At 41.1% G+C, this 144,179-nt stretch overlaps 5 protein-coding genes across 24 annotated transcripts in view; 3 read left to right on the plus strand and 2 right to left on the minus strand.

The window, feature by feature from the left end:
- Positions 1–6,102: 6,102 nt before the first annotated feature.
- LOC133406225 (cystathionine gamma-lyase-like) lies at positions 6,103–25,572 on the minus strand. 8 transcript variants are annotated; one of them, XM_061683668.1, is made up of 14 exons: positions 25,297–25,572; positions 22,765–22,846; positions 21,644–21,739; positions 21,451–21,560; positions 20,796–20,930; positions 20,645–20,702; positions 18,461–18,538; positions 16,635–16,787; positions 14,542–14,663; positions 14,210–14,262; positions 9,957–10,152; positions 9,430–9,517; positions 8,641–8,712; positions 6,103–6,724 (listed from the first exon to the last, which is right to left on the minus strand). In XM_061683668.1, exons 1-14 carry the CDS (start codon positions 25,483–25,485, stop codon positions 6,678–6,680), a joined length of 1,479 nt encoding a protein of 492 aa, XP_061539652.1. In that variant the 5' UTR covers positions 25,486–25,572; the 3' UTR covers positions 6,103–6,677. The 8 variants fall into 8 exon arrangements, with proteins under 8 accessions (XP_061539652.1, XP_061539651.1, XP_061539653.1 ...); XM_061683667.1 differs by having other exon boundaries at positions 9,430–9,532; XM_061683669.1 differs by having other exon boundaries at positions 9,430–9,532; positions 9,957–10,098; positions 25,297–25,568.
- An 887-nt stretch (positions 25,573–26,459) lies between these two features.
- On the plus strand, positions 26,460–59,916 carry LOC133406170 (ankyrin repeat domain-containing protein 13C-like). 5 transcript variants are annotated; one of them, XM_061683565.1, is made up of 14 exons: positions 26,460–26,883; positions 26,964–27,107; positions 32,413–32,454; positions 41,028–41,132; positions 46,078–46,163; positions 47,485–47,530; positions 48,061–48,127; positions 50,136–50,280; positions 50,416–50,547; positions 50,685–50,846; positions 52,888–52,967; positions 56,036–56,134; positions 56,336–56,436; positions 57,596–59,916. In XM_061683565.1, exons 1-14 carry the CDS (start codon positions 26,784–26,786, stop codon positions 57,724–57,726), a joined length of 1,440 nt encoding a protein of 479 aa, XP_061539549.1. In that variant the 5' UTR covers positions 26,460–26,783; the 3' UTR covers positions 57,727–59,916. The 5 variants fall into 5 exon arrangements, with proteins under 5 accessions (XP_061539549.1, XP_061539550.1, XP_061539546.1 ...); XM_061683566.1 differs by having other exon boundaries at positions 26,967–27,107; XM_061683562.1 differs by having other exon boundaries at positions 26,460–27,107.
- LOC133406172 (serine/arginine-rich splicing factor 11-like) lies at positions 59,583–69,219 on the minus strand. Of its 8 annotated transcripts, XM_061683572.1 has the most exons (13): positions 68,204–68,275; positions 68,045–68,081; positions 65,657–67,948; positions 65,320–65,429; positions 65,161–65,247; positions 65,046–65,092; positions 64,842–64,975; positions 64,602–64,683; positions 63,698–63,811; positions 61,792–61,878; positions 60,460–60,531; positions 60,235–60,400; positions 59,583–60,159 (listed from the first exon to the last, which is right to left on the minus strand). In XM_061683572.1, the coding sequence occupies exons 4-13, from the start codon at positions 65,401–65,403 to the stop codon at positions 59,950–59,952; spliced, it is 1,083 nt and encodes a 360-aa protein (XP_061539556.1). In that variant the 5' UTR covers positions 65,404–65,429; positions 65,657–67,948; positions 68,045–68,081; positions 68,204–68,275; the 3' UTR covers positions 59,583–59,949. The 8 variants fall into 8 exon arrangements, with proteins under 8 accessions (XP_061539556.1, XP_061539551.1, XP_061539554.1 ...); XM_061683567.1 differs by lacking the exons at positions 65,657–67,948; positions 68,045–68,081 and adding an exon at positions 68,871–69,219 and having other exon boundaries at positions 68,204–68,337; XM_061683570.1 differs by having other exon boundaries at positions 68,045–68,296.
- On the plus strand, positions 68,168–94,889 carry xxylt1 (xyloside xylosyltransferase 1). Its single transcript, XM_061683575.1, is given in 7 exon segments — positions 68,168–69,554; positions 69,914–69,975; positions 71,142–71,745; positions 77,152–77,299; positions 86,449–86,581; positions 93,826–93,946; positions 93,948–94,889. Coding segments are annotated over 5 exon segments (1,197 nt in total). The 5' UTR covers positions 68,168–69,554; positions 69,914–69,975; positions 71,142–71,226; the 3' UTR covers positions 94,224–94,889.
- Positions 94,890–124,873: 29,984 nt separating this feature from the next.
- Positions 124,874–144,179, plus strand: part of lsg1 (large 60S subunit nuclear export GTPase 1) — a 48,831-nt gene continuing 29,525 nt past the window's right edge. The window contains exon 1 of one of the 2 annotated variants that reach the window (XM_061683561.1): positions 124,874–124,921. Coding sequence is in view for 1 of the 2 variants with exons in the window: in XM_061683558.1 (XP_061539542.1) it covers positions 125,172–125,631 (460 nt within the window). In the remaining variant the exon portion in view is untranslated. The other variant, XM_061683558.1, reaches the window with a different exon arrangement.

Below are 144,179 nucleotides of genomic sequence, written 5' to 3' on the forward strand. Positions count from 1 at the left end.
AGCAGCCTTGTGGAGTCGCTGTCTGTAGAAGAGATAGCAAAGCTCAGGTTTAAAAAAGAAAAAACAGCAGCAGTACAAGGATATCATCGATTTTGCATCAAAGAAGGCTAGGCTAAACACCTTTTGGAATAGTTTAACAATCTAAATTTAATCTGTGTGGTGGGTCTCGCACATGGTTCTATTCAAGATACGACCCCCACTGATTGGAATCGATAGGCTTGAGTGGATTTAAGTGAATAAGATTTCACATTTAGTTCAAGCTTGTGACTCACTGACATAACTAAACCTTGGCATTCTTCTTTTGTGATGCTTTTCCAGGCTTTCACCACAGACTCTTTCAGTTGTTGTTTGTTTTGGCTGGGTTACTCCCTTCAGTTTCTTCTTTAAGCAGGTAAAGAATATACTGTATGGTTCAACTCTTAGGATTGGCTTGGACAGTCCCTGGTAAACTCCTTTGTTGATTTCACAGTATGTATTTTGTGTTATTGTCTTGCTGCATGATAAATGCTCTCCCAAACAGTTCAATATCATCCTTATTTAAATTGGCAGGCAAACTGTTTCTGTAGATTGATTTCCAAGTTCTTCTTGCTGTTGCAATCATGATGAAGATTAATGAGCCTGTCCCAGAAGAAGCAGTGCAAGAACAATCCATGGCATTACTTCCACTGGGTTTGAAAGATGAGCTTGTGTGTGGGGCACATGAGCACATCCTTTATTTTTTGAAGATTTCTAGCATTTTGGTTAAGGTTATTCTTGGTCTCGCAATCCATAAAGCTTTCATAAAGAATTCTTGGAGGATGGTCTAACAGTTGTTTTACAGGCTTTCTTTACAGCTCTCATAACGTATCTGTCAACAGCTGCTGTTGCTTTCCTTGCGCTACCAATTCATCTTTGCTTCATTATTCTTCAGGGCATACCAAATGGTTTTATTGGCTATGGTCAATGTTTGTCCAATGGCTCTGATTGATTTTCCATTTCCATTTAGCTTCACAACCACTTGTTTTTCACCTATAGACAACTCCTTTAACTTCTATAAACGTACTAGTCACAGGTAAAGGAAAAATCTGAAACTGAGCTTAGATACTTAGTTTTATTTTATTTGACTATTCCAACAGTTCTGGAATTACTCGCGTAATAAATAGGCACATTAAGCACTAAAGGGGCCGTCTTTGGGGTTGTGTATCAGATTCACTGTTGATATCAAACCCAAAAGTTTTCAGCCTCCAGCAAAAATAAAGGAACTGGCCGCAGAATGTGGCAGTATCTTTTGTGTCTTCTGCATTTCTGTTCATTTTCATTGCTATTACAGTACTTAGTTACATGAGAAAGGCAAAATATATGTTATTTTAAATTAATACGTTTTTAACTGAGCATTATAATGTATGTAAAGTCAGTTCAATACAGTTTTTTTACAGATCTTGTAATGGAACTTATTAGATTGCGCTGGTGGTGATAATGTTTTGGGTAGCCGGGTTAGTTTTTCCTTAAAACAAAACAATTTATCAGGACAGTGTTACATATTGGAGAAAATATAGATATTTGCAAGTTCGACTCTCCCCAATGACCCTGAGTCACTGTTGTTCTGGGAAGAGCAGAAAAATGTATGTTATTCACAATCAATACAGGGTTAATTATGTTCTTTTTCTTTTCCGAGAAAAACAGAGCCTTGTGTTGGAAAGCTTTCATATCTGTAATTATTATTCTTGCTACATCTATACTTGTCAAAAGCATCACAGTCGGCCTGGTCAGACATACAAATAGGTATTTTCCCAGCAAGTGCATTCTCAGGAGAAATTAGTCGATCCCTCAATTTTGTTCATGTTGTGACTTCAATCTGCAACATGAGCATTTGTTTTAAAGCCTTGCAACCAAACACTGTTTTGTTGTTTTGGACATGGGGTGAAGATGCAAAAAAAAACAAAACAACAACAACAAAAAAAACTTTAATTTGCTCTTTTTGCAATGCAGTTTGGTTGGTCAGGATATATTTTCCCAAGCAGATCAGAATGTTTTAAAAAAATATATAAATATGCTGATTTGCTACAACTGCATTCTTTTTCATTGTGTAAATTCTAGAGGGAACATATTGAGCGGTCAAAGTAAGACAACTGCAAAACGTTACGGACATTTGCAGTTCTTTGAGACAGATATTTTTGACAGATAGTAATGTATATATTGACCAAAATACAGTGTGAGATAGGGATGGGACAACATACCAATATTGTAAGATAACACATTGCTCCAGTATCAATTCATCAAAATCAGATAGATACTGTTACTGTGCAAAATGTATGCTTAACGTGTCAGAAGACTGGGCAGAGCTATGATGATGTTAACAAAGCTCTTGATTTCAATGGGTGTGTATTGTGATTATGGTTAGCAAAACATTACAATGATATCACATTGTGAGTCGTGTAATATGGTCACTGACAAAAAGAGTGTTTCACGTGACATGGACTGTTTACATGATAAGAAGCATATTGTGTATTTGTTATTTATTTTTTGTATTTGTTATCTTATTCATTATTGGCGATTGATGTGAGTTAGAGCAAATATAGACCTGTACTGAAATTATGACCTACTGTTATCTGGTAATATAAGTCTTAAGTGGCCTTGGATCCAAATGGGCAAACAAACAACGACAAAGCAGTCTTTCATGAACGCTTTATGTACCTGCTGTAATTATACATGGACAATAAAATCCACAGTGCATACACATCATACTACTGCTCGCTTTCGCTCCTGAAGACAAATACTGCCATTTGAACAGTGGATTGGGGATGTTCCCAGTAGTCGCCGTGGACACCTATTTACTGGGTGCCTAACATGGGTTAATTTCTTTGGCAAATCATCGTAAACTGGACTATAAAAAGCTTTAGAATGTTATTTTGAGGTATTGGTATACTGTGAAATGACAACGCATGCACATTCTCAGGCTGTCAGTGAAGGTTGGGACTACCTTATCCCAACAGACATGCAATTTTTCCTACAAATTAATTATTATTTATTTTTTAATACATTCTCTGTGACTTGCTTCAGTCAAAATACGTCAAGGCTCAAGAATTACATCACTTATCACCCTCTCTAAACAGCTCTGTTTTAGAGCAGTCAGTCATCAAGTTGGCTCACACGCTTGCCTCCAAAAATCTCTAAAAAATAAAAGTGTCATCGCTGACCTTACGTGGGATGGAGAGCACATGAAACAGTTTTTCCATCCGTGAGGCAACAGCTGGCGCTCACAACATCCACTGCTTGTTTATAGTCAGGACCTGGCTCCATATTTTGCTACTTTAACCAGTGATAGCGCACACGGTGATTCCCACTCTTTCAAACAAAACAAAACAAAACAAATCCCACATAGCTTTTGGCCCACCAATGCAGGCGAACCAGCTTGCACAATAGGAACAGAAATTTTGTGTTGTTGTTCTTCCGAATTCTACTCCCCATTCCAGCCCCTCCACCCAGCAACCCTGCGGTCAGCAGGACGGCTCTCCCCTGTTACTGTCATTGTGAAGCATATCTCACCAAGCGTTGGCTTGTTGGCTCACTAATCGTGAACATGAGCTGAAAGTGGACGTGGGTGAGGGGTGTCATGGTTTGTGTTTTAGTTTAGATTCTATTTCGTTTTGTTTCATGTTTTCCTGTGTCCCATGTTGTACATGTCTTGTGTGCTCATTTGGTTATTGTGTCCACCTTTTCTTGTCAACCCTCTATCTTGTGTCAACCAATCAGCTCCCTCCAGCCACTCGTGTCTTGTCCAGGTGTTCCTTGATTTCTCGTCAATTTGTTTGTATTTAGTTCACTGCTTTCTTTCAGTCTTTATTGCTGCATTGTCAAATTTCGTTTATCAAATATCACCAGTTGTCCTAGCCCATGTTTCCATATCCTGTCATGATAGTTAGTGGTCAGTATTTGGTTTCCATCCATCCATTAATTTTCTTCACCGCTTATCGTCACTAAGGTCACGGGCTGCTGGAGCCTATCCCAGCTATCTTTGGGCGGGAGGCGGGGTACACCTTGAACCGGTCGCCAGCCAATCGCAGGGCACTTAGAAACAAACAAATATTCGCACTCACATTCACACCTACGGGCAATTTAGAGTCTTCAATCAACCTACCATGCATGTTTTTGGGCTGTGGGAGGAAATCGGAGTTCCCGGCGAAAACCCACGCAGGCACCGGGAGAACATGCAAACTCCACACAGACGGGGCCGGGATTTGAACCCCAGTCCTCAGAACTGTGAGGCAGATGTGCTAACCAGTCGGTCACCGTGCCGGCATTTTGGTTTCCGTGTTTCATTGTTACTTAGAATTAAGATTTTTGGACTTTAATGTTTGCTCCATGATCCTTGTTTGCCTTCTTTGTTTTTGAAATGAAATACCTTTTTTGATATTCAGCACTCCTGCCTTGCCTCCCTGCATTTGGGTCATCCACGTTCTGCCTTGCCTCCAACACCTTGAAAACCTGAACCTGACAAGGGGGATATTTTGAGGTTACACTGGTGATCTGCTCCCATTCATTTAAATTGCACTTGCTGTGAAACTTGAGGCAATTTTTATGTGACATTGCGTCCTTCGATGTCTTACTTTCATTGCGAAGCACAATTCACACTAATGGGGAATGTGAACTGAAAGGATACATTGGTGAAAATTAAGAGATGAGGATATTTTAAGCTCATTATTCGCTCCCATTCATTAGAACTGAACCTGCTGCGACAGTATGTATACTTCTTGGATGTATTTTTATGGCTTAGCAGGGGCTGAGCCTCGCTCGCTTAAAACCTGGAAATGCTGTGTTGTCATTCAGCTTAGTTGAGTGGGTGGGTACTTGAATAATAATTGACACACAGTCACACGCACACACCGTCTGTGACTTCAAATCCACCATTTTGCAAACCTAATTCCGTTTATTGACTTTCGCATTCAAACGACAAACCGCAACTAAACTTAAACCAAGTCACAGACTCATTTTGACCTATGTTATGCATAAACAATGCAAAGAAAAAAATTATTCTGATGGAAGGGGACCTTTAAATGGAAATTCCATTATACAATGGAGTATTTCAGAATATCATTAATTCCAGTCATTTCATCACATGAAAAGTACATGAATGTCAACATGAATATGCATTTTCAAATTTTTGTCCATATTAATTCATTAGTATCTATGTATACAATTTGTACAGATATTGTCCAGCCATTGAACCTTTTTACCACGCACGTCTTTGGGATGTGGACGGAAACCTGGAGAAAACCCACGGAGGCACGGAGGGAAGATTTTGTTTGGCAGTAAAGAACAGTACAAATACAAGAAAGAAATTAAGAACTATTTTTGAATATATTTTAAATTAGGTGATGTTATAAACTGAAGATAGCAGTAAAAACAAAAAATGTGAATCAATTTCTTTTGTAAGTGTACGTTTTGGCCTAGGGCGCCACATTGTGTATTGCCGGCCCTGCACCTATCCATCTCTCCTCTATGGCGCTTGCCCTCATTAGGGTCGCGGGTAGCCGTAGCCTAACCCAGCTGACTTTTGAGTAAAAGGAATGGTATATACCTAGACTGGTCGCCAGCCAATCGCAGGACTCATACAAACACATTTTCACTCACATTCGCACGTTTGTGGCATATGGGAGGAAGCCTGAGTAAGCGGAGAAAACTCACACAAGTAGAGGGAGAACATCTGCCGACAGCCATCTACAAGTTACTTAATGAGTAATTTTGTCAAGAGAATAGCAATTTGATGAGCTAGAGTTAATTCAAATTGATGAAATACTAGGAGATTGTCATCCTGGAGGACTGCAAATACATATACTGTATGTAATTTTCTTGTGGTGCTAAACTTCCATTCGCTCTCCTGGTGTTTGTCCAGGAAGATGGCTGAACAGAAAGTGAGTGTACTGGGCCTAATTTAGCTTCCGAACATGCCCAACCGCATTCGCTGCCGTTTTGTATTGAGCACTTAGTGAAAATCAATTACTGTACATTCAACAGCAATAGGAGGCCAAAACTACAGATTTGCTTTGAAACAATAAAGTATTATAATTACAGGATATAGATTTTTTTTAATGTGAGATATTCTAAAATAAGACATCATTCATGTAATAGCCAACTCTTTTATTTAATGGCAGAAGTTCATATAATTCATTTCTTTTTTTATATGACATATCAAGTCAAACAAATATGTCATTCTTGCACACACACAAATGCATTTCAGAATTAATATACAGAAAGTTGTTTTGGTATGACCATGTTTTATAAAAAGTTATATTTTGTAATCAGGTGCTTGACAGGAAATACGGAGATTTGCACTACTTTTACTGGAGTTGGCATCATAGCACGAGCGCGGTTAGTATTACATTCAGAGCCGAGTAAGAAAACGTATGTAATGAAATGTAATCTAATGACACATACGTCTGCAGATGAATATTGCATTCACACTTTTAATTGATGGCGTAAGATTTTGTATCATTTAGCGCTTGAAGAGTTCCAAAACACACAAAAATCAATTAGTCAGATAAGATAAATAATATTTATTCCGGTAAAAGCTGCGTCAAAATGAAAAAGAAATGATAAAATGTACTATTTGTATTTTATTTAAGAACAATAAGAGGATTTTTCTGTATGTTTGTGTATCGCATGCTGATATGTAACAGGGACCTTCGTTCAAGTGTTCTTCATCCTGAAGAACAAGCCCTGCAGACACTTAACTCTTCACTGGATTCTATAAAAAATAAAAAAAAAAGACAACACAAAGAGACAGAAGTCAACACTCATTAATAATACTACTACCACAAAGCAACAGGCAGACATTTTAATATGATGCTGGTAATAAGATGATGTTTTTCACACAAACCAAAAATGAGGGTGATCCGTGATATCGTTCCTTTTTGCCTTTGCTTGATGAGCAAAGGCAGGGGGTCACGGTGTATTGCGAGTCAAATGTAGATTAACAGCAGGCCCAACACGATGATAGCCGCTCACTCAAACAGCAGACACTCCACTGTTATATTATGTATGGCACCCGCCCCAAATCGAGAGCTCCAAGTCATAAAACCGAGGATGCTTGACTTCTTCAATTGAAGCTGCCATCACATTCAATTTATCGCTTCACCCATCACAGGTGGCTTCTGCCACAACCACAGACATGGCCTGACCCAATTCCTATTTGCTACAAACGGGCTAGGGAGGAACCAGCAGATCTTATTTGAATCCTGAGGACAGCATAAGTATTACATAGAAGTCTGCTGCGTGAGAGCGTCAGCAGGGCAATTTTGGGAAATGTGCTTTACTTCCTGGCAGTGGGGCAGCAAGTGGGAAATGGTATTGAAAGAGCCAAAATCAGATGACTTGAGGACAATGAAGACAGTTTAAATGTACTAAAATCTAGATTAAAGCATCAAATGAAATCCAAGAAATTGTGTTGTTTATGAAGAAAGGCACATTATTGCTACCCAGATGGTTTGGTTTCAAGATGGATATTTAGAGTACAGTGGAACATCAAAATTGTAATGCCCCAAAGATTGTACCATCTTAAAACTGACCAAAATTTTGAGGAAATCTTGCAAGATGTCAGCAAAACCCAAGCGCCCTCAGCCCAGCGATTAACAAAGGGCCACGTTTTGCTTTTCTTCGGCTTCATGGATTTTTATGCCCTCCCATCACTTAATCCAAAAGATGGATAGAAACTGAGCATGACATCACCACTTCATCATTTCTATATAAAAGTACATTTAGCTTTTTTTGTTGCAAAACTTGCTGTATGCTGAAACAAGGACTACCGTCAACAAATGGTATTAAGAGAAAAATACATTGGGAAGTTACATGACGTAAGCCACATTCAAAGCTGTAAGACACTTGTTCTTTACCATACATGTCATGAAGGTTAAAGACAGTGTAAAGTGAATTAAAAGATTTGTTTCTCAATACATTTTTATAGATAATTTCTTGAAACTATGCAATACTAAATTGCAGCGCAAAAGCATTTAACCATTTTTAAGCGCCTAGTGACGCAGTTTGACTCGGGCATGACTTGCCCCACCCCCACTATATACAGTCAGAACTTGAGCACATTTGTTGGCATCAGTGGTTATCCAGTGGAATTGTGAGTTGCTTAGTTATTATCACATGGCCCATTTCTACTACTACAGCATGCAGTTAGCTAGCTAGCTAGGCTTAAACCCTGAAAAAATGATCTTCCCTGAATGCCACAATTTACCAAACAGCTTGGAGTCATTTGAATTCCCAAGCGAAGTGGTGACAGCGCGGACGAGCCTGCCGCCTGAGACGAGACCCTGAAATATGTTAGCTTGCGAGCTAGCTGGTGTGTAGTGTCAAAATTTCTCAATACTTAACTTTAACAGTGGTTAACTTGCTTTTACATTTGAATGATGGACAACATTGTCTGTACAGTTAGCAATCAATCATTTACTATGGTGACAGATTGACCCTTGAACAGATCCATTTTATCTACATTGTTTCCTATGGGAGATGGGAGGGCGACCAGTGTACCGAAACAGATTGTGTTGGGACTTTTGAGGTTCCACTGTAATTCAGAACAAACAAAATGCGATGCATGGAGCAATGGTGCACAACAACGCACAGAGTTAAGAGAAAAAATAATCAAAGTGAGCACAGAACCTGAGAAGAGGATTCTGCGAAGACTCTTGTGGAGGAGCCATCTGCTGGCCTTGCAAAGACTTTGATGTCTTTCTGCAGCAGAAATACAACACTAAAGCTAAAATACAGCATACTACAAATGGAGATATGAATCTACAAATGAATTGTGAGAGTAAAGAGAAAATTTGTTTTCTTAAGGTTTTTTTTTTTTTTTTACTACAACCTGAAAAAGAATCCCCAGAAGGCTACACTAAGTGTGCACAAAAAGAAGTCTCCTTTCTGATGGATGGTCATGTGGCAGTAAATGGGCCACTTTGAGCTGCATGAATAGATCACGGTCTCCAAAAAAGTAACACAATCACGTTTTTCCTCTAGCCTTCATTTGTCTTCAGTTTGACAAACGTGGTGACCAATTGAGTAGGTCGAATGAATAAACGCAAAATGCTAAATCAGACATATTTCTACAGTAGTGTTTTGTGCCTAATCGTCACTTTTAAAGTACTGTTTTTAATCAAACTTTTGACTTTTTTGCATTCAAAAGTGCAAGCCTACAGAGTTTAAGGTTAGTTACAAGCTTGAATAAAAGTTTATGGATCCATTTACATTGATTAATCATTACTGTGTTTGGCAAAGCTGTGCCCCACCAGATCCAGTAGTTGAGATGATTGTTACAGTTTCTTACAGAGTTCAATTTCTAAATCTGTATAAGTAGTTCATCACATATATAGTGTTTTTACAAAAATACACAAAAAAATAAAAATAAAATCTGTATAAGTAGTTCATTACATATATAGTGTTTTTTTTAGGCACCGTATATAACTGGGTTCCCGTCAAATCTCCCAGTCCTTTCTCTTCGGTGTGATGTAGTAAAGGCTGTTGATCTATAGTGTTGCACCAGCTGCACAGTACATTGCTATCAGAAGAGAAATTGGAAGTAAAACAGTACATCAGATAGTAAGGCAGTACAATAGTACTGTATTTTCTTGGTGTGTAGCCTACACAAAAACAACACAGAGCACACGTTTCAACATTTTCACTGCCCTCTACAGTGTGACATTTACAATGTGAACTTTTATGAGGACAAAGTATTTAACCTCTGGCAAAAGAGCCCTAAAACAATTAACACATTAGTGCCTACAAATCAGAGGGATTCATTCAAAAAATAATAGTAATAATAAAAAAATAATTTGAAAAAATTATAATAAATCATTTGATGGCAGCACTGTGCATCATTACAAAATACCTTTTCAATATCTTTTGGTTTTGGATATGGATCTAAAGATTGGGATTTTATAAAATAGTTAGCAACTAGCTGCCATTGCCCTTTTGAAACTTACAGCAGCAGCAGCAAGTGCTTGATCCAGATCTTCAATGATGTCAGCCTCGTCCTCCAATCCCACAGAGAGCCGGATCAGGGTGTCACTAATGCCCAAAATGTTCCTTTCCTTCTCGGGCACCGACGCATGAGTCATAATTGCCCTGCGTTGGAAGATGATGTTGACAGATTGGTGTGAGCCATTTGCTTCAACAGGTCTGTGTGTGTGACAAACACATCAGGCACACCTCAAAGCCCCAGGATTCATCAAACTTTCCAAAAGGCTTAAACACTTCTTATGCACACGGAAAAATGTGATTAATTTCATGTTCAATCACTGCATGCAGTACATAATGTAAAACGATTACTTGTGGGTATTACATTTTGGATGCAGTTTCTTATCTTACATAACAATACATCATAACAGTAAATCGTACTGTTAAATATACAACAATTTAAATTACTTGAACTTTGGTGCCTAAAATTCAAGCATTAAAAAAAAAAAAAAATAATACATTGTTTCTGTCAGCACCCTATAACTCAATTCGTTAGATCACTGCTTCCCTCTTGTGGCACTTTGCCTGTCATTGCAGCTCTGCACACATTCATCCATCCATTCTGCTTCTCCTCACTAGGGTCGGGGGCGTGCCGGAGCCCATCCCAGCTATCTTTAGGCGAGAGGCAGGGTACACCCTGAACTGGTCCCCAGCCAATCGCATGGCACATATGAACAAACAACCATTCACACTCACATGCACGCCTACCATGTTTTTGGGATGTGGGAGGAAACCGGCGTACCCGGAGAAAACCCACGCAGGCACGGGGAGAACATACAAACTCCACAAATGTGAGGTCGGATTTTAACCCGGGTCCTCAGAATTGTGAGGCAGATATGCTAACCAGTTTTCCACCGTGCCACCTGCTTTGGATACAGTGCTGTAAAAAGGTATTGGCCCCCTTCTCAAATTCTTATATTTTTGCAGTTTCTCCACTTTAAGATCATGAAACAAATGTAAATACAACCCAAGTGAACACAAAATGTTTTTTCCCCCAATGGTGATTTCATTTATTAAGGGAAAAACTATTCAAAGTGACACGGCCCTGTGTGAAAAAGTAATTACTCCCCTTATTAAAGCATGAATTAATTGTGGCTAATCGCAATTTTTGGTTAGTTGATCACACCCAAGCCTGATTACCTCCAGACCTGTTCAATCAAGAAATCACTTAAACAGAATCTTATCCGGCAAATCAAGTCGGACAAAAGATCTAAAAAAGCTGCAACAAAATGACACGGTACAAAGAAATTCCAGAAAAGTCCAGAAGTAAAGTAATTTACATCTTTCAGTCTGGAAAGGGTGACAAAAAACATTTCTAAAGGTTTAGGATTCCAGTGAACCATAAGGAGATTACCTTATGTGCGGAAAACATGGAACAGTAGTGAACCTTCCCAGGAGTGGCCGGCCAAAGACTCCCCCAAGAAAACAGCAATGACTCATCCAGGAGGCCACAAAGGAACTCAGGACAACTTCGAAAGAACTGCAGGCTTCCCTTGGCACAGTGAAGGTTAGTCTTCACGACACAACAATAAGGAAGAGACTGGGCAAAAAATGGCATCCATGGCAGAGTTCCAAGGCGAAAACCACTGCTGACCAAAAAGAACATATAGGCACGTGTTACCTTTGCAAAAATAAATAAATAAATTAATTAAAAAATTTGAATGATTCATGAAGACTTTTTGGGGGAATATTATACGAACTGATGAGAGGAAAATGTAGCTTTTTGGAAGGTGTGTGTCTCGTTACATCTGGCGTAAATGCAGCACAGCATTTTAGACAAAATAACATGATACCAACAGTCAAACATGGTGGTGGTAGTGTGATGATTTGGGGCTGCTTTTCTTCTTCAGGACCTGGACAACCTGTTGTGATTGATTGAACCATGAACTCTTCTCTTTAAGAGAAAATCCTTAAGGAGAATGTTCAGCCATCAGTTTGTGACCTCAAGCTGAAATGCACTTGGGTTCTGCACCAGGATAATGATCCAAAACACACCAGCAAGTCAACTTCTGAATGGATTAAAAAAAAAAAAAAAAAAAAAGAAGGTTTTGAAGTGGCCTATTCAAAGTCCAGACTCAAATCTGACTGAGATGCAGTGGCATGACCTTTAAGGCCGTTCATGCTTGAAAACCCTCAATTTTTGCTGAGTTCAAAGAATTCTGTAAGGTAGAGTGGGCCAAAATATCACCACAGAGATGTGGAAGACTCAATGCCAGTTTTACAAAACACTTGATTTCAGTTGTTGCTGCTGAGAATACCCCAACAAGTTATCAGGTTTAATGTGCAATTACTTTTTCACACAGGGCCAGGTAACTATGAATAGTTATTTTTCCTGAATAAATGAAATCACCATTTTAAAACAGCATTTTAAGTTCACTTGGATTGTATTTGTCAGATATAAAATTTGTTGATAATCTTAAAGTGGGGAAACCAGGAAAAATATAAGAATTTGAGAACGGGGCCAATACTTTTTCACAGCACTGTCAGACATGCAAACACCAAAGGCATGAAAAAGGTAACAAAAAAAAAAAAAAAAAAAGCAAATGAGCAAAAATGTTGCTTTAACTTAAGAGTAGCAATAGAGGATTTCCGCTCCAGAGGTGGGTAGAGTAGCCAAATATTGTACTCAAGTAAGAGTACTGTTACTTGACAATAATGTGACTCAAGTAAATGTAAATGTACTGCAAGGTGTTTTCTCAAGTTATAAATGAGCGGAAATATCCATGTTTGGGCAGACAGTGCCAGAAAAACACTCCAATACATGAAAGCTGTTGTTTTTGTTCATCTAAATGCAAACACGAGTAGCGCGCCGTTGCCTTCGTGGTATCAACGACCTTCGCAACATTTTGGCCACGTAGGCAGGACGATCAGCTGGGCTGGCTTATCTCGTGTTAATACCTATGCCCGGGAAGCCCAATAGAAGATGTTGTGTCATGTGACTTTCTTTGGATTGGTGAACTAGACTCAAACGTCACTATCGCTTAAATTGGATTGGAGCAAACAGTGCCCAATAAGGAAGTTGAAGTCTCACGCACAAAATACTTGATAAATAAGCAATAATTGATAAATAAAAGTAGTGAGCGACATTTATAGCCTTGTAACTGAGTAAGATTACCGTTACTTCTTAACAGCACAAGCGGCGGAGTGAGTCTCGTCAACTCCTGTGACTTATCCAAAGCATGTCCGGAGCGCACAGGCAGAACCTCAGGCCGACGCACTCGCATATTAGTCAGCCACAGAGTAATATTCAGAAATTCATCTGCGTGTTGATGGTGGATGGGTGGAATGGCTCTTGCTGCCAGCGTTCAAGGAGTTCGAAACAGCCTATGATGACAGCGACGGCGACCCCGCTTCCCCCTCACCTGAATGCATCACTCTTCAGTTCTTTAGTACACCAGTTCACTTAACTCCCTACCCTTAACAAATCACTCTACAGTTTTCCAGTACATTCAGTTGACGTAAGTCCCTCCCCTGCCTGCACAGCGCTGCGTGACGCTGGCTGCTCATTGGTTATTCACCAAAGTGAGTGACAGCGCTGTCGAATCGCAAATCACATGGCAGTACGTTGAACAAAGTCCCACCCCCGCCTTCACGCTGGCTGCTCATTGGTCATTCGCCGAAGATTCAGAAGTGAGTGACGGAAAAGCTTCAGCAGTTCCGTTTCTGCTCCCAGCCAACTCGCTAGCCTCATGGGGGCGGGCGGCGGCAAAGCTAAAAGAACGAATCATTTCATAAACTGACTCAGTTCAGTTCGTTCACTAAAAAGATTTGTTCTTCTGAACGAAACGTTCGCGAACAAAACAACACTACCCCCCCACCCACCCAGGAAAAAGTAATCGGATCGAAACGATTCACCTAAATGGCCTATTTTGAGTTAAAAACGGCGAATTTCGCCGAAAGGCGACTGATTTTGCATGTATGCTATACAGTACAGTAATGCATATTAACTATCCATCCGTTAATTTTCTATAATGCTTGTACTTATTAGGAGTGAGAGGCGGGGTACACACTGGATTGTTCGCCAGTCAATTGCTGGGAACATATAGAGAAATAACTATTCACATTCACACCTACAGTATGGACATTTTAGACTATTCAATTAACCTAATGTGCATGTTTTTGGAATGTGGGACAAAACATGCAAACGCCACACAGGAGGGCCCAAGCTGAGCTTTGAACAAATATTAAACAATAATAAATAATATCCAATACTACTTACGGCTGTTCTGCTAAACTTTCATAACCACCAAGACTCTCGGCCACTGAAAACATCTGAAATGGAAAGGCCGGAGAAGACAATCGGTGACATTCACATTACATGGTAATGGTAAAATCCACCACTGTTAATTAGAATTTTAAATACCGGTACTTCAAATAAAAATGACAAACAAAATAAAACAAAACAAAAAACAGTGATTTTAAGTCAACATCTACAAATATTATTGGATTATTTTAGAAGATTACAAAAAGAAACAGGGAATAATGACTAATAAATTCATTCTACTATGCCACGGACCAGAATGGTTAAAAGAAAATATTGCGGCCAATTACTTTGAGACTCTTGAGGAAGGTATTGGCATGTTGGAGTTTCCCTTTAATGTAGAAGGTGATAATTCCAGGACATCCTGTGCATTGTCTTTTCACCACTTCATACTGCGGGTGTGAGGGCAGACCTGTGACAACAAAGAGGGGTGGGGTGGGGGGGTATTTCAATAAAGAACCGGTAGACAGCAGAAAGTGCACTCACAGCTTTCATTTGCTGAAGAACGATCTTTGCATCTGCAGCTATTAAAAGCTCATTTGAAAGTGTGTCGACGGCACGTACGTTTAACAAGCCTCTTAAATTCCACATACAACATTTTAATTAGGCTTTACACGATCAGGATTTTTGGGGCCGATCAGCGAATTTAAAAAAATGATAACCGATCACAAGATGGAGGAATGTGTCTATTTAAATGACCTGTTCATTTACTGTATGTTCATTTACTGCATATACTTGTGTACTTAATTGCTCAAAAAAATCATATTTACAATAAATAATGCATCTTTGTTCCTCTATTTATGCCAGTGAGGCATAGTGACAGAAAGAACAAATAAATGGTCTTCTATTAGATGGCAGGAAGTAAATACAGTAATTAATGTGTGCACCTTTTTGTGACATTTTTGTTTGTTGGTGTGCCGTGAGATTTTTCAATTGTAAAATATGTTCCTTGGCTCCATAAAGGTTGGAAATCACTGCTCGAGTCAGATCGTGTATTCTAATCCGTCAGGTCAAACCAACATTACAACATGAAATAATGGGTCCTAACTTATTGTAATAAAATTACTTTATTGTAATTAAATTACTTCACAAACACCGAAACTTTACAGCATGATTCGACAGAATGGCGGGATGTTTAGGTCCAACGGTTCGTGCTACCACTAGCTTCCTAGGCTACATAAAATTTTATTGCCTGCTTGCGAGCCGTATCGTATTAAAACCACGTGAGCATACCTCAAGCAAGCCTTAAACGAACATCCTTTCCTCTCCTGAGCACCAGTGACCATCAACACACGTTTTCCCCCATTTTGTACTTATAATACAAAGTCAGCGCGCTCCACTCTTGTCATCGCCACGGTAACGAGTGTATCCGGTCGCATTTGAGTTGACAAGATAAAGCCCAATGATTGTAAAAACGGGATGCGGTGGTATTGGAATACAAGATTTTATTTCAGTAGTCTGACAGTGCAATTGTGAAAGAGCAAATTTGTCTTGTAGTTTGATCCGGGCATTACGTGTTGTCTGTCTCAGACGTGTTGTCTGTTCCACACCGCCGGACATGTTATTTTATTTTATTTTTTTAAATAACTTTATTGGCCGTCAGATATTTCCAATACTACGTCAAAAGACACGCGACCGGGCTAAAAATAAACTAGCTTTTTGATTCAAATATACTGTGTATGCAGCGACGTGGAGTAAAGTCTTTTGCGGAGCAAATCAATGACGTCATTGATCGGATCGATGAATTATGACATTAAAGCCGACCAGCATAAAATGCTAAATATCGGCCGATACCGATCACGCCGATAAAATCGATGTATAAAGTCTAATTTTAATACCTGTTTTATAATACTATGAGACAAAGCGTGTATCGATAGGATGGGTCCAGTTATCAGTATAAAAGAAATTTTAACAACAATGAATTGAATTTCCATATTAAATGGTAAAAAATTCACTGAACGTGCTTCATAAATGCAGAGGTTCATTACAGACATATTTTACATTATAAGCATAGTGGAAGTGGCGCTGGAGTTGAAAAAAGGGACATCTGGTGTCTGTTGATGAAAATTTGTAAAGTTGGCATTATAAAATGAGTGTTATGGACACGAGTTTGCATGTGCTTATTTTGATTTTGTCCAATACTCCGGCTTCTTCCCACATTCTGAAAATTACATGCATGTTAGGTTAACGGAAGGCTTATAAATTGTCCATACTGTAGGTATCAATGTTAGTGTAAAAGATTATTTGTCTATATGTGCCCTGAAATCGGCAGGGGACCGGTCCAAGCTCTATAGAAGCTGGATGGATCTGTGGATGTTATGTACAGTATGTCCTTATGTACTAGTGTACAGAGTCAGATGCATTCTTGCATCCATCACAAGACCTGGGTAGATGACACACTCCACTCTCGAATCAGCCTCAAGAAACTTGGCTGCGGCCATGGCGTTCTTAAAGTGGCACTCCATGCGCAGATGCAATGTCTTCAGTCCACGGTTGACAAGAAAGCAGTCAAAAGGGGATGGCACACCTCCTAGAGCTAAAATGAAAAGACACGCATAAAGGGACAAAATCTTACAAACCATTTTACAAAGCCTCCTGTGCCGCAACATATTTGCTCTCATACTCGGACTCATTTGTGTTAGATGCCTGACAGATGTTTCCTTTCTTCTCACCATACAGCCACATTCAAACCGCTACAGTACAGTAATTCCTCGTTTATCGCGAGCATTATAAGTTCCAGAACCCTCCTGCAATAGACGAAATCATCGAAGGAAAGACCTATTATTTACTGCCTATTTAAATACATTTTCAAATAAAGTTTCATAAATGCAATTCAATGTCAGTAATACTTCAGAGAGGGCTGCTCTGCTTGAGTGACATGAAAGTCGAAGGCCGATTTGCTGCCTAAACCATTAGGCAATACAGTGACAGTCTCTGTGTTGTAGGCAGTCCAAAGCATCATGGTGCTTGCTGCTGCTTCCCAGAGTTTCTTGCGGTGCTCTTTAACTACACAGGTTGTAGAAAATCAAGCTAAACATTGATCTTTACTTGCATTTGTTCCATATTGTTGGTCCAACCAGTTCCATATTGTTATGTGTGTGTGCATTAGCTATACTGTACGTCGGGCTAGGTTGGTATTTGTGAATTTATTTCATGAAACTCTCACTTTAACGTCTGTTAAACCTGTGGCATGCCAGTCATTACTAAGCAACTTGGCAATTTACCAAAAGCATGAGTTGAAATTGCTCAGTAATGTTTCTTTTTCTGCTAAGTAAGACTCTATGGCTATGTTCACACTGCAGGGCATGATGCCCTATTTGGATTTTTTTGTTCAAAACTGAGCTTTGCATGTAGTTGTTCACATTACAAAAACAAATGCAACTTCTTCTGTGGAGGGAACGAGTCCGTGACATCTTTTGTCGAACGTGTAGGTTGGAGGCGAGCCATCACATTGGACACATATCCGATTTATATCCACATATGAAAAAGGCCTGCGTCACATATAGAAAAATAAATCAATTTTAAAAAGCTGGAATTGTACTGTTCATACTGAAATGAAAAAATAAGATGCGTCACATTGGGGGGAATAAAAACCAATAAGAATAAAAAATAATAATAACCTGAATTGGCCTGCAGTGTGAACATAACCCATTTGTCCTTATGTGAGTAATGGCTGCCACATTATAGTGAAAAATCCAGTAATGCTAACCGAAACAAAGATGTGCAGGTGAGTAACAGATCATTTTAAAAAAAAACTCTGCGATGGACTGAATCTGCAATAAATCAACAGTTATATAGCGAGATTGTACGGTACATCAACTATAACGGTGAATGAATAACCGGTTTGGATTTTGTGAACACTATCCTGACATATTATATTTGTACTTTTGGACCTTGACTTTTGTTGTGGGTACAACAGGAAAGCTTTTTAACACTTTTCACAAATGTTTCACCAAGTCATGTTAGGCAAGTTGATGTTTGCTGAGTTCATCATAACTGTTGACTTAAAAGAGGAGAGAGAATTTGTATTGTCATGAATATTAAAAAACAAAAAAACATTTACCACTTCACAGTGAAACAGACACTGGGGCGACATGTAGTGCCGAGGGAGCTTCAGGGTTTCAATGAATCACTCAAAGGCACCGCAGCCACAGGAGTGGTCTTAAGCACTCGGCCATGGCTACCCCAATGTGTGCTCTTTCCACTCACCATTCTGTAGAAACTTCAAGCGGTCAAAGAGATCCTCTCGGTTGACTGACACCAGGCCCATAACTACGTCACTGTGACCTGCCGATCATACAAAAAACTGAATGTGGATCAATCCAGACAAGACAGTCAGCAAATATTTTACATTATACAGTAGGTTCAGATGGAGTGAATGACATGTTATGTTCACAACTATGGAGGTAATTTTAAAAACCCAACCCCCTGCCCAAGTCCGGGTTAGGGGAGGGGGAAAAAACAAACAAACAAAAAACACTAAAGTCTACACCGGTATCACATAAATAAAACAAACATAAAATTTAAAAAAATAAAATAAACAGCTGGCGCTATAACCTCTAACTAAGGCTATTTCAACCAATCAAAAGCCTGAAGAAAGACATTCATTGAAAAAGGCTAACATTAGCAAATGTGTGTTGACTGAGTTAGGTAAGCCGAAAAACATACTGTGCTTGAATTTTTGGTTGACTTTTTAGGTTATGACAATATTTTCTCTATTAATGTGCAATCTATGATAAATATTGTGAAACACCAAGTTATATTTTTAGTTTATTGCTTGCAATAAACAGGAGACAAATGGACGGAACACAAAACAAGGTCTCCTGAATAACAAGGCAGCTGCAGTCCAGCTAAGACTAAACACATGGAGTTCCCTCGTGATCACAAACATATAATTGTTTACAGTTACTTGGAACATGGGGGTCAAAATAACCTTGGATAATGAGTGACATTCAACTTACTGTTTAACTTTTATGCGGATGACACCCAGTTCTAGCTCTCCACCAAACCCACCGCCACTCTTCCTCCTTCAATGATTGCTTCTCTGATCTCAAACATTAGTTCTCATCTAACGTCCTACAGCTCAACAGTGATAAAACTGAAATCCTACTGATAGGTACCAACTCCACCATATTCAAAAGTTGTTCCATTAATAATACAACCCCAATTGCAATGAAGTTGGGATGTTGTGTTAAACATAAATAAAAACAGAATACAATGATTTGCAAATCATGTTCAATCTATATTTAATTGAATACACTACAAAGAAAATATATTTAATGGTCAAACTGATAAACTTTATTGTTTTTGGCAAATAATCATTAACTTAGAATTCTATGGCTGCAACACGTTCCAAAAAAGCTGGGACAGGGTCATGTTTACCATTGTGTTACATCACCTTTTCTTTTAACAACATTCAATAAACGTTTTGGTTCGGTGGAATTCTTTCCCATTTTTGCTTGATGTACAGCTTCAGCTGTTCAACAGTCCGGGGTCTCAGTTGTCGTATTTTACGCTTCATAATGCGCCACACATTTTCAATGGGAGACAGGTCTGGACTGCAGGCAGGCCAGTCTAGTACCCGCACTCTTTTATTACGAAGCCACGCTGTTGTAACACGTGAAATAAGCAGTCTTCTCCTTGAAATAAGCAGGGGTGTCCATGAAAAAGACGTTGCTTGGATGGCAGCATATGTTTCTCCAAAACCTGTATGTATGTTTCAGCATTAATGGTGCCTTCACAGATGTGTAAGTTACCCATGCCATTGGCACTAACACAGCCCGATACGATCACCGATGCTGGCTTTTGAGTTGCACTTACGGATGTAGCGCCGAACTGTATTTACTGACATGATGTGATGTCAGATCCTGCCCAAGTGAAGGAGTTCAAATTTAGAGCTACCTGTACATGTTTTTCATTGGGCAAGGATGTTATCGCTGCCGTCAGGCCAAAACCCTTTATGTCCAGATTTGGGCAATTTCATTATTTTTCATAAATGTATAATATTGGTTAGTCCATGTGGGGCTATGTTATTTTTACTAATTATTCACCAATATAACTTGCTGAAAATGGCTTGCTCCCTATGACGATACAATGTTAATGGCTCAACAAACGTGCTGGTTTTTTTATTTTTCTATTCCTGGAATGTGATAGTATTGGAGATACGATGTTTTCGCCAGATTACAGCCATGTATAAAATACAAACACCGGGTTTGGGAGGTCACCCTGGTGGGTGACAGCTTTCCGGAAAGTTAATTTTAGGTGACCTATAATGGAGTTTAAAAAAATAATAATAATTAACGAAATAAATAAACCTGCCATTCATGTAGCGATGCCATGAATGACAAATGTCACTTTTACAAGTTAAATGGCAAGTAGATAAACCTTACCTACCGTTCATATATTTGGTGGCTGAGTACATACAAATATCTGCTCCAAAAGACAAGGGTCGCTGAGAGAGGACACAAAGTAAGTGTTAATAAATCATTTTTTTTGCACACTAACTTTAAACTTCAGCTGAGTGAACCACGTCTTATTGTCACACCTGGAAGTAGGCTGACATGAAGGTGTTGTCCACCACGACCACGATGTCTTTGTTATGATCGTGCACCAAGTCAGAACAGGCCCTAATGTCGACAACCTTCATTGTGGGATTAGTGGGCGTCTCTATCCAAACCATCTACACAAGCAACAACGACATCATGACAAAGCAGGTGAGGCAGGAATATGCTGCAAAACACACCGTTTATTCTAATGGTGCAAATAGTGTGTGTAATTGATGACAAACCACACTTGTATCCACCCGAAAGAAAAACGGCCGATTAAATAGTTTAACTATTTAATTGGCCATTAATTTGTAAAACCTGCAGTACATACTGTATCTATTTTTTGTTTTGAAGAAAAAAAAAAAATCATTTTCACCCAAGCCACTAATAGAGGAGATGACACAAAGCTGCTTCACCCTATCAGTTGCCTCCAACATCTTGCTGTATTTTTCCAAATTTGATTTTTTATATTTAGTGAATGCCAAAGTCATTTCCCGCGCTGACTCATTTGGTGGCGCACCAAAAATGACGTAGCAAAAACGATGGCATGGAAATGAGTAATTTTACCTCGAAATGGATGGAGCGGCGCAGAACTTGTGTATTATAGCTTTAAGTTGGAAGGAGACCAAAGCTGAAACAGTATTCTTCACTTACTTTAGTGTTGGGCTTCAGAGCCGCCTCGAGTAGCTCTAATTTGGTACAATCAACTAGGGAGATTTGCAGCCCAAATTCAGCAGCAACTCTTTGGAAGTAGCGGTTTGTACCTTGTAAATTCACAAAGTATCGGTCACTATCTTGCGAAATTTAATGGTAATTTTCTCGGAGCGTGCATTGTGTGAGTACTCACCTCCATAAACATCATCCATGCAGATGATTCCATCTCCTGCCTTCAGCATGTGAGTGATGGTCACTGTGGCAGCCAGCCCTGAAGCCACAGCAAGGCCTGCAGCAAAATAGTGCAAACATCATGTGGATCAAGTCTTAAATTTCCATACAAACACAGTGAAACCTCAAAGGGAAATGCACCTGCTGTGGTACATGTTGGAGTTTAACAAAACTTTCTTGGAAAATATATCTCTAAATCCAGACAAAAACACAGACTTTGAACCACTATCGGAGATTATATCCCATGTGCATCAATTTAGCTAGTTTTCCTAAAATGTGTTTGTTAAAATGTATTTATTAAGGTTAATTTGATATTTTTGTTAATAAAAACAATATTAGTGAAATGAAAAATTTTGTACATTTAATGTTTTATTAAATAATTGGTTATTTATGGGCGGCACGGTGAACAACTGGTTAGCACGTCTGCCTCACAGTTCTGAGGACCCGGTTCAAATCCGGCCTCGCCTGTGTGGAGTTTGCATGTTCTCCCCGTGCCTGTGTGGGTTTTCTCCAGGGTACTCTGGTTTCCTCCCACGTCCCAAAAACATGGTTGATTGAAGACTCTAAATTGCTCGTAGGTGTGAATGTGAGTGCGAATGGTTGTTTACTCATATGTGCCCTACGATTGGGTGGCGACCAGTGTACACCGCCCTGAGTCAGCTGGGATAGGCTTCAGCACACCCGCGACCCTAGTGAGGATAAGCGGTATGGAAAATGAATGAATGAATGCTTATTTAGGTGTATAATTAAAATTTCTATTAACAAAATATTAAAATTATAACAGCTTTTACATCTTTTTTTTTTTCCCTCCACAAATGAGGATACTCGAGTAATACAATATTCAATAGCTGCAGCCCTACATTCAATTCCCCCATTATATTGTTGTATTTTTATTGTTTTAAAAAACCCTGCTTTGGGTCCCTGTGCAATAAACCTGCAAAAGAATTGCTCCTCAAAATTAAAAAGTTGCTCCTCAAATAAGGAAATGATTAGCAAAACTACTCCTCAAAGAAATAAAATTCTTTGAAGCCTTGCCTTGGATGTTCCAATTAAGTCTACATGTGTACACATTGTCACACTTACAGTGCTTTGCCCCATCCAGCGCTGCCACGGCCTTCTCAAGACAGTCTCTTGTAGGGTTTCCACTGCGGCTATATTCATAGCCCTTTATAAAAAAAATTAAAAAATAAAATCACCATGCATTAAAAGAAATTTAAACAAAGCATTAACTTAAACTAAGCTCATCAGAGGATAAAGCAGTTCCTGTTGTACCAGTCTGCTGAAGAACCCTCAGAACAATGCATTCTTCAGTTTCACTTTTAAGACTGAAACCAATTTACTTCCTGTATTAGTTTACCAAAAGATTGTTGCAATGCATTTTCTCCTTGAGTGGCAGATTTGCCTTGGAGAGCCAAATACTGAACAGTGAAAACTTGCAACTCTGCTCCAAATCAAAAACAGACACAACATTCTTTATGGTACAAAAACATCTCTTAGCTTGCCAGTCAAAAGCAATGTGTTGCAACAAGCAAGTGAGGCACATTTTTTTTGGTTTCTCTAATAAGTAACTGGATTATGCAATGCATTGTTATTGCTTCTATCCATATATATTAGTTACAAAGAAAGTTGTGCAACTCTGCTTAAAAAAAATAAACGGAACTAAACAAACCAAAAACAAATTATAATATCATACCAGTACAAGGGGTTCTTGCTTTACAGTCTGGATACATTATCCCATCACACAAGAAGGCACATTCAGGAACTAACATACTGTACTTACCGTAAAGTCTGGAAAACCCTTCTACCTATGTATAATGCATTTTTTCAATGCATGATTTTGCTTCTACCCATATGATCAAAACATGAAGTATTATCTGTATTTTGTTAGTTGTTTTTCAAAGAATTATTCTGAAGTTAAGCACTTTATTTGAACACGCAATCCTTTTTTTATTTACTCTCTCTTATTTTGAAATTCACAGCTGGGCTTACCTGCTTAAGTTGCTGCCCCTGCAACCTGCCCTCGGATAAGCAGAGGAAAATGGATGGATGGATGGACATTTACAGTCTAAAAGTGTTTTTTATCCAAATATTTGCTGTAATTATGACATTTCAAGTTTACGAACGGCGCACACTAAATAGTTAACGCAGCGGCACAAGAATATGTTGTCACTATGTGGTGCAAGAACACAAGCTCAGTTACCACCGTACTTATCATATTTCATGTTTTATGTGTATGGCCTACAAGTGTTTACAAACACTTGGCATAGGTTAAAGATGACCTACAGCAGGGGTTCTCAAATTTAGAATTTTTCCAAGGACCCACTCATAATCCTGTGCCGAGTAAACATATCTGCCAAGTGTACCCTTAAATGCCACAGGACTTGAACATTTTGACCTAAATATTCATGACGTCTTTAAAAGAAGTGAACTTAAACAAATTTAATGTAAATTACATATTTATCCACTGTCAGTAACTATAAATGCTGCGCACCTGCAGTAATGTCAAATGTATGTTATGGTATGTCACTATCATGTCAGAGTTGCTAATTGGTTCAAAGCTAAAGAAGGAGGAGTAATTACTTTATTGTCATGCATTTCTGCTTTATGCTATGTATTTTTGCTTGTATTTATGCTTGGGCCGAGTAGTCCCGTAGGAATGCCCTTTTTTAAATGATACAAAACAATAATTTATTGCTAATTATTTTTGCAGACCCTCAAGCTACGGCTCAAGGACACCCGGGCTTCCGGGGAATGCAGTTTGAGAACCAGTGTATTACGGCGCGTTCCAACTTCAGCATAAATTGTGGTTAGATTATAAATTGAGGAACCCCTGTACATATCACAAATGTGGATTCATGTCAAAGTGGTTACGGTTTGCTAAACAGAAGCTTGTACCACCTTGAAGCAAATCCCTGTGAACAGTGCCATGTGTGCAGAAGCAAAGTAGATAAACGAGTTCAGTGTGTGAATTTCAAATACACTCAACAGTGTACAGACTTGAGCCTTCCTCCCACAAGCCACATAATAGGCATTCTGACCATGTCTATAGGATGCGTGCCCCATGTAAAACGGGGGCACGGTTGTGGGGTCAAGCATACCAGAGTTTAAAAAAAAAAAAAAAAAAAAAAAACAATATCAAAGGTCAGTAAGCTAACAGAGGTGGGTTGAGAATTTGGAACTTTTAAATTATGCGTGTTTGTGTACTGTTGTATTTTCATCATCTCTTCAAAGAGAGATTGAAATAAGACTTTACCACTTGGAGAAAAAATAAAATAAAATGAAAAAAATTAACCTTTTTTTTTCCCTTTACTTTTGGATAGTTTTGACAGTAAGCATGTAAACACGACAAATAGCAGCATGTCACCATTAAATTTTTATTTTCTGAAGTACGACGTATCATCTGATATTAAACAACCATTGCATTGCTATGGACCTAGGAAGTCTAATTCAATCTAATGTGCCCCGCCTCAAAACAAAAATTAAAATTAAAATTAAAAATTAAAAAAATTGACAGTCACGCTTATCTAATTGGGTAAAATGAATCCAATACTGCATTGTCTTTATTCGTAGGCGTAATTCCTTCACACAGTGTACTAGAGGTAAGGCTGTACTTACGGAGTGCTTTCCGGGTTCGGTCTGTTTGAACGTGGTCGAGAGCGATATCGGCGGCACCACAGCCCTGGAAGTCCACTGTTCCGGCTCCTGGCCGACGTGGATGGCGTCGGTGGCGAACGACTTGAAGGCCGCGCCGAAGCCGGCGAACAAGTCGCTCCGGTCGCCCTGAATATGGTTCTCCATAGCCATGCGGTGCACTCTAACCGACCAGAAACCCGTCAAGTGGAAATGACAGCGTTATCCAAGCGGTACACAATAGGAAGATCCCTTGTTTGTATACCGGTTCGACCTCTTCTCTTTCAGCCAATCAGCCGACGGCATCATGGAATGCGTAGCGTCGATTGGCGGATTCTCATGGGTGTCTAAAGCACGTGACCCCGCACGTTGTTGCAAGTCAAAAGCGGGAGAGCGCAGGGCTGATGTAATGTTTCATGTCATGTGAATCATCTCTTGTCCTTTTATGAGAAGTTCTTAACTTCAGTTATTCTCAAATAAGGACTGCTTTAAACTAATAAAAATCATTTTCTTAAAGCTAGAAGCTATGAGAAGCATTGAATCCGGTGGAACCTTTTGTCACCTGTCAGAGACAAATGTGGCTGCGCTTCTATCGATGTGCCGTAGGGGGAGGAAGTCCACCCACCCATTTTCTGTACCGCTTTATCAGTGTGATAGACTACACTGGCATAGATCATGTGTATTTACTGTAATGTGCCCAAATGACACCAGTTCCCAATAAAATGTATTATTACTCACATAGCCTTTTACGACACGAACTTTATTCTAGATGCTTCTTAAGAATTGTACCCAGGATATAAGAAAAATCCAACCGGCAAATGGCTTGCGACCAGTCCAGGGTGCACTGCTTCTTGCCCAAATCAAGCTGGGATTGGCTCAAGCTCACCCGCACTCAAAACAAGCATAAGCGGTCCAGAAAAACAATGGTTGGACAACAATCGTTTTTTTTTTTTTTAAAAGAAATACATTTTATTATAGTTCACATTACTTGATATCGTAATGAATCAATACACTCTGGATTATTTATTACTGACCCGAATCATTTATGTATATATATTTTTAAATCTTAAATACAATTTGCTAATTTGTTTTGATGGCCTCTCACCGTTAGTAACCTTTGCTGTGAACTCTCGCGATAACTCGATGGGAACGCCACCAGGCGAAGTCAACGAGAGGCGCTCGTGTTTGCTGACAGCAGCGATGGGAGAATAACGAGCTTTTCTTCCTTTTTACACACTAACCACTAAAAATGAGTTTGTGGCGTTTTGTTCTCGTAGCAAAGCCCCCCTTTCAAATGGTCTTTCATGTTCTTTTCTTCACATTGGTTGCTTAAAGACTTCCAGCTGGCGAATCGCATCAGTTGGCCCGGAGGGTCCTCGTCACCCTCTGCTCCCTTCACGTCAGCTCTTGAAAAAAAATGACCGGAGAGAAGATCCGATCTCTGCGGAAGGACCAAAGACCCAGTCAGGACGATGACTTGCTGGAACCGGACGAAGAGGCAGCGACCGGGACGTTCACCGCCTCCAAGACGAACAACAAGAGCAGGGCGAGTCGAATCTTCAGCAACCACAAGTTGGTCAAGTCGGCGTCCACGCAGCAACAACAGCAGAAACAGAACCAACATGTCAATGCCAACAACACGCTGTCTTCAGCAGATGTCGTTGACGACAGCAACAAAAACCCCATTATCCGAAGTGGACAAGATTTTCCGGTCCACGAATGTGTGTTTAAAGGAGATGTGCGACGCCTTTCGTCGTTAATACGGACCCAAAACATATCCCAAAAGGACGTCCATGGTGAGTATAATAGCTGTGTGACACAAAACAAACACATTTTCAAGCTGTTCAAGTCCAGGCAAGGTTGCTTTTTAGCCTTAAACCACTCACGTAAATGCACTGTAAACCTTTGTTTATAATGGATCACAGTGTTTTCAAAAACACACAAGTTACTTTGTTCAGATGGTCATTATTAGTTCAAAGAAAAAGAAAAACAGAAAAATCAACTATGCCCTGTTTTAATTTCTGACAACTGTCCAGCAACTTGAAGTAGATTGTAGACTTCAGGAAGGTTACACGGTGAATAGTGGTTAGCACGATCTCATCACAATCAAGTGGTTCTGGGTTTGAATCTTAGCTCAGTCCCTCCTGTGTGAAATGATGGAGAATCATTTGCATCGGTAGAGTTCAAACCAGCAAGTACAGCACTTGCTTACTGTCAGATGTTTTTGTTTATTTTTTTGCTTCCAGTGTGCCTTTTTACAGCCATTAACTAAACCTCCAAAACACCCTAATCAACATTCATTAAACCTTACATTTGGAAAAAAACAGATTTTACTCTGTTGGTTTTTACTTGCATTGGTTTTCCCTGGGTTCTCCGGCTTGCTCCCACACTCCAAAAATATTAGCCATGTTAGCTTAATTAAAGACTCTAAATCATCCATAGTTGTGAAAGCGACTGTACTGTGAATGGTTATTTGTCTATACATGTCCTGTGATTGCCTGGTGTGTACCCCAAATTTCGCCCAAAGTTAGCTGGGATAGGCTTCAGTTCACCCGCAACTCAAATGAAGACAAGCACTATAGAAAATGGAGGGATGGATGTAAAAACACAGTGACACCGTACAGTTGACAAGCACTGTAATCTTGGGAAGCAATGTACCTCAAAAGTCACACAAAATCATGAACGGTTTGCTCCCTCCTCATTTGTCTCAGTAAAAATTTTGTTTAATTGTTTTAATGTACTTATATTGCTTTGGTTAACTTCTTTTTACACTTGCTAGACAGTTTATATCAATTAAAACAGTGCCTGCACAGTTAATCAATTAGATGATGGCGACAGTTTGATTGTGTAACTGATGAATTCAACTTACGAATGAGGACAAACAGTAGAGAAAATGGATGAATGGAATTGTTTTGAATGACTCCCTAAAATGGAAGTGGAATGGACTGTATTAGAAACACCTCTCGGTATAATACAAATCTCATTATGTTCTTGCTCAAAGTGTTCAGTTTGTGATGGCCTTGCAGAGTTGAGGAAGTTTAACATGACAGCAGCACCCAAATGGCAGGGCAAAGTCTGCTCAGATAAAAACAGGATTTCTGACCAAACGTACCCTTGTTGCTTTTGTCTGTACTGGAATGTGGCCCGTCCTCCTATCACACCTCAAACTACAGTACAACCGGGATCAGCCGTGTGTCTCTCTCTTGCGTTGGTGCTACAAATCTTTTTTTTTCAATTGTCAAGCGTCCATGTGAATCTGTGACTGCAGCTCAGATTCCACTGCAATCGAGCTGAAACTTGACTCTCCCATCACATTACACAGGACGTTTACATTTACTAAACACTCAACATCTTCTCAGCGCAATTACTACCATTTGACGTTAAGTGTAGACGATGAATTCACATTGTGAGATTCAAGGTTGGACTCAACTCTTAAATTCCCCTTGAATCTACATTCTTCTAATGTATGCTTCCAGCTTTGTGGGAACTATTTGGGGAAGGCCCTTTTCTGTTCCAGTAAGACTATGCCCCAGTTCACATAACACAGTCCAGAAAGAGTTTGTTGCTAGGAGCTTCCCATCAAACACCTTTGGGATGAACTAGAACAGACATTGTCAGGAAGCCTGCCTCACAATTCAATCCAAACCTGCCTCAGGCAAATTTAATTGAAGGCTAGTCCACTACTCACTCCTTCTGTCTGCCCTGTTTGACCCTCTCATACTGATGTTTAGAATAATGATGTGCTAAACTTATACTATCATTTGCCATTGGAGTGGACATAAAAAAAAAAAAAGAATTGTCAGAAGATTCTGTGACAAACTCAATGAAACAAACATTTCATTTTCGTCATGTCCTTGTCTAAAGGGAGTAGCAATGTGACAAGAGTTCCCCAAAATGACAATCTGTAAAAATGCTAAGTCTGGTTGGAATGGCCACTCCAACCTGAGTAGAACACCAACAATTTTGAAAATCGGACGATGGGTTCTGGAAAAACTTAGTTTTTTTTTCTGACAGAAAAAAATAGCTGTTTAGGGAAAATTTTTGTGTGATATCACTTATAGAGAATGTGGCCCAAAATGCCTTTTAAGTTAGAGTAAAAAAAACAAAACAAAAACACATCGGCTTGATCGGTATCGGATGATAATTAGCATTCTATGCTAATCGGCTGATAGGCTTTAATGTCATAATTCGCCGATCCAATCAATGACGTCATTGATCGGCTCCGCAGAAGACATTTACTCCACGTCGCCGTCGTATGCAGTATATTTGAATACAAAAGCTAGTTTATTTTTAGTCTTGTCACGTCTTTTGACGTCATTTACGATCACTGGGCTTTGTCAAATCAAACGTGACTGGATACACACGTTACCACGGCCACACGACAACAACAATGGCTCGCGCGTGTATTGTGTTGGTCAAAAAATAACAAAATGGTGCAGCATAATTTTTTTTGTAACCTTGGCCAGATCTGTGCCTTGCTACAATTCTGTCTTTGACCTTATGATTCCCATTTGCTCTGACATGCACTGTGAGCTGTAAGTTCTTATCTAGACAGATGTGTGGCTTTCCTAATCAAGTCCAATCAGTATAATAAAACACAGCTGGACTCCCAATGAAGGTGTATAACCAATACAAGGATGATCAGAAGAAATGGGCAGCACCCCAGTTAAATATGAGTGTCACAGAAAAGGGTCTGAATACTGGCTGTGTGATATTTTGCTTTTCTTTAATAAATCTGCAAAAATTTCAAATTCCGTTTTTTTCTGTCAATATGGGGTGCTGTGTGAACATTGGGGGTGGGGGAGTGTTGAATGATTTTAGCAAATGGCTGCAATAGAACAAAGAGTGAAAAAATTAACAGGGTGTGAATACTTTCTGTACCCACTGTATCTCCTCAACCGTTTAGTTTCGTCTGCTATTTGGGGAACCCCTTCTGCGATTGGCTGACAAGTCGCAGTTAAAAATATCCACCAAAAGCTCGTACGAGCTAGAAATCTGAGGGATTCTCCAAGTTGACGTTTCAAAATTACCGTGATGTTTAAAACAGTGTTCTCTTGCCCTAAAAACTCGACTTGGATATCGCAAATTGAATACTTTTTTCATGAGAAGAGCAGTGTGGGCAGTAGAATAGGTCATGTACCTTAGTCATAGTTTTCATCACATGGTGGACAACTGGTTAACATATCTCCCTCACGGTTCTGAGGATCGGGGTTCAAATCCCGACCTCACCTGTGTGGCGTTTGCATGTTCTCCCCGTGCCTGCGTGGGTTTTCTCCGGGTACTCCGGTTTCCTCCCACATCCCAAAAACATGCATGGTAGGTTGATTGACAACTCTAAATTGCCCGTAGGTGTGAATTTGAGTGTGAATGGTTGTTTGTTTATATGTGCCCTGCGATTGGCTGGTGACCAATTCAGGGTGTACCCTGCCTCTCGCTCGAAGATAGCTGGGATAGGCTCCAGCACGCCCGCGACCTTAGTGAGGATAAGCGGTACGGAAAATGGATGGGTGATTTGTTATGGGCGGCACGGTGGCGACTGGTTAGAGCGTCAGCCTCACAGTTCTGAGGACCCGGGTTCAATCCCCGGCCCCGCCTGTGTGGAGTTTGCATGTTCTCCCCGTGCCTGCGTGGGTTTTCTCCGGGCACTCCGGTTTCCTCCCACATCCCAAAAACATGCATTAATTGGAGACTCTAAATTGCCCGTAGGCATGACTGTGAGTGTGAATGGTTGTTTGTTTCTATGTGCCCTGCGATTGGCTGGCAACCAGTTCAGGGTGTACCCCGCCTCCTGCCCGATGACAGCTGGGATAGGCTCCAGCACGCCCGCGACCCTAGTGAGGAGAAGCGGCTCAGAAAATGGATGGATGGATGGATTTGTTATGGAGGATTTTAGAGCTGTTTAAAGGGATCCTTACATGTTTTTTAAAGGAAATTACACAAAGATGGCAGCCACTTGTCACGTTACTAATGGATGCTTGCATCTTCCAGAAAACCGCCAAGGTTTTGACAATTTGAAGGTAGAGTTTGCACTTTTAAACCTGCTCGCAAGATTGAATGTAGCCTCATTTCAGTCCCCGCCCTTGTACCGTCACGTTTCTGCCCAAAGAAACGCCACAGTTTACTGCGTTTCTGTGTACGGCAGCTATATTGTTAGCATGGCTTATTCATGGTGGAATTGCCAAACATGTTCTCGGTTTGATGATGTATTTTTGGAAATGTACAATCAATTGAAAATACATGCGAGGTGATCATCTTACCTGATGACCCGGTGAGAATGGTCACGTGAGTGAGCGGTGGTTTTCCAAGCCCAGCCATATGCAGCTGTCCGCGTAGAGGACACCTTCTTTATGTACACAATATTGCCCAAAGTATTCGCTCACCCGCCCTGACTAATATATGACCTTAAGTGACATCCCATTCCTAATCCATAGGCTTCATCACGTCGGTCCACTAAGACAAGGGCAGGCTAAACTGTTTTGGACTCACCCCACCCCAGACACCATCGTTTTGTCTCCAACTCCTTCCCTCTGGTAGGCGCTATCAAAAAAAAGAACACTAGGACGATTCACAAACTGAAGTGAAGTGTACTATTCTTCACTATAGCAGCTCTAGCCCTACCCCTGCTCATGAAATGAATGATTACTGTAATATGTCTTTCCTGAAACATTTGTCCATACAGTCTCTGAACACTTAAAGTTCCTGAGGTGATGTCTCTGCTGTTTGCTGCAGCACTTTTGTACTTTTTATCATTATATTGGTAGAATGATGAGTTCTTATTGTCACCCACACTAGGGTTTGTGCGAAAGAGAACCTACTTACTCTGAAATGTGTTCGTCTGCTAATCTGAAAAGTTTAGAGAGTGCTGCATGGTTTTCCCTTGAGGGATGTGCCAATGCAAATTTTCCAATAATTAATTTCTAGGAAGAACTATTTGCACTTCAGTGTTTAGTTACTAATCTCTCTTAACAATTCTTTGTTAGATGCACTGTGCAGTTGTGTTACAGATGTACTTTTAAGTATATGGACAACACATCATTTTTCTACTCTGGTAAAGTAACAATGCTTTTTAATTATTATATTTTGTGTTTTTGCCTTCTCCAGGAAACACACCATTGCATCTAGCTGTCATGATGGGGCACAAAGGTGAGTCAGTTACATTAAGCTTCAAGTCATGTCTTCTGGTTGCGTTGTTGGATGGTCACACATTAAAGAATGCTGTGAAATGAATGAGTTTTCACAACAGATGAAAAATCTAGGAATTTGTTGCATATTTATGTTATGTTATGTTACACCCCCCAGAATAACATTTAGTTTGATGTACATGATTAATATGTTATAGTCTATCAGACAGTATAAACTTGAAATAATTGAGGATGTCTTCATTTGACTTGCCGATGATGGACTGAAAGCCTGAGTGTAAAATATTAATTCACTGCCCTTTCGCTTGTGCAAGTAGGCCGTGGAATGCACTGTTGAAAAATGCATCCTCCTTTTTTACAGCAGGGAACAATTCAAGCATAGTTACGCGTGCTGGACTTTACATTTGTTCTTCCAATGTAGCAGTTTGCAATTTATTCCACTTTTCCACCATTGCCTGAACAGAATTCACACAGCAGAGTAGTATTGGACACTGTGGAATAGATTTTACTAATGAGGTTGTCAGTCTCCTGCCTGAGCTGCTACCATGTCCTCAAGGGATGCTCAGATTAGACAAACGGAGGGCTACAGCATGACATCATACATACGGGGTGTGGCTGCCCTGTTGCTGTTGGAGAGAGTTGTTTTTGTCTGTGCAGCCCTTTGTGTATCTTTATTAACTGCCCCACTCCAAACCCCTGGGATGTATATTAAAAATGAATGAACGAAAGCATTCGGTAAGTGCAGACTTCACTAAGGCTTAAGCATGTCCCCTTTCATAAGTTGAATGGCTACAATCATGAGCTTAATAGCTAAAAGAAGTAAAACAAACAAAACAAAAACTAATCTGAGATAGGATTCTACATATGCGCAACAAATTACAACTTGATCTGATGATCACTGACTATTATATAAACGATATATTATTTATATATATGTAAATGAGATTTTACAAAATGCTAACCCTTTGGTGCAAAATGCCACACAGCAGGCCCAGAATATTAACATACATTTACCTTGCCTGTGGGAGGGGCCATAGGGGTCGTGTGCAGTGTGAGCTGGGCGGTGGCCAAAGGCGATCCGATCCCCGGCTACAGAAGCTGGCTCTAGGGACGTGTAATGTCACCTCTCTGGCAGGGAAGGAGCCCGAGCTGGTGTGTGAGGTTGAGAAGTTCCAACTAGATATAGTCTGGCTCGCCTCCACACACGGCTCGGGCTCTGGTACCAGTCCTTTCAAGAGGGGTTGGACTCTTTTCCACTCTGGAGTTGCCCACGGTGAGAGGCACCGAGCAGGTGTAGGTATACCTATTGCCCCCTGGCTCGGCCTGTACGTTGGGGTTCACCCCGGTGGACGAGAGGGTAGCCTCCCTCCACTTTCGGGTGGGGGGACGGGTCCTGACTGTTGTTTGTGCCTATGCAACAAACAGCAGTTCAGAGTACGCACCCTTTTTGGTGTCCTTAAAGGGGGTGCTGCAGGGCGCTCCCGCTGGGGACTCCATCGTTCTGCTGGGGGACTTCAATGCTCACGTGGGCAATGACAGTGAGACCTGGAAGGGCGTGATTGGGAGGAACGCCCCCCCCGATCAGAACCTGAGTGGTGTTCTGTTATTGGATTTCTGTGCTCACCACGGATTGTCCATAACGAACACCATGTTCAAGCATAAGGGTGTCCACACGTGCACTTGGCACCAGGACACCCTCGGTCGCCGTTCGATGATCGACTTTGTGGTCGTGTCATCGGACTTGCAGCCGCATGTCTTGGCCACTCGGGTGAAGAGAGGGTCGGAGCTGTCAACTGATAGCCACCTGGTGGTGAGTTGGCGCTGATGGTGGGGGAAGATGCCAGTCCGACGTGGCAGGCCCAAACATATTGTGAGGGTCTGCTGAGAACGTCTGGCAGACTCCCCTGTCAGAAGGAGTTTCAACTCCCACCTCCGGCAGAACTTCACCCATGTCCTGGGGGTGGCGGGGGACATTGAGTCCGAGTGGACCTTGTTCCGTGCCTCTATTGCCGAGGCGGCCGACCGGAGCTGTGGCCGTAAGGTAGTCTGTGCCTGTCGTGGCGGCAATCCTCGAACCCGTTGGTGGACACCAGCGGTGAGGGATGCCGTCAAGCTGAAGAAGGAGCCTTATCGGGCCTTTTTGGACTGTGGGACTCCTGAGGCAGCTGATGGGTACCGGCTGGCCAAGCGGATTGCGGCTTTGGTGGTCGCTGAGGCAAAAACCCGGGCGATGGAGGAGTTTGGTGAGGCCATGGAGAACGACTCCCGGGCGGCTTCGAGGACCACCATCTGGCGTCTCAGGAGGGGGAAGCAGTGCACCATCAACACTGTGTATAGTGGGGATGGGGCGCTGCTGACCTCGACTCGGGACGTTGTGAATCGGTGGGGAGAATACTTCGAAGACCTCCTCAATTCCACCGACACGTCTTGCCTTGAGGAAGCAGAGTCTGGGTTCTCTGAGGCGGGCTCGCCTATCTCTGGGGTTATTGAGCCTGCAGTGCTTCCTGTTTATGGGAATGGTGTAGTTTGCAAAATATGAGATCGATCAATTAATGGCTAAACTAGAACAAAGCCTGCAGTGCCAGGGTCTCATGATGCAGCTAATTTGACCTCTAAGCATTTCTTTGCTACAGACAGAATTTCTCATACATCAGTGGCCTTGGCCCCTAGGAAATGGTGGGCATCTTAAGTTGGAATGCTTTCACGCTTTTTTCACAATTCGTACCAGCATAGCAAAACTGATTACAAATGTGGGCCGTTGATGTTGTACTAGCAACATAATTCCACCATATTAGGGTAGAGCTATCCAGTTGCATTATTAAATCATAAGCAAAGAAACGCTGAAGCACTGTTCTGTGTTTGCTGAGCCACATACTTTAGTTAAGTTCTAAATATAAATGTTAAGTCAATGAAAACGAGCAGTTTTGCAACTTGAGAAATGGCTCTCAGGGGTTATGTAATATGTGTCTGCTAAATGTTTTCATTACATAATCATTGGATAGCATACTGTATGTAGGTGAATGAGACTTGCGTCACACTGCATGTGTGTGTGTAACCCCTATCAGCTGCTTCATCCATGAGCACAAATATAGATGTTTACCACAGCATGGGACACAGATGTTTGATGTTTTCTGACATAAAGCTGTCATCGCAGTTGCAGTCTGATCTGCTGGCAACACTGCAGTGCTTCATAACTGCATTAATGAGAGACCAACCGTATGGATCAATGGGTGGAGTAAGACTCACGGAGCCTGTAGCTGTATAACATTAGATGGAGGGTAAATTTACGGGAGAATGACCTAGTAACAAATATTTTTCAGTGTTTATATGGGAATGGGCGGCATGGTGGTCGACTGGTTAGAGCGTCTGCATCACAGTTCTGAGGAGTGGGGTTCAATCCCCGGCCCCGCCTGTGTGGAGTTTGCGTGTTCTCCCCGTGCCTGCGTGTGTTTTCTCCGGGCACTCTGGTTTCCTCCCACATCCCAAAAACATGCATGGTAGGTTGATTGACAACTCTAAATTGCCCATGGGTGTGAATGTGAGTGTGAATGGTTGTTTGTTTGTATGTGCCCTGTGATTGGCTGGCAACCACTTCAGGGTGTACCCCGCCTCCTGCCCGATGATAGCTGGGATAGGCTCCAGCACGCCCGCGGCCCTAGTGAGGAGAAGCGGCTCAGAAAATGGATGGATGGATGGATAAATGGGAATGATAATGAGGTAATTTTTAAAACCTACACTTTGAGGCTTGTTTTCAGAAGCATATTTATTCTCTTGTCTGTTAAACAAGCAAACAAAACAACAGTTTTCATGTTATAATAAAAAATGGTCCAGCATAAATCACAGAATGCTGTGCACTGTTGTAACTATTTAGCAGCTTTAGCAGGGAAGCCCAGACTTCCCTCTCCCCAGCCACTTCCTCCAGCTCTTCCGAGGGGATCCCGAGGCGTTCCCATGCCAGACGAGAGACGTAGTCTCTCCAGCGTGTCCTGGGTCGTCCCCGGGGTCTCCTCCCGGTGGGACGTGGCTGAAACACCTCACCAGGGAAGCGCCCAGGAGTCATCCTAAACAGATGCCCGAGCCACCTTACAGGCAGGCATGAGCCTGTCATCTTCCTTCCCGTCAACATAGCGTTCCCATTTTTAGTTAATTTTGGCCCATTGTGACCACTTTTCAACCCTGATCTTAAAATAATTAACCCACTGTAGCCATGTCTTTCAAAGCGAAGCGGAATACTGACAATTTGTGGTAGACACACTTAACACAGCCTCGATCTCAATGAATGAGATATTCCAGTTGAAAATATATATTCATTACATAGTGGAATGCATTGAGAACAAAATAACATAAGAATGATTATTGGAAATCAAAATCCTCGTCCCATGGAGGTCTGGATTCAAAAACATCAACCAACTTCAATGGAGATCCCTCAAGATGAGTCAAAATGAGCCTCTGTAGTGTGTGGCTTCAAAGTGGCTGTATGCACCCCCTACAACACCTCAACATACTCCTGATGAGACGACGATGGCCTGAAGTGTCTCCTCCCAGACCTGGAACAGGGCATCAGTCAATTCCTGAACAGTCTGTGGTGCAACGTGGCATTGGTGGATGGAACGATAAAAGATGTCCATCATGTCTCAGATGTGCTCAATTGGATTCAGGTCTGGGGAATGGGTAGAATATCGGTAACATCAATGCCGTCATTATGCAGGAACTGCTGACACACTCCAGCCACATGAGGCCTAGCATTGTTATGCATCCGAATTGTGTTCTTATTTGTTGCCAAGTATGTAAAAAACACACAAGGAATTTGTCTCCGGTAGTTGGAGCCGCTCTAGTACGACAACAGACAGTCAATGGACAGAGAATACTTTTGAGACATAAAAACATAACACAGTAACTGAGCAATAAAAGGTTACCAGTAATGTGGTAATGCCGGGACAGTTTTTTTTTAAAATTATTTTTATGACTAATAGAACAATAGTCTGGGGCAGTAACCATTGTGCAAATGGCGCAGTGACTTCAAGAAATGTATGCAGTTTAAAATGATTAGTAGTGCGATAATCTGAGTAGTCAATTGCACAAATGATGCAGATACTTTTCAAGCATATGAGGGGCCAATATTGGTCAACAACAGATATGGAAGTAGAGCAGGGTGGCGAGACTACTATAGTGAGTGCACGACTAATGTATAATTGGCCCGACAGAGATGTGGCAATCTCAAGAAAAAATTGGCAGCATGTTACAATGGAATTGTAAGTTAACTGTTTAAGAAGTTAATGGCAAGAGGAAAGAAGCTGTTGGAATGTCTGCTTGTTTTAGTTTGCATTGGTCGGTGGTGCCTATCTGAGGGAAGGAGCTGGAAGAGGTGGTGACCAGGAGGGTCCAAGAGGATTTTGCATGCTCTGGCCTTACTTCTGGCAGCGCGCAAGTCCTCAAGGGTGGGTAGGGTGGAACTGAACATTTTTTGAGCAGTTTTGATTGTCCATTATAGTTGGAGTTTGTCCTTTGTTGGAGCAGCACCAAACCAGACTGTGATGGATGAACACAGGACTGATTCGATGACTGCTGTGTAGAAATGCCTCAACAGCTCCTGTGGAAGGCCGTGCTTCCGTGGAAGGCCGTGCTTCCGCGGAAGGAAGTACATCCTCTGCTGGGCCTTTTTTGAGGATGGAGTTGATGTTGAGCTCCCACTTCAGGGCCTAAGAGACTGTAATTCCCAGGAACTTCAAGGTCTTGACGATTGACACAGGTTAGTTGGACAGCGTGAGGGGCAGCTGTGGCGAAGGATACCTACTGAAGCCCACGATCATCTCTACGGTCTTGACTTCAGGAGTTTGACAGCCGGGTGCATTGAGGTTCGTGTAGAGAGAGAAGAGCAGCGGAGAGAAGACACAACCTTGGGGCGCCCCGGTGCTGGTGGGGCGTGTAGATGAGGTGGTGTCCCCCAGCCTCACCTGCTGTGTCCTGCCTGTCAGGAAGCTATAAATCCACTGGGAGATGACATGCAGCAACTAACCTATAGGACAAGATGAAAGAGGACAGAAAAGCGCAGGACAGGACAGGATGTGGGAAATGACCAATGATGCTTTTATAGGGTCTAAACACCTGTAAGAACCTGTGAGTTGATATCTTAATGTACAGTAACCTGTACATTAGTTGTCCCAGCATAAGCAATTCAAGTCTATAGTGCGGCTATGGAACTTATTTGTGAATGAACACCATATCACATGCATCTTAGTCATCTGGTGTATGGAGTTGCTGAGCTGACACATTGAGGAAGGGTTGGACCAAGCCAGTGAGCCAAATCCCGCGGGGGATCCCGCCAGGGGGACGCCACCCACTCCCAAGGACCCAGCGTGGTCCCCCAGCACAACCGAAGCACGCCGACCAGTACCAAAGTGAGGGGCAGGGATACCAGACCACCACCCCTCCGCCCCACCCTCTACCCCCAAAAAATGTGCAGAGTATGTGAATTATCTCCGTTCTCTGGCAACTGCCAGTCGGACTCCACGGTGTTGGGCTGGAAGCACAGGCCCCACTTGTGGCTGTCATGCCCTCATGACACCCTCATGGAGCCGGTTTCTGACCGTTTGAGCAGAAACATGCACAGTAGTGGCCTGGTGGATATCATTTTGTAGGGCTCTAGCACTGTTCCTCTGTGCACGAAGGAGCAGATAGTGGTCCTGGTCTGTCTCCTGGTATCTCCTCCATGCTCTCAATACTGTGGTGGGAGACAACAAACCTTGCCACACTGCGCATTGGGGGATCATCATGAATGAGTTGAACTACCTGAGCAACTTTGTTGGGTTGGAGACACTGCCTCATAATACTTCTAGTGGTGAGAGCACTCACAGAATGCAAAAGTAACAACAACAACAAAAAATCAGGACAGGGAAAATGGTCTGTGGTCACCACCTGCAGAACCATTCTTTAATAGAGTTGTCTTCCTAAGTGTCTCTCATTTCCACCAATTGTCTGTTTTATTTGCACAACAGACAGTAACATTTATTCACAATCAGTGTTTCTTCCTGACTTGACTGACTGTTCTCCCAGGAGTGTGATTGACTTGGAGATACATTGTGTTGTTTAAGTGTGCTTTTATTATTTTTTTTATTTTGGCAGTAATGCAGTGTCTCATTGTCACCCAACATTCTCTTGGCATACATTCTGACTAGTTTTGTGTCTGTATATAAAAACAAAGAGATTTAAAATGTATCCCTCACTACTATAAAGAATGCATGACCTTTTTACTCATCTATAAAACATGGGCAGTTGATGTGGTACTTTCATTGTAATACCCTGTTTTTAATGGTGTCATTGTTTGTATTGACAAATCCAGTTTTGGACAGGCTTGCAACAAGATGCAGAAGCACTTTTAGCACAACTGCCTGTATGGAGTCGCTCCATTTCAAAAGCTGGTGAAAGAGCTTTTAAGATTCTGTGAGTTCTGCTTTATCAAGTGAACATTCTATTATGCGTTTAGCAATTGACTGCACTTTGTTGCTTAGTGTTCACCAATGAGCTGTCCCAGACACCGCCAACCTTTTAATGAGTGACGTCATCACGACAGAACTGTCAGCTGAGCTGTAACAACAGGCTTAGTTTTTGGCCGGCTGTCATTTTTTTCACCGACTGCTCACAGGGCGGAGGGATATAGTTCTGCTTTTACTGCTGGGCCTATCACTGAGTGTTATGAGGCTTTGACAACATTTTCCATCTTTGTAATGTGTTTGCGCTTTCCTTGTCTTATTCTCATTCATGTTTAATTGTAGGATGCGGCGCCATTCGTAGATGTCGGTCCTATGTGATTTATCCCTTTCTCTAGGTTGATAGAATGGGGGGAAAAAATGAATTCATAACAGGAAGCAAGAAATCCCAAAACTATTACAGCACTTCAAGGTTGAATACTTTTTACCAGAAATATTGTATTACAACTCTGCTTTCACCAGATCATGATTTACATAGTATTAAAAAAAAATAATTATGATTAAAATATCTGTATGAAACAGCGATAAAATGTAAAATTAAAAAAATACAAATAAAAAAATCATGTACATTAAAAGAGAGAGAGGGATTTCCTCCCAATATCTATCTCTAACTATCCAGCTATTTGCTGAAAAACACACACATTGTGTGCTTTTTCTAAAATGCCCTAAAACACCACAGGATGGCACCAAAGCCCTGTCTAAATAGGAATTGGTCTCAAAGAAGTGTTTTTAAGTAGTTAATCTTAACACAAAGCAACACTAACTGGGTTGTTAGTGGAACTAAGGAGAGTCTTCGCTGTATTTGCATGTACACGCACACGTCAGATACATTTTTCCGAAATCAAATCTGTGAGACGTTTTTTTTTTCAAGGTTAAAGTTGTAAGAGGAGTTTGATAACAGAAATAAAAAACAATTCTGTAGGTCCTCTTAGTTTTGCTGAAGAAGAGTGGGTGAGGAATAGCCAATGATAAGCCAAATTGAACCTGTAAAAGATGATTACAATTTGCTATTCAGCATTCATGTGTATGAGTGCTATGGTATGAGGTGTGCTGCACTGTGATTGATGTACTGATTCCTTTCCTCCTGCAGAATGTGCCCATCTGTTGCTGGCCCACAATGCACCAGTGAAGGTGAAGAATGCTCAGGGATGGAGCCCCCTTGCAGAGGCTATTAGTTATGGAGACAGACAGATGAGTATGTATCAGACTGTCTGACATTGTGCTGTCAGATAAGGACATTTTCCACATTCAAATTGAGTTTTCCTAAGTGAAAACGGTTGAGCTCAACAGATGCAAATCCCAAAAAGTACTCCTACACATTTTGCTGATGCCTGCCCATGAGGCCATAACGCCCCGCCTGCTTTGAGCATGACATTCCTCAAGGCCCTTCAGCCTTTGGTGTGTGGATGAAAAGAAATTCGTTGGTTGTTTTTCTCTCTCCTCATGGATGATTATGCTGACCCCCCCATTTCATCCTCTTACCCCTCAGTCTGTCTCTTGAATAGTGTCTTTATTTGTAGTAAACATACAGTGGCTGAAATAAATATTTAACACGTCACCATTTTTCTCACTAAATATACTTACAAAGGTGCTATTGATGTGAAAATTTCACCAGATGTTGCGAACAACCCAAGTAATCCATGCATACAAAGAAATTAGAACAAATAAGATCAGAAATTAAATTGTGTGTAAACCTGTGAAATGACACAGGGAAAAAGTATTGAACACATGAAGAAAGGGAGGTGCAAAAGGCATGCAAAGCCAACACCTAGAATCTATCAATAATCAAACAGCCATCCAGCCAACACCTAGAATCTATCAATAATCAGACTGCCATCCAGCCCCTTGTCAGTGCAAATGAATATCAGCTTCTTCAGTCCTAATTGATGGCCGACAAAATGGTCTCATTGCCAAGCTGTGAGTCAAAACACATCTCATGATGGGTAAGTGCAGAAAGCTGTCGCAAGACCATCGCACACTAATTGTTGCAAAACATAACGATGACATTGGTTACAGGCGCATATCTAAACTTCTGATTGTTCCAGTGAGCATGGTTGGGGCCATAATACGTAAGTGGTAAGCCAATCATACCACCATAAATTTGCCTCAATCAGGTGTGCATCGCAACATTTCTGACAGAGGAGCGCAAAGAATAATCAGAAGAGTTGTCCAAGAGCCAAAGACCACTTGTGGAGAGCTTCAAAAATACCTGGAATTAGCAGGTACTGTCACAAGGAAAACCGTGAGTAATGTACTCCGCCGCCATGGCCTGTATGCACACTCACCACGCAAGACCCCATTTTTGCACGCAAGACCCCAAAGTTTGCTGAACAACATTTGGACCAGCCAGTTAAATACTGGGAGAATATAGTCTGGTCGGATGAGAGCAAAATCTAACTCTTTGGATGCCATAATGCACACCACGTTTGGAGGAGAAATGGTACTGCACATCACCCTCAAAACACCATACCAACAGTGAAGTTTGGAGGTGGTAACATGATGGTGTGGGGCTCCTTTTCAGCAAATGGTACTGCTAAACTTCAAATTATTGCAGGAAGGATGAATGGGCAAATGTACCGAGACATTCTTGACAAAAATCTACTGCCATCTACGAGGACGATGAAAATGAAACGAGGATGGACATTTCATCAGGATAATGATCCAAGACTTACTGCCAAGGAAACTGTGAATTGGTTTCAAAGAAAAACATAAAGCTGCTAGAATGGTCCAGCCAAACACCTAACTTCCACCTAATAAAAAGTCTACAGTATGTAAAGAACTGAAACTCAAGGTTCATGAAAGAAGCCCACGGAACCTTCAAGATTTGAAGACTGCTTATGTGGAGCAATGGGCCAAAATCACACCAGAGCAATGTATTTGACTAGTTTATCCATACAGGAGGCGTCTTGAAGCTGTCATTGCAAACAAAGGCTTTTGTACAAAGTATTAAATAAATACCAGTTGACGTGTTCAATACTTTTTCCCTGTGTCATTTCACATTATTACGCAGAACTTAATTTCTGAGTTTATTTGTTCTACTTTCTTTGTGTATATGGATTACTTGGGTGGTTCCCAACGTCTGATGAAATGTTCATGTCAATTGCACCTTTGGAAATATATTTGAGAAAAATGTTCACGTTAAATATTTATTTCAGCCGCTGTAAGCCTTTTACAAAAACGAGCAATATATTGAAACAAAAATTGTTTTGGCAATGTTTTTAAATATTCACTGTGAAGTTTCTTCCCAATTTATACAATAGGATTTTGAAACCTAAAACTACAACCGTAAGTGTCTCAATGTGAAAGATTTTTAATATGACATCACCGTTTTCATGTACAGTGTTCCCCCATATATAAGCGGTTTGCGACTCCCAGATTTACCGATCTTTTTTGCACCCCTGGGCAGCCACATCATATTATTTTTACCTCCCCTCGCAAAGGTTTTTTTTTATTTTTCAGTTGAGGTGTACCGGTTATAGGTCCCATGAAATGATCTATCTTGCTCTCATTTTTTTCCCTTCACGAAAATCTGGCATTTCAAAAGCGATGTGTAGATTTCATATCCACAGTACAGTCAAGCAGACCTTAGCTTCTCAAAATTTTTCCTGGAGCTTGTGTGTCCAGCTTCTTCCCACATTATAAAAACATGCATATTAGGCTATTGAAGACTATAAAATTTTCCATAGGTGTGTCATGGAAATGTGAATGGTTGTTTGTCTTTTTGTGCCCTAGGCTGTAATTGGTTGGCAACCAGTCAAGGGTGTAACCCACCTTTCACACAAAGCCAGCTGGGATAGGCGCTACCTCACGTGACTCTGATGAGGATAAGTGCTATAGATAATGGATGGATAGCTAATTCATCATACATTTTCCACATAATCTAACATGGAAATTTAGTCATAAGCCCTTCCTAAATAAAATATAGTTGTTTATACACACGACCACAGAACAGCAACCTGTAAACATAACACTAAAAAAGTTGTCAAAAATATCCTTAAATTAACTGAAGCAAGGATGTAATCTGCTACTATCAGGCATTGTTGTTTGGCCTTGCTGCATGCTGTTGTTTCACACCGTTTTACCTTCTTTAGTTCTAAAAGGATGGCGGTGTCTTTCGTGACAGGTCCTTGACACATTTTATCTCAGAAAATAACATCTGTTGGCACGCCATGTCACAATTGCACTCCTCCATGCACCTGCCACCATGGCGTCAAATAGAAAAGGCGCTAAGGGAAAATTACTTTTCCCTCTGTAAAATTGAAGTTACAGCTGTATTCAGACATAATTCTGCTTGGCAAGCTGGAACGCGCAGGAGAAAAACATGTTTGTCTGGACCTGCCTGCATAGCTTTGTAAACATCACGTTACTCTGAACAGCTAATAACAGGCTGCATTCAAGCTGTAATCGTAAGCTATTCTTAGCATAAGACGTTTTATGAAAGCTCTGTCTGAAGTTAATTTTAACCAATATTTGTGACCTGCATTTTCACCAATCTTAGCCATTTGTCATCTGACTTTTTCTTGTTTAGATTTCGACTGAAACTGAAGGAAAGTATGTTTCATAAATAAATGTTGTCGTGGATTTTAGTTGTAGAAGTTTGTCAATTTCTGCCCTGAGCTGCCTTCTCTCCATACTGCTCTGCTGTCAGCTTGAGCTCTTAAAAGGTAGACACAGACATGTTGATGTTTACTCGTTGGAGGAGATGCTTCTACTCATAGGTGACAAACACTAATTAGTGGTGGTAGTTAGCACTTGGAGTCGGCCTCAGGCTGGCTGCTGAACTTCAGTTGTTCTCTCTTGTATGTCAGGGGAATTCAGGCGAGGCCCAGCAGCTTGACAAAAATTTTAAAAATGGTTTCAAATCTAGTCTACAATAGTTTCATTGATTGATTTTAGTTCCTTACAGCGAAAGACAAGAAAGAGTGGGGTCAGCAGAAAAGTCCACCGAATCGGCTCCAGACTGCTGGAGAATAGAAGAGGGCTCCGGCTATTTTACATTCCCAAAGCGGAGGCCTACTTTCCCACACTTTGAAAACCATGGTTTACAGCATACATACATAGTAAACAGCCACATTTGGAAGATTTGTGCTATTTGGGATACTGTAAGCTTTGAAAACACATGTTTTGGCTTTTCGTGGAAGTATATTCCAGACAAACTGCCTTTCTGCCATTTTCTGTTTACGTGTTTTTTTTACACTAACTGTCCCTTTTAATCAGACAATTCATTTAAGGGAGGTGTATTATGAATTGACGGGCTATTCTGGAGCTGTAATTCTAGGTTCACATCACTGTCTGTTCTTGCCCTGGGGTGGCTGAATTGACTGTTAATATTTAATATATACATTGAGGTTTGTCTGTCGGTTGCATCCAGCCTTCTAGTTGAGTTGAGTACACTTGTTACCTGTGTCAATATTGACTGTTCTCAGGTTCTGGGAGAACTGCCAATGATCCAATGAGGCCTTAACTAGTGATAGGAAAACTCACCTAGAGTGGTCTAATTCCCTTTTTATTAGCCAATGTAGGTGAAATATCCGCTAATTAATACCAGAAAAGTGTCCTAATCAGTATCCCAGTGAATTAGTGTCAAGAGAGGGAGTTTGGCTGACTTTCGATGTGGACTGCGGACTAGTGTCCAGTGGTATAAGGCGGCTGGGTGGTCCGTGAGCAGATGCCTTTAACCTTGTCCTTCTGATTGGTAGTGAGACAATCATGGATGGGGAGCCCCAACTGGGCATGTCCACACTCATTAGGCATGTGGGCCATAAAGGCACTCTTATTCCGTTGCTGCGTGTTTGTGTATACGAATTACATGCCAGCTTGCTTATACTGAAGGCTGTACTCACTTTGTGTTACCTGATGGGACAACATGTTTGTGTACATTATTGTTACTCGGTCAAAACGTTTTTCTTAACCCACAAAGATTGGTTTATATGCACCTCCAGTAATTTGGAGCCATGCTGCTTCGCTTCCTGGTGAATGTAATGAATTATAGTTTTCTCTTTCTAACTGGAGGATTCCCACTTTTCGTGCCCTCTGAGACGGAGGCAAATGTTTGGATTTGTTTGTTTTGTTTTTGTTATCATTTAGGTGGCTGATTTATTCATTAATTGAATTGGTCTTGTTTTCTCTCTGTTTTTCAGTAACTGCACTGCTGAGGAAGCTGAAGCAACAGTCCAGGGAGAGTGTGGAGGACAAGAGGCCAAAGTTGTTAAACGCACTGAAAGAGGTATGTAATACTTACTTTTTCACTTGTTCTTGTCCTCTTTTGCTGTCCTTTACTGACTTAATATTACATGGATCAAATGATTACAAGCACCACTATGCTGCTTTTGTGCTATGCAATCTATAATCAACTGCTGCGCTTTAACAGAATTATCCGTCCGTAATTGTAATTATTAGCATCAATCATTACAGGCCCTTTCCAAAAAATTACAATATCATGGAAAAGTTTATTTCAATAATTCCACTCAAAAAGTTAAACTTTCATAGAGGGTCCACAATTTAAACAATTTCAAGTATTTATTTGTTTATTTTTACATAATTCGGGCTTCCAGTTCATAAAAACCACAAAATCCGGACTTAAAAAAATACTGTGAAGGAATCAGCCCAAATTCTGCAGGCCACAAATGTTTTAAACTGAGTATCACACACTAACCATATAGTAAACTCAAAGCACCTTCACAGGTTTCCCCAGGTGTCATTAAATTGCTTCAGTTTGGTTCAGTTGTCTCAGTTGGGCAAGACTACAGACTTGACAACTGGCCAGAAGACCATCATTGATGCCCTCCATTGGATGGGTAAGCCACAAAGGTTCTTAGCTTAGGAGGCTGGCTGTTCACAGAGTGCAGTGTCCACGTATTATAAATGGAAAGTCTAGTGGAAGGACAAAATGTGGCAGGAGAAGATACACCAGCAAAAGAGATGACCGTGGGCTTCAGCGGATTATCAAACAGAGAAGAATCGAGCAGTGATCCCGAAAAAGTGCAATGAGGCGGGAGTCACAGCTTCAAAAACAACCACATTCACCACATTTCCGTTTTCAGGTTAGATGTGTAATAGTGCACCTCCTGGAGGGACATGGCGTGCTTTAACTGAGGCTAGTACTCAACCTTGAATTTCCTCAGGTTGACATGCCAATGTCAGATTCTGGGGAACGTTGCTTCACCTTGAGCACAACCTATCTTTGGTTTTACAGTTTATATCTTTTAAAATCGATGATAAAAGTGAACCAACGATTCCAGGTTTTAGCCTTATTTCTCATCAGAATCCCATGGACCAGATAGTCCTCCTTGAGTTCAGGATTTGTCCATTTTGACCCTTCAGGGCCACCATATTTCTGGCCCAAATATATATTTTTTCATTTGAAATCGTGTGCCTCCCACAATTTGCGTTTGCGGAAACAACACCCTGCCCGGCCACCACATGATGCACATGACATTTTGTGCTAAGTGGTGGCATCCCAAGTAGAAGGTAGAGATCCAGCAAATCAGAACGCATTTCACCTTTTTCAACTGATTTTCTTTGACCTAAAATGTTCTTCTTTGCAGCTTGGAGACTTTTACTTGGAGCTTCACTGGGACTTCCAAAGTTGGGGTGAGTAAAGATCACCTGCATCCCAGTTAGACTGGGATTTAGGATTTGTTTCTTTTATTAGTCTTACAGGACGTAAATTTTCGTCACAACACAAAATAAACGAGCGACGTATGACCAAAAGACTGTCGACATAATAAATGCTTAGAGGAGATGGAGGTTTTTTTGTTTTTTTTTCAGCTTTGTTGATGCCAGCTTGAGTATTCCATCCCTTTATCCTGACACTGAAGGTCAATTTGCAGGACAAAATAAATGTAAATCAATGAATGGCTGGCATTGGATCTATTTAAAAGGGGTAACGTCAAAATATCTGTTTAGTGTGTCTGAGGATGTGACATGATCAAAAAAAATAACCACTTTCAGTTACTTTTACTGCAGATGACTATGTTATAAAATATTTATCCTTTCAGCTACACATTATTGCTGGTATGTTTGCTACTGGAGCATTAAAGAGGACAGCTGTCTTCATTATTACGTTTGCCTTCTAAATGCAATGTGTTGTTTTACATGTCATTTATCTTTCAATGTTGCAGTGCCTCTGCTCTCCAGAATTCTACCTTCTGATGCATGTAAGATCTACAAACAGGGACTCAACATTAGGCAAGTCTTGTCAGCACATGTAATGCATTTTAATAGAAGTGATATAAATAGATTTTTGTTGTTGTCAATGCAAAGTGTATGATGGACAACATTTAGCTTTTGATCTGGTAATTATTTGAAAAAATCTAAGAGTTTATATTGAGCCACAGTGCATCTTTCAACAAGTTCACATAAGGTATGTACAGGTACAGTATGTATGTTTGAATGTGTGTTGTTGAGGTGTGGCATGCTTTAATGTACTGTATAATGCATAACTGCTTCTGGCTGTTTCATATGCTAGTGAAGACACTAGAGATAAGAGCATATAGCGGCTGAAATAAGTATTTCACACGTCACCATTTTTCTCACTAACTTTACTTCCAAAGGTGCTGTTGACCTAAAAATTTCACCAGATGTTGGGAATAACCCAAGTAATCCATACGTTCAAAGAAAGTAGAACAAATAAGATCAGAAATTAAGTTGTGTGTAAAAATGTGAAATTACACAGGGAAAAAGTATTGAACACATGAAGGGAGGTGCAAAAAGTCTAAAATCTATCGATAATCAAACAGCAATCCAGCCCCTTGTCAGTGCAAATGAGTATCAGCTGGGTCAGTGCTAATTGATGCCCTACAAAAAGGTCTTATTGCCAAGGTGTGAGTCAATGCTCTCTGCTCTTACCGAGCAGAGAACTTGTCTCAAGACCATCACAAACTAATTGTTGCAAAACATAACCATGTCATTGGTTACAGGCGCATATCTAAGCTTCTGAACATTCCAATGACCACAGTTGGGGCCAGAATACGTAAGTTGAAAACCAATCATACCACCATAAATTTGCCTCGTTCAGGTGCTCCTCGCAAGATTTCTGACAGAGGAGTGCAAAGAATAATCAGAAGAGTTGTCCAAGAGCCAAAGACCACCTGTGGAGAGCTTAAAAAAGACCTGGAATTAGCAGGTACTGTTGTTACAAGGAAAACAGTCCGCCACCATGGGCTGTATGCACACTCACCACACAAGACCACATTACTGAAAGAAAAAAAAGCATGTCAAAGCTCGTTTAAAGTTTGCTGAACAACATTGGACTAGCCAGTTAAATACTGGGAGAATATAGTCTGGTCAGATGAGAGAAAAATGGAACTGCTTGGATGCCATAATGCACACCACGTTTGGAGGAGCAATGGCACTGCACATCACCCTCAAAACACCATACCAACAGTGAAGTTCGGAGGTGGGAACATGATGGTGTGGGGCTGCTTTTCAGCAAATGGTTCTGGTAAACTTCACATTATTGAAAGAAGGAGGAATGGGGAAATGTACTGTGACATTCTTGCCAAAAATCTGCTGCCTTCCACAAGGATGATGATAATAAAACAAGGGTGGACATTTCAGCAGGATAATGATCCAAAACATACTGCCAGGGAAACTCTTTTAATTGTTTTCAAAGAAAAAAACTAAAGCTGCTAGAATGGCCCTGCCAATCACCTGACTTGAATCCAATCGAAAATAGATGGAAAGAACAGAAACTCAAGTTCCATAAAAGAAGCCCACGGAACCTTCAAGATTTGAGGACCGCTTGTGTGGAGGAATGGGCCAAACTCACACCAGAGCAATGCATGCGGCTAGTTTCTCCATACAGGAGGCGTCTTGAAGCTGTCATTGCAAAAAAGGGCTTTTGTACAAAGTATTAAACAAATACCATTTGGCCTGTTTAATACTTCCCTGTGTCATCTCACATTATTACACATAACTTAATTTCTGAGCTTATTTGTGATACTTTTTTGTATATTTGGATTACTTGGGTTGTTCCCAACATCTGGTAAAATTTGCATGTAAACAGCACTTTGGGAAATATATTTAATGGGAAAAATGGTGACGTGAAATACTTATTTCAGCCGCTGTAAATTTGAAACAAAGTTTGTTTGTATCGTTTTGCTGTGTAAGCCATGCAAGAACTACTGAAAATAATTTTCTTGACTGTCTTTTTGTGTACCCACTCCACTTCCTTTGCGTCTGTACATGTCTATAGACTGGACACCACCTTGATAGACTTCACGGATATGAAGTGTCAGCGCGGTGACCTTAGTTTCATTTTCAACGGGAACGCCATCCCTTCAGAGTCCTTCGTGGTGCTGGACAATGAGCAAAAAGTCTACCAGCGGATACACCATGAGGTTTGTGTGGCACTGAAGTCAAACTAAATCACTCAGTGTTCATGAGAACCATTAGAATTTCAGACAATATCATCAGAATCCCCAAGTCTATATATTGTACATGCTTGTGTGGACACTCGTGATTCATTTCCACAGGAGTCAGAGATGGAGACAGAAGAGGAAGTGGACATTCTGATGAGCAGTGATGTGTACTCGGCCACGCTCTCCACAAAGTCAATAACCTTCTCCAGAGCACAGAGCGGCTGGCTCTTCAGAGAAGACAAAACGGTTGGTAATCGCTGTCGACATCATTGCTGGAAATGCGGGCATTTAAAGTCGGATGTTCCAAATTGTAACAAAGGGAAACTCATTGAGTTTTTTTTTTTGTGGGGGGGGGGGCATGCAAATATTGCTTCTATTTCCAGGAGCGTGTTGGAAACTTCCTAGCTGACTTTTACTCAGTGAACGGCTTGGTGCTGGAGTCCAGGAAGAGGAGGGAGCATCTGAGCGAGGAGGACATTTTGAGGAACAAAGCCATCATGGAGAGTCTGAGCAAAGGAGGGAACCTCATTGATCAAAACTTCGAGGTAAGTCATGTCTTACAGATCAGCATGACGCTTAGCAGGAAACAACAACCTATGACATCATATAGAATTTATTTTACATTTTTCTATAGCTAGGATAGGGTCAAGCACGCCCACGACCTTAGTGAGTAGAAGCGGTACAGAAAATGGAAGGATGGATTTTTTTTTACTTGTAGTTGATGTAAAGACAGTGTCATTATTATTGGTTGTCAATTGACACAAAAACAGAATTGCTTGAGTTTCATAGCCACATCGAACGTCTGTGCAGTCGCTTGTTGCTAGGCAGAGGGCTCAATACTTTTAACTGCCTCATAAGCCAATAATAGTGTGTGTACGTGTATGTGTATGTACCCAGAGAGTCAGCAGGAAGAAAACTACTCAGGAAACCACTCCAATATCAACACTAATTTGCACGTTTTAGTATAGTTGCAGCTACATGTCCTGTTTGTTTTTGTGGAACAGTCATAGAAGTAAGCATCATTACCAAGAGTGATGCTTTTGTACACAGAGAAAAGGCATGTCCTACAAGCTTAGTGCAAACATGCAGTTTACCTCATCACTGTGGCCCAACCGGTCCAGCCTTGAAGTGACCTTTGCGCTTCAGTGTCTGGGCAGGCCATGAGTCTCAAGGAAAACAGCCTCCATGGTGTTCCCTCTGTAAAAAGATAACCAAGTCAATGTTATTTCCTTACCTCTGGTGCTTGGCCTTTACGCTCTACACTAACATCTAGTGGTGAAAGACCGTATAACTTGATGAAAACAAACTCATCCACCATCGGTCTGTTCAAACTGGAATTTGGGTTCTTTTGTGTGATAGCGAGACCAAATGAAGCCCTAGTACCACATTCTACGGGAGAGGATATAGTCCTTACTTCCAGCAGGTCAGCGTGATCCCACGCTGTGTGTAGTATCATTTAAAAGAGACATATTTTGCTTGTTTTTTTTCATAATTTAATAAAGTTCCCAGGTGTTCACTTGTCTGTGACATCCATCCATCATTTACCGCTTATCCTCACGAGGGTCGCGGGCGTGCTGGAGCCTATCCCAGCTATCTTCGGGCAATGTCTGTGACATACTTTTATCAAATTAGTAATAGTGGACTATACACATATTTCTTGTCTCGCTGAAATTAAATATATAAAAATATTTAAAACGTTTTATTTTAATGTTACTCGTTTACCATAATTTTCAAATTCATAATTATATTTAAAAAATGAACAAACTAACACTAAATTAATTTTAATAAAATATTATTTCATGATTTATTTTCCAAAGTCACAGGGAGCCACAACAGAAGGATGAAAAAGCCACACGTGGCTCCGGAGCCACGGGTTGCCGACCCATGCCTTAACCCAATAGAGCATGTATTTCACCTCCCCCAGAAACAACCAAGAACTGAAAGAGGCTGCAGTAAAGGCCTGGAAAAGCATTTTAAATGAAGAATGCAACAGTCTGGTGAAGTCAATGGGTCACAGGCTTGATGCAGTGATTACAAGTAAAGGTTATGCCACCAAATATTACATGTTGTTTAAGCTAATTTAATAAATTGTCTATTCCAATACTTTTGCTCACTTGAAAAGTGGGTGGCTTCAAACAAAAGCTGCTCTATCCTAAGTTGTTTAACACATCTAGATGTAAATACCATGAAATAAAAGCTAGAATTCTGAACTTTTGTTTCATATTCATCTTTTGATCTGAAACCCAAATGTCTTCAGTATACAACAAAAACAAAGGAATTGACATTGCTGTTCCACTACTTTTGGAGGTGACTGTATAAATAATACCATAAATACCTGGCTGCTATTTCGCAGATTTTGTCTATTGCGGGGATGGTCTGCAAAGTAACCCCTGCACTAAATGAGGGATTGCTGTATTTGTATACAAGCGCATAAAATGTGACGTACTCTAATACAGTGTAAAGCTAAATTCATGTGTACACACTACATGAGGTGATATCACAACAATATGGAGTGAGGCCATGCAGCAGTTGTGTGACAACTAATGTGATTTTTGTTCTCTCTTTCTCCGTCTGCACACTCATCAGCCTGTAAGGAGACCATCGCTTACTCCCCCTTCACCCAACACCATATCTTGGGAAGAGTACATCACTGCTGACAATGGAAAGTAGGTGCAGACAGAGGCAGTCACTTTGAGGCTTATTAAGAAAAAAAAATATGAAAAGAGGAATTTGATTAGTCATACAGTCCCTTTATTGGGTTCTCCTGCATATTAAGAAGAGATCCAAGTCATAACTGAAGGTTCACCAACCACATACAGCACTGTTAGAGACTTAAAACCAGCACGGGTACAGGACTCTCTTATGTCTGATGTACTCTTTTGCTTCCAGTTTGCATTTCCACTGTCATTAACTAACATGTTTCAGCGGCCAGGCAAAATTAGTGAGAGACAACAATGGAAATTTCTGCCGGAGGTGGGAGTTGAAACTCCTTCTGACAGGGGATTCTGCCAGACGTTCCCAGCAGACCCTCACAATACGTTTGGGCCTGCCAGGTCGGACCGGCATCTTCCCCCACCATCGGAGCCAACACACCACCAGGTGGTGATCATTTGACAGCTCCGCCCCTCTCTTGTCCAAGACATGCGGCCGCAAGTCCGATGACACGACCACAAAGTCGATCATCGAACTGCGACCAAGGGTGTCCTGGTGCCAAGTGCACGTGTGGACACACTTATGCTTGAACATGGTGTTTGTTATGGACAATCTGTGGTGAGCACAGAAGTCCAATAACAGGACACCACTCGGGTTCTGATCTTGAGGGCCGTTCCTCCCAATCACGCCTCTCCAGGTCTCACTGTCATTGCCCACGTGAGCATTGAAGTCCCCCAACAGAACGATGGAGTCCCCAGCGTGAGCGCTCTCCAGCACCCCCTCCAATGAGTCCAAAAAGGGTGGGTACTCTGAACTGCTGTTTGGTGCATAGGCATAAACAACAGTCAGGACCCGTCCCCCCCACCCGAAGGCGGAGGGAGGCTACCCTCTCGGCCACCAGGGTGAACCCCAATGTACAGGCGCCGAGCCAGGGAGCAAAATGTATACCCACACCTGCTCTGCGCCTCTAACTGTGGGCAACTGTGGGATCGGCTCGCCAAGGTCCCTGCTTTCGGTCACCGCCCAGCTCACAATGCACCCGACCCATATGGCCCCTCCCACAGGTGGTGGGCCCATGGGAAGGGCGACCCACGTTACCCTTTCTAGCTGTGCCCGGCCACCAAGCGCTCTCCTTCGAGCCCCACCTCCAGGCCTGGCTCCAGAGGGGGGACCCGCGTCCGGGCAAGTGAAAACACAATCCAATATTTTTTCTCGTCATAGGGGTCTTTGGAGCCGTGCTTTGTCTGGTCCTTCACCTCGGATGAGTTTGTCATGGGTGACCCTGCCAGGGGCATAAAGCCCCAGACAACTTAGCTCCTAGGATCATTGGCGCCCAGCGGTGAAGGATGCCGTCAAGCTGAGGAAGGCGTCCTATTGGGCCTTTTTGGCCTGTGGGACTCCTGAGGCAGCTGATGGGTACCAGCTGGCCAAGCGGAATGCAGCTTTGGTGGTTGCTGAGGCAAAAACTCGGACGTGGGAGGAGTTCGGTGAGGCCATGGAGAACGATATCCGAACGGCTTCGAGGAAATTCTGGTCTACCATCCGGCGTCTCAGGACTGGGGAAGCAGTGCACCACCAGCACTGTGTATAGTGGGGATGGGGCACTGCTGACTTAGACTTCAAAGACCTCCTCAATTCCACCGACACACCTTCCCATGAGGAAGCAGAGTCTGGGGTCTCTGAAGCGGGCTCTCCTATCTCTGGGGTTGAGGTCACCGAGGTGGTTAAAAAGCTCCTCGGTGGCAAGGCCCGGAGTTTGTAAAGGTTCTGGATTTTGTGGGGCTGTCCTGGTTGACACGCCTCTGCAACATCGCGTGGACATCGGGGACAGTGCCTCTGGATTAGGAGACTGGGGTGGTGGTCCTCCTTTTTGAAAAGGGGGACCTGAGGGTGTGTTCCAACTACAGGGGGATCACATTCCTCAGCCTCCCTGGTGAGGTCTATTCAGGGGTGCTGGAGAGGAGGGTCCGTCGGGAAGTCGAATCTCAGATTCAGGAGGAGCAGTGTGGTTTTCGACCTGGCTGTGGAACAGTGGACCAGCTCTACACCCACCTGTCAGAGTTTGGTCAGCATTGCCAGCCGTTTCCGGTGACGGTTGGACTCTGCCAAGGCTGCCCTTTGTCACTGATTCTGTTCAGAACTTTTATGGACAGAATTTCTAGGCGCAGCCGAGGCGTAGAGGGGGTCCGGTTTGGTGACCTCAGTATTGCATCTCTGCTTTTTGCAGATGATGTGGTTCTTTTGGCTTCATCAAGCCGTGGTCTCCTCTCACTGGAGCGGTTCGCACCCGAGTGTGAAGCGGCTGGGATGAGAATCAGGACCTCGAAATCTGATACCATAGTTCTCAGTCGGAAAAGGGTGGAGTGACCTCTCCGGGTCGGGGATGAGATCCTGCCCCAAGTGGAGGAGTTCAAATATGTTGGGGTCTTGTTCAGGGAACGCCTCGGGGTCCCCTCGGAAGAGCTGGAGGAAGTGGCTGGGGAGAGGGAAGTCTGGGATCCCCTGCTGAGGCTGCTGCCCCTGCGACCCAGCCTCGGATAAGCGGAGGAAAATGGATGGATGGATGGATGGATGGACAACAATGGAAATTGGCAATTTCCTTTCATTGGCAAATTGGGGCAGAGGTCTCTGGTCTCTGACACGGCAGAGAAAGGACAAGAAGATATAGCAGGAAGACTCACCAAGAAAATTACAAATACCGGTACATAGAGATGCTAATTTATACACTTTAATCTTTTTTAACCATAGCGCTATCTGTTGGAATACGTTAGTTATGGCACTACCTCACATGTCCCGAGAGCAAAATGGATCCAATCCAGGAGCTGTATGAAAATGTAATCAGAGCGGTATTATTTTGAAAATACATTGATTGTGGGTAATTTTCAGTGTTGTGGAACTCTACCTACTGAATAAAACTGAAAGCCCATAGATGTCCTCTATTGGACCTCATTTTATGGTCCAGATGTACTCAATGAAAACAGCTTATGTGACGAAATAATTGGTTCTGACTATAGAGGATGTCGTCAACATAAGATGACTTACTAACGGTGTGACTTGCGTGTTGTTGTCTGTCCACGCTCAGAGCTCCTCAGCTGGGCAGAGAACTGCTCTGCAAAGAGAGCAAGAAAAACTTCAAGGCCACCATAGCCATGAGTCAACACTTCCCCTTGAGCATTGACTCGTAAGTCCCCCCCCATGAGTTGACATGAACAACCTTTGGCTGAATTTACACTGCAGCTCCAAGTGCCCAATTCACATTGATGGTTTCATTTCAAATCATATTTACTAGTTATAAACAAACCATGCTGTGAATATGACTAATGAACTGCACTAGTAACTAAGTGGCTGGGTTGTGACATCTGACTGTTTGTTTTGCCTTCAGGTTGTTGAATGTTCTGGAGGTCATCGCACCCTTCAAGCACTTTAATAAACTCAGGGAGTTTGTGCAGATGAAGCTGCCTCCTGGCTTTCCTGTCAAACTCGGTAGGAAAACCACCTTGCATCTCCAAAGGCCTACGGATAGATAATACTACATATAATAATATTTTTTCCCCATAGAAAATAACAGAAATAGAAATAATCTGTTCCGGTGCCAAACTGTTGCCGTCATAAAACCTTTATTAACTGCACAGTCAAGTTCAAGTAACATTTTAATACGATCATAGAACGTGTAATTTACAAGAGAAGTATGTCAAAGAAGAATGAATGTACAGTGGTGCCTTGAGATATTAGTTTCATCCACTCCGTGACTGGCCTTATAACTCAAAACACTTGTATCTCAAGTCTTTTCTTTCCCCATTAAAATGAATGGAAATGCCACTAATCCATTCCAGCCTTTACAAAAACGTGTTTTTTTTTGTTTTGTTTTTTTTATAAATGTGTTCTTCGTAACATAAATAGCACTCAATAATAATGTATGTTGTAAAAAACATGGTAATAATTACACAGAAGAATTAAAAAGTTTAGCCTCATTTTTTACTTCAATGTAATGGACATATTGCTGCTCCTTCTGGTGGGTGCACCTTGGCCACCTGGGGGCAGTATAATGTAGACATGCATATATACATGGACCCGGTCACAACTGAGCCTCAAGTAAGCAGCAGTAATATTAGTCATTCTTCGCAGACAATTTGTGGGTATTGTTATAGTATCTGTCTACATGTGTTGCGCCACCTTTTGTGTTGAAATATGCGTTGTTGAAGGGTTATAACACTTTGACGCCGATGCTATTCATTAATGGGTCTATGATGTTTTGACTTGTTTTTTTACGTTAAGCTACCGGTAAACGCACAGACTAAGGAATAACTATGTCCTTGTTTTAAATGCACAGCATGCAATTCTCTTTGTTTTTATGTTTAGTTTGATGAGTGGGAGCAGCATTAAATGGCTTGAAGCCTCTTTTAGCAAGAATAGTTCACTATCTTTCAAACTGCTGCTGGTTGTGAAGTGAGTTGAGTTCACTGCCACCATATTGATTGTATCTCAAACCTTTGCTCGCAGGTCAAAGCAAAATATCTGCCGAACGACGGCTCATATCTCAAAAACCGGGTCACACGCATCTCAGGGCACCATTGCTTTTGTCTTGTGATACGGTGAAGCAGCAATAAATATAATATGACCATGTTGAATGTTTTCTTTACAGACATCCCAGTCTTTCCTACCATCACAGCCACCGTGACGTTTCAGGAGTTTCGCTACGACAGCTTTGACGAAACCATTTTTACTATCCCCAGCGAGTACAAAGAGGACCCCGGCCGCTTCCCGGACCTCTAACCCACCCTTCAACGGGCTGCTGGGATGGACGTTTATCTGGCAACGTTACACGACAAAAACATCAACTCTTCCCTGATAACCTTACGTTCACCGACTTCTCCCTTACCTCACATACTGTAGGTAAACGTCTCCACAGCCAGCTGGACAAAGGAATGTAGCTGGGATGATGCTGAGAACAGTATTTAAAGCCATGTTTCCACCAAGTGGGATAGGAAGGATATGGCTCGATAGTTTGACACCATTGTAGTGCGACACAATGTAACTATTTACAACTGTACTGTATTTAACGGTATCTTCTTCTTGCCATATGGATGACAAGCTTTGTGAGGGGGAAAAAAAGCACAATTTGTGTTGTTCTTAGTCAACCAATCAGCAAAGTGCATTGCATTTAGCTCCACCATTTAGGTACTATCCCACTGTGGCAGGGTGTGCTGAAAGGTTGTACAGTGCTTATCACTTTTTGAATACCCTTCCCATGTTTGATAAGCCAAACAGTACTACTTGGTGGAAACAGGTGTTGCTTGTCTAAGTTTGTAAATGGCGTGTGTGTTAAGTGAGGGGTTGTGAAACACCGATTTTGACTAAGACAAGTGTGTGTGTGTGTGTGTGGTCCTGGCCTGCTAACTCACAGCAATCGTATGATGCAGAGTTGTATATAAGCGAATACATGCTTAGCTTTGAAAGAATTTGTCCTTTTTTATGTATTTAACATTTAGGCAGTTCCCCAGATGCACTCACAATCATTACAATACAAGTCACTGCACAGGGTGTTTCCCCAAAATATGACATCATTTCACAGTATAACAACATACTAAAGTCTTGCTTAAATTAGGTCAAATTTTAACGAGATGTGTAAAAACTAACCAAGTTTAATGTTAAACTTCAGTTTAGTGTTAGTTTGTTTTTTTCTTTTTTAAGGGTGAGGAATGCTATTCACTAGCAATGAAACGGCATTTTGTGTTAGAATATGTCCGAGAAAAAAAAAAAAAAAAAAAAAAGTCAACCAATAGTGCAGCGTGATTTTTGAGAAAATTCAATAAAAATACACTGACTGGAAAGTGGATTTGGATAGAGCACAGAGTCCTAGTGGGTAAAGGAAAACATGTCACAAGCAGTATACATAATATTTGTAAAGTTTTCCAAAACTGATTATTCAATTGAGTTTATCTGGTTGAATATGATGTTGGAATTTTGATGAATCTTCTATATTCAATGTGAAGCCTATTTAATTTTGTTTGCCTGGGACATGTAGTTAAGTCGGATATTTTTCAAATGATGTCAATTTTTGAGGAACGTCATGTACTCGTTATTTTTATTCATCCGTTTTCATGGAATTCACTAAATCGTTTGGCACATCCACTGCAGTTTTTTTTGCTTTCACTTCCTAAATGCACAAATCTAAACCTGAAATATGGCATTTCTAATGTTCTTACTGTTATTGATGCTGCAAATTATTTTATGGTACCAGGTAGTCTGATTTTTTTATGTCATCTTTATTAACTCCAAAACTGGGATTGTATGAGTAGGTGTTGCAGGGAATGATTATTATTATTATTATTTTTTTTTTAAATCTTCAACAAAAGCCTTTCTTCTAAACAATCTGTACATGTTCTCTGAATCGAAGTTTTTGTTTCCTCTGGTATGTGTCCTCTTGTGTTCAGCTCAACAAGTTGTGCATTTAAAAAAAAAAAAAAAAATTGTCACATGACTTGATCCAACAATATATTGGATTGTAACATGGTGGAAGTTGCTATTTTTGTATATAGATGTTTTTAAAGAAAATGTATCTTAACACACTGACTTGTTCTTTCAAGAAGGTTGTGAATCAACAGTCGACCCACACATGCAGAAGATGGTGACAATTTGCTCCAATTTTATTAGTTTCCTTTGAAAACAATATCAAACTTCAACATACACATATAAAGGACTGGAACTGTGATGGGAAATGCTGAATAGTCAGAAAAAGTAGTACAGATGTCAAGACAAATAATCCTAACGAGTTTTTACAACAGTTGAAAACTGATGCAAGTAGTCTACTGTCACAGAGACACTTGAGCACAAAAAGTACATAATTAACTAACTATAACTCGTGTTATACATAAAGACCTACATTCTACACCTCCATTTTTTAATTATTTTTTTACAGTTAACATTGTTTGTATTTGAATTGATCAGGCACAGTAATATGTATCCTACGTTAAAAATATCTTGTAAAGGGGGATCTTAGTCGCTCATGTCCATGTCTTCCTGATGGTGATCGTCTCCATTGACTTTGGACTTTTTGGGCGCGGGGCCTTGGCATCTCTCCATCTCGTCGAGACCTTTGGCCGATGAGGCAGAGTCGGAGTCACTCTTCCTCTCCTCGTCATCCTCCTCCTCCACTTCCTTTTCACTGCCATAGCCTTGCTCCTCTTCGTCGTAATCCCGTGTCACCTGAAAACAACGCATTTAAGTCACGTGGTTCTGTTGGCTGCTCTAATTCAAATAGAGCTAGTCATCCTAATGAACCTTGACATCGCCTTTGTCGCTGTCTGACTTGCGGTCACGCTCTTTGTCTTTGCTCTTCTTACTGGACAAGCGTTCTCTCTGCTCTCTGCTTTGGTCCCTGTGCTCTCTCCTCTCTCTATCTCGCTCCTTCTCACGATCCTTGTCCTTCTTCTTCTCCTTCTTGTGCCTTCACACACATAATTATTTAGTTGACGGAGGCAGATTAAAAAGGGCATGACAGCTCACCGTCTGAGCGATGGTGACCTGGTCAAGTGTTTCTTGGGAGACCTGGATACACTGCGGCTTCGCCTGTGCCTCCTGAAATAAGATCAGACAATGCGACAAATTGACAGAAAACAACAGATTTATCGTCTTTTACTGATGAACAGCACTCCATTGTTACTTGTAAGTAGGGTTGAGAATCGAGAAATGATTGGAACCGGGACTAATGTTCCGGTTCTCCCGGAACTGTTAAAATTTTAAAATTTCGGTTCCCAGTTTCGATGCCTAGTCTTCCAGCCGCGAAGAAGTAGTGGCGAAAAACAACGAAGATGCATGCGCACGATGACGTGCTTGTGCCCAACGGCGGCTGCGCGAACAAGTGTCTTAACATTTTTTAAATTAATGACCAGTCGCCTCAGTGCAACGCTTGGAATAAGATTACACTGTGCAAAGGAGGCTTTCACGATGTGTAGCGTGCTGAGCCTCAGCCGACACCGCGCGGGGCTTCAGTGAAGTCAACTCTCAGTCAACTGGGTGAGTGAAACAATAAAATACATCCATGCCAACATTGAGACAGCTAACAGCTAGTTACTTGCATTTTTGCACTGATGGTTTTTAGCGTTTATTTTAGTCTTCAAACCAACAAAAACGGCGATGACAAAAAAGCTTAATTTAACATTGGGCTAAAACGTCACTGTAGCAACTTTGCGTCACGATGAATTGGGACAAAATTCACCTAAACGTTGTCTCAGAATCACAAACACTAACCTTGTGCCTCATCGGTGGGTAGGGAAAGGAATCATTGTTTTATAGCATTTGGTTCTATCCATTATTATTTTTTAAATAAATAAAATCACCGGTGCAGTTTGAAGTTACTTTTAGTGCCAAAATGCTGAGTTCTGGTGTGTACCCTTCAAAATAAAAGGCTACAAGCTTAAAACAGGAAGTTAAAACTTGCACAAATAAACCATTTGATGTGATGAAATAACTTTTAACAATGGTATATTAAACTTTTAGCTGAAACATTAAGTAATGAATATTAAGTCAATTGGGTTGGTTCCACACACTGACTTTTAGTTCATAGGTTTGATAGCAATACTGGTTATAAAGAACCCTGAGTAAAATGTTCATTTTAGTCTATGCTGTGGGCAGCTAAGAAAATGGATGTTCATAATTTGGACACTTTATATTTAAACCATGAAAACGTTTTTGACCCAGCCCCCAAAAAGAATCTGAATCGAGAATCGTTTGGAACCGGAATAAGGAATCGGAACGAGAATCGCTCAAATTCAAACGATCCCCAACCCTACTTGTAAGTTAACAGGGTATTAAACTGACTTGCACTGCTGTTTTTACCGGTTAACACTGCGAGACCTCCTTGCACTGCTGTAGCTCTTGGGTGGCGTCTTTGACCTCTTCTTGGACTTTTCCTCCTTCCTGTCTCTGTGTGCACAAAAGTTAACATCATGACATTACGTGATTAAATAGACCGTAATTTCTCGTGTATAATGCGCACCCATGTATAATACGCACCCCCAAAGTTCACCTCAAAATTCTAGAAAACCCTTCTACCCATTTATAATGCATTTTTACAATGCATGCTTTTGCTTCTCCCCATGATTAAAACAAACTATTATCTGTATTTTGTTATTTTTTTTCAAATAATTATTCTGAAGTTAAGCACTTTATTTGAACATGTAATACTTTTTTTTTTATGTACTTGCTTTTATTTTGAAATTCAAAGCCCTACTTTTATTTAGTAAATTAGAAAATACACAGTTGTGCTCATGTTTAATTACCCAGGCAGAATTTGTAAGATGGGTACAATTCTTTAAAGAAAACATGAAGGGCCTGCCGAAAGACAATTTTATTTTAATAGGATTCAAATTAAACGGTCAAGCATTGTCATTAAACAAAACATAACCATAAAGAAATTAATGATGATTGTTGTTCAGTCATCAGTTGTATTTAAAAAAAACATTTCACAAATTCTGCCAAGGTATGTAAACTTATGAGCACAACTGTACATATATACAGGTCATAGGTACCCTTGTCATATTGGAGTGACAGTTTAGGCTACACCATTTTGATAACCACTAGGTGGCGGTGGCATATTAGAATGAAAGTGTACACCTTTTTCATAACCTCTAGGTGGTGGTGGCATATTGGAATTAAAGTGTACAGCTTCTTCATAACCTCTAGATGGCGGCATACATTTATAAAATGTGAAAGTTTTTTTCCATTTTACCCTATACCCATGTATTGACAATTTTTTTGGAAAATGATTTTGAATTATACATGACAAATAAGCCCTGAATGCCAACACAAATCATTGAACTGTTTAACCCATGGTGTCAAACCCACTGCTCGGGGGCTACCTCCGCCCCGCTACATCATTTCAAGTGACCCACGAAAGCAAATCATGTGCATTGACTTCTTGTTTCTTGCTCATATACCAAAAGCGCAAATTGTCTTCACTTTTAATAATGTTGATAAATTGCAAGCATTTGTTACCAATTCACTTTTCAAAATAAACTGAATAATAGTTGAACAAACAAGTTTTCTTTTTACTGAATTCTGATTTCAAAAGCAGTTATCCATCAATCTTTTGTGTATATGTAATAATATGAGGCGATCATACATTCATATAGGTTGACGGTCATAACGGCCCTCCAATGGAAACCATAACTACGATTTGCCTGGCAACAAAATTGAGTTTGACACCCCTGGTTTAAGTCCTTAAGGGCAGCATGGTGAAAAAGTGGTTAGCACGTCTACTCTACGTTCTAAGGTTCGGGGTTCAGCTCTCCGTTTCCTGTGTGGAGTTTGCATGTTCTCCTTGTGCTTGCGTGGGTTTTGTCCAACTACTCCGTCTTCCTCCCACATTCCAAAAATATGCATGTTAGCTTCACTGAGGACTCTAAATTGTCCGAAAGTGTGCATGTGAGTGTGAATGCTCACTCACTAATGTTTCAGAGACAAAACACATTCTGTGAGACTGTGATTCCGTGTTAAAGGGGATATATTTTTGAATATTGACTCTTTAATTGTGCCCCGTGATTGGCTGGCGACCAGTCCAGGGTGTACCCTGCCTCTCACCGAAAGTCAGCTCAGATTGGCTGCAACCCACACGTGGCCCTAATGATGACAAGTGCAATAGAAAATGGATGACTGTTTTAGCCACCATTAATTACAAGTCAATTGACATTTGCAGTAGTTAATACACAAGCAGCAGTGTACAAAGTACATTTGCGATGCGGACCTCGATCTGCTCCGGCGGCTTCTGTCTCGGGAGTGAGACCTCCTCCTCCGTGGGCTCTTGGACCTCCTCCTGTTCCTCGAACGGGACCTCCTCCGAGACTTGCTCTGGGAGCGCCTGCCAGAAAAAAATATATTTATAATAGTTTTAATTTATTCAGGCACTCAATCGGAACACAATTCAAGCTTTCACACCAACACTGTGGCAGAAATTCAAAGATACAAACAAGAAATACTGATGTCCCTCCATATATCGCACTTCACTTTTTGCATCTATATTGCATCCCAGATTTTTTATATCCTATCTATATCACAGATTGTTCGCTATATGGTGAGTTTTTGCAGTGATTATTTCTCCCACAGAGCAATAAGCCCAAGCCAGGAGGAAAGAGTGTGTAAAAGACAAAGAATGCCCAAAGTTTGTGACCATTTCACTGCACTGTGATACACTTTGCACTTAAGCAATAATAAAACATCTACGATTGTCAACAAGGTAACATCGAGGTTAGCATATTTAACATAGCCTATTATCTCTAGTTAGAAGATAACTGTCATGGCCCCACAAGGTCAAGGATAGACACAGCAGCCGGTGCACTTTCAATCGTGACAGAGTTATTGTAAACACTCTGACTGAGTATTTTATCAGTTCATGTTCATACTTACTTGATTTCATTTGAGAAAAAAAAAATGCTCACACAAGTTTGTCTCTCTCTAAATTAGCATTTTTTGTGACCGTGGTACAAACATTTGTCCAAGAGGAGTTACTCTGTGGACGTTTTGGGTAACCACGCTCCTTTAAATGTCTTAATCATTCAGATCAGCAACAGCATCTCTCAGCATTTAAATGTGAAGGACTAGCATTTTCTACCTCTAAAATTAGCTGTGGATGAAAAGAAAAGTGTTTTTACCGGTGTCTTGAGCGAGATCTGGAGCGTTTGCGCCGTGACCGTGAGCGGGATCGAGAATGTTTGCGTTTGTCATCTTTCTTACCTACAAAAAAAAAGTCAATGATGCAAATGTAATGGGACTTCCACTCCACATGTGACTGTAAGAGGTAAGTCAGATCAATTTAGAACTGAATGTTTAGACAGTATGTGACATTTTTTTTAATCAAACGCTACACAAGTCCTACAATTGTGGAAACCCACTTCCTGGTTCGATGGCAGCAGAAATGAGAGACTGGGCCTCTCGGACTCGCTTCATGGCCTCTTCAATTTCCTTGTTGGAGCCGTCGTTCTTCAAGCCAGGATTTAGGTTCAACCCAGCTGCAAGTGGATTCAACCTGCAATGACCACAATTAGTTTAAATGTTACATGTTTTTTTTAAATCCACTGGCATGTTTAGGTTCTTACTTTGGATCCATGGACTGTATTAGCTTCAGAAAGTCTGCAGAAAGAGCCTGAAAAAGCCAACATTATGATAAGACGTGTATTCATTTTCTCACAATTGGATGACATCTGTTGACACCTGGGGGTTCATGTTAGGTCCTATTCCCATGGCAGCCATTTGCTCCAAGTTGGGAGCTCCGACACCACCAAACGGTGTTCCTCCCACCTTAAACATGATACGTACTTCATCAATTCACATGAAAGCAACATCTGTTTGGATGTGTTTGCGGGAACTCACAGAAGTCAGAGGATTAGGTGTTGGAAGGAGGCCCCCCCCAGGCATCACTCCCGCCACGGCGTTGGCCGGAGCCAGCAACGACATAGCTTTAGATTCATCAGGAATGACTCCTGGAGAAGGAGGAGGTGGTTTCAGCACAAGCAAACCAGTAAATGTGTACAACTTCCACAAGACAAGTCTTGCAGACAAGCCACCACATCTTAACTTTACAAATGCACGTTGTCTGTAAATCTTAATCCCTGACTTGTTGCTCTTTTGTCAGTATGATTGTAAGATTAGCAGCTAGGAGTTGAATAGTCACAAGACACACTGTTCAACACTGCCAAGATTTTATCACCTGTGCTTGTTTTTTAAGTCATGAACCAAACGTAAGCAAGCACAGCCGGTTGTCCCGTGGGATGTGCTCTCAACTTTCATTAGGTGTTTAATGAACAATCGACTCGCGCCGGCTGCTTCGCTATAAAGCACACAGAAACATTGAGATACAAAAAACAAAGTTTGTGATTTGAGTGTCAACAGAGGAACATTTCAATAGCGCTTACCAATACACAAACAGAAAAGGCTCATTCATTTACCTTTTCTGGGCTTTTGTTGCTAGTTACTTTGTAAAGTAAGTACAACAATAGACCCCGTTTCCTCATATAGTGGCCGGGGACAATCTGCGCTCACTCACATGCATAGAGTACCAGGGATACAGGCGTTTATTTTCATAATGATCAATTGTTTTTCACAAAAAAAAATTATTTTGTAATAACTAGTACACATATGATTCTGTACATCTCAAAGTAAAACACAATCCGTTTCGTGATCTTGGTTGACTTCCAGGTTCCAGTGCAAATGCAAAGTGAATTAATCCGTTCAAGGCTGATACTCAAAGTCATCAACTGTACAGGCAATGTATTATTTTACCATTCATAACTTTTGTACAAGCATGTAAATTAGTCAATCACTATATAATACACCTAAGTCTCTAGGTTTTCCAAAACATTTGAATTGCATTCCAAATTGTTCCAACTATTGAGGCGGTGTCCCAAAAGTCTCATTTCCTTTTGTCTTTTTGTATTTCATTTCAGGTGTCTTTCAGACAGACGTGAGGCTGCCAGCATTTGATAGCTTAGCCTTTGCAGTTTTAAACAACTCGAGGTCCTTACAGGTAAAGCTTTATCAGGCTCCGACACATCCATTGAACCGAGCTTATGTTGAAGTGGAGTTCCAGTGCAGCCCTCTAGATACACATTCCCTGGCTTTGGGTGAACGCGTGCACTAACATTTAAGTTGTTTCCTCAGTGGTGGTAGTACAGAAGCAGACCATCTGCTGTGTTGTGCATCAAGAACTGATCCTGTTTTGAGAGACTTGCAAAGGATACCGTAAATTGTACAGTGTGACGGTCATTGAACTTCTCTAATTAGCGCTGTACTGCAGTCAGGGACCGAAAACCTTCTTGGCAGGCAGCAATTTTGCAACACTGCTCCAATGTCAATTGGCAAGCCATGGGCAAGGGAATGATGTGCTTACAAAAACAGCAAAGCCTAAGCTGTCTGAGGTTATGGCCTCACATCTATCCAAATACCTGAAGCAAATCAGGAAAAAAGGAAGTGTATGACTTGAGAAACTCTGTGTTGTGAAACCAGAATAAATTTTGCTTTAAAACACCAGGATATCTACCAAACTAAAATAAAAAAATAAATAAAAAAGGGTGGTGCCCACTATTAGAGGAAATGGGGTACCATGGTAACACAACAATAACTGCTTGGCATCAAGATACAAACCTCTGGGTTTTGTCAACAACTCTACACAATATATAGTATGTGTAACTATACCAAACACTCTTAATAGGTTATTAGCAGCAAAAATCATGATTTAAAAAAAAAAAAAAAAAAAAACATTACTATGCGCCCAAAGCTGGAAAAAAAAAAACAGTCAACTCAAAATAGGAAGCCCTTATGGAGACGATCAATCCATGGTTGTTCAATCTGAAAAATCTTTTTTTTCTTTTTCATTTTGTAAAAGGGAGACACGCACGCATACACATACACACGTGCACTGCAACAACAGAACTGACACTTGAGAAACAGGATAATGCTGCACAGGACAAAACGGTTGGTGGCATTTGCAGCAGGGCCTGGTATATAGGGTTGGCTGAACCAGGAAAAAGAACTGTAAAACACAACAACAAAAGAAACACCACTGTTAAAATGGGAGATGCACTCAACCCTTTCAGAGTTATGTGTGGAGACGCGCAGGTAAAAAAAATAAAAAAAAGACTACTTGCTGGGTTAATTAGTGCAATTTTTGGAATACAATAGCTGTATTTGTAATGTGAATATTACATGAATTCTGCACATGCATGTGGCTATATAGTTGTCGGGATGCCCCAACTAATTTGATTTGGAGATAACAAGTGTCTTGATAAGCCTAAATCCTGCTCTTATAAATTTGATGAGTTTGCGTGAGTATATCTAAGAGAATATTCCTTAAATAGAGGGGGGGGGGGGGGGGGGGGGGTTTAGAGAGAGAGAGACAAGAGGGGCTTGCAAGCCTGGTGCCATATTTTTTCTAATCTCCTGATGGCAGCAGAGGACCACTTTCAGCCAGCAAGGAAGGGGCTCTCTGCAATTGACTTGTTCACTATGAAAACCACAACACAAATAACAGAGAGAAGTTTACACCTCGATTGCAAGACATAAAATGGACACAAATGTACATTTTCCTTTTGCCAAATACCTCCTTAGTAATACCTCAGACTGCTCATTAGCGAGATCTGATTTGTCAGAGAAGAAACAAAAATAAGAGAACACAATGGCTGTCATTGTGGGTTCACATCATGAAATACACATTGTGTGATGTCCATTCAGCGGTCACAGACATGAAACGGACACCAACCTTCTGCGAACGGCACCACGATCAAGGCTCGGTCCACGAAGACGGTGTTGGTCAAGTGTTGGGAGACGCCCACCGACTCAGACTCAAGGAACTTTACAAAACACACACGTGAAGTCACAGGCATGGGAGAGTCACTGGAAGAAAACACACATATGTTGTGCAAAGAGTAGAAACCGGGACAACCCAATAAAGTGTCTTAACTGAAGGCAGTCACCTCAACAGACAGACTCTACAGCGGATTAGACAGAAACGCTGTCTTCATGGAACGGAACAAAAAAAGACAGCAAAAAAAGACCAATATTTTTTAGGGGGGCTGAAAATCGGTTTTACGTTGGGTTATGACAACAAAAGTTTGTCATAAACAAATACTACCAAACTGCTGAAGCGCCGCCGACCCGACCACCCCCCCACCCCAAAAAAAGACCCAGCGACGCCCCTGGGTTAGGTTTATTCGATATTATACAATCGAGACAGTATAACGGTCACAGAAGAACAAAAACTACAGTAAAAGACATGCAAATCGGACATGAAAATTGCACAGTACCGTGGTAAATGGTAGCGGTGATTAGCTAGAGATGCGCATCCGTCATAGCATTAGCATTAGCTTCCAGCGAGGCCTACTGGACTTGCCCCAGCGACACGGGAAAGCTTCTTTAAAGATACTCACTCAGGTGGAAACAGTTTGAGCTCCTCTATGTTCCCCAGAAAGCCCAAGAGAGTCCTCATTTGTTCCAAGGTTGTGCTCGGGGAGACGTTTGTCACCTGAATGACGTGTGTGCTGGCATTCATCTCGCCGACTCTTATTCGACAAGCTAGCCAGCCTACGTGACTGAAGGTAAGTAACAAAAACAAAACAAAAAAAGGAACACAGTTCCAGTAGAAAGGGGACACGGTCTCGTAGGTCACAAATGAGCCAATGAAGATGCGCAAACAGCGTCAATGCATCATCAGTGCAACAGCACAAACTGTGAAGCGGGCTAGCTGCGTTCATGTACAGTGAACACGATCGTAATTTAGGTGTGTGTCCTGATGTTTTCCGTAGAACAAACTAAATCCAACATAGTTTGTCATGTAATTTCATAAGGAACGTGATGTTATTAGAACTCGTACCAAATCATGCAGCTCCTCAATTTCGTGTTTATTTATTTATTTCATTATTTGTTACAGTGGCTGTTTGTTGAAACTTTTTTTTTCTTCCCCAAAACCTTCAATGCAACATGACCCGATGCGAGTGGGCGTGCCGTGAGCAAGGTTGTGGGTCGTGTGCTGCTAGCTTGCTGTTGCAAATCAGACCACTCCAAATGTCGGATAAGTAAAACACACGATTGCTGTTGTTTTTGTCGACAACAAGGTATGCACATTTACGTCACAATTCTCAATAGTTGCATGTGTTACACTTGGGTTTTCGTTGAGTTGGCAACCATGCGTAGCGCGGTAGCTTATAACTACTACAACTTGTCATGATGCATCTTTTTTTTTTTTAATATATTATTATTATTATATCGCATTTATGAAGTGAATTGTGCTTTGCCTTTTTGGCCAGATGTTTATTTTCTGGTCAAATAAAGGTGTTGATGATTGATAGTGCTCATTTGCCAGTTTGTCAACGGGACTCAGTTTTGTTGATGTTATGGTTATATTGCATCGTATATTACTGCACCAGTATTAGAAACGCACTGTATGTTTAACGAAACCTGTTTAACATTTTAGAGTGTGAATCCTGAAAACAAGTTGTCAAGATGAAACCGCAGAAAGCAGCAACTGTAAATAATGTAAGTGAATTATGAATACGTACGAACATTCTGCCTGTGCATACAATTAGACGTAAAGCTGGACAGTGACAAAACGACGACGAAAGCTGTTGTTTTTCGTAGTCTGTAATGTAAACATGAGTCGCGCGCAGCTGTCACGACTCACTTTGATTGGCCCGCGAAGCCCAGTCGAAGACTTTGTGTGCGGACTTTCCTGTGTCGTTTGATTGGTGAATTTGAGTCTAACGTCACTGTGGTAATCATGGTGGATTGGAGCAATGGCCCCCAATGCGGAAGTCGAAAACGAAAGTCTAACAATAGATCGTGCCCGCAGTCATTGATAAATGAAAGTAGCGAGCGGCATGTCGATGATTGTAACGGGAAAATGTACCGTTTCTTCTTAACATAAATACTCAAGTAAAAGTAAAAAGTATGCTTCCCTAAAACTACTCTGACAAATACAATTTATCCAGTAATTGTACAAATACAATTTATCCAGTAATTGTAGCATGTTGCTACCCACCTCTGTTTATGATGTAGATTTTAGACGATTGTATTGTACAATAAATATTTTATACCATATCTACGATATACAGTATATTTAGACCTATTTATTGATAAGGTCTACAGTAATTCATCATTTTGATCACTTTTTATGTCATGTATTCAGATTCAAACAAGTTTCAGCTTCCCATTTGAGGTTTGTAAATTGCATGATTTAGTTAAGAAAAACGAAACACAAGAAAAACAGATTTATAGCTTAAGCTCGATCACTCTACTTAAATTAGCTCAGACAAGTCTTTGCAAGCCTCTTAAATGGATCATTTTTGCCTCTTTTACCACGACCAGTTCCACCCCTGTTGCACCAATAAGAATACAAAAGGAATAGGTAAAGGTATCATTTTTCATGTTTCGCTCTATGGTTCGATACTGTCATAGTCAATAATTGGGTGTATTTATCCATTCTGTGTGGTGTTTCAAATATGATTTGTAACTCCGTTAATTATAGTTAGTGTTTTGTTAAAGACGAGTAGCATGGAATAAAAGTTTTTAATTGTGTTTTCTTAGAGAAATATTATTTGAAACATCTCATCCTATGTGTAAGTGGCATGTGTGTGAATTTTAGTTAATTTTGTTTTTAGTGTTCTCTTAACACCTGGACTGACGGGTGCATGTTTCTTTTTCAGGAACTGAATAGAAATGCCCCTGAACCAGAGTGACAAAAATCTGGTGACAGTTTTGCCTCCATTTTTCTGACATGAGCGTGCAGACATGCGCATCCTCAAACTAGCATACATAATCATGGCCAGGGTCAGTACGTTTAGATCCCTTCAGTTTGTGCTGCTCCTGGCCGCTGCCCTGGCTGTGATGGCGTTCTACTACTTCGGCTCAGAGAATCAGAACTTCTCCAGCACCACCAAGAGGATCAAACTTTCTCAGGCAAGCCACAACACCAACAGAAACGATGCAGACCTGACCGTAGACACCAGGTTTTCCCAGGTTGACTGGTCCGAGAAGGAGGAAAAGGCAGAGAGCGATAAGTTTCGATCTATAAAGAGCGGCGACAAGACAATGGACCAACGCTACAATGTTCTCATGATGTTCACTAAAGTGGACAAAAGTCGCAGCCTCCAGGACAAGTTCACGGTGGCCATATTGTCTATGGTCAAATATGCGCAGTTCTTGGAAGGAGAGGTGCTGGTGCTTCATTTTGTGAGTGATCAGGCCAGTAAAGAACTGGGAGAGAAGATGCTTCAGGAATTCCTCACAAATGCAACGTTCAAGTATGAGGTAGGCATAATAATATCTGCATTGTTTCCTGTGTGGTTTAGCGAGATAAAAAGAAAACTATCTTTGCATTAGATTGCGTTCAATTACAGTGTTGCCTTGAGATACGTTTTTAAGTCATTCTTTTACCACACTAGTAACTCAAAACACTCGTATCTCAAATAGTCTTTCCTGATTGAAATTAATGGAAATGCCATTAATCCGTTCCAGCCTCCCCACCCAAAAAACAACAAAATATGTGACAGTGTTTTTGAAGTCAATTAGCCCTCTATAATATTGTAATTAAGAAAAACAAAAGCGTCATAACAAAATGAAATATATAGGAAAATAATTTCACAGTTTGTGCTTTATGATTTAATGCTTCAATTCAATTCATGCTGCTCCTTCTGGTGTGCCCAACCTTGGCCACCAGGGGGTGTATAATATTGTCACACAGCCAAACGAAGCGAATAGGTCTTCTTTATTTGTTTACATTCACATTGTCGCTGTTCTCAGGGACTCAGGCTTCAATGATATCAGTCTTATTTTCACAGAGGATAAAGAATATATGCCTTAGTGCTGGGCGATGTATTGTGAAGCTCGATTCAATCGAGATTTTATTAAAGCTCAATATGGAAAGGGGATCATTGATTTTATTTTCTATACTTTTTGCTACTCCACGAGACTTCCGTGTGGAGATAGACCAATATGCTTTTTTCAGGGCCCATTAAGATACTGATTAATTAGGGAGTAATATTTGGAGCCGATATGTATTTGCTGTAAAAAAATCAACTAAATTTAAAAAAGGAAAATATTGGTGTCAAACTTTTAAACAATGCAAACTCCCACACTTTTGACAGGGTCATTATAATTGGTGACTTTGACATCCATCTTGGCAATGGATCGAACTCACTTGCCCTAGACTTTTTAAACATAGGCAATTGTTTTAACCTTGTGAAGGACGTCTCTGGCTTTACTTGTCACCGTGGAGACACGCTTTATATAGTCTTGACTTTGGGCATGCCACATAACACCCTAAATATCATTGAATTTGCCTAGTGACCACGATTGCCTATATTTGTATAGTCCCCCAACAATCCAGTAATAATAATAATAATAATAATAATTTCACGCATTTTACTTCATTTTTTCAAGCTAAATCTTTAATTTGTCCAATTGCCCTGCCCGTTTCACTAATATCAATGGTTTTGTTAATTGGTTTAATGATTTATGTACATCAGCTCTTGATTATTCTGCTCCTATCATTTCCAGATATGCCGTAGTTATTAACACAACTCCGTGGATCAATGAAAGTGTCAGACAGCAAATAAGGCAATGTACTGTAGGAGAGCAGAACATTGATGAAAAAACACATTCTTCAAACCAATCATTTGGAAATGAAAGCTTTACAACTTAAACTTAATCAATCTATTAAAGATTAGAGACACAAATGGCTTGATTCTTTTCAACTGATCAATACTAATAGAAATAATCCAATTGAGGATGAACATGTACAAAAATGTACGTTACAGTAAAATAAACGCGCATATTGACGAGAAATACATGTACTGTTTGTACATGTATCCACTCCAAGTAATGTTTCTCATGTTCCTATCAGAATAACATATTTTCCAAATACGCCGTTCGTAAACTCGTATGTCTGTACCGTCGTGAACCTATCTCCTTAAAAAAATTTATGACCTGTCCACAACACACCCAGAATCACAGCTCTATCAGGTCATTTTTATTTCTTATTCAGTTTATTTATCATCACAGTTGAAAAACAAGTTAATTGTGCATTGCTATTTATTTTACGTATTTAAGTATTAATTAAGTTTTGTATTACAATGTTTTAATAACGCATATTTTTTATAGTTTTTTTTCTTAATCTTGAACTATTTTGTTACCGATCTATTTTGGCACAAACTATAATTAAAAAAAAAATTCTCTCTCTCTCTCTCTCTCTACAAGCCAAGAGTTTGATGGTAGTTACTGTACTTCAATATCCCACAAGGGGGCAGTGTTGGCTCAATAACGAGTGCTGTGAGGAATCCTTAACCCAATGTGTTGTGTTGCAAGGCAAAACAAGGACACTCTCTGCCACATGTAGTGTTATCCAGTTTTCCTTTTTTGTGTCTACACGCCTCTTAACACTCAGAATTTTCCACTTTCAAGCAGCTAAAGAACACATGGTGCGTCACTCCTATCATATTCTGGCGAAAACAACTTGAAAACATCCACAATAGAATTTGTTTGACAGGTGACATTTTAGTGGTTCACTTTGTGCCGCTTGTTGGTACCAGCTAAGCCCCATTTACACGCAGCAGATGACTTTAGTTGATGAGCATCTCCTTCCGTTAGATCAGTGATTCTCAAAGTGTGGCATGAGAACCAGTAGTGGTCCACGGGTTCTCTCTAATGGTACACGAAAGAATCACTGAATTAAAAATCCAACTCAAATTTACAACATTTAAAAGAGGCAATACAATCAAACAGAATGATACTTGTAGCTATGCAGAGCCTGTTTTTTTTATCCAGTACTGTATATTTATTTACTTTTCAAGTACAGTACACTGTTTATGTACAGTTCATTTGTATTTAACTTAAGTACAATATAATAGACTTGCATTTAATCTTCATGGAAAAAAATATGTTCAAGTTTAATATGACTTTTACATGCAAGGCATTTAAATGTAATCATTATTTAAGTAGTCCTGGTTTTTGTAATGTTCAAACTTTGCATATTGTTAGTGGCTTACAATATTAAATTATATTTTTGATAAATACTTGTTAGGAATAAGACTGCTGCCTCTTTTGTAAAGCACATCTGTTTAGTTATTATGGTGGTGCTTAGAGATCCAAGTATTTTTTTGAGGTGGTACTTGGTGTGAAAAGCTTGAGAACCTCTGCTTTAGATGGCTTCCTTTTTTTCTAACCTATGTGCAGAAATGACAAGATGTAACACTGTCCCTAGAACCTCAATATCCTAAAGAAATCCGGACATAATGTATTTTTAACAGCATGTACTGTAGTTGCTTGTGAATTACTGTTATATGAACAACGAGCTGTCTCTTATATCACATTTAGTTACCCAATTGTCATTCACTGCAAAAGTCTGGTCTCTCAGAGGCAGTGAGCATTATGCTCAATAACTGTTCACATATTCTTCTCAAATACACATGTTCATTTGAAAGGTATAAACGGTTTCAACATGGATAGGAAAGGCATCTTGTTCAAGATGTTATGACAAAAATATTTTCAATTTACCCAAGATTCCAACAGTTGAGCTGGAAGTTGTTGTTGGTGGCGTACATGAGCAGGTTGAGAACGGCAAAAAAAAAAGTCAAGAAAAAGCATCCATCATCTTCAGTGAATTTGAAGTAAAATTAGCAACAACGTTGAGTTACTTGCATTTTTATTTGTTAAATTTGTAACTTGTGGCTGGAAATGGCAAAAACAACAACAAGATGAAGTTGTGTTACAGATTACTGAAAAATATTCACGATTTGCCTAGTTTCAATTTGAAAATTATTCATATCCGACCCTGATCTTCTAGGACAATTTTGAGGAAACACAATATTTTGCACATTCTAAAAGGATTACAAGTCTTCTAGCATCATCGAAATGATACACTTTTTGTGCCCAGTATGTGCAAAAGATTCTACTGCATTTTAGTGGTGGTGAATAACTATTTTTTTTTTTTTTTTTTGTTATAGATAACCTTCGTTGTCAAATAAATCAAATGCACGTTGGAACTTGTAATGTCTCCTCTCTTGCAGTCAGAATATCACCTACTTTTAACCTCAGATTGCCACAATGATGTGTCAAAGTCAAACTCCCTCATTCTTTGTTTTAACCTGAAAATACAAGACATAAATGATTATAGCAAAATGAACAGAAAACCGACCACAAAACTGTAGTATGAACCGAACTATTGATTTTGGGAACTGTTCTACCCCTTGTACAAAGACATAACGTATAATAATAATAGTTAATAATAATAATTAATAAGACCAACAACAAGAATAAAAATGCATTCGATTTATATAGTGCTTTTCAAGGAACACAAAGACATTACAATTGCACGCATTATTAATTCACTCCACAGTCACACCCGGGTGGTGGTAAGCGACCACAGCTGTCCTGGGGCATGGCTGCCATTCTGTGCCTCCGGCCCCTCTGACCACCACCAAACATCCAACCACATTAATTCATGGGCAATTTTGGTTTAAGTGTCTTGCCCAGGGACACAATGACAACGTGCACTTGGATAGGGATAAAAATATCACACATTTGTTGAAAGCCAGGAATCATGAGATGTGTATTATGTTAAAGATCTTGTACCATGGAACTCTAAAGACAATATTTTCATTATGCGTTACAGTATTTAAAGGGGAACTAAACCCAAGAATTTTGAAAGCAAGAATAGATTGCATCTGCCAGCACTGGTCAAATTACAGTACTCTGATCAATAATGGGTTTTCATGGAACAAGAATTCAACAAATGTAATGTGGCACAATGTTGGGCGAAATCATTATCAGCTGCAGACCGGAAGTGAAGTCAAAGCAGCAGTAGCGAGTTGCCAGCTAACACAGCTCCCTATTGAACCGTGTCGCTGACAGACTGCAGAGAACGATGGCTTCAGTCATTCGATCCTGTGAACTGTATACCAGTCATCAGAGGAAGCGTAGACGAGTAAAATTGTTTTACATCAGCTTCTTGCTGTGAAGGAGCCGCAAAAAGGATCCGGATCAGCTCACTGATTACATATACATGTAGATGGTGACATTTCTAATATTTTTTTATAATGTAGCTTTTGTACATTGAATGAAATTGAATATGTGTCTTGTTGTTTCTGAATATTTACTAGCTGTGTGGTTTACATAGTAAATAAAGCAGGCACGCCGACATTTTGCTGTGCTGTATTGGCTAACACCCTTCACTCTCATGAGAGTGAAAAGACCTAAACACGGCGGCTGCCATGAGCACAAAGGTAGATGCAATGTATTAAACTGGTTTTTTTTATGCACATTTAAAATAAAAAGATTTGCAACAATTCAAAAAAAAAACAGTGTTGACATCTTTGGTTTAGTTCCTAAGATGGGCCGGCTGTGTGTTGGTACAGCGGGTCGTCCACTGACCGGTTTGCGGTTTGAATCCCGGCTCTAAATGTTTGCTGTCGACACTGAACCTTAACTTGTCTCCAGGTTGGCATTTTAAACGAGAATAATAGTAATAATAATAATACCAATAAGTTCCCCGTTAAGCTGCTTTAGGAGTAGTAATTGAACAGTTTAGACATCTGCCCTGTGTACTTGGTTATTTTGTTCATTATTGTCTTTGGGTGTTGCATTCATTAAAAGGCAGAAATAACATTGTTTTTTAGATTTTACTCTAAAACCAGTTGCACTGTATTACTGTCCACTCAGGTGTTGTTCCACGACGTGGAAGCCCTCACTCACAAGCTGTTCCCAATTGTGGAGGCCTTGCAGAAGCACTTCAGCGCTGGCTCCGGGGCATATTACAGCGACGCCATCTTCTTCCTGTCTGTAGCCATGCACCACATTTTGCCAGAAAGTAAGTCAAATATCGGCGCAGAATGGATGTCCTGATCCGATCACGTGATCAGAAATCGGGACGGATCACAAGATTTTCAGCGTATCCATATTGGCGGAAAAAGATTGGCTTTTTTGTTGACAGAGCAGGCTTCACACTTCAAAATACAGCATGTATTTGTAGATCCAAGTAGCAACAGTCGAACGAGTATGTTGCTGTTGACCGACGTGTCACTTTTTTATGCCGACACACCGTACCGATTCGGCTCCGTGTGGTGAGAGAAAGAGACGAGAGGCACAAAAAGGTTTTATAATCAAGATAGTTGTCAGGCATCGTCTACCTTCAAAAATCACTGGACGGAGACAGGAAATCCATATCATCATCTGACTAGACCGTTGAATCATCTAAACGTATTTGCACTTGTTCATGCAAAGAGACACGTAGACCCTCCTTTAAAGCAGTCTATTTTGTTACTTGATGCATTCTTCAAACTTCTTCAAATCAGAAGTGGATTTACTGTAAATTGAATTAAAACCCCAAAGTCAAAAAAAACATATCTTACTGCAACATCAATCAAGCCACTATTTACTATTTGAATTAAGTATTTCAAACTAATTGTGGAAAGTTGGACACATTTGGTATTTTGGGTTATGATAGATTGCATGGCCCCAAAATTGGTCATTTTCTACTTAAAACAGTGAGCTAGTGCATTTGGGGCATTATCATTTAATTAAAAAGCAAAATAGTCCGATTGCTGTGTAGGGGGAAAATGTGTTACAGCTCTCTTCCAAGCAATCCCGTTTGTGTAAAACACGTAATAGTTGCTGTATCACATAGCGTTCGTGAAATAGATCTTCATCATGGGGCAACTGTTTGTCGCCACAGTTGACACAAAACATGGACTGATACTGCAGGTCGCACACACAAAGGTAAAGTGATGTCCACACAGAGACAAGTGCATTGTTGGACCCTTGCGAATGACACCCTGAATGGCCAAGGAAATATGTCATTATGCATCAGTCAGACTTTGTATCCTGTTGAAAACAAAATGGTTGTTCACCGGGGAGAACATAATGCTGTGAATCACATGTGTGGATTCCAGAGAATGTGAGGGTGTTGATCATTTCAAGTAGGTGATAACAAGGCACGGCCGTGCATATTTTCTGGCTTGTGACTCCGAAAGGTAACAGTGCAACACAACTGTGAGACATAATCCACTTCACGCGGAACTTCAATCATGTCACCTAACCCGGAAAACGGGTTAGCGGACTTAATCTGTGCGCAGCCAAACTACGATAGTTACGGGGTGATGACATGGTGGTTTGAACCCGAAATTTCTAAAATATTCATTATACCGCTGCTGTCTTCTGACAAAAGTTAAATACGTGTATATCATTTATTGATACATAAAGTTGAAATCAGATTGATACATAAAGTTGAAATTAGATGTTTACATACACTATATACAAACCTTCCCTCCCTCAGAGAGATCCCTCATGCTTTCAAAGCTCTCTGCGGACTGTAGACCTGTAAGATGTTATGACAAAAATGTCAGGAAAGGTCTGCTAGAACTTCTGAACATTATTTGGGGTCAATCAGAGGCACTGTAAATGGTGGCAGGTGTTTGGTGACTCTTTCTTTTAACATGAGTTTGAATATGATTGGTTAATTCTCAACACAGTCGCATCCCCAGCTATAAGAAGGTGTGCACATTTGCACAAGTACATTATCTAGTTATTTATTTTTCTTTCCCCTCGTGAAAAAAATAGTTTTGTGTTTTTCATTGAGTTGTACAGGTTAAAGGTCATTAAACGTGAAAATATCACAAAGACCTAGCATTTAAACAGGGTTGTGTAGAGTTTTTATATTCACTGTAACTGCAGTCCATTTTTGGCCACACACACACAACATAAGCAAGTAACTGTTCTTAGGCACCACTCAGACTGATAGTCTTAGACCACAGCAGCTGAAATAAGCAAAAGCTTTTGTACAAAGTATTAAATAAATACTAGTTGGCGTGTTCAATACTTTTTCCCTGTGTCATTTCCCGTTATTACACAGAGCTTCATTTCTGAGCTTATTTGTTTCACTTTCTTTGTACTGTAAGTATGGCTTACTAGGGTATGGTGAAATTTTCATGTCAATATCAGCTTTGGAAATATATTTAGTGAGAAAAATGGTGACGTGTTAAATACTTATTTCAGCCGCTATATCTCTGCATGTATTCCAGTAAAAACAATAATAAAAAGTATTTCCCCACTTCTGGTTTGATTAAAATCTACCTCCACACAGTCTTGAAAAGAAGATATCCTCCCAAGCAACTGTAACGCCTAACTGTAAAGTTATTTTAGTAAATCAGATGCCAGAAGAAAGTAATTTCTGGAAAAATCAAATGTTTTAGCAATGGCAAGTCGAGGAAAATTAATCTTATGTAAGGATTCAAGAAGTGGAATTGATTAACTGCAATTGAATAATTAAGCTGTTTCCAAAAATGTTGACTATTTAATTATAGATTTCATTTGATTATAATGTCATATAATGAAGACAAAAACTAAGCTTTGGAAAAATCATTATAAAAGTATCATTTGTGTCCAAGAATAACACTGGAGAACACAATTTACGTTGCGTTAGGTTCGACAGATGTTTTTAACTAATTTTTGGGTGCGGAATCCGAAACTCAGTTTTACTCTATTACATCAAGTTTTTGAACTACAGGATCCCCGTTTTAAAAACGGCAACAAAAAACAGCATAAAATGAAATCGAACTTACAACGGTATGCCCATGTTTACAAGGTTGAGAGAAAAGCCAGCACAAATCCTCTTAATTCCTACTATATTACCTTTCTGTATGCAGATATTGATAGTACTGACCTATTGGGAGCTGCACACACCTCTCACCACACTGTCTCAATTATGACTGCACAAACAAGTTGCCACGTAGCTGTAGATGAGTCCAATCGTAATCAGCCGGCAAGTCTTACTACAGCTAATTAGTGGAATTTTGCATATCTGGAGGGTAAACTTGACATGCTCCAAAGAAAACTGACTGCAATTTTGGAATCAGCATGCCAATTTTAGTTTTTAATCAGCATAAAAATCTAACTCAACGGAAATGTTTTTTTTTTGTTTTTTTTTTCCCCCAGTGTAATTGATGTGAAAAGTATCCTTGATGCGTCATAAATGCAAATACGGACATAATAAGTATTTGAAGTGATTTCATGTGATGTGTTTCTGGAAAATTGTGTCCATTCAGTATTGGCAAAAACAGAAAACAATGACCCTCAGTAAATAGGCTTTAAGTGCTCACATCAGGGGGGATATTAGGGCCTAATGAGATTGACCCAAATTCTTCCTGAAAAAAGTGTGCTTAGATAACAGTGTGCCTTTTGTTTGTAGCCGAATGTAGGTGTTGTTACATGGTGCTATCTCCTCTGACCAGAGGCTTGAGCTCGCTCTGAGCTTCTATAATGAAATTATTCGTCCAATAAACCATCAACGTTCCCACAACAAGCAGCACAACACAAGAAAAGCAAAGACTTTAGTCATGTCAATTCTATTTTGTCCCATACTAGTCTCAAATACTGAACTGAATTTTTGAAACAAATGTCATATAGTATATAGTTTATTATCAAAAAGAAGTAGGAAATGATTGATTGGTTTAGTTGAAGAAAAATGAAGAAAACAAATCCAGTTTTCTTCTGACTTTTTTTAGACACACCATATGTTCTATAATTACCAGCAGACTCAGTCTGTACCGTTTACAAAATATCTGTGATTTATGTTTGATAGTTCCTAATATTCAATCAAGGCAACAACAAAAGTCCAAGTTACAATGCAGTTTAGGGCATGGCTATATGACTCTGTTTATAATGAAAGCTGTGTTATTGTAGCTGACAGCAGCAGTGGATAAGATGCAGATTCAACTGGGTGGGTGCCAGGCCAACTAGTAGTTGTTTTCAGGTTTGTGTGACCGTGGATCATTGCATTTGTGCTCTGTTTTTATGTAGACATACCACTTACTGTATGTCACATAATGCTAATAAAAACAAAATACAGCTTAGCCCTTCTTTCACCCCAACCGTTGTGCCAAGTCCAACATTTAAGATCAGAGCTACCTCAACACATTGTCGTCACAATTAAATACCCACTTTCTGTATAGTTCCACTCATAGTAGTTAGGCTGGGTTAGTGCAAGCCAACAGAGTTAATCACTCGTCAGAGCCTCTCTCTGTTGAAGTAGTACATAATGGCATTGTGGTGTGGAGCTAGCTTCCATTTTTGAAGAGCATAGAAAACAGGATGGCTCTTTTTCAGTCACTTGCTTCTGCATTCGAGGTGTCAGAAAATAAATATATATTTCAAATTCAGTGACAGCAGTGACACCAGGAGTCTGTGGCGTGGTATTCAGATCATTACGGACTACAAACCCTCACCACAGACGTGCGACAGCTCCACCTCCCTGCTAAATGAGCTAAATGACTTCTTTGCTCGCTTTGAGGCACACAACTGCACCCCTGCACACAAGACTCCACCCCCTCCTGGTGACCAGGTGCTGACACTGACCCGGGACAGCGTGAAAAGCTCTCTCAACAGGATCAAAACACGAAAAGCCCTGGGCCCAGATAATATACCTGGTCGTGTTCTGAGGGACTGTGCAGCAGAACTCACAGATGTCTTCACGGTCATCTTTAACACCTCCTTGAGTCTGGGTTTTGTTCCTACCTGCTTCAAAGCCACCACCATCGTCCCGGTCCCAAAGAAGTCGTCTCACTCCTGCCTCAATGACTACCGTCCGGTAGCACTCACTCCCGTCCTGATGAAGTGGTTCCAGCGGCTCATAATGCACCAGATCAAGTCCCGCCCCCCCCCCCCCCCCCCCCCGCCCCCCCTCCTTGGACCTCTTCCAGTTTGGATATCGGTCCAACCGGTCAACCGATGACGCCATCTCCACCACCCTCCAATCTCCCCTCACACACCTGGACTCTAAGGACTCATATCTCAGAATGCTGTTTATAGACTTCAGCTCACCGTTCAATACCATCATCCCTCAACAACTGCTTCACAAACTGGACCAGCTGGGGCTCAACAATTCAATGTGCAACTGGCTGCTGGATTTTCTGACAGGGAGACCGCAACGGGGACGAGACAGACCACAGAAGTGAGGTGAGCCGCCTGGCCGGGTAGTGCACATACAACAATCTCTTGCTAAATCTGGAGAAAACCAAGGAGATTGTTGTGGACTTCACGAGAGCGCACTCCCAGCATGCTCCCCTGAACATCAATGGTGCTGCAGTGCAGAGGGTGCGCAGTACCAAGTTCCTGGGAGTGCACATCACCCAGGACCTCTCCTGGAGCAGCAACACCTCATCACTGGCCAAGAAAGCTCACCAGCGTCTCTACGTCCTGCGCAAGCTGAGAAGAACCAGAGCCCCGACCCCCATCATTTGCTCGTTCTACAGAGGGACCATAGAGAGCATTCTGACCAACTGCATCACTGTATGGTACGGAACCTGCCCCGCATCCTGCTGCAAGACTCTCCACCGCATAGTGAGGGCAGCTGAGAAGATCATCGGAACCTCTCTTCCCTCCTGCAGGACATTTACAGCGCCCGCCTCACCCGCAAAGCCATCCGCATAGCGGGGAATGCCACCTGTCCATCACACAGCCTCTTCAGTCTGCTGCCATCAGGGAGGAGACTGTGGCGTCAGGACTAGCCGACTCAAAGACCGTTTTATTCATCAGACTGTCAGGATTCCGAACTCTCTGCCCGCTCTGCCCCCTCTACCTCGTCTGTCCCCTGCCCACCTGAACTCTGACAAACACGCACGTGCACACACACTCACACACACACACACACACACACACACACACACACACACACATCAGACTCAGGGTTGCACCAGCCACTTTAGCAGCATTTTGTCATCTAATTTCCATCCATCCATCCATTTTCTACAGCTTATCCGAGGTCAGGTCGTGGGGACAGTAGCTTTAGCAGGGACGCCCAGACTTTCCTCTCCCCAGCCACTTCTTCCAGCTCTTCCGGTGGGATCCCGAGGCGTTCCCAGGCCAGCCGAAAGACGTAGTTTCTCCAGCGTGTCCTTGGTCGTCCCCGGGGTCTCCTCCCGGTGGGACGTGCCCGGAACACCTCACCAGGGAGGCGTCTGGGAGGCATCCAAATCAGATGGCCGAGCCACCTCATCTGGCTCCTCTCCATGAGGAGGAGCAGCGGCTCGACTCTGAGATCCTCCCGGATGACCGAGCTTCTCACCCTATCTCTAAGGAAGAGCCCGGACATCCTGCGAAGGAAACTCATTTCGGCCGCTTGTATCCAGGATCTTCTTCTTTCGGTCACGACCCACAGCTCGTGACCATAGGTGAGGGTGGGATCATAGATAAACCGGTAAATTGAGAGCTTCGCCTTTCAGCTTAGCTCCTTCTTTACCACAACGGACCGATACAAAGTCTGCATCACTGCAGACGCTGCACCGATCCGCCTGTCGATCTCCCGTTCCATTCTTCCCTCACTCGTGAACAAGACCCTAAGAACTCCTCCACTTCAGGCAGGATCTCATCCCTGACCTGGAGAGGACACGCCACCCTTTTCCGACTGAGGACAACGGTCTCAGATTTGGAGATGCTGATTCTCATCCCAGCCGCTTGACACTGGGCTGTGAACTGCTCCAGTGAGAGTTGGCGATCACGGCTTGATGAAGTCAACAGAAGCACATCATCTGCAAAAAGCACAGATGCATTACTGAGGCCACCAAACCGGACCCCTTCTACGCCTTAGCTGCGCCGTGAAATTCTGTCCATAAAAGTTATGAACAGAATCTGTGACAAAGGGCAGCCTTGGCGGAGTCCAACCCTCACCGGAAACAAGTCCGACTTACTGCCGGATATGCGGACCAAACTCTGACTCCGGTCGTACAGGGACCGAACAGCCCGTATCAGGGGGTTCGGTACCCCATACTCCCAAAGCACCCCCCACAGGACCCCCCGAGGGACACGGTCGAACGCCTTCTCCAAGTCCACAAAACACATGTAGACTGGTTGGGCGAACTCCCATGCACCCTCGAGGACCCTGCCGAGGGTGTAGAGCTGGTCCACTGTTCCACGGCCAGGACGAAAACCACACTGCTCCTCCTGAATCTGAGATTCCACTTCTCGACAGACCCTCCTCTCCAGCACCCCTGAATAGACTGAATTGCTTCAGCGACCACCAAAGCTGCATTCCACTTGGCCAGCCAGTACCCATCAGCTGCCTCAGGAATCCCACAGTCCAAAAAGGCCCGATAGGACTCTTTCAGCTTGACGGCATCCCTCACCGTTGGTGTCCACCAACGGGTTCGGGGATTGGCGCCACGACAGGCACCGACCACCTTACGGCCACAGCTCCGGTCGGCCGCCTCTCGAGAGGAGTGGGACCAGAGCCCAAGCTGTGTGTGGAGGCGAGTCCGACTCTAGCCGGAACTTCTCAACCTCACACACCAGCTCGGGCTCCTTCCCTGGCAGAGAGGTGACATTCCACGTCCCTAGAGCCAAGTTCTGTAGCCGGGGATCGGATCGCCAAGGTCCCTGCCTTCGGCCACCGCCCAGGTCACACTGCACTGCCCGGCCCGGCCCCATGGGTGAAGGCCGGGACCCACCTCCAGGCCTTGCTCTAGAGGGGGGACCCGCTGACCCGCGTCCGGGCAAGGGAAACCTAGAGCCATTTGTTTCTTTCTTCATATGGGGTTTTGGAGCCGTGCTTTGTCTGCTCCCTCACCTAGGACCTGTTTGCCATGTGTGACCCTACCAGGGGCGTGAAGCCCCAGACAACTTAGCTCATATAGGAAAATTGACAATTAAAGCACCTTGAACCTTAAACCAAATGTTCCCCTTCTGAGTAATCTCCCTAGCGTTCTCCTCCCCCTTTCCCAGCGTTCTCTGCCATGGCCTCATGCACTCCTGGAAAGATTCTTCTGGGAACCTCCATAGCTCTTTCCTCCCTTATTGATGTCATCCATGTCTTCAAACCGGGTACCCTTGGTGACTCCCTTTAGCTGGGGAAAGAGAAAGCCAGGTTGGGTGAGTAAGGAGGGAGGTTGCTCCAGCACAACAATGTTTTTCTCGGCCAAGAACGATCGGATCTTTAGGGCGTTGTGAGCATGAATGTCATGATGAAGAAGCCACGAGTTGTCCTGCCACAACTTTCAGCTCTTCTCGTGCACTGAACGAAGCAAATGCCGCAGGATCTCTTTGTAGACATGCTAATGTGGACTCGTCGGACCACAGAACACTTTTCCACTTTGCATCAGTCCATCTTAGACAGTCCATCTTGATATCCTTTACACATTGATGTCGGTTTTTGATGCAGTGCCGCCTGAGGGATTGAAGATCACGGGCATTCAATGTTAGTTTTCGGCCTTTTCTGACTATTATCTCGCGCACTTGTTTACAAAGAGGTGAACCTCGCCCCATCTTTGCTTGTGAATGACTGAGCAATTCAGGGAAACTCCTTTTATACCGAATCATGGCACCCACCTGTTCCCAATTGGCCTGTTCACCTGTTCTTTTTTGCCACCTGTCCCAGCTTTTTTGGAACGTTTTGCAGCCATAAAATTCTAAGTTAATGATTATTTTCTAAAAACAATAAAGTTCATCAGTTTGAACATTAAATATCTTGTCTTTGTAGTGTATTCAATTAAATATAGGTTGAACATGATTTGCGAATCATTGTATTCTGTTTTTATTTATGTTTAACACAACATTCCAACTTCATTGTAATTGGAGTTGTACAATAATTATGGTTTGTCTATGACAACATGACTATTTCCCATTATTTCATTAACCATGCCAACTCAAAAATCATGGGAAGTTGAAACAATGACCAGATAAAACTTGACTGACGACAAATTGAATACAATTTTATTCACAAACAAGCTATTGTGTTCATCATTCAGCACCTCTATGCTAGAAGCTGGACAATGCGCACTTTGAGGTTTTTGTAATGTACAGTACATATGCTTCCGTGACCTTTTATTTATTTGAACATTTTTATGGCAGACTGTTTTGTGTAACATCTTTAACTCACCCACAAAGACTCTTATTTCCTGAATGAATTGCTTGTGTGTTTATACAGCTGCTCAGAAGTCATACAGATTCTGATTACTTTTTTCCTTCTTTCAGATTTGACGCGCATTGTGCAGCTTGACCTTGATCTGAAGTACAGGACCAACATCAGGGATCTCTTCAAGGAATTTGAACGCTTCCCACCAGGAGCAGTGCTAGGCATAGTCAGGGAGATGCAGCCAGTGTACAGGTATTTCTTCGCACAATATCACCTTTTACAGATGACGCTTTGTCAAGAAATGTGCTTGAAATTATGTTTATTCAGTACCAGTTTTTGAATGATCTTACTTTCAAACATTAGAGGTAGGGCTGCACAATATGGCCCAAAACCAATATCTCCATGTTTTGGCTATATCGCAATACACGATGTACATCTCGATATTCTGATTTGTCCTGTAAATCACTATATAAATGTTTAAACCTTTGACTCATAAAATGACACCAGTGTAATGACTCATGAAGACACTACAGTTAGATTGGGACATGAAAATGAAATATTCTCAGTTTTAAGCTGATAGAAAAACATGCATCCATGCAGGAGTTTTCTGGATGGGCAGGGGAGTGTGCTGCTTACTGTGTGAGGCGCACCAGCAGAGAGTGAAAGAAAAAAACATTACGCTCTGAGGATTTGCACTCGATGGTCGCAATATAGTAATTTTATACGTCTGGCCAAGGTTACAAAAACAATTCTGCTGCACTTAAGGTTCACAGTGGCATCCATAATGCTTAAATGGAAGACGTTTGGGACGACCAGAACGCCTCCTAGAGCTGGCCATCTGGCCAAACTGAGCAATCGGGGGAGAAGAGCCTTGGTGAGAGAGATAAAGAAGAACCCAAAGATCACTGTGGCTGACCTCCAGAGATGCAGTCAGGAAATGGGAGAAAGATCTAGAAAGCCCTCCACCAGTCGGGGCTTTATGGCAGAGTGGCCCAACGGAGGCCTCTCCTCAGTGCAAGGCACATGAAAGCCCGCATGGAGTTTGCGAAAAAAAAACACCTGAAGAACTCCAAGATGGCTGAGAAATAAGATTCTCTGGTCTAATGAGACCAAGAGAGAACATTTTGACCTTAATTCTAAGCGGTATGTGGAGAAAACCAGGCACTGCTCATCACCTGTCCAATACAGTCCCAACAGAGAAGCATGGTGGTGGCAGCATCATGCTGAGGGAGTGTTTTTCAGATGCAGGGCCAGGACGACTGTTCCTCAGATGTTTGCTCATGAATGCCCACTGTATTTCTTGCTGAGGTGTTAGTGGCGTAATGCTGGCCTGCTCTTTTATTCTCTGGAGATTACTGAGAAGTTGGCACAGAGACGCTTCTAATCAGCAAAGGCTTTGTTGCCGTGCTGTGGTTCACGTGTCCCCTGTCTCTTTGTTCCCTTTTTGAGGGGAAATTAACAGTCTGCTCTCTCTTCTAAACTGACAATTCCCAGCCACATATGGATTACGATTTTTCCATGTTGGCTGGACTGTTGATGTTAAAAAAAGCGTCCATCTACAGTATTTATACGTTTTTTATTTTTAGTTGCATTTCTATTAATGGAAATGTGCTTCCTCCTGCTAGCATGTAGGCTTAAATACTGACTAATGACTAACTGACTGCAAAAGTCATCAGTCATCAAGACTCTGGTGCATTTAGTTGAACAAGAGTTTTTTTAATTTCTACGTTCTTGACATTTGCATTTTTGCTGTTTTTTACCCAACCAGAAACTTTTCAAGACATCGTTAAAATACTAGCATGTGCTCGTTTGCATTTTAAATTCCAAGCTCTTTGTTCCTTTCCTCTTTTCCCCGCTCCGGTCCACCTTACGAACGTAACTCAATCATTACATCACATTTTTTCCTCCCAACCACGCTGAGCATCAAAGTGGACATCACTGTGAGCGTGTGTGTGTGTGTGTGTGTGTGTGTGTGTGTGTGTGTGTGTGTGTGTGTGTGTGTGTGTGTGAGTGAGTTGGTATTTGCGAAGCATGGTACGACTATGTGAAGTGAGGTCAGCTGGGAAGTTATTGCAGCTGCTTACTGGAACAAACGCTAAGCCTGGTTGTTTCCTCCACGTTTTAATCATCGTTGTTCAAGAAACAATGGACTATTTAATTTTGGTCTCAAGGTGTTTGAAGAAGAACAGTTTTTATATATAGGGCAAAATATCTGTTGACGATCAAGCGTCAAAGTTAAAAATGGGGACAGTTTTTGGCATAGATGTGCATCTGTAGCAGTTAGCTGAAACATCTGCCATCCTGTTGTGACCAGACACCATAGATTTAACAGAAAAACAGCACACTCACAAAGAGCAAATACTGGGTCAGTATCTATGTGGCCCAGGTTTGATAACCAAGTCTCATAAGGACAGCCTTACCACTGCCAGTAAAGTTTCTGAAAGAAATTAAAAAGTGTCAACAGCAGTACGTAATTCACATCACTGAGGATATTACTTTTCTGTCTGCCTTCTACCCACATAGACAGTCATACAAAATGCATTGTATAAGCCAACTTGATAAAGGATTTACTTTGAATATAAGCACTATGTAGAGAAAAAGTCTCTAATTAATGATTCTGGCTTAATAAAGGCTAAACCTGGCATGGTGCCCGAGTGTTTAGCACAGCTGCCTCAAAGTTCTGAGGTTGGGGGTTGGAGTAGCATCAGGGTGTACCCCGCCTCCTGCCCGATGAGAGCTGGGATAGGCTCCAGCACACCTGCGACCCTAGTGAGGAGAAGCGGCTCAGCAAATGGATGGATGGATTTTGTCTTGGCTTTCCATGCCTTTTTGCACCTCCCTTTCTTCATGTGTTCAATACTTTTTCCCTGCGTCACATTTTTAGACAACTTTATTTATGAGCTTATTTGTTCTCCTTTCTTTGTATTGATGGATTAATTAGGTTGTTCCCAACATCTGGTGAAATCTTCATGTCAATAGCACCTTTGAAAGTATATTTACTGAGAAAAATGGTGACGTGTTAAATACTTATTTCAGCCGTTGTATGTGGCAAATCTACATGAATAATAAATACAGAGTATGCAGAAACTGTACCTGTAAAGTGAATGTGAATAGCAGCAAGAATTGGGAACAGTATTGTATTTTGCAAAACCTATACACATACAGTAATTACATTATAAGCAGCTGAGAATGAAAAACACCAAGTAGTTGATAATTAAATTAACACTGGCAATACTGTCAGCAAAGGATTGACTCCTATACTTAAAATGAAAAAACAAACAGAATCCTCTGAATGTGTATGAAAGCAACATGACTAGGCACCAATCGTACTATACCTGGAACAACAGGATTACACATTATAGCTTCTTTCCTAAATAAATACTGGCATTCACTTTAAGTTTGAGAAATAAATGTCATGTACATTATACTCTTTACATGTGTATTTAGTTCACTGCTTAACACACAGCAGACAAGAGCATTGAGTCTGTACTGGCAAGTCATAGTGTGCATCCTCTCCTCGGGAGAACTTTCCTGTTTTGAACAGTCAGCTCCCACTCCTATTGGGTGCTAATGGACAGAGTATTATTCAGGACAATGCTTCCTCTCCTATTCAGGCCACATCCTGCAACTGAGAAGTTCAATATTAGAAGTGGGGGGGGGGGAGAGCTTCATGTCCTTACACTCCAGCTACTTGTGTCATGGATACAAGTTACAAACACAACACAATGAATTACTTTACGAGACCATTTGCTAATTTACCATAAAACGTAGCCAACTGAGCACACTGATATATAAACTGGACCCACTAAATTGAAATAAACTGAACATTGCCTGTTTTAACGCTGCACATCTTACACGTCCAGTGGTGCCTTGAGATGTGAGTTGAATTTGTTCCCGTGACCAAGCTCGTAAGTCAAAACACTCAAATATTTTTTCCCCACTGAAATGAAGGGAAATGCTATTACTATAATATGTTTCAGCCTTCCCCAAAACCCTACAAAAGGTTTTTTGGTTTGTTTGTTTGTTTGTTTGTTTTTGATCAGGAAAAAACACTACAATATTATACTACATATGGCATTAACATTATTTAGGCGGCACGGTGGGGACTGGTTAGCACATCCGCCTCACAGTTCTGATGACCTGGGTTCAAATCCGGCCTCGCTTGTGTGGAGTTTGCATGTTGGTGAAAGCGTGTGTTTTCTCCGGGCACTCCGGTTTCCTCCCACATCCCAAATACATGCACGGTAGGTTAATTGAAGACCCTTAATTGCCCATAGGTATGAACGTGAATGCGAATGGTTGTTTGTTTATATTTGCCCTGCGATTGGCTGGTGACCAGTTCAGGGTGTGCCCCACCTCCTGCCCGCAGTTAGCTGGGATAGGCTCCAGCATACCCGTGACCCTAGTGTAGATAAGAGGTGTAGAAAAAGGATGGATGGATTAACATTATTTAATAGAATGTAAAGAATTAAAACAATTGTGCATCATTATTAATTAATTGTGACTCCTTTTGGTGTGCACGACTTGGACACCGAGAAGACAGGATAATACAGTTATGCAGACACAAAAAAATAGTTTCCAAACTAATGTAAGTGACTGTAAGCTGGAGTGATATTAGATGTTGTTTTTCACAGAGTTTGTCTACATGTGTTGATGTACCGTTTGTGTTCAAATATCAATTGCTTAAAGGGCTATAACACCGTCACAATCGATGCTATCAGTTAGCTATGGGATTTTGCATTTTGTGTTAAGATTAATTTTATGGAAGGCAAAGGGTCTATGGTTTTACATGTGTAATTCTCTTTGTTGTATGTTAAGTTTGATACTCAACTTAAACTGAGAGTGGCATTATACAGCTTGAAGCATCTTTTTTAAAGGTTTTCCATCGGCCGAACTGGTACTACGACTGCTGCTTGCCACCACATAGCGCGCGTATCTCAAACTTTTGCACGCAAGTAAAAGCGGTTCTCGGTGAGTCGTATCTCACGGCACATGCACACGTTCGCCTGACAGTGGCAGTAGGCACGGGTATAGTTGTAAGCAAGTAATACATACATATATTCATCAGGTGCTCTGGCTCCAACATCCCATTTTATTTTAATTGAAGATTTGTCCAAAGGTGTGAATGGTTGACTCTTTCTATGTTCCCTACGATTGACGTGTGATGATTTGCCTATCGTCAGCTGGGTTAGATCCATCTCACCCAAGACCTTATTTAAGATAAGTAGTAGAAAATGGATGGATGTAAGAAAACGCTGTGATAATGTTTACTGACTGAGCCTACTTTGAATGTGTAGCAGCGCACGTACACTCAGTGGAACACTACTCTGCAGGGACTTAAACAGTGGACAAGCTACAGCTGCTTGGATGTAGGTCATGAATAGCATCAAGGGATGACTCAAACAAAATCCATTTTCCACTTGTGCTTTCACGGTACACACATTGTGAGTGAATCTTGTATAACAAGCATCATGCTTCATCCTCTGACACTGTCTCACACGGTTCATTCTGCAGCAAGAGGGCAGGCATAGGAGAGTCCTTTGTAAACGGAGTCAATGTTTCTGCAAGTTAAGTGTCATTCCAGGCGTTCCGATTGTTTTTACAGAAGAGATGACCAACAGAACCACATAAAAAATATATTTGGATACACTGGATTTTAGTAATTCATATTATACTTATCCAATCTAGACATTAACAAAGTCATGTTTTCATGTCATTTTTCACTTCTACTGTGTCTCAATAAGGGAACCAAATTATTACAAACATCTCACAGTATGATGGAGTACATTCCTCCACCTCTATCACAGTGTCAGTCAAAATCAAAAATCAAAAAAATCACTCAATAACTTTGCATTCCTTGCAGCTGTGTCTGACTGAATTAACAACATATTTTTAAAAAAGGTCCGTCTTACAACCTTACATGTCACGGGTGCTCGCCTTGCGTTTCACTATGAAATGCTACCAGACTTTTGCCATTTTCTGCCTTTTCCTCTTGCATTTTTCTTATCAATTCACCTTTGCTCTTCCCGCGTCAGCAACCAAGCTTCATTTCACTTCTGCTTTTTTGATGATGACGTAATCGCGTTGTCACATCCGTGCGTCCGTCGGGCACAGCAAACAATCTGCGATTTACTGTTTTACTTTTCAATGTGTTTTATGAGGCGAAAATGCTAATTTTGCCTTGTAATTAGCGAAGCGAGACCAATAATTCGAGCCTTGCATTATTTGGACGTGTGGGTTATTGTGTTAGCGCTGTTGCTCCACTAATGTAGCGTCCGAGACGGTAAACACCACAACAGTCTCCCTTCTATGATGTCATCCTTGTGCCTCATTCTCCAGGCATGACTAATCAATTGACGCTCAATTAAACTTACAAGAATGCAACAGCTGAAATAACCATGCATTTGTTGGTCATGCCAGAGAGTGGGGCGCAGCAATTACGTTCTAAAGAGGTGACTGTTGTTTCGCTTTTCCCTTGTGAGCTGAGTTCAATAAACAGAGTCTGTGCAACGTGTTACCAGTCACCCTTGATGCCCTACACCTCAGGACGCTACATTAACATTTTATGAACAATGAATGAAGGTTAATGTAACTACAGTAGTGCTCCTACTTTTCTGGACATTGGCACATTTATAATACGGCACTGCTACAGGAGCATGGATGTAAATATACATTACAATGTACGCAACAACGATGTACATCCCTTGAAATCCCTTGTCCTACCACATTTTTTCAATGAAATCTTTATTATTAATATTTTACTCTGAGCGGCACGGTGGCCGACTGGTTAGAGCGTCAGCCTCACAGTTCTGAGGACCCGGGTTCAATCCCCGTCCCCGCCTGTCTGGAGTTTGCATGTTCTCCCCGTGCCTGCGTGGGTTTTCTCCGGGCACTCCGGTTTCCTCCCACATCCCATAAACATGCATTAATTGGAGACTCTAAATTGCCCGTAGGCATGACTGTGAGTGTGATTGGTTGTCTGTTTGTATGTGCCCTGCGATTGGCTGGCAACCAGTTCAGGGTGTACCCCGCCTCCTGCCCGATGACAGCTGGGATAGGCTCCAAAACGCCCGCAACCCTAGTGAGGATGAGCGGCTCAGAAAATGGATAGATGGATTTTACTTGGATATTGCTGTTTTTATTGTTTTTTTTATTTAATTGTTTTTAATTATTCCATGTAAAATGTTTTGCAAATAAATAAATAAATATGAGAGAAAATTCCCATTAATGTCATGTAATTTTAAGGACAAATACTGTATTGGGATATTAAATTACCTATATTGGTATATACATTTTGGTCCATAACACACAGCACAACTGTGCTGTGGGAAAATGGATATCGATTACCGTAGCATTTTACACTTTTCCTTGAACTCTTCCGTTGGGCTCTTCTTCACAACTTTTGTTAACAGAAAAATTGAAGACAAAGGGAACAGAACTGTTGCGTTATCAGCCCATTGATGAATTGTCAGCTGACATCTCCTCTTCACACACAGACACACTTTCTGGCAGTACCGTAAGGAAAACCCTCAAACCAGAGTGGGTGACCCTCCGCCCGAGGGTCTCCCCGGCTTCAACAGTGGTGTGATGTTACTGGACCTCGCCGCAATGAGGGACCTCTGCTCTCTATAACCAACTGCTGGAAACAAGAAATGTGACCAAGCTAGCCAACAAGTACAGCATCAGAGGCAACCTCGGGGACCAGGACTTCTACACAATGATCAGCATGGAGCACCCAGAACTGTTTTACTCCCTGGCCTGTGGTTGGAACCGACAACTGTGTACCTGGTGGAGGGACCACGGCTACGGAGATGTTTTTCAGTTGTATTATCGGTGTGATGGACCCATCTATATCTATCACGGGAACTGTAACAGCCCCATACCAAATGATTAATGACAGGTACTGGAAATGCAGTGTTTTTCAACATAATTTGACTCTCCCATGTATAGCTTACAAAAATACCAGCGTCTTTGCTGGTCAACAGGCTACTAAGATCTGCTAACTTGCACCACTGTCACTGTAGACTATACATGAAAACTCTGCTTCAAATCGCGTCTGTTATTGGTTGTGTGTTTTACACATTTTTGTTCATGTGTGAGTACCCAGCTACCACCCTATTGCTATGGTTACCAAGTCCCCGACTGGCAACTATTATCCTTTCACCGTGTGTATGCGTCAATTACTGTTTGTATGTTTTACTCATGTTTAATATATTGTTGTTGTTAGCTTTTTTTCCCCAGTATTGTCTTGAGACACTTCAACTGTCTAACCTATTTTTTGTAGGATCATGACCAAAAAAACAAAACACTGACCCGACTTTTGAGCTGTCGGTCTGATTCAGATAAATGTCAGCACTCGATATTCATCTCTTATATGTCTGAGGTTCTGCATTAAGATAATCACACTACCCAACACTGTTGAACAGAAACATTATTTCAAATCTGTATGTTTCCCATGAATTGACCCTTAGCTGTATTATTTTTAAGTTCTTTTTAAAATAGCTCTGTTGTGAACTCTTGATTGCACTTTACAATAATTAAAATTCATGCTGAAACATGACACTTTTTTTAAGTCCTGTCGAGCTTCATAGTTATTCAGAATGGAGGACAAATGTGCCCGTTTACGCCGGAACAATTTTTCCGTGGAACAAGGGGAGTTTGAAATTCTCCATTTGTGGTTGTTTATATCGTGATATTTTGGGGAAATTCAACCAGGCGGAACAAGGTTTGTGAGGGGACAGACGGACAGTGCAAACAGAGAACCGAACAGAAATGGGAGGGGGAAAAAAACATAGCATAATAACATGGTATATGACTATTATAACGTTACATAGGAGTCGTGTTCTTATCTTGAAGGAAAGGTACACCCTGTGAGGAAGGGATGTGACAACTAATAGGATGGGTGGGAGAGGACAGGACAGTATAGGACATTACAAGGGTAGAGAGTTAGTGTTTCTGGTGTGTGGTGGGAGTAGCTATGCAGTGCCTAAACACTATAGTGACTTAGGCCTGCCGCACATTGCGCAATGCTATATACAGTATATACAGTCCCCTCCGAAAGTATTGGAATGACAAGGTCAATTCCTTTGTTAGGTTGTCTGCTGAAGACATTTGGGTTTCAGATCAAAAGATGCATATGAGACAAAAGTTCAGAATCCCAGCTTTTATTTCATGGTATTTACATCTAGATGTGTTAAACAACTCAGGACAGAAAACCTTTTGTTTGAAGCCACCCACTTCTCAACTGAGCAAAGGTATTGGAACAGACAATCAAGTAAAAATAAAAAAAAATCCAATTAAATATCTTTCGCCTGGTCCGTCATGTTTTATTTAAAGAATCTTACAAATTCTGCCCTGGTAATCAAACATATGAGCACCACAGTGTGTTCTCTCATTTACAAAATAAAAGTAGGGCTGCCCATTTCAAAATAAGAGCAAGTAAATAAAAAGAGAAAGTTATACGTGTTCAAATAAAGTGCTTAACTTCAGAAAAATAAAAAAAGAATGTGAGTGCAAATTGTTGGTTTTTTTTTGTATGTGCCCTGCGATTGGCTGGCAACCAATTCAGGGTGTACCCCGCCTCCTGCCCGACGATAGCTGGGATAGGCTCCAGCACGCCTGCGAGCCTACTGAGGAGAAGCAGCTCAGAAAATGGATGGATGGATGGAAATCTTAACAACTGAACCGTTTAAGAGGTTATGTTTGTTCAAAAACTTTGTTTTGTTTCATCATGGCGTTTGTCCGTCTTTAACTCAACTTCCACGCAGCGTTTCTTTCACTCTCCCTTGGCATGTTTGTCCTTGTCTCTGTCTGGGCTGCACACAAGTCAGTGAGTACCGCCTGAGATCTGATTTGATTGGCTGAAGGGGCTTACTGAACTCGCATGTGATTTGTCAGTACAGTTCAGCACTACCATAAAGCCTGTAATGATGCGCCGCTTTAAAAAGAAGAGCCTTGTATGTCTTGAATCATAAACTTTCTTTTTTTGGAGATGTTGTGGGACTGTATGGAACTGATTGTGGGTCCGGACCGTGGTACACGAGTTAGTGACCTACTTTTCTACATTAAGATAGTCACACTACCGGATACTCTTAAAAAGAAAAATATTTTCAAATCAATGCGTTTTTACTTGGGTTGACCCTGCAGCTGATCAATATAGCTCAATCCTTTTTTTAAATGTTTTTGGTGAATTCTTGAGTGCACATATGAACAATAAGGCCCCATCCGTATGGAGTCATATTCAATCTTTAAAGAATAATTTTGCTGTGTGGTGATTTTTTAACCAATTTTCCCTTTACTTTCTGTTTGCGGATTTGAAAAGATGCCTGATGAAACTTAACAAAAGTCATATCATCATAGTTACCTCAAATCATTGACTATACTGTGCTGTCACTGTCTACACACCCCTGTTCAAATACCAGGTTTTTGTGGGGGGAAAAAAATTGTAAAAAAAATGAGACCAAGAGAAATCACTTCAAAACCAGACTTGAACTGGGGCATTAGTCAAGGTGGAGGGAATTGTGAACAGTACCAAATAACAATCAGTGTTAACACAAAACCATCAGGCTTCTGCTAGAAAGAAAAAACATGTCAGGAAAACCCTACTAGAACATCTAAAGAGTTTGCAGTGTTTGGTGGCAGGTGTGTGCTGATTCCCATTTAACATGAGTTTGAATAGTTAATTCTGAACAGCCAAATTCCCAGATATATGAGGGTGTGCACACTTGTGCAACCACATTATATCAGTTGTTAATTTTGTTTCCTCTCGTAAAGATTTACATTTTTTTGTTTAATTTTCATTGAGTTGTACAGAACACCTGTGTATGTTTGTGTGGAACCTTTGTTTGTCAATATAAAATTCTACCTTGTTTCTGTCACAAACAAGATCTAACCTATTTCTGTCACTCACTTACAAAAGACAACAGTCAGGATCTTAGATCTTCAATGTGCTGACATTTATAATGATCTATAAACTTGAGCTTCTTGAGGGACAATGGCAGGAAATTGTGTTTGTCCCCGGTTATATCTAATTATTTTTATGGTGGCAGTAGCGCAGTTTCTCCATTACTGTATATGTCAAAATTGCCTCAGTTATGACTGCTCACGGGGCCTTCAAAACAACCTTTTTTTGTTCACTTTTTATGTTGTGTTGAATGGCTGGATTATCAATGACACCTTACTCAGGACTCAGTTGGGAGTTCCTTTTGAGTGCAGCTATTTCAGTGAAATCTTTCAGAAATCCTTTTCTTTCTTTCATTTTTGTACCTCCTTTTGCCTCATACAGTTGAAACAAGAAGTTTACAAACATACACTAGAAAAAAGACAATCGCTGTCTGACGTGTAATCCGACTAAACGTTTCCTGTTTTAGGTCAATTAGGATTACCCATCCAGCCATCCATTTCCTGTACCGCTTATCCTCATTTATACAATTTTTCATTACTTCAAAGTCAGTAGTTTACATTCATTTCATGAGTATCTGTTACCATTGCCTTTAAACCATATGACTTGGGCTTTGGATATCCTTTCACAAGCTTCACAATAGATGGCAGGAATTTTGGCCAATTTTTATTGAAAGAACTGGTGTAACTGAGCCAAGTTTATAGGCCACCTTGCTCGCACATGACTTTTTAGGACTTCCCATACATTTTCAATAGGATTGAGATCAGGACATTTTGATGGCCACTCTAAAACATTTACTTTGTTAACCATCCAGCAACTTTGTAACCAGTTTTGCAGTGTCCTTTGAGTCATTCTCCATTTGGAAGACCCATTTGCGCCTAAGCTTTGGCATCCTTGCTGATGTCATGAGAGGATGGTATTTCTTTTAACAAAACAACCTCACAATATGATACTGCCACCCCCATATTTCACAGTTGGGATGGTGTTCTCAGGCTTGCAAGCTTCCGCCTTTTTCCTCCAAGCATAACGATGGACTGTCCGAACAGTTCAATTTAAATTTTATCAGACCACAGGAGATGTCTCCAAAAATTAAGGTATTTTTCATTGTGTGCATTTGCAAACTGTAATCTGGCATTTTTTTTTGTTGTGTTTCTTTTGGGTTAATGGCTTCTTCCTGGCAGTGGCCTTACAGCCAATGTACAGTGCATGGTAATGTACATGGGCATGTGCACATACACAGAGGTGGGTAGAATAGCCAAATGTTGTACTCAAGTAAGAGTACTGTTACTTTAGAATAATATGACTCAAGTCAAAGTAAAAAAGTAGTCATCCAAATATTTACTTAAGAGAACGAAAGTACTCAATTAAAGAGTAATTTGTGAGTAACTTCTGATTTTTTTAAATCAGAGCATGAACATCAAATAAAAAAAAAAATATATATATATATACATATATATATGGGAGTCGACACACACCTGCCACCATTTAAATTATTTATTATATTTACTTTATTCACTTAAAATGACTTCATGAAGAAGCTGTTTGCTGACCAGACTTGGTGTGTGTGTGTGTGTGTGTGCGTGCGTGTGTGCGTGCGTGTGTGCGTGTGTGTGTGCGTGTTTGTGTGCGTGGGCTAATGTTGCCATATCCACTGCCCAAACAACAATAGAAACATCTGCAACTTACCGCAAGGGTTTTTGTCAAGTTAGAAGTGGGCTGAAATATCCAAGTTTGGGCAGTCACAAATGAAGAGCTGCATGACAAAGCTGTTGTGTTTTGGTCTGTAAACACACTCGCATGGCTGTTTTTTTTTTCAAAAAAATTGGCTCACAAAGGCTACGTGCGCGGTCATGTAAATGCCTTGTGTCGTCTGTTATCGCCTCCATGGCAGCGAATAAGCTACACACCGTTGTTATGAGGGGAGGACGATGAGTAATTAGCAGGAGAGAGGCGGGAAAGCAATGCTAATTGCAAAGCTAACATGTCATGAAAACACCAAAATAAGTGATTGGTGGTACAGTGCACTTGTCACATAGGTCTGGCAGCAACCACATTATACCGTAGAGCAGCAATAGCCAACCTTTGGCACGGGTGCTAGGGTGTTACCCCATGGCATAAACACTGGCACGCTGGGTGTGATGATGATCTTGGCTTTATCGCCTGAATTATTGGGCTTGAGTGACAGCTCCCGCCCACAGTTCCCACAGCTCCGTGGTCGCGGTCTGGCTGACATTCCCAAAGAACAGTGTATTACAGATGTCAACAATGGCAACGCCGGCAGCTGAAAATGCAAAAACTAGGGCATTCCAGACTTTATGGACATAATAGTTTGGTTTTGTATTTTTCAAAGACCATGCTGTGTGTACTTTATGTTGTGAGAATGTTGTGTGCCGAAAATCAAGCGTCAAGCGAGAAGCGAGAAGACTTTCAAAGACAAATATAAAGAGACCGCAGAGTCAACTGAATGTGCTGTGTCCACTCCAGGTATGTTAAACAAGCTAGCTCCCTCAAAGTTATAACCACTGTTCAATCAAGTGACAGAAGCAAGATATTGCGTTGTGCATTACATTGCAAATCATGGGAAACCGGATGTACAACCCAAATCCCAATGAAGTTGGGACGTTGTGTTAAACATAAATAAAAACAGAATACAATGATTTGCAAATCATGTTCGACCTATATGTAATTGAATATACTACAAAGACCTGTACACTGGCTGCATCTCCCTGACAATACCTAGCACTCCTCCTGGTGGGAAGCGTTCAAATTCCCGGAAGAGGTCCCTGATGTTGGTCCTGTACTTCAGATCAAGGTCAAGCTGCACAATGCGCGTCAAATCTGAAAGAAGGAAAAAAGTAATCAGAATCTGTATGACTTCTGAGCACCTGTATAAACACACAAGCAATTCATTCAGGAAATAAGAGCCTTTGTGGGTGAGTTAACGATGTTACATAAAACAGTCTGCAAAACTGACCAAGGACCCGTAAGAAGAAATTCCATAAAAATGTTGCTTGGATAGCAGCATATTTTTCTCCAAAACCTGTATGTACCTTTCAGCATTAATGGTACCTTCACAGATGTGTAAATTACCCATGCCATTGGCACTAACCCAGCCCCATACCACCACAGATGCTGGCTTTTGAACTTTGCATCCATAACAGTCCGGATGGTTCTTTTCCTCTTTGGCCCGGAGGACACGACGTCCACAATTTCCAAAAACAATTTGAAATGTGGACTCATCGGACCAAAGAACACTTTTCCACTTTGCATCAGTCCATCTTAGAAAAGCTTGTTGTTGATAAATGGCTTTTGCTTTGCATAGTAGAGTTTCAAGTTGCACTTACGGATGTAGTGTCAAACTGTATTTACTGACATTGGTTTTCTGAAGTGTTCCTGAGCCCATGTGGTGATGTCCTTTACACATTGATGTCAGTTTTTGATGCAGTGCCGCCTGAGGGATCGAAGGTCACGGGCATTCAATGTTGGTTTTCGGCCTTGCCGCTTAAATGCAGTGATTTCTCCAGATTCTCTGAACCTGATATGGACCGCAGATGATGAAATCCCTCAATTCCTTGCAATTGTACGTTGAGGAACATTGTCCTTAAACTGTTTGACTATTTTCTCACGCCCTTGTTCACAAAGAGGTGAACCTCGCCCCATCTTTGCTTGTGAATGACTGAGCAATTCAGGGAAGCTCCTTTTATACCCAATCATGGCACCCACCTGTTCCCAATTAGCCTGTTCACCTGTGGGATGTTCCAAACAGGTGTTTGATGAGCATTCCTCAACTTTTTCAGTCTTTTTTTCCACCTGTCCCAGCTTTTCTGGAACGTGTTGCAGCCATAAAATTCTAAGTTAATGATTATTTGCTAAAAACAATCAAGTTTATCAGTTTGAACATTAAATATCTTTGTAGTGAATTCAATTAAATATAGGTTGAACATGATTTGCAAATCATTGTATTCTGTTTTTATTTATGTTTAACACTATGTCCCAACTTCATTGGAATTGGGGTTGTACAATAATTATGGTTTGTCTATGACAACATGACTATTTCCCATTATTTCATTAACCATGCCAACTCAAAAATCATGGGAATCATTGGAATTGGGGTTGTACGTACAGTACGTGGCTATTTTGGAAATGTTTTTGTACTTTGTGTCATGATTTAACTTTGCGTTTAAGATTATAACGGCACACTCATTGAGAAGAAAATTTCAAACTGTCACAATGGTTGCCAACCCCTGGCGAAGAGTAACCAAGAGTAACATAGCAGGCAAATTAATAAGTGCCTCGAGAGAAGTTACTGTACTAAACTAAAAGGCTAGACAGCCACACAGGGAGCAGAACGGTAATCAGATATGAATTAGTACATCACCGCAAGTCTACGTCACTTAAGAAAATAGGCCTATAAATTTAAAAATGCATTCGTATAATAAACATTCATAATATAACCTTTATTACTCCTACTATGGGGAAATTTGCATCGTTTCAGCCTCAATAGTGGATAAAGGAAATACAAAAATAGCATTGAACAGAAGACATTTGGCTGCAAATGCATCCACCGTTACATGGTTGATGCAATAAATACATACAATTAACAAATATTAAAGCCATAATTTATTAATGATCACAATTATAGAGTAATGATTATGTTGTGCAATTAAACAGTATGCCAAATTATATTTATGCTATGACATAATATACAGCAATACCTGTATAATAATATAGTATTTTCTTCAACATGAAAAAGTTGAACATGCCCAAGTTCTGCTTTTAAGCATACAGATGACACAAAATGATCGGATGCATAATGCAAGTACAGTGAGTCGAACAAATGACCTTGATAGGCATGTCTTGAACCACAGGGAACTTGTTGCTCAACACCAAGCAGATTGAGGGATCGATACGTATATGAGCAGACGGTCTTGAGTCCTCAACCTAGACATATTACAGCCTTTGATTAACTGACAATGCCTTTCTTGGAAGATGCAAACTGTGAACACTAGCCAGGGAAACTGACCCACATAATGTATGACACCATCTTGCTGGAATTACATCTCTAAGTTGCCCTACTTCAAAATCCACAGGGAGAATTTACACCCCAGTTATAGCTTTGCTGAATTCATGGATACAGTACCGTATTTTCACGACCATAAGACGCACCATATTAAAAGGCGCAGTCTCAGTTACGGGGTCTATTTCTGTATTTAACACATACATAAGGCGCACCGTATTATTGGGCGCAGACATACGCTAGCTTAAAACATACGGTAGCATGCATGCACGCTAAAACAATGTTTTTAAAAAGGCAGCAGGAGCAAAACTGAGTTCGGTTGTACTTTATTGAAGTATTTAACAATGCACTCACGTTATTTTTTGATCACTCCTCATCCACAAATCCATCAAAGTCCTCATCTTCTGTATGCGAAATGAACAGCAGGGCAAGTTCTCCATCAAACACACCAGGTTCCTTCTCGTCATTGTCAGAGTCAGTGTAGTTGCCGGGGGCTGTTCAGCAATGATGCCGGCTTTCCCGGAAGCTCGGACAACAGTCTAAGCAGATACCTTAGCCCAAGCATCCACAATCCATTCACATACGGTGGCGTAACTCGCCCGGCGTTGCCTCCCAGTCTTATTTGCACAACGACTGTGAGATGGGCACGCATGGAGTCACAGATCAACAGGGACGGTGAAGCGTGGAAAAAAAAAAACATCTCTTCAAACGTCTCTTTACGTACACCTCACTCAGCCACTCTCTCATTATCTCCTCGTCCATCCAGCCCTTGTGATTGGCCTTAACGATGACTTCGGCTGGAAACCTTTCTTTAGGCAGCGTCTTCCTCTTAAAAATCACCATAGGTAGCAGTTTCTGTCCATTACCATGGCAACCAAGCACAACAGTAAAAGTCGACTTCTCGTGCCTCGTTTTGCGTAACGCTACCGTGGTGGTCCCCTTCTTCTCTACAGTGTGGTTCACTGGGATGTCGAAAGTAAGCGGCACCTCGTCCATGTTGGTGATATGGTTGGGCTGGATGTGTTTGTCGGCAATCTTTTTACTGCAGTAGGAGCGGAAGATGGGCAGCTTTTCCTTGTAATCCGCCATTGCTGCACCACGGTAGTCCTTGCCCGGATGGATAGCTTGACGGACCTCCTTGAAAATGTTCGATTTTCATTTCTTCTGCAAGCATTATTGCCCTCAGTCGAATGGTGACTGTAGAGATGCTTCTTCTCTGTTCTTTGCTCATTAATCCATTGCTCGAGTTGGTCTTCCAACTCGGGCCACCTGGCCTTGTTTCCGCGGAAACTCAGCTTCGTCTTCTTGACTTGGCAAAGCTCGTTTTCCTGCTTTCCTGCTGAATTCTCTCTCAATAATAAAGTAATAAAATTGAGCTGAGTTCCTATGAAAATCAGAGTTTGCTTTTCGGGGGTAATGTTTCTTACAAAATTACTTCAAGTGATTGGAATATATTTTCTCTTTTTTTTTAATAGTGCTGAAAATACAGAATGTAATCTTTAGATCAACTCATAACACACATACAGTTTACTGTCTAATTGTAAATGCGTACTCTGACTCACTCCATACATTCATTGCTTGTTTTTTAACGTAGACGTTCAGAAGGGAGGAGGGAAAAGCCTGTAAGATTGTTCAGTCGAATTATATCTGCTTATTATGTTTGCAGGTGTGTGAGGTCAAATAGCAGCAGCAGCAGAAGTAGGTCAGTGTGCTATAGCGCATGCAACAGGGCAGCTGCACAGTATCTCCAGCAGTGATTAAGAGCCACCCAGACTGTGTCAATGCATCTATTAGGAAGGGATAAAATACTTTTAGAACAGGATGTGCTGATGTCACTCTTACAGCATCTTCTGCTGAGGATTCACCAGGTCACACAGATTAAACGTCATTTTGTGAGTTTGGGTTGGCCATGAATTGAAATGGAATTATTCACACTGGTCTGAAGCTCGATGCAAATGCAGACAGCCAATTGAAGCAAACCCTGGCTTCACCTTTCATGATTACAAGCTGACCTAAATTCACCACATACATTTGATTTTGCAGCATAAGACTACAGTATTTAGGCCATTGCAAATCAATACAAGAGAAGTCAGTCATAAGAAAGAGAGCTACACTTTAACACAACACTTTTCGTCGAAGAATGGTGTAATCAGAAATAGCCACAAAAGGTATTCAGTGAAATAAATAATTGAAACGACACGCAGTCTGATGTAGTACAGTTCTACATCACTGTAACTACAACCATAATAAAGATATTGTTATATGAACATCTCCTTAAGGTTTCGTAAACTTTGTAAACCGATTTTTTATGTTATGGTCTCCTTTGGACTGATACAGTATTTTGTGTCACCTTATTTGAGCTTGTGGAGTTATAGTCGTTTTCTTGTTGGAGTCTCCCAGTTTTATGCTGATTGATTTTTAGTTCCCTTGTTTCAGTTCACTGTTTTTTTTGGTTCATTGTGTCTGTGCCCCACAATTTGTGTCTGTGATATAATATCAGATTTATTTTTAAAAGTCCCTCCAATGTGTTTGATAATTTCCATATAGAAGGTGTTGAGTGACCCCAATCATCAATCTGCCATAGTTGTATTTTCCCAAAAATTTCTTGACGTATTATGGTACTAAAAATAGTTACATTGTCACGCAAAGTTGAATATGTAAGTGCATCTCGAAATATCAACAATCGTGACAAACATTATCTCTGCATTTTCTAATCTGCATTTATTTGGGGTTTTCATTGGAATTACACGACAATCTCTTTTCCATTTTTGTTTTTCAGACATTTTGTCATGTGCTTAAGGTGACTCCTATCCAGCCATCCACATATAAACAAAAACCATTCACACTCACATTCACACCTATATGGGTACTTTAGTTTGCAATCAGAAAGACCCACATTTGAACCCATGACCTCGTTCACCATGTCGCCAGGCAACTAATTCTCTTGAAGGTCCTCTCCCCTTCTTGCACTATAGGGCAAGGCCTTTAATAGCGTTTGTCTGGACTAGGAGCAACTTTCTTTGGCGTGTACCGTACAAACTTTTTTTTTTTCAGAAATGTGACACTGCTTTTAGCACTAACGTTCTTTGGAGATACTGGCACCGTTTTGTGTTCATTTTCGATTACGCTGCTGTATTAGTTTGCTTTAATAGGCTTGGATTTCTCTCTCCTTGCTCTGCTTTCGTGTGTTTCCTGCCTTTGCGTTTGATCATCTTCTCCCTGAGTCGTCACCCTATCATGGTGGAGGGGTTTTCTGTGTCCCAATGAGCCTAGAACCTAAATTGTCTGAGGGCTTTATACCCCTGGCAGTATCACCCAAGCCAAACAGGTCCTAGGTGAGGAACCAGAAACCGCATATGCTGAATACAATTATTGGACGTCATTTTCCCTTGCCAGGTCATGGACCCCCCCCATGGAGCCAGGCAAGAAGGTGGGGCTTGACGGCAACGCCTGGTGGCCAGGCCTTCACTCATGACACCTAGCCGGCCAAATATGCCACAGCCACACAGCCCAAATATGTAACGTGGGTCTCCCATCCTGCGGGCTCACCACTTTTGGGAGGGGTCAAGGAAGTCGGGTGCATAGTTGGGTGGCGGTCTGAGGCAAGACCCCCACCTACATCAGCATGCTCGAGGAATGTGGAATGTCACCTCTCTGAAAGGAAAGGAGCCTGAGCTACTTTGCGACGTCGAGAAGTTCTTACTAGAAATAATTGGGCGCGCTTAGACGCACAGCTCAGCTTCTAGTACCAGTCCTCTTAGGAGGCATTGTACTAGTGCTGAACGATATTTTGTTTGAGCATTGTTATCGCAATGTACGTGTGCCCAATAGTGCGATGTTAATGTTGTGTAATATACAGTGAATCAACTGTAATATTAGAAGTGACCAACAGAGGGACTTGTTTGGACATGCTAATAGAAAGAATGTACACGGTGCATTCCCTGTTTAGCTCTTCAGAATGAAACTATTGTAGGCAGGCACGCGGCAGCTGGTGAGTGTGCGAGGTGTGTTCAGGAACACTGTGTAAATTAGGGTGGACATGTTCTTTGTAATACAGTACATAATTGTAAAAATAGATTACTAGGAAAATTATTATTTGTATCAGAATGCTTTTGTTAAACCTCTGTACGATCACACTGTGATCATATGGAATTTGCTTTGTATTATAAGAGGATACATTATTTTGTTAATATAGTCAGCCAGAGCTAAGCTATCAATGTCCTTTCACCATCGTTCCTGTCGTACTATGTTGCGTGTTTTTGTTTGCCCATTAAGGACAAAAGTGTTTTTGTTTTAATTCCTCATTTTAAAATAACACCATTCAAGCAACAAGTTTTCCTCATGTATTTGAGATCGTAGAGTGAAAACTGCAGCTGGGTACTAGTGTGGACTGAATGGGCGGCAACAATAGGGAAATGAAATGCCAGTATTTTCAGGGTAATATGCCGTCAGCAACATATTGGAAAAAAAATAGAACTATGAACTTGTTAGTATTTTTCCAGAAGAGGCAGGAACATAGGGTGACCTACAAGAGCAGAGGTAGAAGCACGCAGGTGGATTACATCTTGTGCAGACGATGTAATCTGAAAGAGGTTACCGACTGTAAGGTAGTGGTAGTGGAGAGTGTGGCTAGACAGCATAGGATGGTGGTGTGTAAGATGACTCTGGTGGTGGGGAGGAAGATTAGGAAGACAAAGGCAGAACAGAGAACCATGCGGTGGAAGCTGAGACAGGAAGAGTGTTGTGCGGCTTTTCGAGAAGAGGTGACACAGGCTCTCGGTGGACAGGAGGAGCTTCCAGAAGACTGGACGACTGCAGCCAAGTTGAGCAGAGAGGCAGGCAGGAGAGTACTTGGTATATCTTCTGGCAGGAAAAGAGAGAAGGAGACATGGTGGTGGAAACTCACAGTACAGGAAATCATAAAAGGAAAGAGGTTAGCTAAGAAGAAGTGGGACACTGAGAGCACCGAGGAGATGTGAAAGGAATACATTGAGATGTGACGCAGGTCAAAGGTAGAGGTGGCAAAGGCCAAACAAGAGGCATATGATGACATGTATGCCAGGTTGGACACTAAAGAAGGAGAAAATGATCTCTACAGGTTGGCCAGCCAGAAGGATCGAGATGGGAAGGATCTGCAGCAGGTTAGGGTGATTAAGGATAGAGATGGAAATGTCTTGACTGGTGCCAGTTGTGTGCCGGACATATGGAAAGAATACTTTGAGGAGTTGATGAATGAGAAAAATGAGAGAGAATGAAGAGTAGAAGAGGCAAGTTTGGTGGACCAGGAAGTGGCAATGATTAGTAAGGGGGAAGTTACAAAGGCATTAAAGAAGATGAAAAATGGAAAGGCAGTTGGTCCTGATGACATTCCTTTGGAGGTATGGAAGCATCTAGGAGAGGTGGCTGTGAAGTGTTTGACCAGGTTGTTCAACTGAATTCTAGCGGGTGAGAAGAGGCCTGAGGAATGGAGGAAAAGTGTGCTGGTGCCCATTTTTAAGAAGAAGGGTGATGTGCAGAGCTGTGGGAACTACAGAGGAATAAAGTTGGTGACTCGTCAACTTTCTGCAGTCAATCTCTGAAGACCTCCAAACTTCATATGGCCTTCCGATTATCTAAAGAAACAGTGCGCAGAGTTTCATGGAATGGATTCAAGCATTCGAGCCGTACGTCACCGAGTGCAATGCAAAGCGTCAGACGCAGTGGAGTAAAGCACGTCGCCACTGTATCAAGAGCACTGGAGACGCGTTCTCTGGAGTGATGAATCACAGTTCTCCACCTGGCAATCTGATGGACGAGTCTGGGTTTGGCGGTTGCCAGGACAATGGTACTTGTCTGACTTCATTGTGCCAAGTGTAAAGTTTGGTGGCGTGGGGATTATGGTGTGGGGTTGCTCTTCAGGAACTGGGCTTGGCCCCTCAGTTCCAGTGAAAGGACCTCTGAATGCTTCAGCATACCAAGAGATTTTGGACAATTCCATGCTCCCAACTTTGTGGGAACCGTTTGGAGCTGGCGCCTTCCTCTTCCAACATGACTGTGCACCAGTGCACAAAGCAAGCGCATAAAGACATGGATGACAAGAGTCTGGTGGGGATGAACTTGAATGAGCTGCACAGAGTCCTGACCTCAACCCGACAGAACAGCTTTGGGATGAATTAGAACTGAGACTAAGAGCGAGGCCTTCTCGTCCCACATCAGTGTGTGACGTCACAAATAAGCTTGTGGAAGAATGGTCAAAAGTTCCAATAAACACACTCCTAAACCTTGTGGAAAGCCTTTCCAGAAGAGTTGAAGCTATTATTGCTGCAAAGTGTGGACCAGCGGCATATTGAACCCTATGGATTAGGAATGGGATGCCACTTAAATTCAGATGTGAGTCAAGACAGGTGACCAAATACTTTCGGCAATATAGTGTATATAGTCTGGATTTTTGTTAGTTTTGGTACACACATCTTAATACAAAACACCCACCCCATTACAGATTGCCATGGGGGGCACTACGCAACACAAACCCTGTTTCTATTCTCAGCTGCATGGATAAATACCTCCTCCTGACATGTGCAGACTGTTGTGTGTGTGCGTCCTCATTCCTTGGCCCAGATGGCCGGTGTTCACACTCTGTGTCTCTGCTAGAGCGCCGCTGATGAATCATTGGTACTTGGTGCCTACAAGTCAAATAGTTACAGCACCCGTGCACATGCTGTTCTCAAACTGATTATACGGTATTGACAAGCGAAAGATTGATTAAAAGGACGCTTGTTGAACTCAGTCCAATGCCTGTGTGCTCAATGAGATGCTGACATGAGAGCGAGAGAGAAAGAGAGAGACCAAGCATGAGTGTAGCATCTGTGTCTGTCTGACTGTACAGGTCAATCTGAGTGATGGGCTTGTGTGATGCTACTAAAGCAAAAGTAACTGTGGAACTATAATTGTTTCGATTGCAGTTGATTGGTTGTTTTGCTAAGTCAGTTATCAGGACTGCACACAAACTAGATAACTGAATTCCACAGAATTATGTTGAGCGAAGATGTGCGTGTTTTTTTGTTTGTATTTTTAATCACTTGAGTGACGATGGAATTGTTCCCCCTGCACAGGAATGCAAATGGTAGCGTCACGTCCATTTATTCCTCAACAAAAAAACTGAGAAAGCAACTCTTTGAAAATGTTGACTTTATTTTTCATGGGCTAGTGTGCAATTCGAAATAAACCACAGATCACATGTTGAAAACCCCTTCTTATTTTTATGTTACTATGTTCATAGTGTACAGATTTGTGACACGTCGAGGTGCACGGAACAGGGTTGCACAATACAGTAGGTCACTGTTTCATTGTCGTGGCACAAGCATGCTTTTTCAAGGCAAAATAGCAAATGTAATGATGAATCATAGTGTCATACATAAAGGAGGAGAAGAAAGAGTCAGGTGTATACATGCATATAACAAATGATTTTCCCATTCACACGTGCCCTGAATTAAACTACTTACATACTGTCGTTCTTCTTACACAGGATGAGGATGCTTTGTGAAGGGGATGACTGTAATAGTTTGTGATACTTGAAGTTCTGTGTGTATTGTTTGAATTAAAACCACCAGTGGTGGTGGAGCAATAAATCGTTTGTCCCCCCATTTTCTTCCATCTTCATTCTAAATTGACTGGGGACACTGAATAGGTGGGCAGCAGCACCCAGTGGGAGTCTCTGTTTTTTGACCTTGCCCGTGCACATGAGGCATTTGGGACATGTTGCTCACATTTAAATGTGGACACTGGAGGTCCCCTTGTGTCCCCTAAAAAGTGTCCCGAGAATATGCATGAGTGTCTTTAAAATGAATATAATCTGACATGCATGTGGCATAGCAGTAATACTTTAGGTCAGGTTCCACCTGCTACTTAAATGTTACCTTCTTCCAAAGACCTTTCATTAAATAATAATGTGACTAGAAGAGTCAAAGCCTCTGTTTGATGTCACCTAGCCACCTTTTTTAAAAATATTTTACCATTTGCCTTTTTATTTTATTTATTTTAAAAGCACTTAAAAGAAAACTAACACAGCTGAAACTGCTGTGCTGTACATAAATGAAATCGAAGATAAGACATAACAAAATGAAATGCAAAACAATTTTTAAAAAAAACAATAAAACCAGATCAGTCTCAAGCCAAGTTGAAAGACAAGGAATACAAATGTGTTCTAAGACAAGTTTTAAAATTGGACAGTTTGTAGCTCAGTGAGCAAATGTCCTCGCCCTCTGCACTTGACACTTTTCAACCTATATTCAATTGAATATACTACAAAGACAAGATATTTGATGTTCAAACTGATGAATGTTTTTTGCAAATATTCTCTCATTTTTAATTTGATGCCTGCAACATGTTCCAAAAGCAACCAAATACTAGGAAAGTTTATGAATGTTCAAAAAAACACATGAACCGTCTTAATGGTTTAGTCACCCCCCCCCCCCCCCCCCCCCCCCCCCTCACACACACACACACACACACACACACACTTCGTAAAATGCTTCAATCCACCGTTCAGCCACTGCTGGCTAAGCAGTCAGGCTCACGGGCTTTCCCAGCTGCAGGAAGCGGCGCACCGGGGAAGACGAGACCCGATGCCGCTTGGTGCCGAATGGAGGCACACATCAAAATTAGCACATAATTGTGATGTGGAAGTGACAATAATATACAGTATACTTTCACGTGACTATAAATCTAAAAAGTGTGCATTTCTAGTTAATGGCTCGACAATGTGCCAGGACCCTAACGTGCCTGTGCCCTCACGTGACAGTGCCCCAACGTGGCCAGGGGTGCGAGGGCCCCCAATAACTGGTCACAGCGCTTGGATTTATTTTTGAAATGGTCTATCCTTGGACATTGTTGAAGATCCCCATTTAGCCTGTTCCATATTTTCACACCTCAGATGAAAACACAAAAGCATTTCATTGTTGTACGTATTTTGTCTTTAAATTCAATCCCCCCCACAACCCCACTAATATTATACTCTCCCTCTCTTTCAAAAAACATATTCGGTATATGACCCAGCAGCAAATCATGTCTAGCGTTATATATTAATTATGCAGTTTTAAATTCTACATGATCAAAAAACTTTTACTTCTGCTTTCATCCACTTACATATTGTAATGTATGAAGAAAAATGCAAAAGATATCCAGTCGGATACAATGTCTACAACCATGCTTTTCCATTTATGTATTACCGTATCATTTATGTTATCAATAACCAACCGCAGTTGAAAAAAACAATTGAAATAAAATATACATTGTGACCACCGCTAAAATATTTTGGTCCTTGGATTTAAATAGCTCCAAAAATTCTAAATGTGGTTGTGTTTTAATTGTTGTGAATTGTATGATATTTTTCCCCTTTTTAGTCATCTTGTTGGGTGTGTTATGCTTTTGTCAATCTGTCACGCTCTGCTCCGTGAGGTTGCTGCCCTTCCTCTCGTCACACTGACATACGGGCATTTCTAAATGGATGACCTACATTCACTTTGGTCGTCTTCCATCACTCCTGCGTCCTCCCACTCTTTATCGCTCCCTCCCTCTCTCTCTCGTCCACGTGCTGTCGTCACCACTTTGTGGAAAGCTGTGTGTGGGCACATGCTTTCAAGGATCGCTTAAATGAGGAATACATTAACAAAGGGCACCGCTGTAATTCATCTTTGGAATTGAACATTTTTCTCCCCTATGTGCATCTACTTCTTATTTGGTTCTGTCCAGCGCTTTCTGTGTTTGCCAGTCAGCTCCAGTTTGTCCTTGTGTGTCTTGTCCCTCTGATTGACCCAAGTCTTTTTGAGCAGGATACGCACATACCAATTTTTAACAACTTAATCATTTTTTAAAGTGTGAGATACCCAACACATGATGAGGAGGGAAAAAAATAATAACAGGGTGGGCTTACCGCTCTTACAGTGCGTGTTGTAGTCGAAATGACAAGCAACGATATCTCCATCGACAATCGTGAGTCCCCGCCGTCTGTCCTAATCCAAGAAGACTGATCTGTGCACGTGCATGGGCCTCCTGACTACCGGATGGTACAAAGAAGGTGAAAGTAGTAGTAAAAGAAACAGAAGCTCGGCTAAATGTTAGCATATCTGGTAACTTAACCACACTTAGTCAGTATAACTACAGTATACTACAGTATATGCATTTTTCTTTTTTTTCCTGTTCCTGCCGTTGTTACTTTTCCCCAAAAGTTTTTGCTCTCCTTGTTCTGCTCCTCTGGATTGGGGTCACTCTAGTTTGACCACACACCCGATTGTAGTATTATACCAACTTGTTACCAAAGTTGTTTCTAGTTTGTCATCAGGGAGTAATGTCAAATATGTCATACAGGTGGTTATTTTTTTTATACATTACCTTGTAGTAAGCCCATTGTAAAACAAAAAAAAAACAAAAATGTGAAACCTCCAGAGGTTACCTTTTTTGGGCTCTACTGTATTCTTTAAAATTCTGTTCTCGCTTCTCAGCCTTTCTTTAGCTTCGAACACGTACGCCTAGTTTACACTTGTCCCCCAGAGACGTAAACTCTTGTTGAAAAACAACAAACTTTATTAGAAATTAGAGACAACTGTGTCACGTTCGCTTTTCTAGATTGAATGTCAACAAGTATTATGCACTACATCCGCATGATGTCATTGAGGTCAGTTGAAGTGGAGGACATGAAATATATTTGATTGTTGCTGGAAATTACAACTTTCCTTGAACGTGTGTGTGAGAATGTGAAGCGAGATAAGGTTGAACATCACCATTTGGCTGGAACTGTCACTTTAGTTTATATTGTGTTCTGTTATCTTTTGCTGCACTTTATTACTTTAACTTGGAATCTAAGGGGATTCTCTACTCATGGTAGAGAAAATGTCTTGAATGTTCTCCCCACTGAATGAAATGCTTCAAATGGAATTCAGGTTGGAATCCCCTCAGTAAAATGTCAGATTTTGTGTAACAATACGAAAGTTAAAGTGAAAATAAATGTATGTGTGTTAATTTGACGCATCAAATGCAAATTGTCCATTCAAAACTCAGCGCAGAACAGGTTTCATCCAGAAATCTGTGACTTTTCCCAGTGTTCCTTCATTGAATTTGATGTTTTTTTATCAAATCTTTCCCCTTCATTATGGTTAGATGAAGCACAAATGGTGCATGTTAATGCAGAAAGGAGGAAGGTTGTATCCTGGACTAACGCAGGCTTTGGATAAAACTTTGGAATCGTCTGAAAAGTCAGTAGAAACTCTCCAAAATCAACAGAAACACCTTTGTCTGCTCCGGTGCGGAGTTTGCATATTCCCCCTATTCTTGCGTCGGTTTTCTTCAGGCACAGCAGCTTTCTTCCACATCCCCAAACATGCTTCTTAGGTTAAAGTAAAGATTAATGTTGGCATTCTCTGAAAAAAATCAAACAATAACAACTATTCTTTTGATTTTAACACTAGAAAAACAAATAATGCAATCAAATACGTCCAAATGCAAGACTTGAATGTTTTAAAGTGTTTCCCAAGGACAAATATTACAGACAATTATTGAGAGTTTAGAGATTGAACTTTGTTTGTCCAGCTCTCCGTTTGTGATTGTTCAATGTTTCTTCCCTTCACGGTCAGGAAATAAGAAGAGGTTTAAAAATAGGTCAGTGTATTTTCAAGCAATTTTGTTTTCACCAGCAAACATATATCGACACGTGAGCTGCAAGATTTCTTTGAAAAGTCGAGACTGGATTGAAAGGAAGGAACTGGGGGAAGTTTATGTCAAAGGGTTCTACGTTTTCCACTTCAGTTGTTTTGCCAATTCTCAGCAGTGAATGATTTTTATAAGAAATGATGATGAAGTTACATCTTCACAAAAGAGGTTTGGTTTTGAATGAAAAAGATTTTGCGGTGGGTAATAAAAAGATTTTGCGGTGGGTAATAATTTTGCGGTGGGTAATAATTATCGGCTGGCACAAAGAAAAAGAGTGCCTGTAGTTGAAGGGAAACATTTCAACATTGAGATGACAGATGGTCTCTCTCTCTAATTAACTTCTTATTATTGCCTTGGAGATCGCAGTCACATTTCTAACTTAATTTAAAATCTCTCTGTGACACTCTTCTTTGCATGTAGATTTGTTTTTTGTTTTTTTGTAAGATGTACCGTGTAGTCATAATATTGCAGCAGACGGAGAGCTCCACAATGGAGTGTAAGTGGCACACCGTCAGACAGTCATGTGACCTGATATCATCGCTTGTAAACTGCTTGCTAGTGACAGCTTCACGAGATCGCAACCACGCAGACATGTTAGGTACACAGTGTCCCTCTGGGCTGCACTATTCTAGCCATACAGGCTGGAATCCCACCCACCTTTCTGATAGAAAAGTGAACAGCCAAGGATTCTCATTTTATGGTATCATTTGATTTCTTCTTGTGATTTTACTATAGGAGTTTTTTTTTTTTTTTTTTGCACAGAATCCAATTACAGTAGTATTTGTATCACATCCAAATTTGGGTAGGTTTTACTTGGAACAGAAGTTGTATTTCTTTCTTCAGTTTTGATGAAGTTCTCGCAGGTTCCATTTCCTGGTACATAGATACTGTATATACAGTAGAGGACACCCATTGGGGGATGCATTGTGGGGGCAAACCATGGGCATAGCCGTCATTTCAGAAATTGAGGATCTCATCTCCTTTTTCGCACTGGCCAAAGAACTGAATAACCAAATTATCAAATTCTAAAACACAATGTAATTTTCTTGGTTTTCCCATCTAGGTGCTCATGCTGAAAACGTTTGGAACCTCAATTTCACTCTTTCTGAAGTTTTCAAAAAGTTTGTTTTCAGTCACCTAAAGCATAATCCATCCATCTGTAAATGTAATTAATATGTTTTTGTACTTCTTAAATCATTATGGTGGTGAAGAACAGCAAATTAATAAAAAGCTTGCCTGTCCAAATACGTCTGAAACGGAATAAAGTGGGATACACACATACCAGTACCAATTATTGGGCCAAATTTAAGCTTTTTTTTTTTTTTTTTTACATCCCTCAGGAGCAAAGTCAAGTTTAGTCTTTCCCATTTTGAAAATCAGTCAAGATATTAAAAATCATTATGTGTCCGAGACCTAAATGCTTGAGCTAAGGTAATTAAGCGCATACTAATCCTGAACGGGACACATATTTATTGAGTGATGCTGCTGCTATTGCTATTATTCATCAATATTCCTATGATTAAAAATGTGAGTACTGCATACATGATGTTGTGAATTGTCTTTTGAGCACCTACCAAATCGGTGTGTTCTTGGTTTAATAAATGGCTCATTACTAGTCCTTATTGCTTGCCCCCATTTAGTGAACATGTTCGAGCCAGTGTTTGCTCACGGGGTTTGAGTCGAAAACCTCAGCAAGGATGAGAGGAGACCTGGATTGAGTTTAGAATGTTGGGATCAATAGTCTCGGGTTTCAGCAGAAATAATCGGAAAAAGCCGACATCGAGGTCTTATGAGTCTTCATCATACTTTTATGAGTTCAGACTGACCTCATTGTGAAGGGATAGCAGCACCCTGACCTTTTATTTCATTAAGCTGCTGTTTCTTGGTAATATATGACAGTGAGGGAACGATGAGGAACTTTTTTTTGGCTCTGTCTGGTCTCTGGCTTCCACTCCCACTGAAATTTGTCTCACAAAGTCATCCTTCTCTTTTCCACCATTGAGAAGCCGCAGTAACAATAGCATGAAACAACCTGCTCTTATTTGCAAGCTCGTATACATTTTGACCTGGCAATATCTCTTTGTACTTTTGCTCTGCACACAGTAATGGAATGAAGCACACACACACACACAGTTCTTACAAAGACATTAGTCATGCTCTACAAAGCCTCATTAGAGAGGAGTTGCATAACGTTTTCTAATTCTGTCCAAATGTTATAATCAGTCTATTTTTAATTCATGTGCTGCATGTTTACTTACTGATATGATGCTGTTGAAAGTTTAAAAATGCACTTTTAAATTTTTTTGTTTGTTTGAGCTTTTTTTTGGGGGGGGGGCTTTTTTTTCCAGAGGGTTTACTCCACCGGAAATGTAGTTCTTTACTCGGATGCAAATATAATGAAATAATATAATGAAGTAACATAAAAATATATAAAAAGTTGTCATATATTGACATAAAGTACCTTTAAAGTTAGAAAAACAACAGCCCATTTTCACCAGACAATGTCTTCTACAATGGAAATATAGAAGATTCCCTGATGAAACTACATTATGTAAAATGTAGTTTGTTTGTTGTTATTTTTTACATGAACGTCTAGAACTATCAAGACTGGACCACAGTCTGTCTTTGACACTGTACGTCACGTGACTTCTCAAGTGAGAACTTTAGATCAGATTACACCAGGGTATCTGGGCTGTTTGTGGAACATATAAAACATCAACACAAATGTAGAGCAATCCTGCTACTAAACCAAGGCTTAGTAACAATATAATAATAATCATAATAATAGTAATAAAGAAGAAGAAGAAGAAGAGCGGCAAGGCAAAGGCAATCCTATGTTGTTTTCATGAACTTAATATGGCGTCTATTGAACCAAATTGTAATGAGGTATGTCTGTTGAAGGTTATGGTCCAAGCGAAAATTGTGAAAAACTAACAAAAAGAAAAAAAACAATTCTTAACTAAATCTCTTTCATGCATTGACAGCACAGGCCATATGAGTTGTGCTGCTCATCCTGTAAATTCGGGACTATTTAAAGGGAAATGAGGACTTATTCAAATGATATATGGTTCATTGACAAAGAAGCATTGTTACGACAGACATCTGCCAAACACCCATTTTCACCACTTTTGTTTTCATTTTATATGCTCTATAATGGCACTCACTGGCCTCTGTTGGAAGCTGTTCTCGTCATCTAAACACTGGATGAATTATAGAAGACACACAGATTCAACTGTGAGAAAATAGCCAGTAAGGATAATTTGATTTTCTCAGTTTTGTTGTTCTATTGTAACACTGTGGTGCTCCCAGGTGGAGATGTGTGCAAGTAATGGCTTTATCACCCTGTTGTCTGCCTTGGAGAAATAAGATTAGGAGGATAAATTTAGCCTCAATTCCTAAAAAATAACCCGGTGCAAATAAACGAATGAGATCGAAAAAACATAAACAATACGATTTAGTGCCAGATGTCTTGACAAAGAAGAATGACTGGAGGTGTTTTTTTGTTGTTGTTGTTGTTGTTGTACCCTGATGAACCCTGGATATTGGGGAATTGCTTCTCAAGGTCTTCAAGTGCAGCCAAGTAGAGATAAAGAATGACACACAAGGAATGTAGATGTTTATTAACTTTTCTAATGGACTATGCAAATACATAAATGCTTTCAATGTAAAGCCTCAAAAATGACTTTTGTGATCGGCAGAAATGTGAACATTGGTATACATTTTAATGTATGTTTATGTTTATTTGTAGCTGTGAGCTCGGGATAGGTGCGACATGCACCAGCCACAAAGAAGTTGTTGTACTTGAACAGTCAAGCCCAGCCAGCAAATATTATTGTAGGACTGTGTGTGTTTATGTAAATCGTAGCTCTGTAAGCATGTAAAAATGTTTGCAGGCTGCAAAGAGCAAGCCAAAGCAACAACTCTCACGATAACCCTGAACTTTAAGGCCATTTTAGCAAATACGAGGCCTGAACAATTTCTAGCTCTTTTTGATCTCTCTAGGGTCATAAATGACAAGACACTTAGAACCGTCAGTAACCAACATACATGGTGGTGCTATGGTACCATTCATCACTGTCTTTTTATAAACTCAAATTCATGAGCATAAAAAGATGCTATTTATTTTAGCTCAGGAAAAGCGCAGAATCAAAGTCATGTCTTTGAAATGTTGCAGCAAAACGTCTTACTGTCAGTGAAAGCGATAACATGCATGGTATGTTAATTAAAGACTCTAAATTGCCCGTAGGTGTGAATGTGAGTGTTAATGGTTGTTTGTTTATATGTGTCCTGCGATTGGCTGGCGACCAGTTCAGGGTGTACCCGCCCTCTCGCCCAGAGATAGCTGGGATAGGCTTCAGCACGCCCGCGACCATAGTGAGGAGAAGCGGTGTGGAAAATGGATGGTTGGAGAATTTTACCATTCCTGTGCCAGATACAGAATTTTATTTTATTTATTCATTTATTTACTTATTAACGCTACACATGAGTTTGTACCAGATTTTATTTCAGATCACATCAGGCACAATATCACACATGGACTCCTTATGTCCTCTCAAGATCTATCATATCAGTCCTTCTCAACATTAGTGGGAAAAGGCATTTGAACACGCAAAGTGTGGTACAGGTACCATTAGTGGTATGCGGGCTTCCTCGAGTGGTAGGCGAAAGAATCACTGAATTAAATACGACTAAAATAAAATACATTTAAAACATGAAATATAGTCAAGCATATTAGAATGAATGAAAATAACAACTATTATCTTATATCTATGCCAAAATAATTTTGATATAAATTATTATCAGGAGCTGACAAAATATTAAATATACTTGGGAATAAAACCTCTGCCTTGTTTCTTAGGTCTACTACATTTCTGTATTTTATTGTTAGTCATTATGGTGGTACTTGGATTATTATTTTATTATTGTTATTATTGTTTGATTATTTTAGGTGGCACTTGCAGGGAACACATTTTGCACATGTGACAGTTAATGGCGTTTCTGGGATCTCCGGACAGGACAGATCAGCTCAGCTCAGCTCATGCTGTATAAATAGACTCGACTCAATTTGAGACAGACTGAGTGATTACTTAGACCATCTGAAACCTGTTTTACCCCCCCCCCCCCTCCCCTACCTCCCCCCCGAAATACCATTTGTATTCATGTTTGTATCCATTCCAGGAGGTTACAATAAAAGGCCACAAAAGCAATGTATAATGAGAGTGATGAGGTACACAGAACGGCATTCATGTTTGAAGAGAGGAAGAATGCACTGGGGGAGGGCAAGAGGTCAGAGGAATGCTCCACAAATGTATCAACATTCACTGGGAACTCATCCCTAAGAGCCTGTCCACAATGATGCAATGCACAGCGAGTCTGCGATTGGCAGCTTTCAGCACTGCGGTTGAGCTGGTGGCAACTCGGTGGCCATCATACCGCTCCCTCCTTTGATTCACACTTTCACTCAATCCCTCCCACGCTCCTTGGCCTGGCTCTGCGCATTCTACCTATGCAAAGCTATACGCTGCCTTCCAGTGATATGGCGTAAGTGCCCGGCTTAAACCAGGATATATGGCACATTTCTTAAAGTTAACCGTTCAATACCAACACACTATAATCATTACCAGTTTTATTTTTCGTTGCATTTAGTCATATGTCACTGTTTATGTTGTTAGGTACCGCCTAGTGGATGGAGGGACGGGCCTTCCCACACGTGTGAATATTCTTAACTCGTGTATGTGTGTGTCAATATCTTGAAAAGTGCGTCACGTTTGTCTAAAAAATAAATGTGCGTTCCCGCTGATCCACAAACGCACCTTCAACAATTCACAAACAGAATTGAATGTTTACAAATGATAAGTCATGATAAATGCACACGCCAAATTAAAAAACAAATGTAAATCTCAGATATGTTTGTGGATTTGAAAGACACGTGCAAATCGCGGATATATTTGTGTCAATTATTTTTTCGACAAATCTCTTTCCATATAAGTAGGAGTGTAATAAATTTGTTAAGCGCTGTACGTTTAATTTCTGGAAGCGTTTTAAGCATCAGCCTGTATCCGGATAATAACGTATAAATGTGATAATGGCTCCCAAGGACAATCAAATACTTACAAATCTCTTGTATATGTTTCTATTAGCTTATAATGAATAATGTTTCCACAAAGTTCAATGTCATCAAAACGTTGCATTGATTTTAGATTGAAATCAACATGATTCATAATTCAATGGTGAATATAATCATCTGATGTTCAGTCTGTGAAAATATACCATCACTGATAGTGCAGCAGTTCACTCGCAGTGCAGGCAGTCTGGTTTGAATTCCAACTTAGTGTTGTGTGAACGTGAGCATGAAAGGTTGCCTGTCTCTATCTGCGCCTTTTGATTGACAGAATCAGAATCATCTTTATTTGCCAAGTATGCCAAAAACCCACAAGGAATTTGTCTCTGATAGTTGGAGCTTAGATGATCAGTGGTCCTCAGCATAAATAGAAACACTCAAACATGGGATTGTTTTTGTTAACAATTTGTAAAGCTAGATTTCTGTCTTTTCACCAAAGCTAGATTTCTGTTTTTCACCAAATTCACACCAAACTAACAAACTTATTCTTGTACAAAAATGTCTGCATGTAAACCCGGCTAATGTCATCATGCTGCACAAGAAGGCCGCGCTCAGTTAGTGCTGTCTACGCTGGTTTTCAATTTGATGTTTTATATTTATAGCCTAGAAGTATTTTTTTTACAAATATTTACCGTAATTACGGCTATACTACTGTGTTAGTGTGAGTTACTGACCGCTGTGGGAATACAACTCTGTTGTACCGATTGTAAAGCAAGGAGACCCTGTATTCTTCTTTTTAAGTGTCATCTAGAATTGGTTTAAACTTAATTAAATGTGGGGAAGTTATTGGATGTTCTATGATGGAGTCAATTTGAGCCCATGACATATTAATTCAATGTCTATCATTTTCGATGGGAACAAATCAGATCCGACCTGCCTTCCAAAACAGATTGTTTGACTGTAGAGTCCACTGTAACAAACAAAAACCATTGATGTCAACCTCCAGATACAGTATGTCAGATTTCTCACAATTACAGTATAACACATGTAGTACACGACACACTACGCAAGTACATATTTGTGTTAAGAGGCCCAATTAAAAATCTGTTCGTATAAGTATGGCCTTGAAATTATTCTATTTCTTTCAAGTCGTGTTCAAGTTAACTTGAGGCAAGATCTTTGGCCCCGGACCCCTAAGGTATGTAATTCATTCATATTTTCAAGTCGAATTAATTGCTTTTGGCCCACAAAAAACACAATTGCCGCTCCCTTCACACAACTTTAAGGTTATTTGAGGAAAAACTTGATGCACATCAATTTATCTTCCTAGAGAACATGTCATCATCTAAATCATGTAGATTACAAATGACCAAATTAGAAACTCCTTCAGCTTGAGTTCTTTCCACATTAAGTTCTTCATATGCTTATCAACGTCAGGTGGTCTGGTCCTGCCTGATAGAACTTCTTTCATGCTCAAGAGCCAGAGAGTGCTTCGGAGTCATAAAGTAATGCTAGTTGAGACAGTTGTAGGTCTTCATCCATATCGTATAGACGTATAGACTCTCAAAAGTTAGAAAGCTGAAAAAGATGTGAGAATGAGAAATGTTAAATAGATATGATTTTTACAGGTTTTTAAATTTAAATGAAAACTGACCTTTCTTGATAAAGTCATTTTCTTGGTTTTCCCATCTATGTGCTAATGCTGAAAACGTTTTGAACCTCAAGTTCACTCTTTCTGAAGTTTTCAAAAAGTTTGTTTTCAGTCACCTAAAGCATAATCCATCCATCCATCCATTTTCTACCGCTTATCCGAAGTTGGTTCGCGGGGGCAGTAGCTTTATCAGGGACGCCCAGACTTCGCTCTCCCCAGCCACTTCATCCAGCTCTTCCGAGGGGATCCCGAGGCGTTCCCAGGCCAGCCGAGAGACGCTTGCTCATAAATTAAAGTCTAAACCCATCTATCCATTTTATATAATTCTTGTCCTCAATGGTGTTGCGGGTGGGCTAAAGTCTATACCAACTGAATATGGGTAATGGGTTGGGTACACCCTGGAATGGTTGCCAGCCAATCACAGGGAACATATAGACAAACAAGGGTCGTGGGTGAGCTGCAGCCTGTCCCATTCATGAGAGCGGCTCCAACTACCGGAGACAAATTCCTTGTGTGTTTTGGACATACTTGGCAAATAAAGATGATTCTGATTCTGATTCTGATCTTTTGAAGCTTGAGTAACAAGTACAGTATATGAGCATAATGAGTTTATCGAGAGTAAAAAATGTGGCAGCTTACCAATCAAGAGCATGAAACAGTTAGCTAGGAGCTAGCGCATGAAACTAGTGTAGCAGCACACAGCTTCGCCGAACTGTATTTACTGACATTGGTTTTCTGAAATGTTCCTGAGCACATGTGGTGATATCCTTTACACATTGATGTCGGTTTTTGATGCAGTGCCGCCTGAGGGATCGAAGGTCACGGGCATTCAATGTTGGTTTTCGGCCTTGCCGCTTACATCCAGGGATTTCTCCAGATTCTCTGAACCTTTTGATGACATTATGGACCGTAGATGATGAAATCCCTAAATTCCTTGCAATTGTACGTTGAGGAACATTGTCCTTAAACTGTTCGACTATTTTCACACGCACTTGTTCACAAAGAGGTGAACCTCGCCCCATCTTTGCTTGTGAATGACTGAGCAATTCAGGGAAGCTCCTTTTATACCCAATCATGGCACCCACCTGTTCCCAATTAGCCTGTTCACCTGTGGGATGTTCCGAACAGGTGTTTGATGAGCATTCCTCAACTTTCGCAGTCTTTTTTGCCACCTGTCCCAGCTTTTTTGGAACGTGTTGCAGCCATAAAATTCTAAGTTCATGATTATTTGCTAAAAACAATCAAGTTTATCAGTTTGAACATTAAATATCTTGTCTTTGTCGTGTATTCAGGTAAATATAGGTTGAACATGATTTTTAAATCATTGTATTCTATTGTTATTTATGTTTAACACAACGTCCCAACTTCATTGGAATTGGGGTTGAATAAAAATAATAATAATCTTACCAAAAACACTGACTTTAAGTGTTTCAATTACAGTTTTTACACGTAATTTCATTAGGTAAGTCTAATGCAACATTCCCATCTAAGTACATGCATGCCATGTAATTATTCTTAGCAAATAAACTTTCAGTTTTATTGCTTTTAAATGCAGTTACCTTGAAAAAATGAAATTCAATTCTAGTTTATAGTTTTTTTTTTACTGTATGCATATACAAAACAGGCACAGACACCAGTCACAGAACATCCAAATCCACAGCCTTTGTTCACAAAATGTTGCTCAAAAGCCCTATGAAGCCAACGCAATTGAGCAGAAACAGGAACCCACCAAAATAAACCAGTAACAAACCTTAATATCGCTGAACTGAACTGACACTCATCCACATGACTGTTGATCATCTGATGACACTGAAACGCTCGCCTCTGGTTCAAATCAGTTGGTTTTTTTGGGTTTTTGTTTGTGGGGGGGTAGGGGGGGGGGGTGGCCAGTTTGTTTTGTCTCATGCTAACCCTGGGAATGACATTTGTTACCATGACGACTGATGATGGTGGTGGCACTAGGGCAACAAATTGAGGCTTCTAAGTTTCCAACTTATATTTGAGTGAGTTTTCTGAACCCTCTAGTCCAGCCACTATCTTTAAACAAAAAAAAAGAGGAGTGGATGAAGGGTTCATGCATTGTCACATTAAAACAAATTTGTCATTAATGTGAAGATTATTTTTTTTTACAAATCATAAATTATTTAATTTAACTTACCAAAAAGCCATGTACTTTAAAAAGGGAACACTTGTCCTCAAGACAAATGCATTGACCCTCGATATTTCATCACTGCATTTGTTATAGTCTCTCAACAGTAACTATTCTCTGATTTCTGTAAATGAAAGCAGACTGATTATCTTTCGTGTTAAATCAGAATAAGACATTTTCAAACATCTACTTTTACTTTGGAAAGCAGTGATCAGCATGTTCTGACATGTTACTAACCAAACCAGTAACTGAATCATCATCAGTTTTCGGTAAAAAAAAAAAAATAGTAGTCAGTTTAATCTATTTCGAAAATAATTCTTTGCTGCGATTGGCTGGCGACCAGTTCAGGGTGTACCCCGCCTCTCGCCCAAAGTTAGCTGGGATAGGCTCCAGCACGCCCGCGACCCTAGTGAGGATAAGCTGAATGGAAGATGAATGAATGAATAATTATTTGCAGTTGTAGTATGAATAACCTTTGCATGACGCAATACCCAAGAAGGTAGCTCTCAGTTTCATAAAGGTTGGTGAGTACATCACTCCCTCCCTCTCATATGATAGTGCTTAATTAGTTTTTTTGCTTTTGTTTAATCAACCAATACCAAATAAAAACAACCATAATCAGTTAATATACAGTAATCAAAAGAGATTTTGCAAGAAACTTTAATACAAAATAATGTTTTATCTGATTATTCAATTCATCTAAAGAATAATCAATAGAATAATCATTATAAAAATATTCGTCAGTGACAACCCTACTCATTTATTACAACAAACATGAATCAAATAGATAAGAACACATGAAAGTCATACACAGTTTTCAATGTGACCTCACCATTCTTGTTCTACTGAGTTGCCATTCACCAGTGACTTCACTGACACGGCTTTGGAAGCAATGCAAACTCATGTGTGAAGTTTGGGAGGCTTTTCACTCTTGCAAAGTGGTTTTCTTCCTTTTTCCATCTCCTTTACAGTGACTGACACTTGGGGGGGGGGGGGGGGGGGGGGGTGCAGTGTGACTCGCAGCTCACGTGTGATGCTCAGCCGCCAAATGGGGGGAGTTATTTAGCCCACAATAAGTGAGGATGCAGGATTACAGACGTGGGATAGGAGTGGTGGAGGATTTTAAAAGCAGGTTAGTACATGTTTGGGTTGAGGTGTTGAATCCAAGTCCACTTTTGTCAACAGCCACTTTTGTAAAACAACAACAATATATATATATATATATATATATATATATATTGCACACGTAAAAATGGATAAATAAAAGTGGCATGTCGATCATTGTAAAAATATCAATATTTGTTAATATAAATACTCAAGTAAAAGTAAAAGCTATGGTGCATTCAAACACAACCTGGAGCTGAACACGCTCAAGATGAGAGATGATCGTGGACTTCAGGAGGCATCCTTCGCCACAGCTGCCCCTCACGTTGTCCAGCTGCCTTGTGTCAACCGTCGAGACCTTCAAGTTCCTGGGAATTACAATCTCTCAGGACCTGAAGTGGGCGAACAACATCAACTCCGTCCTCAAAAAGGCCCAGCAGAGGATGTACTTCCTGCGGCTTCTGAGAAAGCACGGCCTGCCACCGGAGCTGCTGAGACAGTTCTACACAGCGGTCATCGAATCGGTCCTGTGTTCTTCCATCACAGTCTGGTTTGGTGCTGCTACAAAAAAGGACAAACTCCGACTGCAACGGACAATCAAAACTGCTGAAAGGATTGTCGGTAACCCCCTACCCACCATTGAGGACTTGCACGCTGCCAGAACTAAGACAAGGGCGTGCAAAATCCTCTCGGACCGTCTGCACCCCGGTCACCAGCTCTTCCAGCTCCTTCCCTCAGGTAGGCGCTACCGATCAACGCTAACTAGAACTAGTAGACATTCCAACAGCTTCTTCCCTCTTGCGATCAACTTCTTAAACACCTAACCTATAATTCCATTACAACAAGCTGGCAATTTTTTGACTTGAGTTCGTTGTCACATTTCTGTGGGGCCAATTATTTATTACTTGTGCACTCACTGTAGTTGTCTCGCCATGCTGCACTATTTGCATATACTGGCCACTCATGCCAGAGTAGCATCTGCTCCATTTGCACACTGATTGAGGAGTATCTGTAACATTTGCACAACCGACATTGTCCCAGATGATCGCACTACTCGTCACTTTAAACCGCATACACTCCTTGAAGTCTCACCGCCCTTTGCACAATGGTCATTGCACCGGACTATTGCAATATTAGTCGTTCGAACTGCTCTTAATGCTAGAGGACTCTGCATCTTTTTGCACAATTGTTTTTTGTCAATGTCTTTATGTCCCCAAAGTGTTCTGTAAATTGACTGTTTGTTGTACTAGAGCGGCTCCAACTACCGGAGACAAATTCCTTGTGTGTTTTGGACATACTTGGCAAATAAAGATGATTCTGATTCTGATTCTGAACTACTCTGCCAAGTACAATTTATGCCAAAGTTGATTAAACGTAACGGAGTAAATGTAGTGCGTTACTACCCACCTCTGGTCTCGTCACGTTAATTAAAGCTGACTTTGCGCTGTATATTCTGTTGCTCCTTTCCTACTTTACTGAGCGACCGGGGCAAATATGGTGTAACCACTTTTGTCTCTTAAGTTACCAATACAGTTCCATTTTCAATTCTACGGTCATTATCACAGTTTTGCTCTTTGCATCACTGCTTGTCTGTGGTGACGTCACAAAAAAGCCAACGGAAAAAGCAAAACATGGTATATGTGGAATAATTCTTTATTATGACATGTATTAACCTTAACCCCTGACCCTTGTTATTAAGAAATTGCACTATAGAGGGTCCAGTCACCTTTTTGCAGTGTAGATAGAAAGCAATGTCTTATGAAAGGCATTAGGTGTGTGTGTGTTGACCTACATTTGACGTGACATTCATCTCGATGATGGAAAAATGATGGCTGAAAGGAGCGGTCATGAGGCACGTGTGCCAGCGAGGCTCAGTTGTCTCTGACCAGGACACGTGCGGCGGGTATACTGGCACACAGTGTCCTCACTCAGCTCTAGTGGTGCTGACATTCACCTGTTGTAAACTCTCGCCATTGTGTTGGGCGGCTGACTTTGTGAATTAAAAGGCATCGTCAAAGGTGAATAGTTGAGATGTTGACATGATCGCGCTGGTAAAGTGGGGCATCCTGACTTTATTTCTGTAGATGGATCATCTGATCCTAAGTTAACCTGTCTGTTGACGACTTCGCTCTCACTTAGACTGGACATGCTTACCTAAAATGCTGCCGAGATCATCAGGTTAAGACTGTGTGATGGGAACATCAGCGAACATTGCCAGCTAGATTTTTGTGACAATCTATTTGTCACAGGATTAGCCATCAAATTTCGATAGTGCTTGTCCACAATAGGGTCATTGGTGAATTGGAGCTTATCTCAGCTGACTTTCGGCGCCGTTTTACCTGCTTGAAATGAAACTAAAATAGCTATTGCTGCGAATACAAATAAATCTACAAGTGTACTTTTATTTCTGGCAATCATTTCTTGATATCCATCCATTTTCCATGGTACTCGTTCTCATTAGGGTCACGGGAGAGCTGGAGCCTTGCCCAGCTGACTTCTGTTAAATACAGTTCAGTTGTCCATCCATCCATCCATCCATTTTCTGAGCCGCTTCTCCTCACTCGGGTCGCAGGCGTCCTGGAGCCTATCCCAGCTGTCATCGGGCAGGAGGCGGGGTACACCCTGAACTGGTTGCCAGCCAATCGCAGGGCACATACAAACAAACAACCATTCGCACTCACATACACACCTACGGGCAATTTTAGAGTCTCCAATTAATTCATGTTTTTGGGATGTGGGAGGAAACCGGAAAACCTGGCTTTAACAGACTATTCGGGTGAGGGGTTCTCTGTTGAATCAGATTGTCTGCCACTTTTTTTGTGGTCTGAAAACACCATTAAAGTACAAAATGTGTTTACAGCGAAGCTCGTGGGAATCCATGGAGCGGGGTATTATCATATTTGTGTATGTTTGCGTAGTTTTGTCTGTCATAAGCAACACGTTACGGCCAGGTACGCGATGGTGTGCGTCTGTGTTGCGGTGCCACAGAGATGAGAGCTGGGAGTCGGAGTGGGACACCGGGTCTGAAATTTTAATTTCAGCCAAGAGACGCTAAGTGGAATGCAGAGAGCCTCCATTCTTCCAATCAAAGACTCAAAAATCATTACACATCAAGATCAGTCACGTCTTAGGACAATCACAGCATGGAATGAAGGAAGTATACTTGGTAGCACTTTCTCACTGTTTACTTACTGCAAATGCTAATTGGTGAATAAGACAGCTGCAAGCTAAAATTTTAATTAGGTTAGTCTCTGCAATATTAAGCAGGTCTTTTTTATATAAAATGTTGCTATTGCATTTAGTTTTTGAGTTCCTGCTATTATCCTTGTTGACACACGTGGATGTGGGCACTCATGCAAATCCCTGCAACTTAGATGTCTCTATTGAATTTGTATTGGGATGAGAAATTTGTGTTCATAGAATTGTGTGTGTGTGTGTGCACGCGCGTGCGTGTGTGCGTAAGTGCACGAGCATGCATGTGTGTGTGTTATGTAACTGTCGGATTTAACAGAAAATCGCCTGCAGCCACGTTGTTCCGGCTCCAGATCACAGTGACACTGAGCAGCACACTGTGCTCTTCCGCAGGACTGTTGTGACAGGTTGCTTAATCCTGAGCATCCTTATCTCTTAAAATATAGAGCAGCACCTCTGTCTCCTCTGGGTCACCTGCAAACCCATAAGGAGGATGTCTCTGAATTGGGAGAAAAAGCTGTTTCAAACTAGTCTAATCAACTGTGAGAGAGAAAATATATTATTCATACGTCTTATTGCCCAGTTTAATAATAATTATGCAGATACTCAGAACATTTAAACAGCATGACAATAGAATGGGTGTAAGAGACAAGACCTTTTCAAAAGGTTCCGTGAGCAAGGCTTTATCTGTTAAACTTTCAATGCTCAAACCCTTATACAGAAGATGAGCTACTCTCACCGCAAAAAGTTACTGGCAGCTGTGGAATTTGAACCCAAAGCAAATGTTTTAAATTTAGCGCCTTAGACTGCTCAGCCACGCTACCACCCTAAGATTGCCAGGAATTCCCAACTGTTTAGGTCCAAGCCCTCTTGGCCCACAACGGAAACATCCTGGACAAATTGTAGATCCCTGATAATGATAATAAAAACTACATCAGGCCCAGTTAACCTTTAACAAGTAGGTCAAGTTTAATATTGCTCAAGCATCTTCACAATTTGCTATACTAATTACTACTAGGCATCCGCCTCATAGTTGTGAGGTTCCGGGTTTCAATCCGGCATCGCCTGTGTGGAGTTTGTATGTTCTCCCCGTGCCTGCGTGGATTTTCTCCGGGTACTCCGGTTTCCTCCCACAACCCAAAAACATGTGTGGTAGGTTAATTGAAGACTCAAACTTGCCCTTAGGTGTGAATGTGAGTGTGAATGGTTGTTTGTGCCCACTGATTGGCCTTGCAACCATTTCAGGGTGTACCCAGCCTCTCGCTCGAAGATAGTTGGGATAGGCTCCACCACACCCACGACCCTGGTGAGGATAAGCGGTGCAGAAAATGGGTGGATGGAAGTAAGTAATTATATATGAGCACGAAAGAACAAGCGTTAATTACGACTGGCTGATACTGAACTATAGACAGGGAGCTAGCGTCTAAAACGCAGTGACGATGGTGAAAAGCAATGCAATAATCGGGCGTCTTCCTTCCGCTTCGCTGAAAAACCCAGTTCATTAACAGCAGGGGCAACGCAGGCTGCTGCGCCCACCAACTCTCACCAAGGAGACCGTGGAAACAAAAACACAATAGCAGAACAGGCAGGCAGAGAAACAGGAACATAACAGACAAGTTTGAAAAAACAAAAAAAAAAAAAACGGATGGATGGTGCTTCAGCCTCAGAGGTTAAAACCAGTAAAGTACATGCTGGAAATCAGGTCTGTATGGAAACTGATTAGTTACAGTTGTTCCTTCCTTCATTCATTCATTCATAAGAATAGTTTTGACTATTGCACACTTGCTGGGTCAGGCTTCACAATACAACGTGACTATCAGTGTGTGTGGGCATGTGTGTGTGCATGCATGCGTGCGTGCGTGCTTGCTTGCGTATGTGTGTGTGTGTGAGCGAGTCGTGCTGTGTAAGGCGATAGGAATATTGAGCAATAATCGCCAAACCCCGTCTGTTGTCATTGTCTGACCACCGGTGTGCGTTGCTGTGCAGAAAGCTTGCAGACAACCCCCCCCCCCCCTTACATACACCACCCACCCATGAGGGTGAGTTGGCACAGAGAAAAGTCACAAACGTTTCATTGCACTCAACAGAAAGTCTTGGCAGTCACCAAGAAAAAAACATAAAAGATTAGGTTTTTTATTTTTTGCTTCTGTGGTGTCAGTAATCTCACTTTGCCAACATTCACATTAGAACAGGGGTGTCAAACTCATTTTTGTCATGGGCCACATAGTTACGATTTCCCTCAGTGGGCCGTTATGACTGTGTAACCAGAAATGTTCAATTGCCTCATCATATTATTACATATACACAACAAATTGAGGGATAACTAGTTTTGAAATCAGAAGACAAGGATAATTGTTGAAATACCTGTAAAAAGCGGCTTGGTAACAAAAATCACAATCTCAACATTATTGTTTATTACACATGGAAATTTGAAGTTTTGGTACAGATTTTAGCAAGAATCATGGAAGTTGACCCACGTGATTTGCTTTTGCAGGCCCCATAAAATGATGTGGTGGGACAGATCTGGCTCCCGGGCCTTGAGTTTGGTACCTATCCATAAGAGAAATGTCACGCTAACATTTTTGGCAAGTGATTTTCTTCTGTATCAATCAGGCAGATATTGCAGTTTTATATAAGGTGTGACACCAACATGTATTAAGTCTACTCATAATATTTTTGGCTATAACAAGCATACAAAAATGAAACATGAGTTGAAATCTGAAACATACAGCACGTGGCATTTAAAAAAAAACAAAAAAACATTTATGAGACCACCACCCAATGTCGGGCCTATGACAACATTGATAATTACCTAAATGTGCTTTGACAATATGTTTTTGTTATTTTCAGTACACCCTTGTGTGCTGTGTAGAAGCTCCTTAACCAAAAATATATTTTTTTTGGCTAATATGTTATGTTAATATGTCAAAATGAGGGAGGTGGGCATACATTTATTCAGAGCGTAGACGATTGGTTTCCAACGAGGAAACTCTCGGGCATCAAAACACCTTTGAACACCACTGGCAGTTTGTCTAATATATTCTTTGTCAAACATATACTGTACGTCTGCTAAAATTGACTGGCCACCAGTCCACGGTGTGCAACACCTCTCACCCGAAGTCAGCTGGCATTAGCTCCAGCACACACGCCGTCCTAGTGAGGATAAGCAGTATAGATGATGGATGGATGCGTCTGTTGGACTTGGATGGATGATTGCAAATGCAAGCTGCTTTCTGCCTGACTGGAACTCCATCCATCCATTCATTTCCTGAGCCGCTTATCCTCACAAGGGTCCCTATCCCAGCTATCATTGGGCAGGAGGCGGGGTACACCCTGAACTGGTTGCCAGCCAATCGCAGGGCACACATAAACAAACACGTTCAGTGTGGCTTTTTTGGAGTGCACATGATAAACCACCATTTTCAGATTTGTATCTGTTCTTCAGTACAAAACTGAAGTGTAAAAAGCCTTTGAGTGCACTGTGAAACTTTTAACAGGTTGACAGCAGGCCCGTCCAGTAAGTGTTGGGTTTAAAGTGCATTTTAAATGCTGCAAGTTATTAGCAGAGCTGAGCTGTGGTCCTTTAAGTCCTGGCCGCCGTGCTTACCTTTGACCGCTCGTCCTCTGGTTAAACCCGGGGCTAAGAATACTCTGCAAACTGCACACACACACACACAAACACTCACAGATCACCTCCTCCCTCAACAGCAGAGAAGCACATACTCAAACTGAGTACTCTGTGCTGAGGTTGTTTGCACCCACTCATGATTGAAGTGAATGACACAGACGATGGGAGTACAGGCAAGGGCAGGGCAGGCGGACTGGAATGTTATCAGTGTTAACAAATTTGGGTGTGGATTGCAAAGAAGAAGCATTCTCTTCCTCACTGATGCCCTTGTTTTACAGCGCATGTCTGCAATTAATCAGTGACAACTTACAATTAATTAACTGCCAGAAGATGCTGTGCAAGTTCTTGTGCCAGCATCACGAGATGACCAAACATCCTGTCTCTCCAATAGCTCTTTGTGTTGAATTTGATCAAAAAGCGCCACCTCCTTTGAAACAAAGGGAAGGGTTCATGATCAGGACATTGGCGTCAGAGGCTGATTTAAACACCTTTTGGAAGGTTTCTTGCGAGGACATGAGCCAGGAGCAAGGTCTTCTGAAACCTTTCCTCTGCTGCACTGGCGGCAGCTCGAAATAGACCAGACGAACAGGTCGAGTCAGAGCAGATCGTTCTTGGCGTCGTCTCCACTAAAACCTCCGCAGTCGTCCTGCTAATCAACAGAGACAGAGAAGGTTGCGTTACACGAGCCAGACGCAGATCAGCCTCAGCGGGGTACGGCAGGCTGTTGCTACTGTAACTATTGAAGTGTAGATTAAGATGAACTAACGAACATACCACTCATTTTTCCTCATTTTTACTTATGCCGAGCAGGAGAGATTGTTTTGATCGTCGTGCTGGTTTGCCGGTTTCTGTTTTATATATAAATATATATATATATATATATATATATATATATATATATATATATATATACACACACACACACACACATAGTACATACATAAAGTCAATATGCATTCACTTTAAAAGGTGTAATGTATTGAGGAAAAGCCAGGACATTATAGTACATACAGTATTTGGAATGGGAATCTCAGAATCAATTTCTTTACAGGCCAAGTATGTTAACACACAATTTGTCTCCGGGAGTTGGAGTCACTTTAGTACTGTAGCAAAATGACACTATAAAATATACATTTAACATACAAAGGTACCTTGACTTAAGAGTTAAATGTGTTCCGTGACCAAGCTCATAACTCAATTTACTTGTAGTTACGTAGTAGTCGTGGTAGTAGTATAAAGTCATAATAAAACATAATAAAATATAATGAAAAGAAATTGAGGACTAGAACTGGATTCGTGGGTTGAATTTGGTGTGGTCGCGTGCCTTTAAGGGGCATGGCCTAGTGGGTGTCATCAGAAGCTGTAACGCTCTTGAGATGCTCCAGCACGAGGCGTTCAAAGGACGTCATGACCACAGATGTCAGGGTGACAGGCCTGTAGTCATTCAGACCCGAGATTGCAGGTTTCTTGGGAACTGGGATGATGGTGGACCATTTAAAACAGAATGGTACCTCACACAGTTTCAGAGATCTTTCGAAGATCTGTGTGAAGACTGTAGTGAGCTGGTCCGCGCAGACTTTCAGGCAGGATGGGGACACAAGGTCTAGGCCGGCTGCTTTGTTGATCTTTGGTTGTTTGAAGATTGGTCGAAGACCAATAGACTGGAGAATGCTTGCTCACTTTCATGGTCATGTTATACAAGTCCAGCCCAATATTCCTACTCACTCAAGTCTGAGATTACTTTTTATATTTTTGTTCACATTTCAAATCTTATGAAAGGTTCATGTCAGTGATGTTTTACAAACAGAAATGAAATGCATTCATTGGTAAAATGAAAATGGAAATGTCAGTCCTTCACCTGGGTAACACTGAGCGGTAGCACAGGAAACTTGTTTCACCTTATGGCAGCAACGAATTGGTATGAACAACCTGATGCGTTTGTTTTCATGTAATGCTGGTCATCATTAATAAACACCTAAAAGGGAAGTTCTTTTTGCAAACTCATTGTATTTTAGTGCCAAGCATACTTGGAAAACACAACGCCACGCACACGTGCACTGTTCTTTTTCTCCCATGTTATTGTGTGGCAAATGTGTCAGACATTTCAATTAGCAGCAGATTCAGTTGCTCACTAAATGGTGTTCACGGTAGCTCTTATTTCTTTTATTTGGTCGGATGCGTTGCACGTCGGCATCGTGGTCTATGTGACAATAGACAATCGATAAACCATCGTCGCCATGGCTGCGATGGTTTAAACCATTGTCGCCATGGCCGCCAGTCAACGCATAGCCTGGAAGTGTGCCACATTCAACATGGCCGCCACGTAGGCATGGGAGGCACGTCTTATGGTTGTGATCACGTCATATTATATATCTGTGACCCAGAAATACATTTTCCATTTTCTGTCTGTATTGCACTTAGCTGCAAATTCTGGCACTAACAGACTTTGTCAACGCCAGTTTAAATGACAACTGGAAACAATTTTTTTTTTCATTTGCAGGCTAAATTAATGCAACAAATATCACAGGACTGTTGATGATGGCTCGATGGGCCGGATGAAAGAATAGAGTGGGCCATAGCACGTCCGCATGCCATACTTAGAGGATGTGCCCTGCGATTGGCTGGCGACCAATCCAGGGTGTACCTCGCCTCTCACCCATGACACCTCGTCAGGAAAAGCACCAAAGAAAATCGATGGATGGATGTTTTCAGATTGTACCACTTTTAAATCATTGAAGTTTATGTTTCGGTGCGAAAAGAGCTGTCAGATGTTCTGAAACGTCCGTATGTTTGTATTGAAATCACTGGACGTTGACTCGTTACGGCCATAACGCTGATTGCTCCGGATATTGAAAAAAAAAAAATCCGATATCTGACATTAGCGGCACGTCCACATTGAAGAGCTGCTTGGTGCGCCCTATTTTATTGCGCTCCCTGACTGCCAAGCCACCGAGGCAAAAGTTCTTTGAGTCTCGGGTGTCAACACATTGTTAGTCACTGATCATCGCCTCCGTGGTAGCGAATAAGAATAAGACTTCTTAACCATGCTGGACGAGGCGTGGATAGGCGAAGATGTCAAAGCCATGCTAATTGCTATGCTATCGTTACATGATATTACATTACGTTACATCGAAATAAGTGATTTGGTGAAAGAGTACACTTGTTCCATACAGGAGGTGTGGCTGGAATCGTGTTTTCACAGAGAGTAACCAACTTTGAACAACAAAATAACAGGGCAACTAATAGGTGTCTCGAGATAAATATAAAATAATATGCATCCACACAGGATGCCGCCTCTGAACCGGAAATTAATTAGTACGTCACTGCACACGTCACTTCAGAACATAGGCAGGTTATTCTTATGAATAAATATTTGAAATAAGACCACTTTTATTAGTCCCATAATATGGAAATGTGCATCGTTTCATCAACAATTGTGGATATAGGACATATACGGTAAATTTTCACTCAGTATGAATTAAGTGCACAAATTGATACTTAATCCAGAAGCTTCTTCCATAAAAAGTAAATAAAGCTTAGCATCATCAATTAGATGACTTAGAATAAGCACAGAATGCTCTGTGTTTCAATCACATTACACTTCCCTCCTGGCAGCATCATTCTGTCCTCCACTCTTTTTGCATTTCAGCAGCAAATAGTTCTTAAAATCTGGGTTGTGCTGTTATTCATTTTGTTGACCACAGGAATGCGCTTAAAGTGGCACTAAGCAGAAATCTGTGTTTTGTTCCTAAATACATTAAATATGTTTGAAGTGCTGAAAACATATCCAAAGACATAACAATGTAGTGCTGAATTGTTGAGATATGTCTTAAGCATCTTTTTCACCATTTGAATTTTCCTAATTTTGTTTTGGGCGGGGCTATAACACAGCCCCGTGACATCATGGGGCTCGGGGGTATACTTTCTAGCGTGAGTTCCCTCCCCCACTATATAAGTACAAAGTGACGTCGTTTTGTTTGGCTATGCTGCTCAGTGGTGGTTTAGCTGTGCTTAGCTTTCATAACAAGGCCCATTTACCCACTGCAGCGTGCAGTTAGCAAGCTAATGATGGCTACACCCCGAAAAGGGGGCTTAGCTGGATGCCTCGATTTACAGAAAAGCTCGGTGACGTTATTTAATGAGGAAAATTAAAATGTCATTGATTGACTTTTGAAGACACACGCAGATGGCGAGCTGAACATCAACACCACCACCCGACTCTGCGTTGCACGTTTTATGACAGATAGTTTTTGTAAACTTTCATCAGAGACAACATGGCTTCGTGGGTAACGTGATACTAGTGAATAAAAAAAGCAATGGATTGACTTTTTGAAGACACGCAGATTGTGAGCTGAACATCAACACTACCGCCACCCGACTCTGCACACACACACACAAACATACACACACACACACACTTGATAGCTAATGGCAAGCATGTGAGGCGCAGATGATGAATATATGGAGACATGCTGACAAAGGTGAATAGGGGTGGCCAATGGCAGGACAGCCAGCTTTCAAACACCCAGTCCAAACACATTCTCCAAACCTCTGTCCTGTTTCCTGTTTACAGCGAGGCGCTATTGTCCCCCACATGTATGTGTGAGCCCTTCAAGTGGAACAATCGGGTCAGTGGTAAGAAGTCTGAAAACACACATCCATTTCCTGTTTGCGAATCATCCATTCCATTTCACTCGCATTTCACTGAGGTGATCCAGCTGTTAGCGAGACAACGAGCCACGGCTTATGAATTTGTGTGCGCTTTCACAATAATAGGAACTCCCTCGTTCTAGCCAGTGTGCATCCTGTTGATTGCAGAAAGCGTCGCTTACCACAATATCATTGTGACTGGACAGCGGAGTATTGAGGCCACATTTAAAAAGAACTAAATAATAAAAAACTAATTCATTGTAGTTTCAAATGGTCAAATTAGTATGAAAATAAAATACAAATTCTACCAAAAAACATTTTTCAAGACCACAATGTTTTTTTATTTGATAATAATACAAGCCTAAATGTTACTGTTATGAATTTTGACATTCATGTAAAATTATGAAATGTTTCTCTAAAAGTAATATAAAGTAATATAGTAATATAGTAAAGTAATATTATGCCCTTGTTCTCGTAATATAACTTACCTTTTTTCATACAAAAGTTCATTTTCAACTTTCTTTTTCTTCAGCTTGTTTCCTCTAAAAAATATTATTTCTAAATTATAATACTTTTCTTAATATATTTCTATATTAAATTACTTTATTATCATAATATTACCATGTTTGGCTTTTTAAAAAAAACTATTTCAATATTATGGCTTTGTTCTACTTTATTAACTTTAACTACTTTATTCTAATAATATGACATTTTTATAATATGACATATTTCTAAATTATAATACTTTTCTTAATATATTGCTATATTAAATTACTTTATTGTCATAATATTACCATGTTTAGCTTTTTAACAAAACTATTTCAATATTATGGCTTTGTTCTACTTTATTAACTTTATCTACTTTATTATAATAATATAACATTTTACCTTGTAATATTTTTATAAATTCTTGTAATATTACATTTTCTTAATATATTACTATATTAGATTGCATTATTCCCATAATATTTTGACTTTTTAGAGAAAACACACAAAAGCATGGGGAGAAAATGCAAACCCCACACCGGAAGGCCACAGCCAAGGTTTAAACCCCAAAACTGTGAAACAGATGTGCTAACCATTCCTTACTGTGCTGCCTGTAGCCAAATAATGTGAGGAATATCTGACACATCTCAGTATGATCCTAAAGCAAATTTGACAAGTTGTTGCCTCCATAATGATTACATAGTATGAATGTAAAGACTCCCATGTAACTACACTTCCTTTTGTGGCTATTTTGGCTTAGGTTCAAAACTCCACAAAGGCGGGGCCGGGATTTTAACCCCGGTCCTCAGAACTGTGAGGCAGATGTGCCACTTATTATCTAATTAAGGATGACCTAACAGCATTAAGAGAAGCAAAAGCTGTTATGAAGTTATATTTGGTGATGTGGGAGGTTAACAAGTGCAGGTCATTTCATCAAGAAAAACATTTCAGCTGAGCAGTTTGTTCTAACCTCGCAACTGTTTATCTATCACACACCCTGTGTGTGTGTGTGTCTTTGTTAAAATTTGCTTATTTGTCTACCCTGTTCAGTATCTATTTTTATCTATAATCTTATTATTATATATTATATATGTGATATATTATCTATTAGCGGCACGGTGGGCGACTGGTTAGAGAGCCTGCCTCACAGTTCTGAGGTCCAGGGTTCAATCCGAGGCCCCGCCTGTGTGGAGTTTGCATGTTCTCCCGTGCCTGCGTGGGTTTTCTCCGGGCACTCCGGTTTCCTCCCACATCCCAAAAACATGCATGGTAGATTGATTGACAGCTCTAAATTGCCCGTAGGTGTGAATGTGAGTGTGAATGGTTGTTTGTTTGTATGTGCACTGCGATTGGCTGGCAACCAATTCAGGGTGTACCCTGCCTCCTGCCCAATGATAGCTGGGACAGGCTCCAGCACGCCCGCGACCCTAGTGAGGAGAAGCGGCTCAGGAAATGGATGGATGGATATTATCTATTTCTCAGCCAAACATAAACAACACACACACACAGATTTCAGGCCCGGGAGGATTCCCTTCCTTCTAATATTACAGTACAGTGCAGTGAAAAAGTATTCTCAAATTCTTATTCCCCCCCCCCCCCTTAATATTTAAGATAATCAAAGAACTGTAAATATTCAAAGCTCCCTAGCCATGTGTCAAATCGTCATGACCCTCCTTTTTAAATCATGAATTAACAGTAGCACATTTTTTGGTTTATTTTCGCTAACCACAACCTAGCCTGATTACCTCCAGATTTGTTCAATCAAGAAATCACTGAAAAAGAAACCTGTCTGACAAAATGAAGTTGGCCAAAAGATCTCAAAAGCTGCAACAAAATGCCATGATTCAGATTCAACAACAGATGAGAAATAAAGTAATTGACATTTTTCAGTCTCTGCAAAGCCATTTCTAAACCTTTAGGACTCCAGCAAACCACAGTGAAAGATCCTGGATACAAGCGGCCGAAATTTGTTTCCTCCGCAGGGTGTCCCGGTTCTCCCTTAGAGATAGGATGAGAAGCTCGGTCATCCGCGAGGGGCTCAGAGTAGAGCCGCTGCTCCTCTGCATTGCGAGGAGGTAGATGAGGTGACTCGGCCATCCGATTGTGATGCCTCCTGGACGCCTCCCTGGTAAGGTGTTCCGGGCACATCCCACCGGGAGGAGACCCCGGGGACGACCCAGGACACACTGGCGAAACAATGTCTCCCGGCTGGTATGAAAAAGCCTCGGGATCCCCCAGGAAGAGCTGGATGAAGTGGCTGGGGAGAGGGAAGTCTGGGCTTCCCTGCTAAAGCTACTGCCCCCACACTTCGGATAAGTGGAACAAAATGGATGGTCCTTGTTTTGGGACACCACAGTGGGGTAACCGTTAGCACATGGGCCTCATCGTCGAGAGGTCTTGGGCTCAAATCTCAGCACAGAGCTTACTGTGTGTAGTTTGCATGTTCTCACCATGCAGACTGGGTTTTGCCCAAGCACTCCAAAACAGTAAACAGTGGACCCTCTGTACATTATATGATGAGTACATTGTGTCAACATTGACAAACAACATTTCTAATGGCTGAGCACTCAAGTAGAATGTCAGGATTCTACTCTTATTGTTTGTAGTAACAGTTGAGAGACAAAACAAAGAAACCTCCAACGGGGTTCACCCTCATGCCAATGTGATCTTTCTTAAGCACAAGTCGATTGATAAGACAGTCAACAAATACAGTTGTGTATCTATTTATAAACTGGCGCTTTTATTTTGGACAAAGTCAACTTTGTGTGTTCCATTGCGCTGAGCTCTGGCTTTGCTAACACAAATGCTGTAAAACCGTGTTTCCCATCCAGCCGGAGAGATCAGAGATTTTCTGCTATTCTGGTTGACAGGAAGCCTTTGCACAACAACAATGAGCCTCACTGAAGACACATGCAAAACAAACCTGCACATTCCTGCTCGTATTCTTTCAAGCTAGCCTGCTCCCTAAACACGTTTATGTGCATATGCATGGCAGCAAAGCCCCTAAACTACTGCAGCTTTGGGGACCGTTTTGATGGTACACTGACTAAAAAAAGAAGAATAGTCTTTTGGGTTCAAGGTAATTGTTCATTGTTGTGTAAAGTATTTATACAACCTTTTCAGCATGGTAAAATTCCATCCATTTCCTATACTGCATAATCTGGTCAGGGTCACAGGAAAGCTAGAGAGAGGCATGGTACACACTGTACCTGTCAATCACAGTCAGACAGGCATTCATTTTTCCTCTGCGCCAGTCGTATATTACAGTATAGGCACTAAATTGGAATTTGCCACTTAAACGTGGAGTGTAAATCCACCGAGGATTCATGCATTATTCAATGAGGATTCAAGACAAATGTCAATCTCACAATGTTTTGAAAATTTTCTGGTAATTCCCTCTAGTCGTTGTTGCTTTATCCTGCTAACAAACCAAATCAAAAATGAAAACATAATCCAGCCATCCATTCTCGATAGCACTTTTCCTCATTAGGGTTGTGGGTGGAACCTATCCAAAGATGATTTTGGGGTAAGAGGTTGGGTACACCTTCCTGATCACAGGGAACAGTACATTCCGTAAATATGTTTATACTATATGTTTTACAAAATAAATATTGTACCATGCTAGTTTCCTTATTAAAAAACACATTACAGACATTGTTGTTTTTTTGGGGAGGAGGCTAGAACAGATGAATGACATTTCCATTCATTTCAATGGGGATAGATGATTTGAGTTACGAGCGTGGTCCACTGTATTTTATCATATCATATTTTAACAAGTGTATCTTAATTTGTTGCCAGAAGTATGTCCCTCAGACACACACAACAACACAACACGATAACTTGTAATTATTTGCATTATGAACTAGGGCTGGCCGATTAATAGAAATTTAATCGTGATTTCGATTTTGGCTTCTCACAATCATAAAAACTTTATAATCAAAGAAAAACGAATAATCTGCCGAATGTTGCGGTGTGTGAAGTTCCTGTGTTGTAAAAGCACCTCTGGAAAATAAATGATGTGACATACACATACTGTATATACAGTAGTTCTCATCGGGCAGTGATGACGTGCACACATTATATGGCTAAAATCCAATTGATTCTACTGAAGGTGTGAATTAGTTTCTAGAAACTGACCAAACAGCAACAATTAATATTCAAATGTTATTGTACTTCAAAAGAAATTGTATCCATCCATTTTCTGTTATTGTTGTTGTTGGCAACCCCATTGACACACTGCTTTAAAACAGACAACACTTGACTTAGTCAGTCTTTTCTGGCCTACTTTTGCCTTGTGCGGTTTCTAGCTTGATTGTCGTCCTTGTTTATCTGGTTTATCCGCAGGAGCGAGTGCTGTGGTGAACGTCAAATCAAAGTCACGTCATCGGCAGGTTGGCTCTCCAGAGAGTTCTTCTGAGGGTGTGCCAAGCATCGGTAGATGTTTTAATTTATTAACGTTGTAACAGCACAGAGTTGAAATACGTTAGACTGTTAGCCCTCCTGTTATGTTTGTTTCTTTGATACACCAAAAACACGGGTCATTTGACCCAAACATAATAGGTATGTTAATTAAATGACTAAAATCCATGATAAAGAGAGACCATATAAAACAACTTTTTATATATATAGTTTTACCCTCCCACATGCTTCAAAAACATTTAAAACACGTGTTGACACACATTGTAAATGTGTTTGAACATCCCAAAAATTACAGGGATAAAATACAATAGAATAGAAAATACTGTACATATTGTAGTGTCTGTACATGCATGCCTGGTCGGGTGGACAGTCTCTGTGTGGTGAACAACAACTCCTCTGCTCATGTTTATATGTGTTTTACCTGGCATTCAATAAATGGCTGAAACGTGCATCTGGGAGTGTGGCTCTCCATTCTCACATGCAAGGACATTACAGTAAGTATACTGTAAAAAAACAAATTGTAATAACGCTATGTAGCAAGTCAGCAAATGAGGAACCACGATGAACCATAGTGTGAGAACACTGTAAAGTACTTCTATGACTGTAATGCTGATATTACCATACTGTACTAGGTAAACAATGGTACTGTTTAACAACGTCCGCCACCGGCGCCGTCAACCTGCAGGCCGCCGGTGGAAATTCAGCTACTGTGGGTCGAAGACAAAGAAGAGGTGGAAAGCGGGTTCTTCGGCAGAAAGAAAAGAGGAAAGCACAGAGCCTAGAATTAAATGTGGGGACTTTGAATGTTGGGACTATGAGAAGAAAATCTTGGGAGTTGGTTGACATGATGATTAGGAGAAAGGTTGATATATTGTGTGTCCAGGAGACCAGGTGGAAAGGCAGTCAGGCTAGAAGTTTAGGGGCAGGGTTTAAATTATTTTACCATTGTGTAGATGGGAAGAGAAATGGAGTCGGGGTTATTTTAAAAGAAGAGTTGGCTAAGAATGGAGGTGAAAAGAGTATCAGATTGAGTGATGAGGCTGAAACCTGAAATTGAGGGTGTTTTGTATCATGTAATTAGTGGCTATGCCCCACAGGTAGGATGTGACCTCGAGGTGAACGAGAAATTCTGGAAGGAGCTAGACAAAGTAGTTCTGAGCATCCCAGACAGAGAGAGAGTCGTGATTGGTGCAGATTGTAATGGACATGTTGATGAAGGAAATAGGGGTGATGAAGAAGTGATGGGTATGTACGGCATCCAGGAAAGGACCTTGGAGGGACAGGTGGTGGTAGACTTTGCAAAAAGGATGGAAATGGCTGTCGTGAACACTTTTTTCCAGAAGAGGCAGGAACATAGGGTGACCTACAAGATCAGAGGTAGAAGCACGCAGGTGGATTTCATCTTGTGCAGACGATGTGATCTGAAGGACTTACCGACTGTAAGGTAGTGGTAGGGGAGAGTGTGGCTAGACAGTATAGTGGCTAGACACACATAGTGGTGTGTAAGATGACTCTGGTGGTGGAGAGGAAGATTAAGAAGACAAAGGCAGAGCAGAGAACCATGCGGTGCAAGCTGAGAAAGGAAGAGTGTTGTGTGGCTTTTGGGGAAGAGGTGAGACAGGCTCTCAGTGGACAGGAGGAGCTCGCAGAAGACTGGAGCATTGCAGCCAAGGTGATCAGAGAGACAGGAAGGCAAGTACTTGGTGTATCTTCTGGCAGGTAAGGAGAGAAGGAGACTTGGTGGTGGAACATCACAGTACAGGAAATCATACGAGGAAAAAGGTTAGCTAAGAAGAAGTGGAACACTGAGAGGACCGCGGAGAGGCGAAAGGAATACATTGATATGCAACATAGGGTAAAGGTAGTGGTGGCAAAGGCCAAACAAGAGGCATATGATGATATGTATGCCAGGTTGGTTGGTTATAACCCTAGTCACTAAAGAAGGAGAAAAGGATCTCGACAGGTTGGCCAGACAGAGGGCTAGAGATGGGAAGGATGTGCAGCAGGTTAGGGTGATTAAGGAAAGAGATGGAAATATGTTGACTGGTGCCAGTAGTGTGCTAGATAGATGGAAAGAATACTTTGAAGAGTTGATGAATGAGGAAAATGAGAGAGAAGGAAGAGTAGAAGAGGACCAGGAAGTACAATGATTTGTAAGGGGGAAGTTAGAAAGGCATTAAAGAGGATGAAAAATGGAAAGGCAGTTGGTCCTGATGACATTCCTGTGGAAGCAGCTAGGAGAGGTGGCTGTGTAGTTTTTGACCAGCTTGTTCAATAGAATTCTAGCGGGTGAAAAGATGATTGAAGAATGGAGGAAAGGTGTGCTGGTGCCGATTTTTAAGAACAAGGGTGATGTGCAGAGCTGTGAGAACTATAGAGGAATAAAGTTGATGAGCCACACAGTGAAGAAATGGGTCCAAGCAGGTTGTAACGGGTGGAGGAAGGTGTCAGGTGTGTTATGTGACAGAAGAGTCTCTTTTAGAATGAAGGGCAAAGTTTACAAGACAGTGGTGAGTCCAGTCATGATGTACGGATTAGAGACAGTGGCACTGAAGAGACAACAGGAAGCAGAGCTGGAGGTGGCGGAAATGAAGATGTTGAATTTCGCTCTAGGAGTGACCAGTTTGGATAAAATTAGAAATGAGCTCATCAGAGGGACGGCCAAGGTTAGATGTTTTGGAGACAAAGCCAGAGAGAGCAGACTTCGATGGTTTGGACACGTCCAGAGGAGAGAGAGTGAGTATATTGATCGAATGATGGAGCTGCCAGGCAAGAGAATGAGAGGAAGACCAAAGAGAAGGTTGATGATGTTGTGAGGGAAGACATGAGGGCAGTTGGTGTTCGAGAGGAGGATGCAGGAGATAGGCTTACATGGAAAAGGATGACACGCTGTGGCGACCCCTAACGGGAC

This window comes from Phycodurus eques, chromosome 8 (assembly GCF_024500275.1).
Source record: "Phycodurus eques isolate BA_2022a chromosome 8, UOR_Pequ_1.1, whole genome shotgun sequence".
Classification (NCBI taxonomy): Eukaryota; Metazoa; Chordata; class Actinopteri; order Syngnathiformes; family Syngnathidae; genus Phycodurus; species Phycodurus eques.

Coding starts and splice junctions, on each gene's coding strand:
- LOC133406225 (XM_061683667.1), bottom strand. CDS start 25,485: ATGGCTATGGAGAACCATATTCAGGGCGACCGGAGCGACTTGTTCGCC. Junction 10,153..14,209: donor GAAAGTTTAGCAGAACAGCC/GTAAGTAGTATT, acceptor TCACACACACAG/ACCTGTTGAAGCAAATGGCT. Junction 9,533..9,956: donor AAGCACTTGCTGCTGCTGCT/GTAAGTTTCAAA, acceptor CTCTTCTGATAG/CAATGTACTGTGCAGCTGGT.
- LOC133406170 (XM_061683562.1), top strand. CDS start 26,729: ATGACCGGAGAGAAGATCCGATCTCTGCGGAAGGACCAAAGACCCAGT. Junction 46,164..47,484: donor TGTTAAACGCACTGAAAGAG/GTATGTAATACT, acceptor TCTTCTTTGCAG/CTTGGAGACTTTTACTTGGA. Junction 50,847..52,887: donor TCATTGATCAAAACTTCGAG/GTAAGTCATGTC, acceptor CACACTCATCAG/CCTGTAAGGAGACCATCGCT.
- LOC133406172 (XM_061683567.1), bottom strand. CDS start 68,992: ATGAATGCCAGCACACACGTCATTCAGGTGACAAACGTCTCCCCGAGC. Junction 64,976..65,045: donor ATACAGTCCATGGATCCAAA/GTAAGAACCTAA, acceptor TGGTCATTGCAG/GTTGAATCCACTTGCAGCTG. Junction 61,879..63,697: donor AGCCGCCGGAGCAGATCGAG/GTCCGCATCGCA, acceptor TTGTGCACACAG/AGACAGGAAGGAGGAAAAGT.